Consider the following 121896-nt stretch of genomic DNA (forward strand, 5'->3'; position numbering starts at 1 on the left):
CATGCTCCTTTTGAAACCTGTAGGGGAATCCTTCCTTGCCTCTTTCTAACTCCTTGCCTCTTCCTAGCTTCTGATGGTTTGCCAGGAATCTTTGGCATTCCTTGGCTTGTAGTTCCATCATTCCAATTCTCTGTCTTTACATGGCATTCTCCTGATGTCTGCCTTCACATGGCCATCTTCTTATAAGGTTACCAGTCATATTGGATTAGGGGCCCACTCTGTTCAAGTATGACCTCATCTTAACTAATTATATCTACGACTCCATTTCTAAATAAGGTCACATTCTTACGTCCTGGGTCTTAGGACTGCTGTGGTGGGACATAATTCAACCCATAAGAGTGGTCTAAAGACTCAAAAAGAATGTTTTCATTTGAAAATTACCTCGTTTAGCATCCTTTCGAAAGCCTTTGGAAAACTGAAACTTATTTTCTTTCAAAATGACATTCACAGAATCTTTTTGTCTCCACCAAGGTGAAATACAGCAAAGAATAAGAAAGTGATATGGCCTGCAGATAAATTTAATAAAGATACTTTTAAGTACTTAATTGTGCTTTATAATATTATACATTTTCCCCAAGTATTTTCCTGAAATTTTTTGAAATAATTAATTATAATGAAAAACATTAATTCTTTGTTTTCTTTTTTTACTATTTTTTTTATTATATTAGTTTTAGGTGTACAAAACAGTGTAATGATTAGACATTTACACCCCTCACAAAGTGATAACCCTCCCAAGTCTACTACCCTTCTGACATCGTATATAGTTGTTACAAGACCATTGACTATATTCCCTATGTGTACTTTACATCCCATGACTATATATACATACATATATATGTATATTTAGTTATAGTTGACATTCAATATTATTCTACTTCAGCTTTAGGTGTACAACGCAGTGGTCAGGCATCTACACAATCTATGAAGTGGTAAGTCCAGTACCCGTCTGGCACCCTACATGAACTTCACAACATTATTGATTATATCCCCAAACTATATTTCACATCCCCATGACTATTTTGTGACTACCAGTTTGTACTATCTAATCCAGGGGTGTCCAAACTTTTTCAACGTTTCTTACCAAGGGCCATATGCGGTAAAATACACAAACAGCCGGGCCACTCACTCGAGGTGAAGTATGTATGGCCTCACCTGGTTTATTTAAGTAAACTAAATATATTTTTGGAATTTGCTGTGGGCAAATTAAAAATGGATTGCGGACCGCAGTTGGCCTGCGGGCCCTCAGTTTTGACAACCCTGTAATCCCTTCACTTTCTCCCCCACCCCCCAACACCCCTCCCATCCAGCAACCATCAATATTTTCTCTGTTTCTCTGAGTCTATTTCTGTTTAGTTTGATCATTTATTCTGTTCTTTACATTCCACTATAAGATCATAAAATATTCTTTATCAGAATAAAACACTTTTGCCAACAATACGTATTGTTAGAATGACACAAGATAATGTATGTAAACCATTTAACATAATACCTGTTAAATGCTATTAATATATATTTAGTATTATAAGGAGTACAATGATTATTAAAGAAGTTAATAAATGTGAAACACTTATAATACTGCCTGACACGTATACTCAATAAATGTCTATCTGTTACTATCAACATCACCATCATTATATAAGATGGTAAAGTGTCCAAAACTGCCAGAGTTACTTCCAGTTGGCTTGTTCTTACTTACACATGAACTCAATATTTCTATATCGATTCATTAGGTGGGGTTTCTTAAATTTTAATTTAATCTGTGGAATCCATCCCTTATTTAGCAGGCAATTGTGAGTTATTTTAAATTCCATTTCTTTTTTAATAAAGGAATTTCTTAATATTTATACCAAAAAATATTTTATTTACTAGTTACCAGAAATATGACTTGAAAATAAGCTACTGAAATCATAATCAATGTGTTGTTTGATGGAAATATACTTCATTAACAAATATGGCATTATTAATCCACAGCCAGTTTTTCCAGCAATAGACTTAATTTGACGCTGTCTCAGTCACATGATTTTTGTGATTAAAGCCGCAGATTTTCCAAGTGTAGAGATTTGGGGTTCAGTTGGTGGTCAAGGAATAGAGTTCCATTTAATTCCATTGCTTTTCCAGAGTCACTTCCCCAGTTGAGATCTGATTATGGGCTAGTCTTAAATGCAAGTCACTAAAAGAAGTCAAGATATTTTTTTGAAGTCTCTTCTCGCTGCAGACTCAAAGCTACATTCAAAAGCACAAATATAAACTTAAAAAAAAAGAACATAACCACAATAACAGCTATGCTTTAGAACAACAGTTCCATAAAGCTTTGGGGTTTTTCTCCTAGTGATGAGTAGGAACTGGTGGTCCTTGGATTTTTGCTTTAAAATGGTTTGTGGACTGAAAAAAATTTGAGAACCACTGCTCTAACCAACCAAACTAAATTGGTAGTTACGAAACGGGAATGTTTATCCTCTGAAGGAATACTGTATACTATGATTTTTGATTAATGTTAAGGCAGCCTTTTTAATATCATTTTGAAAATGAAATTTTAATGTATTATCTCTCTCTTATGGATAAATGTTTATAAACAAGAACATTTTGTGGGTCTTTTCCGTTCTAGTAAAATGAAAACTGAAGCAAAACAGTAGCTTATTAAAGCTCCAAGAATGGCTTCTCAGTTCCGTGTCAAGTCTCAAAGCCCCATAATTCTTTCTCTTCAAACAACTCTAAAACAAAATAACACCTCTAAGGATTAAACATTTTGGAAACCAATAAAAGAAAACATTAAAGCGTGTCTGACACAGACCTGTCCTCCATACTTCCCTGTTCCTCCCATCCTCCCAACATAAGTATGAGTCAGGTAATGTTAACTTTGAATCATACATTTGTTAGTTTCTTTTGAGCATTATATAAACAAAGTTTTGATCATAGCCTATGAGGCAACTGACCTGTAATCATTTGCATTTCAACATATGTGGCTTGAAAAGCAGAACAGTAAGTCACCCGACATGCTCTTTTGTTGAATTCCCCAGGAAGTTACTCAGTATCATTAGTTTTGTGATACAAGAGTGCCCTAAAGAAATAGATTATGCCATAATAAAATGCTCACACAACAAATGGAAATAACTTTCAAGAGTGAAGTATTTGAATTTCATTATGTATGCAGGAATATTCCCTTTCTGAAGCTGATAACAATAGCTCCATTTATTGAGTGCTTCCTATGTGGCAGGCACTATGCTTAATGCTTTACAAACATTATCTTCATTTAATCTTTCCAACAATTCTACGAGGTGGTTATTATTATCTTTATCTTCAAATGAGGAAAACAAAGTTTATTATGCAAGTATTTATTGAGCGACTACTCTGTGCCAGATCCTGTTCTAGACCTTCAAATTGAAGCTTAGAGACGTAAAGGAACCTGGAGTTTGGACACAGGCCTGTCTCTGCTTTTATCATGATCCCATATTGCCTAACTGGGAAGAATGTTAAAGTAAACATTTCAAATATTTGTATCATAGAATGCCTTCCCCTTAGTTCCTTATAGATTTTATGAGCATCTTTTACCATATGCAACTCTAGAAATACTAAACTTATATCTGAAGGGGAATCTAGAGAAGATCCTTACATTTTCCAAAATTTGAATTCCCTAAGATAGATGTTGAAATTCCTGTTGTTTCTTGAGATGTGTGTCAATTAGGAAAATATTCTTAATAATTTTTGTTGGGGAAATTTGAAAAGAAAAAACAAAATTCATACACATGAAAAGTGTCACCACATATTGTTTCGTTATTGTCTTACGTGAGATAAAATTTGAGCCTAAGCTTTATCTTTCTTTTTCTCTGGAAAGAAACAGTTAAATAGTTTCTAGTGATTACCTTTTCTTTTTGTGTGAAAAATAAATATGCTTCAAATAACATAAAGGGGAAAGCTTTTTCAGATTGGTGATGATGATTACACTTTATGGGTTTTCTATAGTAGTGACAAACCTCTATGTAAAAGAACTATGAATTTTGGATGTATGTGAGATAGAGATTGTGCCATGAGCCATAGTTAGTCATCTTGTAACTTTTCCAGACTGATGTAACTCCATTTTTTGAACAAATGTTATTCTGTTAAGTAAATGCCCATTTAAACTTGTGTACAAAGGTTATAATTATAGCAGGAAATTGTTGGGGACAGAGGAGGTTAAATCTGGTTGTCCTGTCATACATCAGGAATGAGTTCTTGGAAATCTAGTCCATATTTTTTACTGAGGTTTGCTGTTTCCCTTTGCTGTAGTTTCAAGTAATAACTTTCCAGTATTTTAGTTCTGACTAAAAGGCATGTGGAGGCGAGTGGGGGATAGAATAAGTAGATAACTAAATCAGCCCTTTCTGCTGATTTTGCACCCAGGAGCCCCAAAAGACATTGTAATGTGAGGATATCACATTATAGGAATACTTGTAGGAATACACAGAAGGATCAATGTTAAAGGAAAGTTCTAAAGCAGCACTGTCCTATAGAACTATAATGCCAGTCTTGACAAGTGAGCCACTTATAGGAGCCAGTAAGTCCAGTACCCATCTGGACATAAGAAGTAAAAAGAAAAAGTGGAATTAATTTTAATGAATTTTTTTAACTCAGTATATTCAAAATGTCATTCCACCATGTGGTCAATATAAAAATTATTAATCAGGTACTTTACATTGTGCTTTTTTGTACTAAGTCTTTGAAATCTGGTCTGAACTTTACACTTAGAGCACATCTCAATTGCCACCAGCCAGCCTTATTTTAAATGCTCAAGAGCCACGTGTAGCTAGTAGCTACCATGTTAGCCAGCACAGGGTGATCTCTAGAGGCAGCTATTCTTTGAATAACTACACTTAGAGTTTTTCTTTCTTAAACAGAACAACAACAACAACAACAAAAGGAATCCTGCTCAGGGTAATATCAGCTTCTATGTTCAAATAACTCCTTTTGCTGCCACTTACAAGAAATATGCCCCAGCCTCATTTGATTTCCCCAAATTCTCCCAGCCAGAGATAGTGGTTGCCCCACTCTTGGATTGAATAAAAGAAAAAAAAAAACGAAAAAAGCTTATTGTTGACCCAAAGGAAAAAAATGTTCTTTTCTTTTGAGGCAAAAGGAATGACAATGGTGTTTTTCTAAGTGAATTCACACATACTTATCAAGTTGATCCTGTGTAAGGCAGCTGTGCTAGTAGTACTTTAGCCCATTAAAAGTTTATTTAATGCTTAATTCTTGCAATGTGGATACTATTCACATTACTTTTACAGATCAATTAACTTTACTTTAAAAGTTATTCTTCTAGTTCTCTAGGTAAAAGGAAATGAATAGAAGTTGATACTGAAATCAACTTTTAAGTACACAATTTGATTCATTTCTAAAAGGTTAGTTCACCCTTTGAGCGGAGTAATTAGCGCTGGACAGTGTTAGACACATAATAATTGTCTCTTTCAACTACATATGTTTTTACTAAAGCAAGAGTGTTAATTGGAATAATTTGATCACTGGGGGAGGGCTAATTTACCTTAAACTAACCAAATTGACCAACTTCTTTTCTCTATAAGAAATGGTAATGTGGCTTTGCAATGTATTATATACGAAAGATAAATTAGGTGCTTTGTACACAAATGCCAAACAATACAGAACTCCTTGTCTTCAAACTTCTGCAAACTGGTTTTATGTCAGGAATTACCGAGAAGGTGCTGCCAAATTGTCTGAGTTAGGGTCCAGATTGGATTTGCAGCACTTCAATCAAGCATGTTGGTGGAGGTGAAAAATCAAGAGCTAAATCCTCCCCACCCCCCAGACCACTGAGCCTGCCCAGATGTTGCTCAACCCTGAGCTGTCCCCCTGAGTCCAAGGCTGCGCGAGAGGGCGCGTAACGAGGATTTCCGGTCGCCTCTTCGGGTTCCCTAAACAGATGGAGCCTCTTCAGGTGGCCTATGCCAAGGGGCTCGCCGGGGAAGGCCGCAGAAAGAGCCCAAGACCTGATTCTCTTGGGCCTAGCAAGAACCTTGCCCCGCCCGCGCAGAGCTGGCTGGCTAGGTGTGGGGCTCTAACTTCATCCCCACACCTGCGTTCAGGAGGAAGGAGAGGGCTCTCCAGGTGTCTGGGTCCCGAGATAATGAGAGGGAGCTGTTAAAAGGCGTGCTCTGGGAACGCAGCGGGGGACGCGCTGTGGTAGCCAGGCGTGGGAAGCCCGGGACGCCTGGGCTGAGGCCTGAGGGAATGAAGGAACTACAGCTTGGAGAGTTCCCTTTACTTTTTTCCTTCTCCTTGTAGGGCGATAAGCCAGTGGCTGCCGTAGCTTTCCACTCTGCCTGGCGACTTTTGCACAATTCTGCCCGGGGGCAGTAAGCTCGCCACGGCACCTGGCGCGGGGCACACGGGGTCTCACCCAAGCCCCCGGGACCCACTCCAGACACCCAGGCCTCTCCCCACACGCTCTCCCTGCCTTCTTGGGCACCGTCGCCGTCTGGGGATTGGGTTTCCTCAACCCAGGGCTTCCCTATCTTGGGCAGGAGTTAGAACTCCTCCCTCTCTCCCCCTCCTCCACCCACGGCCTGCCTGATTTTTTTTAATTTAATCTTTTATTTAAAGTCAACAGAAGAGCAGGAACCCCGGACTCCTGCCAACAAGATATTTTAGAATAATTCCCCAACCTCTGCCGAGAGTCTCAGGCAGCCTTAAGGAACCTCCTTGTTTTCTCCCTCATGAAGATTTAGGCAGCAAGGAGTGGGGGGATTTAAGGGTCGAGGCTGAAGACCGAGGACTCTGCGGACTTGGGAGGGGGGACGACTCATGCAAGACAAATGAATTCCAAATATTAAAAATATAACACAAGAGAGTTAATATGGAGAGCCTTGAATCAAACCGAGAGCCAAACCCCCAGGGTTCTCCCAGGCTCTAAGCCTTCAGTGTCCCCGGTGTGTGTGGGGGGGAGGGGGGCAGGTGAATGTACAGCGTGTGACCCTGGAGAGGGCAGGTCCTGGACATTACGAGATGTGCCCATAGACTCGGCTCACCCAAACGCATCCACGGAGGAGTCAAGACGAAAAGACACCCCATACCCGCTCCCCGGGTCCTTGGCACCGGACTGTGCCCCCTGAGCCTCTCCCATCTCCCTCCTCATCTGGGCGGGTACCACTGTTCGCTACATCCCCAAGGATCCTCCGACCTGTTCGGACCCAAGGCTGTTCAAAAGCTCCCATCCTTTCGCCCCTCCTGCTTTCCCCCCTCTGCTTTCCCCCGCCGACGCCCCCAGATCTCTGCGGCTCGCCCTTCCTGAAAATAGGCGAGGCCCAGAAGCTGAGGCTAGGGCGAGGAAGGAGGGAGGAGCAAAGCGTGGCGACCGGGGGCGTGTCTTCACAAAGCCCCGCCCCCGGGTGCGCGCGCGGTGGCGGCGGTGGCCGAGCCTCGCTCTGAGAGACAGGTATCGCTAAGGCGCCATGTTGTGAGCGGAAGTAGGGGAGCGCGCGGCGGCCGCTGTTCTGCTGGGAGCGGGCGCGGGAACCCGCGGTGGGGGGCGGAGCTGTAGTCCCCGCGGCGGAAGGAGGAGAGGAAGAAAGGGGCGAGACCCGGTGCCGGGCAGCGGCGCGAGGTTCTCGCTTGGCGCGCGGGCGTCTCCAGCGGGCGCGCGGTGTTCGAGGGTCGGTGTCGGACACCGAGCCCTCTCTCGGGCAGCCTCAGTCGCTGTTGCTACTGCTGCCGCCGCCGCCGCTGCTGCTGTTGCTGCTGCTGCTGCTGCTGCCGCCGCCGCCGCTGCCGTGGGGCTCGGGCAGCGACTGAGTGGGGCCGGCCGCGGGGCGGGCGGGGAGGGAGGAGGCGGTGAAGGCGGCGGGCCGGGGGGGAAGATGCCGCTGGCGCAGCTGGCGGACCCGTGGCAGAAGATGGCTGTGGAGAGCCCGTCCGACAGCGCGGAGGTGAGTGCAGCGGGGTGGCGGGGGCCGGCGCGCCCCCTCCCGTCGCCCCCGCCGGCAGGCTTCCCTCCCCGGAGCTGGCCACTCGGCCCCTTCCTTTGCCTCTCGCGTCTCCCCTCGCTCCGGGATTCCGGTTCGGGTAGTTGGGGTTGGTCCATTTACCCTTCTGTTCCTCCCACCCGCACCCTCACCTCCCCTCCCTTGCTAGGGGGGCTGTGGTGTGGTGGCGCGTGGGGTTTTGTAGTGGGCGCTGGGGCTTTGCAAGAAGCCGATTTTAATCAACTTTGCGTGGGGAAAGCGCGAGGCGGAGCGGGGGCCGGCGAAGAGTTGGGAAGTTTGGCCCTGCCTGCTTCCGTGGACCCTGGTGGCTTTGAGGGATGAGCGAGGAGTACGGATTGGGTTCACTAGGGAGCAGGGACTCTCGAGTCCCGTCCAGGGACAGGGTTGTTTCGGGAAGACTGGCGCGCGGGGGCAAGAACGGCCCAGGGCAGGGATAGCGACCTGTGGGGGTTTCTGGTTGGGGTGCAGGACAACCAAGGGTTTTTGCTTCGAACTGCCGCAGCGGTTTCTCCTGCTGCAAAGGAGAAAGTGGAAGCCTGAGGTCCTCCATCCCCGCCCCCCCCCCCCATTTCTGAGGTCGCTCAGTTCTATCGAGGACCCGGTCCCTGCGAGTTTAGCTTGAGTTTCCTGTCCATGGAGGTGAGAGAGTGCTATTCAAGGAGAACAGCGGCCGCCGTAAAAGGCTGTCTGGTTTTCCTCGCACGGGATCTGGTGACCGTCCCCGAGACACCCACCCGAGTGCCAGAAACCCAGATATACCCCAAACAGGGCAAAATACAATTTCCCCCGGACACACCACAGCACCGAGCTTTTCACAGCCGCCCCTTGTCCCAGAACCAACTCAGGGTCTGCGAAAATAACCCAGACAAGACCCATTCCAGGGCATCAGCGCTCCTCTTCGAGTGGAAAATCAGTTCCTGATGGTGGCGCGTCTGTGATTCTTCCTTCTTGACTTTTTGCTGTCTTCTATCCCCGCAGCGGACTTTGGGGGATTACAGGATGATAGGCTACGTGTGTGCAATAGTCACTGAGTGAGTGACCCCATTTCTGGAAAGCATGACTGAAACGCGGGGGTGGAATGGGACAGGCTCTGATGAGTGGTGTACTTGGCCGCAGCCGCTGCCCTGCCGGCCTCCGCAGTGTGAGAGGTGGATAGGGTTACTGGTTACGTCAGTAAGACCCAGGCTCAGTTTGATCTGAGATGCGGGACACTTGCATTCTCGGGTATAACGGAGGGGAGGGAAAAGAGGGGGATCCGTTTAAATCGCTTTTCAATTTTTTCCTAGTCACCTCCACTGCTGTATAAAGTGTTTACTTGCTCTGCTTAACGCAAACAGAGTTGTAATGGTGCTTAGTATTTTGCGATTTGGATCATATTTTAAAACCCTAAAGTAAACGCTGTTCATCCATTGAAAAGACATTGATGTATGTTACCTAAATTTTTTTTTAACAAATCCTGTTTTTAAGACTGGCACAATTACGAGAATTTCATTTAAAATTATGTTAGCCAGACTAACACTATAAATCTTTTTTATAAGAAAATCAAATTTAGAATGTTTGACTTGATAATGTGAATAACAGTATTCCAGGGGGCTCTTTTGATTTTTTTCCCTCAGAAATTTTTTTGCATTAAATAATATATAGCTAAAAGGTTAATGTTCTCAAAGTGCTGACCTTGTGGAAAGAAATTGAATTTGCTTTGAGCCTGATTTTAGATGCAAACGTTAACATGTGCAACTCATAACCAATCCACTTTTCTGCTTGGCATGTACCAATGTGTAAAAAAAATCACTTAAAATTCTACCTTATCCTTTTTCTGAATAGCGTATACTTGGATAAGGAAGGCACAAAACTGATGTTTATTTAGCACTTACTATATGCCAGATACTGTGCTACCTGCTACTATTTCATTTTCTCCTTCTTACAATCCAACAGAGGATTATGGTTCCCATTCTTACAGATTAAGAAACAATCTCCGAAGTTAAGGGCACAAAGATTATAAATAGTAAATGGCAGAGCCATAATTCAAAGCCAGGTGAATGTAATTCATGTGCTTTCGCTTTATATCAGGGTAGCTGCTTCAAACCCTTTGTGGAAAAATTCAGGGTATAAATAAATAAGCCAGTAGTTAGAGGTCATGTGTTTTTCAGAAACAATTATGGTATTATAAGAGGTCTCATTTGTTAAAGCCTAGTTATTTCAGTTACTGTCATGGTTTCCAGAACCTGGCAGATAGGATTACACAATTTGCCATTTTGAAAGAATTTTCTGATATTCTGGCATAAGGTATGTCAAATAGAGCCAGTGTTGCCTAGATTTATTAAAACTAGATTTTAACAAATTGCCTTTACATATTTTGTTGCCTTTGGTTGTTCAGCTGTTTCAAGTAAATTACTTCTGATACAAATTTGAAATTATTGAAGCCAGTAAGGAAAAGGTTGAGAATTTTCATTCAGAAGTCTAATATTGGACTTAATATTATGCCTACTATTATTGTGCCATCTCCTCCCCAGTAAATTCTTGGCAGAGAATAATTGTCTTTTACCAGAGTAAAGTCATTTTTAAAAATATTCATTTGCTTGAGTAAATACATAAAAAATTTTCCTCTCCAGGCTAAAAGATTTCAGGGTTGGTCTCTATAGGAATTTACATTTGTGGTATCATCCCTAGTAGGACTTTTTTTTTCTGTATCCTGAGCACTTAACACAGTGCCTGGCACGTACAGATTATGGACCTAGTAGATGTCCGCTGAATGAATTATGAAGGTCAGGAGTAGGATGATTATCAATCTTATCTCTTTTCTTATCATTTTAGTTTTACTTTGAAATATGAGCAATCTTAAAAGACCTGAGTACCTCACCATAAGTATAGGCAGTTTCTTCACTCCTTTACCTAGCTAGCCTTCCTGCTTTAAGACCTCACATGGGTCTCATAGTGCTCAAAACAAAACAACAAAAACCCTTGTGGTTGAACTCAAACATGGGTCAGAACATGATAGGCTAGAACAAGGCCGAATGTTTAAACAAATTTAGGATAATAAAGGAATTATTATGTGAGCAAAGTCAGGTTGGTGCAAGATTAAAAACAAAATAGCTTCCTAAAGTGTCCAGGTGAATTTAAAACTCTTTAATGAATTAATTTAAAGATGCTAGTATGTTTTTGAATATTGAACTGTTTAGGAGATGGGTTTCAAAGAATTGTGGCTGTTCTGTTCTACAAATTCCTTGCCACTGCTGTCAGGGACAACATGTACTGGATCATAAGCTTGACCTAAAATGACACATTTTTCTCAGTTTCGGTAGAGTAAGGATAGATGATAATAAAGTTAAATATGAGCAATTTTCAAAAATAAAATTAAGGATGTTATTTTTGCTTTATAGAAATATGTTGTATAAAAATAGCCACCTTGAATTCCTTTAAATAACAAATACCCGTAATGCATTGAAACATGGTAACTACATAAATATTTTCTTTATAAGAAACGAGACCCTTGTGTTAGAAACTATCTTCAGTGGATGTGCAGCTATTTTTAACCTCAAAGATTACATTGGATTCTGTAGTACTACTGTATAAATATTAGGTTTCTTATATTTCATCTGTAGGGGAAAATATTAAAAGTATGATCATTGATTTTGCAAAAATATGTTTTATTAAGTTTTTTTTTTTTTTTTTTGCTTTTCCTGTTTCATTTTTACCACCTTTCAGGTTTTTTTCTTTCCCCCAAGTGAAGATCTGAGGAGAGGACAGGTATTGTTACATGTCAACTGTCAAGTTAACTGTGACACATTACTGAACACTTCATTGTTTTCAGTGATTATAATATAGGATGTCAGTCTTTGTTAAACTAAAATTTAGGAAAGTTTGCTTTATTTTGGCAGCAGCTTGATCCTACACTAATGGGGTTGATCCAAAATGTGAAACTTCTTTGGTACATTTAAATTTAAATTTTGGTACATCTAAAGAGATAAACTTATCTAACTAAAGAAAATATAGCCAGACTTTGCCTTTTCTTTAGTATGTTTCTGGAAATCACAATAAGTGTCTCTTATTTTTATATACGAAGAGTGGCATAATTGGGATGTGCATTCTTGACCAAGGACATGACATTCAATAAATTATAGAATGATCAAAAATACAGCAGATCCTTTTATCAGAAGTCTGAATTGCAGAAGAATTGTTCTGAAGATTTTTAAAAAATTTATCATCTACTAAAAAATTTATACCATTGTGATCATTGACAAGATTTGCTCTAGAGTTCCATGCTCAGGGACATGTGATCTTCCAGACTGTGAATGATGTGTGATGTCAAGTGGCCCAATTCACCAGTGCAGACTGGATGCTTTAGACTCAGTAGATCAGATTACAGTGTACGAATGACAGTGACATCTTGGTGGTCTCAGTAATGCATAAGTGTGATAGTGCAGAGTTGTATATGTGTTTTGGTGGATAACAAGCTTTAAAACATTGGAATGCAATTGTGCAAAAATATATATTACACATCCCATTCCCCAATTCACATAATAGAAAGAAAAAACAAGCAATTGAATTTTAATACTTGGCATTAGATCCCTCCCCCATCAGAGTTGGTACAGTTTCCTGTATCATTAATCTGGAACGTTACCAGATCTCAGATATTCTGATTTATCAGTTTAATACCAAATAGCGTAAAAGCAAAGATAAAACAACTGTAAATCTTAATGGTTAAGTAAAATGTGTTGCGTTAACGAAAACAAACAGAAATGTACTATATACATTTTATAAAACAAATTCAGAGTAAATATCTCCATATAGAACATAACAAAACATTTGGCCTATTTTAAGCAAATACATTAGTTACTAGCAATTAAATATTTAAATTTTACTTATCTCCTTAAAATTTGGAAGGCACTTTGTGGGATTATTTGGCTGTATGGTGAAGTGTTGAAGAACATATGCTTTGGAGCCATAAAGACCTGGGTTTGAGTCCTGGCTCTGCCACTTCATCACTTTGTAATCTTATGCAAGTTATTTAATATGTCTCTGTGCTTCAACATCCTAATATGTAAAATAGGGATGCAAATAATATCTAACTCATGGGGGTGTGGTGAAAATTAAATGAAATGATAATATATGTAAAGCCCTTGGTTTAGTACATGGTTTAAGTGTTTAATAAATAATAGTTATAATGAATCATCTCTCTGACAACTGTCTGAGGAAGTTCTGTGTTTTTCCTCTGGGGTAATTCTTCAGAATCAAGCAGAACAATTAAAAATGATTTGTTTGATTGATCAGTTTAAACAGAGCCATTATAATATGTGAATATAATTGTAAGGGTGAGGCAGAACAGAAATCTCTTGAATCTTGTCCCATTTTGTATTGTTCCCCTCTTTGTTATTGTCTTTAAAGGGGGAAAAGAGATAAAGAACATTTTGAAGAATATGTGTGGAAGAAGGAAGAAAGGAAAGTACGTTCACATTTCAACACTGCTCAAATTGGAAGGCATCTCACAATCCATGGCATGTCATTGTTTAATTAGCAGTGGGATTTTTTCCTTAGTGATATATGAGATAATAGTGTATCCTACACATGATGGTTGCCTCATAAATCAGTGAAATATGGTATATCCTGTATGTCAACCTCTTGAAGGAAGTGTGTCCCTGAAGAAATGGATAAAGTCAATTTATAGTGTCAATGGGCAGAATTTTAACTTTCTAAAACATACCCAAAAAAATGTGGACGCCTTTTTTCATTTTAGGATCAATTAGTTCTGTTAATTTCATTTATAGGGACAGAAATTAATATGGTACACCTCCCTCCCTATTACTCTATAAACACATTTGTTTGGGGTTTTTTTATGACATGAGTAACTGGGTTTTCCTGTCTAGAAATGTAATCCTTTGGATTTGGTCTATTATGTGGTATTTATACTAAAAGAACTTTAAATACTTAATTTTTCAAAATTTTTTATTGAGAGCACAGCTCACAGAGGCCCGTGCAGGGATTGAACAGGCAACCTTGGTGTTATCAGCACCAGGCTCTAACCAACTGAGCTAACCCGCCACCTGCCGTACTTAAGGAGCTTTAAATAGTACATAGCAGTATTTTTAACTGAGAAGTCTCTGGACATATTAAAGGTGTATCTGTGCCCCAGCAACCATCTCCCACCTCCAAAAAACCCAAACGAGAGTGGTACAGTCAAAAAAAATTGGGAATTACGGATTTAAACAAGATTTGACCAATGTCTTTACTGCATAACTTTTTAGAACTTTTAAGATGATGTTGTATGTGATGAATTTACAAAAAGGATGTAGCCCACAGCATTTGAGACTTGATGTCAGAACCCCTTTTTTCTGAACCATCTATTGAAGTCTCAAAGGACACAAATGCTTTGCAGAACACAGTTTTGGGAAGTCTGATAACTATAGTAACATGATCCAGTATTGCCCGGAAATGAGCTGTTATGTTTAATTGACTGTATCAAAGCATTTTCTTTAACTGTCAAGAGTTTTTTAAATTTTAAATTGAAATATTTCTAAATTAAATTGTACAATTTCCATCTTAACAATGGACTAAAATTTAAATATAATAATTTAAATAAAAGTTTAAAATAATTTAAACATTTTAATTCAGCGTTTTGAAAATTAATGGTCATAATTTACCTTAATATCAAGCTAATTGCCCCTACTATACGGCCCCTACATGGCTTGCTCTGTAACTTATGTCTAATATTAATAGTTTCTAAAGAGCCCCCTTTATCATTTGCTACCTTATGCTGCTGTCAATATGCCTACTTCTCCCATTCTCCTTTTTTAATTAATTGCTTCTGATTTGCAGTTACTAGAAAACATACAGCTAGGGTTAATGATATTTTGATGCAGCCATTTTTAACTTTGTAATGTTGTTACTTCATCTTTAAAAAAACGTAAACTTACAGCTTAGCAAACAATTAAAAATAGTGCCCTCACCCATTTTCTTATCTCTGTCCATCATATACATATACCTCTGGGGTCAGGTATTTGATGGGCATATTACCTACTAATAAACAGTGATTTTATGCTCCAACATACCATAACAAAATGGCTCAATTATTGGCGTTACCTATTGTGTATATTTACCTTCCTCTCTTGAAGGTGTCAGCTAGAAAGGAATATGAATAAACTTAAGAACAGGCAGCTACAAGACTGAAAGCTAGCCTACTGCCCCACCTGGAGTCAGGTCTCCACATTGTCTTTTTGGTTTGTTTTGTGTGTTTGGGAAGGGGGGTTGTGTTTTGTTTTTTTGTTTTTCATGAAATAGTGCTAGTTTCCTGAATATTAGACACCCTACACGTATGTGTAAATCCAAAAGTGCTTTTATATTTCCTTTCATTCTTATCCTGTTAGTATACATAGAATTACAGCAATAGCATAACTGAAATCAGATTTCCCCATCTTAACTAATATATCCATGGTTTCTTATATACCTTAAAAACTAATATTTTATCCACCATGTAAATTGATTTTTATAATCTTACATATGATCACAATTTTATCTTCAAATCTGACGTGGTCATCTAGATTTCTGTGAGCTTGACCTCTAATCCTTTGGTCCACAAAGCTTGTTATAGGAAACTTGGTTTAGTCATTTGATATGTGTTAGAAGCAGATGTCAAATGATAGCCTGAAGCAAAAGATCATTTTGACATTAATAGATTGAAGTACATTTCAAGTGCAGTGTTTTGAGAGAAACCTTCACTCCAGAAATCTTGTAAAACCTATAGCAAAACCTCAGTTACCAGAATGTTATTTCAGTTCTTAATATTTAGGATCAGAGGTGTCTACCTGAAAACAATACGAAATAATGGGAAAGATTCATTTGAAAAATAAATTTCTCCATAGGCATTGTTCAGTAACCACTAGCCCTATGTGGCTATTGAGCACTTGAAATGTGGCTAGTGTGGTTGAGGAACTGAATTTTAAATTTAATTTTAGTTTACTTAAATTTAAATAGTCACCTGTAGCTATTGCCTACCACATTGAACAGTGCAGTTCTAGATTATAGGATTAATACAAATTGAACCCTGTTTTTCTACACCAGTGTTTTTTAACTCAACCTTCTATTGTTTGTATATTGAAATTAGGCTAAAATTTTTTCTAAATAAAAATATATTTAATACACTTTTTCAAATTATGTTTAATGAGCTTTGTTTTGTCTCTCTTCTACCCTGAAAAATTTGATAAGCCCTTCTAGGTGGTGCATGCCCCTCATATCACCATTCTGCACTTTCTACAACTTTACTAGTTTTACAGTGACATTTCTCATTCAAGTGATGATACCCACACATTGGGGAAAATTGGCTATCAAAAAATGTTGCATTGTTCACTACACTGTGCTATATTAGTACTGGAAAAGGGGATTGATATATCTTGGAGACTAACATTTACTGAGTGTCCCCTCTGACTAGATACTTTTGTATATCAATTTAAATGAGGTAAGACATAATTATTCTCAATTTACAGATGAGGAAGCTGAAGCCTAAAGAGGTTCAGTCACTTACTCATGGTGGCACAGCTAGTAAGTGGAGGAGGCAGTATTCAGACCCAAGTCTCACAGATTGTAAATTCCTTTGGCGTTCCACTAGACGGCCCTGCTTGATGATTCAGTCTAGACGAAATCTACAGGGGAGAGAGGTTCTAGGTGGTCTGCATGAGTAGATGTTTTATGGTAATGTATACGAGGTGTGATAAAAAAGTGTGAATTTTTAAATTTAAAATTATTACGGTAAAAGACACATTGCCATTAATCCCCCTCAAAATACTCCCCTTCATTTCAAACACACTCATCGTTCTTGCCACTTTCTGAAGCAGTTCTGGAAGTCCTCTTTCATGAGTGTCTTTAATTGTGCTGTCATGGCTGCCTCGATGTCCTGAATCGATTCAAAATGTTTACCTTTCATGGTCATTTTGACTTTAGGGAAGAGCTAGAAATCACATGGTGGCAGATCCACACCAGTGAACGATGTGGATGAGGACACACCATAATATTTTTATTCAACACCAGAAGCGGTGTGTGACATGGAGCATTGTCATGATGGAGAATGAAGTAAAGACACGCACGAAAGGATTTCCAGAACTGCTTCAGAAAGTGGCAAGAACAGTGGGATAAGTGTGTTCGAAACGAGTGGGAGTATTTTGAGGGGGATTAATGGCAATGTGTCTTTAACTATAATATGTTTTTTGAACATTCACCATGTCTTTTGATCATACCTCGTAGGTAGAGTTGGAAAAATAAAATTGATATTACTCTCCAAATACAGTGTGGTTAAATAGGCTTTGTGAGCTGGCCTGAGGAACAGCATTTTGACGTAAAATAGGAAAATATTTTGAGATTTCTGAATAGCTGTCTTACAAATGAACATTTGAAACAAAAACTGTAGTATTTGGAAAAGAAGGGCTGCCTAGATGTTATTTACCAGCTCTCCATATAGAACGCCTAGGTGTGTGCTGAGTAACTGTGCTGTTTTTTAATTGCAGCAGCTTAAATCTTACTTTTTTATATTTGCATCTTTTTTTACAGAAAAATCTATTTGACACTCTCTCAGAATGCCAGAATACAGGATCTGGCTCAACCTGCCAAAGTTGCCAATTATCTTGCCACAATATTAGAAAGGAAATTTAAAGAAAAGTTACACAGTCATGGGTGGGTTATTTTCCCCTATTGGATTTTCAAACTGTTAGATCAAATAGCCCTAATTAATCTTTTTAAAAATTGAGATATGATTTACATACCACAAATTCACCCTTGTAAAGTATACAATTCAGTGGTTTTTAGCATATTCACAAGGCTGTGCAACTATCACCACTGTCTAATTCAAGAACATTTTGTTCATCCCATGCTCATTGGCAGTCACTGCCTAGTCTCTCCTTTCCCCCAGCCCCAGGCAACCAATCAACTTTTTTCTGTCTCTATAGATTTGCCTATTATGCACATTTCATATTAATGGAATCATATAATACGTGTCTTTTGTGTCTGTTATCATTTACTTAACATGATGTTTTCAAGGTTCATCCATGTTATAGCATGTGTTAGTGCTTCATTCCTTTTTCTGGCTTTGTAATATACCACTGTATTGATAGATCACATTTCGTTTATCCATTTATCAGTCGATGGACATTTGGATTGTTTCCAGTTTGGGGCCGTTATGAATAACACTGCTGTGAACATTTGTATACAAGTTTTTTGTGAACTAATGTTTTCAGTTCTTTTGGGTATATCCCTAGGAGTGGAATTGCAGTGTCATATAGTAAGTCTATATTTAATGTTTTGAAGAACTGCCAAATAGTTTTCCAATTTGCTCATACCATTTTACATTCCTACCCACAATGTATGCTGATTCCAATTTTTCTACATCCTCACCAACACTTGTTATTGTCTGTTTCATTATAATATGTGTGAGGTGGTTTTGATTTGCAATTCCCTAGTGACTAAGGATGTTAAGAATCTTTTCATGTGCTTATTGTCTACTTGTATACATACCGTGCGTGTTTCCCCAAAAATAAGACCGGGTCTTATATTAATTTTTGCTCCAAAAGATGAGTTAGGGCTTATGTTCAGGGGATGTCATCCTGAAAAATTATGCTAGGGCTTATTTTCCAGTTAGGTCTTATTTTCGGGGAAACAATTTTCGGTAATTAATTATTGTGCTTATTTTGTTACTGATTTGGGGACTTAAATGGAGTTTTGCTCTAATTCTGATATAGAAGATCCTTATCTATGTTAATGTTATACATAGTTCTTCTCAGACAACTTAGTTTCAATTCATGCTTTTAAAAGATTTTCTTCATTTTCAGATGTAATACAAAGCTCTTCCTAGAACAGTGGTTTTCCAACTGTGTTAATAGAGCCCTACGTTTTGTGGAAATACCTTAGGATACCTACCTCATCACCTGTGCCACCCTTTCTCCCAGCTAAAGTAGAGTTCCTAAAGAAACAAGCAGTTAAAGCTTAGTTATAGAAAATTATAGAAAGAAGGCAAAGATTGAGGCAGTTAAATTTTTCCTTAGTCTCCTCAGTCTTGTTATACTATTTTATAGTGTCTTCTTTCAAGCAAGAATACAGTTATAAATTGAAGGTCAGTCAAAACAAAAGGTCTAGAATATATGAAATTAAACACGTCAACAGATAAATGAATTCTTTTCAAGAATTCATCTCAAATAAAGTAAGACATTCAGGTGTTTCATTTAAAGAAGTAAAAATTCACAAAAGAGGCCCCGTTTGCCTCCTTTTCTTCACATTCCTGCTGGCTATTGGTATAATTCAAGAAAAATAACTATCAGAATGGATGTTGATAGCAGTAAAGGGGGTTGCTTAAAGAGAGAAATGTCACAGGCAAGTTAATAATAAAATTTGTCTTGGATTATTTAAAAGAAACTCATAAATGAGTTTTAAAGGCATGTTTTTCCCCCTGGCTCTTCTGAGTATGTATAGTATAATACTCGGTGAAAATGAAATAGAATTCTCTCCTTTGGAATATTGTAATCTAAAAGTACTAAGGTAGACAAGCAGTTGAAAAACATGAAGCAAGCTAAATTAGCTAGGAATGATATAAACAGATGTAATTTGATCTTTAGGGAAAAATTATAATGTTATAGCAGTTTTCCGTAGTGCATTTTTAACCACAGTGTGGGTACATACACACTCACCTAGCCCTCACACTACACCTCAACTGGTGGACAGCCTGCTAAAAAATATTAAATAGGATCCAGAGTCTTGTAATCTCCAAAATGTCCATTATACAATTGAAGATAACTTATTCTAAGAACCAGGGAAATCACAACATGAATGAGAAAGTAGTCAGCAGACACCAACACCCAAATGCTTCAGATGTTGGAAATATCTGACAAGGATTTTAAAGCAGCCATAAAAATGCTTCAGTGAGCAATCACAAACACATTAGAAACAAATGAAGTATTAGTTTCAGAAAATAAAAGATATAAAGCAGAAAATGACAATTTTAGAACTGAAAAATAAAATATTAATAACTGAAATAGACTTACTACATGGGAGCAATAGAAGAATGGAGATGACAGGAAAGGAAAGAGTTAATAAAAATGAAGATAGAGCAGTAGAAACTGCAGTCTGAACAACAGAGAAAAAAATGAACTGGAAAAAAAAATGAAGAGCACCTCAAGGGCCTGGGGGAATAATAACAAAAAGTTTAACATTCATGTCATCAGAGTCTCAGAAAGCAGAGAAAAAATGTGGACCTGTAGAATTAATGGCTGGAATTTCCCCAATTTGGCAAAAGACATAAGCCTGCAGATTCGAGAAGCTGACTGGGAACCCCAAACAAGACAAACCCAAAGTAATTCACACCCAGACACATCAAAATCAAACCTTTGGAAATCAGAAGTTGTTTAATGGGTATAAAGTTTCAATTTTGCTAGATGAAAAAGTTCTAGAGATTTGTTGCACAACAATATGAATATACTCAACACACTGAACTGTACATTAACAATGCTTAAGATGGTAAATTTTGTTATATGTATTTTAGCACAATTAAAATAATTTTTAAACCAAACGAAAGGTAAAGACAGAATCTTGAAAGCAGCTAGAGTGAAACGAACAATTACCTATAGGGGAACAATGATTCAAATGACAGCAGATTGCACATTAGAAACCATGGAAGCCAGAAGGAAATGGCACACTTTTTCAAATTCTGAAAGGCAAGAACTGTCAACCCAGAATTCAATACCTTGTGAAAATATCCTTTGGGAATGAAGGTGAAATTAAAGCAGTGAGGAAAGCTAAGAGAATTTGGCTATAGGAGACCCTGAAATGACTATAGGTAGTTCTTCAAGCAGAAAGGAAATGATAGGGGCCGGCCTGGTGGCTCAGGCGGTTGGAGCTCTGCGCTCCTAACTCCGAAGGCTGCCAATTAGATTCCCATATGAGCCAGTGGGCTGTCAACCACGAGGTTGCCAATTCAACTCCTCGAGTCCTGCAAGGGATGGTGGGCAGCGCCCCCTGCAACTAAAATTGAACATGGCACCTTGAGCTGAGCTGCCTCCCGGATGGCTCAGTTGGTTGGAGCCTGGGCTCTCATCCACAAGGTTGCCAGTTCGATTCCTCGAGTCCCGCAAGGGATGGTGCACAGCGCCCCCTGCAACTAAAGATTGAACACGGCACCTTGAGCTGAGCTGCCGCTGAGCTCCCGGATGGCCCGGTTGGAGCGTGTCCTCTCAACCACAAGGTTGCTGGTTCGACTCCCGCAAGAGATGGTGGGCTGTGCCCCCTGCAACTAGCAGCGGCAACTGGACCTGGAGCTGAGCTGCACCCTCCACAACTAAGACTGAAAGGACAACAACTTGTCTTGGAAAAAAGTCCTGGAAGTACACACTGTTCCCCAATAAAGTCCCGTTCCTCTTCCCCAATAAAATCTTTTTTTAAAAAAGGAAATGGTAAAAGAGGGATCTGGAACATCAAGAATAAAGAGGTAAGAATAACATGAATCCTACATGGTCTCTTCCAGAAAATGGAAGAGGAAAAACTTCACAACTCATTTTATGAGACTGTTATTACCCGGATTCCAAAACCTAAAGACAGTATAGCAAAGAAAACTACAGACCAGTGTACCTCAAGAATATAAACACAGAATCCTTAACAGAATATTAACAAAACTGGGCCAGCCTGATGGCACAGCTGGTTGGAGCGTCGTGCTCCTAACGCCGCCGAGGTCGCTGGTTTGATTCCCACATGGGCCAGTGGGCTGCGCGCTCTAAGGCTAAGGTTGTGAACAACAGATCTCCCTGGAGCTGGGCTGCCGTGAGGAGGTTGGCCTGAGCTGCACTGGGTTGCTGAGTGCTGCTGCAGGCTGCTGTGTGCTGCCACTGGATATCATGGGCTTCTGGGTGCTGCCATGAACAGCCAGTGGCCAGCAACCATCGTGAGCTGCTGTGGGCTGCTATGTGCTGCCACGGTCTACCATGGGCTACCATAAACGGCCGGTGGCCAGTGTGAGTGACCAGCAACCATCGTGAGCTGCCGTGGGCTGCTGTGGTCTACCGTGTGTTGCCATGAGCGGCTAGTGGCCAGTGTGAGTGGCCAGCAGCCAGCATGAGCGGCCGGCAGCTGGTGAGAGCTGCTGTGAACCGCCAAATGACGACTGCCTCGGGGGGGGGGGGGAGGGGAGAGGGGCACAAGGCTCATAATACCAGCATGGGCCAGGGAGCTGTGTCCTACATAACTAAATTGAGAAACAATGGCTTGAACCAGAGTGGCGGGGCTGGGGGGGAGAGGCGGAAGAAAGGGGAAGGTAAAAAAAATACTAACAAAACAAATCCAGCGACATATAAAAGAACTATACACTGTGACCAAGTGGGTTTTATTCCAAGGATGTAAGGCTGGTTCAGTATTCAGAAATCATTCAGTGTAGTCCACCATATTAAAAAGTTGAAGCAAACTTATATATTAATGCAGAAAATGCATTAAACTAAACATTTGTTAATAAAAAGAAAACTAAGAATAAAGGAACTTTCTCAACTTGATAAAGAACATTTACTAAAACCCCACAATTAGCATCATACCTAATGGTGAAAGACTGAGTGCTTTCCCCTTAATATCAGGAACAAGACTAGGATGTCCACTCTCACCATGACTATTCAACGTAGTCCTGGAAGTTCTTACCAGTATAATAGGTAAGAAAAGGAAATAATAAAAGACATAAGAGTTTTAATAGGAAGAAATAAAACTGTCCCTGTCTGCATGTGAGATAATGGTTTCCAAAGAAAATTGCAAGGAATATACATAAAACTAGAACTAATAGGTGAGTTCAGCGAATTTATAAGATACAAAATCAGCATACAAAAATAAATTGCATTTCTATATATTAGCAACGAATGTGTGGAAACCAAAATGAAAAATACAGTACCATTCGTAGTTGCTCAAAAAAAAAAAACTGCTTAGGTATAAATTTAATAAAACGTGTAGAATTTGTATGTTGAACACTAAAAAATGCTGATGAAAGAAATCAAAGGTCTAAATAAATGGAGAGGTATACCATGCTCATAGATTGGAAGACTCAATGTAGTAAAGATGTCATCGATTCTCCCCAAATTCTTCTATAAGTTTAACACAAGCTTATTCTAAAAATTGTATGTAAAGGTAACGGAACTAAAATATCTAAAGATAAAGTGGGAGGAATCACTACACCTGATTTTAATACTTTTATAGCTTCAGTAATCAAAATTCTCTGGTATTGGTGAAGGGATAAACACAAAGATCAATGGAACAGAATACAGAACCCAGAAATAGATCCGTACAAGTATGGCTAACTGATTTTTATCAAAGGTGCAAAAGCAGTTCAATGGAGGAAGTATAGATAGTTTTTTTTAACAATGGTACTTGCAGCAATCACACATCCATAGGTAAAACAATGAACCTCAACATAAACCTCAGACCTTACACAAAAATGCATTCAAAATGGATCATGGATTTAAATATAAAATGTAAAACTATAGAACTTTTAGATTTTAGACGTAGGAGAAGATCTTCAGGGCAGTAGGCTGAGAAGTTCTTAGATCAGACACCAAAGCACAATTGATAAAAGAAAAAAAAATTGAACTTCATCAACATTAAAAACTTTATGCAGAAGATCCTGTTAAGGGGATGAAAAAACAAGCTATACAGGTAGGCTGAAAATATTTCCAAACCTGTATGTGAGACAGGACTTGTATCTGGGGGGGGGGGAATTATACACATACATATATATAAACTCAAAACTTCATAGTAACAAAGATAAACAGTCCAGTTAGAAATTGGACAAAAGAGGTGAATTGACGTTTATGGATAGCAAATAAGCATATGAAAAGATGTCAGTATGGTTCGTTATCAGGGAAATGGAAAAAAACCACAATGAGGTATCACTACATGCTGATATGAACAGCCAGAATAAAAAATAGTGACAATACCAAATGTTGGTGAGGATGTGGGCAAACTGGATCTCTCATACATTACTGGTGGGAATGTTAAGTGATACAGCTCTTCTGGAAAATAGTTTGGCCATTTCTTAAAATACTAAACATACACTGGGCATTTATCCCAGAGAAATGTATGTCCACACAGAAGTCCGTAACAAATGTTCATGGCAGCATTATTTGTAATATCCAAAAGTTAGAAACCAAATTGCTTTCAATGGGTGAATGGTTAAAAAAGTTGTGGTACATCCACACCATCGAATAGTACCCAGCAACTAAAAGGAATGAATTATTGAATCTCAAGGAAATATGTGGAGTGGGGAAAAAATAAGGTTACATTCCGTATGATTCCATTTATGTAACATTCTTGAAATGACAAAATTGTAAAAATGAAGACTAGGTTAGTGGTTGCCAAGGTTAGAAAGAGTGGAGGGAGGGAGGGAGGGAGGAAGGTGTAGTTGTAAGTGGGGCAAAATACAGGATCCTAGTAGTTATGAAATGTTCGGTGTCTTTACTGTGGTGGCAGATACAGTAACCTATATGTATAATATGTTACACAAACACTAGAACGGGTGTCCAAAGTTTTTTCAACGGTTTTCACCAAGGGCCATATGCGGTAAAATACACAAACAGCTGGGCCACTCACTCGAGTTGAATACGTATTGCTTCACCTGGTTTATTTAAGTAAACTAAATATATTTTTGGAATTTTCTGCGGGCTAATTAAAAATGGATTGCGAGCCGCAGTTGGCCTGTGGGCCGCAGTTTGGACACCCCTGCACTAGAACATGTAAAACCAGTGAAATCTGAATAAAGTTTGGACACTGTTCCAGTATACATCTCCTAGTTTTGACTGGAACTTATGTTACATGTAACCACTGGGTTAAGGGTATATGGAAACTCTTCGTACTATTTTTGTAACTTCTGGTGAACCTATAATCATTTCTAATTAAAAAGTTAAAAAAAAAAGTCAGAAAGCATTAGCTAAAATTCAGTGTCTAGTCTCTCTTTTCATTGGGGAATATTGGGGAACAGTGTGTTTTTCCAAAAAACATCGGGTCCAAGTCAAGTCGTTTTCAATCTAGTTGTGGAGGTTGCAGCTCACTGGCCTATGTGGGAATCGAACCGGCGATGTTGGTGTTATGAGCACTGTGCTCTAACCAAACGGCTGCCCTCTAGTGTCTATTCTCAATTAAAAACTTAGAAAAATGGAAGTAAAAGGGTGTGTCCTTAATATTATTAAAAATATCAGACCAATAGCCAGCATCATGCTTGATGGGAACATATCATAGGCAATCTTATTATGACTGCTGTTTTCACTTCTATTTTATATTCTGGAAGAGTTTGCTATTAAACAAAATCAGAATATTCAAAAAAAGAATAAAAGATTACTATTCATAGATGATATATAATCATCTGCTTAGAAAAATATAAGGAAAATGCTAAAAGGGTTTGTTAAAACTAATGGTAGTCTAGTAAGGTGATACTATACAAAATATGTTCAGAAATCAATATTCCTAGTTAGAAATGATAATGGAAAAATCTCATTCAAAATAACAGTGAAAATATTAAATGTCTGGACATAAACATAACAAGCAAAGGGTAGGAACTGAATGAAACTCAGTTGCTTTAATGAATAATTTGAATAAATCAAGAAAAAAGCTATGATTCTTTAAATTGCTTTTAGGATTTGAGAGATTTTTTTTCTGATTTCTTAATAATTGAGGGTAACTTTTAATTCTGTCCTGAATGAATGTTCCTAGGTTTTTAATTTTTTAATTTCTTCAGGTTTCTTTTAATTTTATACCTTATCTGAACAGTTAATACTAACAATTTTTAGTAAAATTATCTTTTAATATATATATGCTTAATACATATGTAGCTAGAATTAATTATGGAACTGTAATTGGAAACCATATTTCTGATTACTTTTACAGAACTGTTTTGCTGCCAGATTGTGTTTATACCTATGATACTTTTTAAATATATATACATATTTTTTTAATGACTGAGTAGTTTGGATTGTTTTTTCCTCAGTGAATTCAACTCCAAACTTGTCCAAAACACTATGTGTTAAGATACAGTTGAAGTGGAAGTATGCTGGTTACCAGAGGGGAAGGGAGTTGGGGTGAGGATGCAGTGTAAAGGGGGGCAAATACATGGTGATGGAAGACTAGACTTTGGGCGGTGAGCACACGACGCAATATACAGATGACGTATTCTAGAATTGTACACCTAAAACTTGTATCATGTTATATTAACCAGTGTTACTCTAATATATTTAATTAAAAAAAAGGCACAATTGATAATCCACAGAAATTTTGCTTGGATGTTAAGCTCTGATTTATTGTGTATTTGAGCAAGTCCCATTCTGTCTCATTTCACTTACAACCTATTATTGCTGTCTCCTTTTTGTTCATAAGGATGCTTGTAAAACTGCATGTTTCATTATTTTAAATGATTATTAGTTCACAATTATATTATCAATAATGTATATTGGGTTCAGTTTGGCAAACATTTAAGCACCACTTGTTTTACAGATGAGGAAACAGAGGTTCAGATAATTTTGCCACAGTCACATAGCTTGGGCTTTGAAGCCCCACATAATGGTGTATCTGTTTAGATAGGAGGACCTCATTAAGCCTCTGGAAACCAGAAAAAGTCAGTAGACTTGCTCCTGAGACTCTTAAATTAGCCAACCCGAGTAATTCATCAAACAGTGATCCAGTACTCAGATTTTTAGCCCGAGAAACAGAAGTGGACCCATTAGGGTAAGGGACTCATCAGAATCCCCTCAAATATTTGTATTTGTCATTTCCTGTGGCAGGAGGACAGAGAAGCTAACACTTACTGAACACCCAACATGGCTAGGCATACTGAACTTGACCACAACCTTTGACATAACTAGTGTCCAAACCTTGTGAATTAGAAAACTCAGACTCATGTTAAGTAACTTGCCTAAAGTCACACCTATAATAAAGGACAAGGCAGGTTTTGAAACTTGGTATGTCAGGCTCCAAAGCCCGTGATCTTTCCTCTATACTGTGATTTCCCAGACTGTCTAATCATAGGAATCATCTAAGGTGACTGTTTAAAAAATGAAATACTGAGCCATGGGGCTTCTGGAACTTCTGATTCATTTTTGGTTTGGAGTAAGGCCAGGTAATACATCATTAACGGGAATCTTAGGTAATTCTGATCATCAGGCAGGTTTGGGAAATACTACCAACTCCGTGAGTACTAAGAGGTGGGGTTTGAGGGTATTAGGAATGCAGGAATAGGACTGGAGTAGGTAAAGCAGCTTAAAAAGTTTCAACAAGTTGATGCTTTACTGGTTTTCAATACTAGCAAAATAAGAATAGTACAATTGGATTATGGAAATTATAAAATTGCTTTAGATTTCGTAATCTGCACTAAGAAACAATGTTTTATTTTCTTAGTACTTCTCTTTCAGGTGAGAGCGTTTGTGCAATCCATTCTTTGGCATTATCCTTGCTTACACTTAGGTACAAACATACCACTGAAGGATAAAGACAAAACTGTATTTTGGATGCAGAAGACAGAAAGAGGGAATTAGATACAACATAAAAACAGCTTTAAATACAGAATCAGTCATTTCCTCAGGTGTAAAAACCCCACAAAATCTTAAATAACTTTAATCCTTAAAGTCACAGGATTATAACATTTCCAAGCTGGAAGAGCTCTTAGATATCTACATATTTTATGCATGAAGAAAACCACAACTCAAGCTTAAGGACTTGCCCACAGTTAGTGGCATACTTTCAAATCCACCCTGGCCAAGGTTCCATCGAACTCTTATGGATTGCATATAAGTACCAGAAAACAGTGACTTCCAAGGTCACACTGCTTTTGAGAAATAAATTTAGTGGCAAATCAGGTTTACCTTATATCCCCTACTTTGTTTATCTAATTTTGTGGTTTCTTCCTTTTTTAATTGTCCTATTGAGAATATAAATATATTCAAAGGTGTCTTTTTTAGAAGATTATGGAATTTGAAATATTAATATATCTGATTAATGATATGTTAGAAAAATTAACCACTACCTTCTTAGAATAGTGTATTTAACAAATGGACACTTTCAGAATATGTTGTGTTAAGGAAGCACTCTACTTTTCTCCACTTTTTATTATAAAATTTTATAGAGAAAAATGAGCACACACAGCTAGATGCCTATACATGAATTCTAATTAACATGACAGCATTTCTGTGTAGTAGTATGAGTTTTGGGTACAGACTTGGGTTTAATTATCTTATCTGCAAACTTAATAGCTCTGTGATCTTGGACAGTTTATTAACTCTCAACCTAATAGTTTTTCTTCTCTATACATAATAACACACCTCATGGTTTATTAATGATTAATTGCAATTAAATGAGGGAATATGTGTAACGTGGCTAACACTATACTTTGAACAAAATAAGCATTGCATAAAAGATAGCTGTTATTATTTATTTCCTCAAGCCAGTAGTTATTTAGAAGAATATTAGTTTCTGAATGAGTGCTTTAGTTTATTTTCTTAATTTTTTATTGTGATCAGAAAACATGATCTGTGTAATTCCTGCTTTTAAGAGTTTTCAATTTACTTTATGGCCTAGAACACAGTCAGTCTTTATAACTTTTCATACTTAAAAAGAACCCATATTCTTTTTACTTTATAAAATAGTAAAATTAGAATAAAATTAGAATAGTACTACCTATTCTAATAAAATTAGAATAAAATTAGAATAGTACTACCTATTCTAATATAAATTATATGCTTTGTCTTTATTTTGTTCATTATACTAGTTGATATTAGTGTGCTAAAATTTCCCCTTCCACCTTGTTTCCATTTATTTCATGTTGTAGTCCCCAGAATATTTTGTGTTTTGTGGCTAGGTTAGTCTGTGATTAAATGTTCAATACTGTTTTGCATTCATTATTTTTAATGACTTGTTTCAGAAAGTAACACGTGCTAATTGTAGAAAATCTGAAAAATAGAGAAACGCACAGAAGGAAGTACACATCTTTACTGTTACTATGAAATGTCATTGTTAAAAGATTTAAATGTGATTAAGAGTAAGGGTTTTAGAATCAGATTTGGGTTTGAATTTAGGCTCTACTTATTAACGTTTGACAGGATATTAGACGTTTTCATTTATTCAACAAATATTTATTGAGCACCTACTGTGTACTAGGCATTTTGCTAGGGGCTGAGGACACTGCTTAAAAAGATTGACATTCCCATCTTGGCTTAATTTCTTCATTTGTAAATTAGTGATAATGTCTCACACAGTTGTTAGAAGCATCGACGATGATGTGTAGTGCTCAGCACTTGCCTGGTGCACGGTGATTGCTCAGGAAATGATTGCAATTATTATTACTATATGTATTAAGTACTAATTACATTTTTAATCCAAAGCAAATATCCTTTTAATCGGCGTAAGGTTTTTGCCTCAGTTTATTTTTGGCCTTAATATTACAAACACTTGTTTTTTGTGTGCTTTTCTGTACTTACCTGTTTTATTTGGGTTTCTGTTTAAAGCAGTAAGTGATTGTGTGGGCTTTTTAACCTTTGTAAAAATATAACCTAAGACTCTTAAAGTTTTTATTATCAAGCATTTCAAACACATACCAGAGTAAAGAGAATAGTATAATGAACCACCATATTCTTATAACCCAGCCTCAAGGATTATCAACTCATGGCCAACCTTGTTTCATCTGCACCCCCCTTCCCCCCCCCCCCCGCACCCGCGCACCCCCCTCACCTACCCCCGTGTACACATACTCTCTTCCCCTTCCTGGAGCCAGTGGATTCTTTTGAAGCTAATCCTAGATACATCAATTCAGATGTAAATATTTACATTTATATTTCTTAAGACATAAAGACATTTTAAAACATAACTACCATACCATCATCATTCATAAAAACATCAATAATTCTGTAATACCATCAAATATCCAGTAAGACCCTTCATTTTAATTAGATTTAAACTTTACATTTCTCACATTATTACTTTTGGAATGATTTCTCTCATTTTAAGTTTTTTATTATGGTTTGTTTCTTTTTCTTCTGCCATATGGATTGTTTTGTTTGAGGAATTTATGAAATATTGAAGAGAGAATTGTGGAGCTAGAAAGACCTGGGTTTGAATCCTACTTCTGCCATTCACTAATATAACTTTGCTGAGCCTTTGTTTCCTCATCTGTAAAATAGGGTTAATTACACCACCTCATATTTTTAGGGTTGAATGTGATGCTTGTGTAAAGTACTATTCACAGTCTTTGCCAATAATTATGTTCTACTGATTTGGACTGCAATAAATAAATAAAGCTCTTGGTTATTATGTGGTTTTTCAAAACATTGCAAAACTTATATCTACTAGCTAATTACTAAAACTAGTGGTGTTTAAATATCCTTTTAGGAAAGACAGAATTTAGAATCCCTTTTGTTTCTCCCTTCATCCACTACCTCCTTTATGTGGTGTTCACATTAATATAGCCTGAGGTTATAAATCTTACCTTTAACTTTCTAAAGTTACCTATTGTTTATGTACTTCTAGCAATTATTTATTCTTCATTTTTGACCCTTTTTTAGTGGGGTTAATTGTTCTGTTCAGTTATTTCTAGATACTAAGTTGGTGTCAGTATACTTCACCAGTTCTTGCCTACCTCGATATTCTTGAATTCTGATTTTGGTTCTCTTTCAATGGTCTAGGATACACCTTTGAACAATTTATGAAAAAAGATACTACCAGGATGGTGAAATTTTATAAGACTTTGCAGATCTAAGAATAATTTCCTGTGACCTTTGTACATGAAAAACTAGGACAAGGTATAAAATCCTTAGATCATAACTTTTCCCTTTCAACTCTCTGTAAGTCATTATTTCATTGTCTTCTGGCATTTTATTGTTGCAGAGGAAAAATCTGAGGTCGATCTGATTTTAGTTCCTTTGAAAATAACCTCTTTTTTTCTGCTTGTATGCTTGTAGGATTATATCTTTATCCTTGAAATTTAAAAACATTTGCCAGGACATGTCTTGGTGTTGATGATCTCTGTTGAACCTTCTCAGTCTCCAGTCTCAGGTATTTTCTTCCGGAACTGGAACGTTTTCTTATTGATTAAACTGCTCTGTTTTTTTTTCTTTAGGCACATCTGTTACTCATAGATTATTTCTACGTCTGTCCTCCATAGTTTTTAAATCTTTTCTTTCATTTTTTTTTTTCATTTATTCAAGTTTGTCTTCCGTGGCATGGATTCCGTTTTTGCAGTGTCAATTCTAATACTTGCTATTCACAGTGCAGATTTAATTTTGGCTACCGTGTTTTCTTTTCTTTATTCTTATCTCAACATATTCTTGTTTCATAAACAGAATTTCCCCTTAGGGGTACACTCCAAAAAACATGAGGTGGATTCAGGCCTAAAACTTAATCTATTTTCTGAGGCCACAATCGCAGGACCAGAAAAAAAAAAAAAAAAAGCTTCTGAAGGGTCCTCTAAAACTTAAAACTGAAGATAACCAGAGGTCATTCCTACTCTAGTCTAGAAAATAGAACAGTCTTGAGTACTAGCAGGCCTTTTTAGTTGCTAGCAGAATAGCAAAGCAGGCATATGGGCACCTTAACTAGAATAAAGGGATTTTTCTGATTACATTGATTGTTTTTTATCTTTATAAAAATAATATATAATAAATGCATATAATTTTGAAAATACAGTACAAAGAAGACAATCCTATGACCCAGGTAACTACTGATAAGATTTTATATGTTTTGCCAGCTACATACACACATGTTGGGGGGGATGCAAAATTGGAGTCATACTATGTAGCTTTGTATCCCTTTTAATTTAATATATTGCAAGCATATTTTTGCATCATTTTTCTTTGAGGCCCTGATTTTAACCATTGCACAGTATTCCTACATATGAATAGATGTATTATGATTTATTTAATCAGTCCCCTGTTGGTCATTTAGATTGTTTTCTATTTTTCAGTATAATGAGTATGATGAATATCACTGTACTTAAGTCTTTATGCACATCTCTGATATTTCCTTAGGATAAATGAGGAGCTGATTCTTAATCCTGTCACATTGGTAAGGATTATATACATTCCTTATTAAGAATATAAAATGCTTGTTTCTTATTGTTTCAATGTGATTGCATAGAAGATTCTTTGGATTCTGAACAATTTGATGGTATCTTAACCGAAGTTTGAGATTTCTAATACCTCATCTTCAGCACCTTCATGGAACTCCTATTGCATATGCTTTAGGCAGGAAAAGCACTGCTGATATCAGGGAGTTTGGAAGGCAAATATACTTATGGAAGCTTGAGGGTGGTAAAGAAACAAAACAAAAGTGTGGTCCTTGCTTGTTCCTAAACCTGGGTCTCCAAATTAATACACTTGGGCTCTGGGCCCTTTCTTTCCCTCCTCCCTTCCTCTTATTTCAGGCTGTTCTCTGTGAGGCATCCTTTTTTCCCAATGTTCATGTGTACATTTCATTTCCAGGTAGGAAGATGTCAGTAATGTTATGTCCTGCTAAGTGCAAGGTAGCATTTGGTCAATCACAGATAATTTTTTCAGTCCTAGTTTACTTGTACATGATGATCTCCTACTGGCCTCAAAGCATTTTTTAAATGTATTTTGTATTTTTTTCAAAAATACCAAACAGCAGCCTGGAAATATGCATTGTTGTAATATGCCATTACAACAAAACAATCTGTTTAGTAGGGTTGCTTAAAATGAACATTTATAATTAGTGAAATGTTCTTATTTTTTAAATTTCAGAAGTTTCCTTAAAATACTTGGGACCACTCTAGAAGTCCTGAAGCCTTGGTTCAGAATTACTGATTTGAATTGTTCATCCTCTTTAAACCAGGAAGATGATCTTGAGTGGTGATTTTATACCACAACATTAGAAGTTATTTTGAAAGCAGTTCCTGCTGAAATGCAAGCTAGCACTCTCCTTTATCTGATTTGTTCTGATGAGACCCACATTGTACAGTAGCTAATTTTTGACTTTTACACATTTCAGACTAACAGAGTAAAGCATGATTAGCATTTTCTAACCTTTTCCAGTATTTCATGTAATATTTGCATATGTACAATCTGCCAAGCTCTGCAGTTTTTTGGCTGGAAGGCATTATGGTGGGATGAGAGAGGATAAATACATTTGCCTCACTTTTAAACTATTCTTTTTTGTCTGTACTCATTCTTTAGTCACATTGTGTAAAAATATACCACACATATTAATGGTCTCTTCCACCCTGCTTGACAGGAAATTGGCTGTAGTAAGTGGTAATACAGGTATCTCAACACTCTGCTATACTTCTTCATTGCTTTACATTTGGAAGTTAACTGTAGAAATGTAAATATTACACCGTCAATTGAGGCCAAAGGGGGACAGGAAGTAGCATTTACTTAGCATCTACTGTCCCTTGGTGGATCCTTTTAATTATAACATTGTAATTCTACCTGTGATGTAGGTATATGTGCCTTACAAATGAAGAAACCGAGGCTCAAAATGTAAATAACTTACCCAGGGTAAGGTAGGTAGCTACAGCAGTAAATGACGGAGCTGAGGTGTAAAGCTGGTACTAGTTAGATTCAGACCATGTTTTCTCTGTTTCTTAAAATTAGAGAAATAAGTTTTCTTGTCGAATAGATAGTATTCCTTGAACTTTTGGAACTATAGAAATTGAAATATTGAGTCAGACTGATGGTCCGTGTAATCTAATCTCTAATGAAGCCAAGGGTTATTTTTCAAAAGGGAAACTTCTTAGCTGCAGAAGTAACTTTGTGCTCATTTCGAACAGGTAACATTTGAATCCTTGTTTTGATGAAACAATACAAAAGGCTTGCTGAAGTAAAGGTGGTTTTTGGTAGATTTTTGTAAAGCTTCATTGGTATGTAGGATAACATTGGCTTTCAGATTTTGCTGCTTTAAAAATTAAGTTGTTCAAAATTTTAAGTTTTTGCTAAACTCAGAAAAAAAGTAGGTATTTTTGCAAAAAGTAGACCATAAAATACCTTTAGATCATGTTTCACTTAATTTTTTCTTAGGTTGCTTTGTTACTGTATTACTGTTTAGCATTTGGTGAGGAGTTCAGAAAAGCAAATCTATTGTAAAATTTATAGATCACATGAAGTGGAAAATAGTGAAGAGGCTGATTGGCAGATTTGGAATCCAATCTATAGAGGCTGTAGCAATGGATCAGAACTGGGAAAAGATGAAACAAAATTTAAAATAAGGCTTTATTCATGCGACTAAGAGTAACAAGGAGTACAGAATAGAGGATACAGGGTTTTGTTGCAGTGTAAATAAAGAAGACAATGATTTAATCAATAGAAAACTTAGTATGATTCAGCAATGTGTTGTGGACATTCCAAAAATAATGCACCTGTGAACTGCATTAATATAAGTTATTACTCAGGACAAAAGAGGTGATATGTCATTTACATTGGTCATATCAAGGTTGGAATGTTAATTGCGTGCACTTCTGTTAAACCACCCTTTAAGATGAATTAGATGTATGCTCAGAAAGGAAGATGGTCTCATCTGTCTGAAAGGAATGTTTGAAGTTACCTGAGCTATCTAGCAAAGAACAAACTTGGGGTGTTTTACAGTCAAAGCTATAGATTTACTTCCTATGACTTTGCAGATATAGTACAGGCAAGTTAGTCATCATATATTAGTGATCCTCTTACAGGGGGTTTGTGGATGAGGCAAGTTCATACTATGTAATGAAGGATTTTATTTAGCAGCCAGTGCTTTTTCTGAGATGGTGTAGTAAGCTGCCTGGCCACGTAGCACATTCTTGTCCTGAAAGTGTTCAAACATAGGTGAGAATGGGAGAGAAAGAACCGAAGCATATGATGTATATTTAGAATAGAAGACTTTTCAAGATCCCTTACCAATCCTAAACTTTTTTTTGTATTCTAAGATCAAAAGGACTTTATGGAGTGTTATTTTATCCTCGTGAATCTACCTCACCTTAATGATAGTAATTTGCATTAGTACAGCTCTTCACAGTTTATAAAGTGCTTCCTTATGAGTTAACTCTCAGTTTTGAGCCTAACAGTAACCCTTTGGGTAGACAGGGACGAGTATCCTCATCTTGAACAGATAAAGTGATAGGGTAGGAGAATGTCTGAATTGCCAAAAATGTAAAGCTTGTAAGTGGCAGACCTAGGACTCTACCCCTAGTCCACCAACTCCAAGTTTAATGCTGTTTCTACTGTACCAGTTTGCCTTGAAAATAAGTTGTAAGTTGTGATTCTTGCTTTGCATACACTGAAAATTGCAAGAAGCAGATGATTCTCAAATTGTATTTCCATGGAAAAGTGTAGTATAGTTCAAGTTAGACCAAGGGTTCAAAAAGCCAATTGGGGAGCCATTGAGCAGATCTGTGTTATAGAAAGAGAACTCTGTAAAATTAATGAGAAAATCTAGTTTGGGCTACTAGATGAATGACGGTACCATTCACTGAGAGCAAATACAGGAGAAGTCGTAGATTGATTGGCCACAGAGCGGGTGATTGAATTGAATTTTGGAAGTGATTAAAGTAGCTAACATTGATTGTTGACTAAGCCAGGCATTGTGCTTAGGGTTTTGTATCATTTTATCTCATTTAGTCTTACCTCTCTGAAGATAAGACTTTAATCTCCACTTTCATATGAAGAAACTAAAGCTTACACAGTTTAAATAACTTATCCAAGTCTTCATAATTAGTATAAGAGCAGAAATTTCATCTAGGCGTCTGACTTCAAAGCCAATGATCTTAAGAGCTAATTTAAGGTTTGTCTGGGATGTCTGAATAAAAATGATCAGTATTCAGTTGAAAAACTGGTTGGGGCTTTTAGGAGAAAAATGTATCCTGGAGTTATTTGAGTCCTTACCATAGAAGTGGGCTATACTGTAGCCTCTGAAAGTGTCGTAGGAAAACAGATTTTTATGCTGCCTCCCCCCTTTCTGTATTTTGGCACTATTTCTGTGCTTTGTATAATAATATTGTATAGGCATTCCCTAACCTAGGAACATGCTCTGAGAGTGTTTGAAAATGAAAGGTACCCTTTTTATGGGTTAATAGACCTGTGAAATCCTCTAGGATGGATCTCTAGGATGGGGGCCATGTTTTATTAACCTTTCATCCCCAGCTTGGTGCCTAGAACATGCTATGAAATGAAATAAATGAATGAATGGATGGATAAGTAGAGATGGGGAGAGTAGAGAGAGGAGTTCAAATTCAGAGCAGCTGCCTCATGTGGGATATGGGGTAATGGATGGGATACCTTTTATCTCCCAGTTGATAATGCTCCAGAGATGGTTAGCTTAGATCTTGTATAATTGTTGAATTAACAAGTGGTCAGGGGCATTTACTACTTTTTCCAGTGAGGGAACTAGAGAAGACACTATTTGTTCCTGACTTCTGGTTTTGTTTTGTTTTGTTTTAAATTACACAAATACTACATACTCATTGTAGACATTGTAGACACATTAGAAAATTCAAATAAGCAAAAACAAAACAAAATTTAAATTGTTTAAAATTCTACCACCCAGAGATAACCACTGTTAACATTTTGGTGTATATCCTTCCAGAGTTTTTTTCCATAGAAATATATACATTGAAACATGTATATATTTATTTAAAATGGGATCATTACAATCCATACTGTTTTGTAAACTGCTTTTTCACTTATTACATGTGACTGTCTTTCCATGTCAGTGAATTTACATCTTTATCATCATTTTTAATGACTGCATAGTATTCCATAATATGATTGTACCAAATATATTTAACTAGGTCTCTATTGTTAGAATTTAGGTTTCCAATTTGGAGTTCTTTTTGGAAAAAATTATGGTGAGCGTTCTTGTACGTACATCTTTGCACACTTGTCCGTTGTTTTAAAAAAAAGTCAAAATGATGGGATGTTTCAAAGTCTTATGTTTTTTTTTTTGTATTTTTGTTTTAACGTACTTAGATTACCTTCCTGAAAGATTGAGCTGATTTACACTTTCTCTAGCAGTATATCCTGAGTGCTCTTTTCCCCATACCCACATTAGCGCTGGGTATTATTTTTTTCTGTAAATCATTACCAATTTGAAAGGCAAAGGTGCCTTTCAGTTAAATTGTATATCTTTGATTAGTACTAAGGCTGAACTCTTTTTTCCCTTATTGCTCATTTCCGTTGAGGGTCATCATTTTTTCTTACAGGTTTGTAAAACAAAGCTCTTTATGTATTGAGGATACCAACCCTTTGTCATATGTTGCTTTTATTTTTGTGTGATCAATTTGTTCTTTTAACTTTGGTGTCTGGCAGAAGAAGTTTTAAAATTTTATGAATTTAAATGTCAATTTTTTCCTTTATGATTTCCACTCTCCTTACCCTCCTAAGTATTATTCATGTATATTTTCTTCCAATGTATAATTTTATTTTTTGACATTTAAATGTTTAATCCATCTGGATTCTATTTTGATGTAGAGCTCTAGCATAATTTTCCCCTGAAATAATTAATCAGTTACCCTGATTAATTATCAATGGAGTTGGAATTTAGAATGTGTTTTCCCATTAAGTATTGTAAATGATGTTTGGTGAGGTTTAAATAAGACCATTTGTAATGCATTGAACTGTTAAAATAAGCTCAAGGGCTCACCTGGAAAGGTAATCATCATTTATTATATCTTTTCCATGGAAAAATGTTTTTTTTTTTTTTGGAAAAATGTTTTTATAGTTTAAAATAATCAATTTACATACTAACTTTTGAAGCACAAACTGTTGCAAGTTGGCAACTGCATACTTATATGGTGGTTACGTACTTCATTAGAACCCTTTAAGGGTGAAAATATTCCTGTATGATTTTTTTTTTGTCTGCCTTCAATTTAACTTTAACTGATGTCAAATCTGTTTGGGTAACTTTGTACTTGCTGTGCTTTTCACAGAATGGACAGCAAATTATGGATGAACCTATGGGAGAGGAGGAGATTAATCCACAAACTGTAAGTAAAATGTTATATTATGAGGGATATAGATAAATCAGATACCATAAAATTTAAGTATTGTTGTTTTTAAACTGAGCAAAGTGATGATTTTATGGTATTAGAAACTTGTTGATGTTTTTACGTCAGTTTTACAAAAATTCATTCTTGAATATGCCAGTGACATTTTTAAAAACGGATAAGAATGAATTTAAGACAAAGACAAAACAAATTGCTTTGATATTTTTGAAAGTTTTTCATTCGTACCTTAAAGTATTTTTTTAAAAATAATCAAACTAACTATAGATTTATTAGAGACAAAAACATAAAGGTCATACTTTAAAGAAATATTCAATGTAGAAAATGAATGTTCACCATTTCCTCATATTGGGTTTTTTTGTTTGTTTGTTTTTTTGTCTGTTTTTTTTTTCACTCCTGAATCTCCAGCACCTAGAGCAGTGTCTGGCACATAATAGATACTCACTAAATATTACATAAATAATAAATTGTCTCCCCCTGCAAGATAACTATTGTTAGCAGTTCAGTTATTATTTTCTTTCTGTTCTGTACATAAGACAATTGTTGATATTTACAAAGTACATATATTCTGCAACTTGTTCTTTTCACTTAATGTCTTGAACATCTTTTATGGCAGTACATGTAGATCTAGCTACCTCTTTTAAATGGTTGCTTATTCTGTTTTATGCATGTCTTATCTTTAATGCAATTTTCCCCTATTTATTTTTGTGAACTTGTGTTTCAGCAGGATATAATCTTAGAAAAGGATGTGCTGAAACACAGGGTATGAACATTTAAATCTCAGCAGACACTGCTAAATTGCCCACCAAAACAAAATTGTAAAATTTCACTGTGTTAGAGTGCCTCTTTGACCATACCCTATTCAGCACTGGATAGTATCAGAAATTATTTTTAATTTGAGCCACTCTAAATGAATAATTTCTCATTTCAGTTTGTATCTCATGTGATTATTAGTGAAGTTTAATATCCGTGCATTATTGGTTTTTGTATTTTTGTGTTTGTCCAATTTTCTTTTGGATTATTTGTTGTCTCCTTATGATCTGTGTGATCTCTGTATATATTCTGGATATTAACTCCATGTCTATAACATATCTTGCAACTATTTTCTCCCTATCTTTTTTAACATCAATTATGTTGTTTTTCATTGTATACATACAGAAGTTTTCATTTTTAACTGGTCAAATCTGGCTTCTGGGACTCATGTTTTGGTTAGAAAATCCTTCCCTGCACCATGGTTATAAAAATATTCTCTTACATTTTCATCTACCATTTTTACGGTTTTGGTTTTTTTGCATTTAGATCTGTGATCTACTTGGAATTTTAGTACCTGTTGTCAACTAGAAATCTAAGTTTTCTTTCCAAATAAATAGCCTGTTGTCCTAATCTCTACTTATTGAATAAGTAAGACCCATTCATTTCCACCCATTTGAGGTCCTTCTTTTATCACATATAAAATTGCCATATACCCATTATATTAGTTTCCTAGGGCTGCCATAACAAAGTACCACCAACTGGGTGGCTTAAAACAACAGAATCTTATTCTCACAGCCCAGAAGACTAGAAGTCTGAAATAAAGGTGTTGACAGAGCCATGCTCTCCCTGAAGGCTCTGGGGGAGGATCTTTCCTTGCCGCTTGCAGCTTCTGGTGAGGCAGTCCTTGGTGTTCCTTGGCTTGTAGACACATTAATCGCTACATCTATTGTCATGTCGCATTCTCCCGGCATGTCTCTGTGTCTAAATGTTCCTATTCTTATTAGGATACCAGTCGTTGGAGTAGGGCCCACCTTACTCCAGTATGACCTCATCTTAGCATTATTACATCTGCAATGACCCTATTTTCAAATAAGATCACAGTCACAAGTATCGGAGATTGGAACTTGAATATACTTTTTAAACAGGTTTTTAAAATTCATTTTTCAATTATAATTGACATACAATATTACATAGTTTCAGGTGTGCGTAGTGATTAGGCATTTACATACCTTAAAAAGTGATCACCCCAATAAGTCAAGGACCCATCTGGCACCATGTAAAGTACAGTACAGGGAATATTGAACATCCCTTTTTGGAGGGCACAATTCAACCCACAACACCCCTGAATGTTTTGCCTTTATATACGTTTTCAGTTACTGTACTTTTGTTATGGTTTTATATGTGCCCAGGCAAGCCCTCTCACCTTTTTACTTTTCAAAATTGTAGTCTTCTCCGTCTTCCACATGAACGTTACAATCAATCAATTTACCAAGTGTTCCTGAAAAATTTATGTGGATTTTTATCAGCATTGCATTAAATTTACAGATTAACTTGAAGAAATTTATTTGAATAATATTGAGTCTTCACATCCAAGAACATTAATTTATTCTGATATTCTTTTATATCCTTTATCAAAATTGTATGGTTTCTTAATCATATAGTTTTGTGTATTTCTCATTAAGATAATTCATGGATATTTCGTAGTTTTTGTTATATTGTAAGTGGGATTTCGTTTCTGCTATGTCTCCTGCTATGTATTCCTCGTGGTTATTGCTAGTACATTAGAAAAAAATTACATGTTTCCATATGTTTTTTAATGTTTTGGGAAAGTTAACTTTTCAGAAACCAAATAAATTGTCATGAACATTATGTAAGTTATGGAGGAGTGAGATTATTGTACTCTTCTTAAAACCCTTCAATAGTTTCATGCTTCCTTTAAATAAAGTTCAAACTCTGCAATGTGACCTACCAGGCCCTGCATAATAAGGCCTTTGCATACTTCCCCATATCATCTCCAGCCATATACCTCTACCTTCTACTGAAAGTCCAGTCACTCAAATGTATCATGTTCTCTTTTGCTCCTGAGAACTTCATAGGTGATATTCCCTCCCCCAGAATTCTTTTCCCTTACCACCCACTCCGCTGTAATTAATTCCTGATCATCCTTCAGGTGCAAGTTTTGATATCACTTCAACTTTTCCCTATACAACTTCCTGATACAACTATCTTCCCGATGCAACTGTCTCTTCCCAATACAAGCATCTCTTCCATTTCCACCTTGAGTTAACTGTTTTTGCCTTTGTACTGCCATAGCAGCCTATGTATACCCTAAATGGCAACACCACACTTATTTACTTGTTTATATTCCCTACTAAACTGTGAGCTGCATGAGGCAGTGACCACGTCTGACTTATTTCTTGTTTTATACCAGCACCCCAATAAGTGCTGTTAGTTAAATGAATGCCTGAATTAAGTTTTGGCTAGCACAGAGACCTGGGCATGGGGCTTAGTGTCCAAGGCTACTACCTTCATATTGGTATAGATTTCTGTACCTTCCAAACATTTGAGGCATTTTACTTCATTAGTCTGTAGTACATATTTATTAGCATTTAAGCAAATGCAAAAACAATAAGTGTTAATACTGATTTTTCTGCCACCAGCTACCTTTTTTTCATTATGTAACAAAATTCCTTTGGAAGAAAAACCTTCAGATTTTTTATTCTCTCAGTCTAAAATCAAAGCATTTTCCATTGTGATATTATATGGCTCATGTTCCCTCAGGAGTTCCCACAGCATTAGTAACATTTACATCTGGAAGAAAACTGCATTCTAGAGCTAGGTTGGATAGGTGCAGGACAAAGATATTACCAGTAGTGTGGGTAAACCTGTTGAGCAGATCATTCCAGATTATAGGAATTAGGTTGAAGTATAAGGCAAAAGCCTAGTAATGTTTAGTATTTTTAATGGTATTAAATCCTAAAGATTGTCAAAATATATGTTAGCCTTAGGGAACTTCTAAATTGCATTTGCCTTTAATGTACAATGAAAAGTTTTCATTGTGTCAGTCACTGATAATTTAAATAGTGAAAATTAAGATGTTCCATTAGTTATCTGTTTGATGCATAACAAATTACCCCAAATTTAGTAGCTTAAATAACATACACTTGTTATCTCACAGTTTCTGTGGGCCAGGAATCAGTTTACAGCTTAACTGGGTTCTGTGGATCAGGGTCTGTCACAGACTGCAATCACGGAGCTGGCCAGAGCTGCTCTTGTTCGATCGTTGACTGCAGAAGGATCTGCTGCCAGGCTCACATGTTTGTTGGCCCAGATTCTAGGCCCACAGAAACTATGAGATGATAATTTTATGTATGGAACTTGTCAACTGGTAGACTTTCTTGTAGGTTGATTGGCCCCTTTTCCATGGGCTGGAGTGCAGAGTGTAATGATTAGCCAGTTTGGACTGACATGATCCTAGGATGGATGGAGAATAACAAGAGAGAAGAAACCTGGTTCTCTTAATGGCCTAATGAACTAGCGACACTGCCTCACCCTAACCTACCCTCTTACCTATGTACTGCTCCACGAGAGAAAAATAGGCACTTACCTTGTTTGAGCCATTGCATTTTGAGGTCTTTCTGTTATGGCAACTTACTCTGTACTCTGACTAAATCTGATCGTTCATTAACCAAGTAGTTAATGAATGTCTATTAGGTGCCAAGAACTCTGTTAAGGTTGTTAGAGACACCTAACAAAAACATATAAGGGAAGCTTGTAGTTTTAAAATGGCAAAACTGTTTTTGACCTCTTCTCCTCTGGGAAATTATCACCCAAAACAATAAGGACAATAAGAAACAAAAATGTGGTCTTTGAAATTAGAAGACTTCTGTAATTTGAACCACAATATATAAATATGAAAAGTTGATAAAAGAGTCATAACAAGAGGAAGTTATGGGACCTAAATGCTTTTGGGGGAGTATATCAGCGGGAAGCAAGCCTTATTCACAGCCCCTAAAGTCCCAGAAGAGCCAAGAATGAGGTCACCAGGTACTGTGGAAAGGGGAGATGTGGCACAGGGCTGAAAACAGATTGGTTGAATGTCTGTATAAAGGGCCTCCACTCTCTCTCCTACCCTGGAAGAGACAGAAGGTATTTCTTAGAGGACAATGAACCAGAGACGCTCCACACTTGGGGAACCCAGGTGTAGTAGAAAGTGGGGTGAGGCACTGGGCTGGAAATAGGGAGTTCAAGGGAAAGCCTACTGCTAAATGGTAGAGCTGCCCTTGTGATGTCTCTTGAACATGTCTTCTGATTTCTGTTTGCAGTAGAGCCATTTTATTATGGCTGGATTTTTCCCTTCTTCACACCTCATCTCTTCCTCTCTTTATCCTTTGCCCTGCAATCGTCCTCCTTCCCATATCCTCGATCCACTTCCATCTTCTGGAATTTTAATGCTGTTTTTCCTTTCTTTTGGTTTCTAAAGGCTTGATCCTTTCTTGTCTTTATATACCTGAAGTAAAAACTTTTATTTCCTCATGTATCTCATAAAATATAAGAAAATTATCTAATTAAATTGGTTTATACTGTAACATAACAGATAGTCATCAAGTTTCCCCATCTCCCTGCCCCTGGAATATTTGCATACTAATCCATGTTTTTGTATAATTAGTTGAATTTCTTACCAGTTAACTTGCTCCAGCCAGTGTTTTTTTCTCCCTTCCCTGCTGGAGAGACTTATTTTTATCCTTTATTTTGGTGGGCATGGGGAGAAAGACTATCTTAATAGCAGGAGGTAGAGTGCTGTAAAGCACCTCAAGCCAAGATATCTTCCTGGACTCCAGAATTTTCCATCTTTTGTCAGCTGGCCAGAGACCTCCATGCTCTGCGTGATCCATGCTGAAGAAATAGGGAGTCTTGACTGTTCAGGTATCCATAGTCATCCAGGAATCGTTAAAGCAGTTTCTGGCTTAGTGGAGAAATAATTTTCTTAATGGTTCTTGTAGTATCAGGCAAAGATTCTTCTGAGGCTGGAGAATTAAAGGAGATAAATAAGTACCGAGCACAAAGTAAGAGCCCCGCAAGTGTTAATTTTCCTGTCCTCTTCCTTCCAGAGGCTGATCCTGCTCTCTCAGACTATTCACCAGGGACGAAGTAGGCCCCTTAGGAACTAGAGTGGTATCCCGTAATTTTGTGGCAGACAATAGGCCTGGCCCCTCAAAGTTGTGAAATGATTTAACTTTCTCTTAACTTGGTCCTTTGACCCATCTGGTGCCCTTATCATTTATTTCTAATGGCCACGCATACATTAATTGCTCATAACATCAACTTTGTAAATATTCTGTTGCCATAGCCCTAAGCACTATATTTATCAACTCAGTCTTTGTAGCTCTTATAGCATAGTCACATGCATGATGGTCAAGAATTGGAGAAAGCTTGTTAAAAGTAGTAGTGATAAAAATGATTTAAAAAGATAAAGTGAAGTTAGGTCGTAGATGACCTTAAATGCCGAGTTAAGGAATGACACCCTGTGAAGGACACGGGCAGGAGAGCACCAGCAGTGCCCTGTTCTTCTTTTCAAATCTCCTGAAGTCATGATGGGCCTTTAGCAGTGGTTTCTTCTACCTTCCATGCATGCCATTATTCCAGCTCCTGTTTATATAGTAACTCCAAGGCTGCAGTGGTGTGTTTGATGGCCTTCACAGTGTCCAGGGCCTTATGCCAATTCCCAGTTGTCCATTGGTTTCCTCCATTTCCTTGAAGATTCCCTCAAGCTGCCTTAAAACTTGCATCTGAAGATCCAAAATGATACTCATAGCCATGAGTCCAGCACACATTTGCACCCACCTCTTATAGTCATAATGGCTCAAACACTAAACTACAGAAAGAGAAGCGCCAGCCGACTTGACAATAGACAGTGAGGAACCCACTCAACACAGGAAAGTACAATAGAGTGCTCATGGGCAAGGAACATTTGTGGAGTGGTACATTAATGGCATTTATTGACTAATTGTATAGAGTATTATCTGTTGTTCTAACTCTCATTGGCTGAGAGTATATTTTAGCACTCAGGGCATGGGAAATATATACTCCAGTAGGTTTAAGTATATACCACTAAGGAAACTATTTCTGAGATAAATAGCTTTCTAATTAGCACTGCATAGTAGCATTAAATGGAGTATGTGTATAATAGGCACATTTTCCACGCGCGTAAGGTTTCCTTTTGCTGCATTTTGGGCTCTCTTTCAAGGCTGTTTTTTCACTTCCAGTGTCCCTTTCCTCCACGTGTCCCTTTCCTCCACACATCAGAGCTTTTAAAAAAATTAAAACCCCTTTTTTGTATCATGGCTTGTCTAACTCGTATGGTGCATCTAATCCAAAGTTGCTTCTCCTCTGCTCTAATCTATTCATCATAATACACTTGTTTTTTCAATTTGAGTGATCTAATTCATAATTGGAAAGAGATCAAACTGATTTGATTAAGTTTTGATCAAGTAGGAATATTTTATTGAGTCAACCTGAAATACTGGCATATTGAAAGTTGTGACCCCTTTACCTAAATTAGTCTTTTAATGTAAACCATTTTAGTCAAATATGACTAAGTAAAAAGAACTCCACGCTAAGCAGGAAAAAAATGTGTGGCCAGGCAGATGAGCAGTGGCACCCAGGTGTGTTGCTGCTTACCGCAAGATTCCACCTGGGCCACCAATGCTGCTGCCTTCTCGCCCTGTCGCCATACTCGTGGGAGATACTACCAGTGGAACATACTTTCTACCAATGGAACATGCTTTCCATTGGGACAGGGCATTTGAAGCAACCCTTCTCAGTGCTCTAGGAAGCCACTACCATTTCATTCAAGTTGATGATCATGAAACTTATTTCCCATCTCTGACATAAAACCTTAAAACTTTAGCACTTTATAACATTAGCTACTGATAGATGTGTGCTAGAGATTAATTCTCCTATACTTAAATGGAAATCCTTTAGTGTCAGAAAAATTGAATGAGCCATACTACCCCCCAAAAAAAAAATGTATCCAAAGGAATTGGATAAGAACATGTTAATTTTAAGTTTTTATCATAGGGGTTGATTTTTCCCCAGGATAGTTCAGCCATCATGGAGTCAAGAAGATGGTTGATAATTGGATTTGACCAAGGTTGGGGTTTTGCCAGACAAAGGAATGGTGTAGAACAGTGTTCAAGAACTCTGCTATGGACTCTCTGCTGAGCTGTCTTCCTTCAGGGTCTTATCAAAAGGTTTAGCACCTCCTGGTTTCTGACCTAAGTTAGCTACTGGCCATACATATACATGCTGCTTTCCCAGGTAGAATTGCTCAGTTATACTCCCAGCAACGTCACAGCCATTCCCACTTCCAAACTGTGTTAACTAGGGTGGCAGGTTCCTTAACTTCTCTATAAGCCTCAGTTTCTTCATCTGTAGTGTAGATAATACTACTTATCTCATTGTAGTGAGATTTAACTGAAATAATTTCACGTAAAGCACAGTGCTTAGAACATAGTATCTTAAATGATACTGTCAGAATTATACTTGAAAGAAAATATATTAACAAATGAGAATTCAAATAAAAGAACTAAGGACTCAGTGAAAGAAGCTAGAAAAAGAACTACAAAATAAACCTATAAAAAGCAAGAGGAAGGAATTAAATATAAATTCCAAAATCAGTGAATTAGAAAACAGGAAAAAAAACCACAAATGCACAGCGTTAGAAAAAGCAAAACAGGACATAACCACAGATAGGAAAGAGATTAAAACATCCTAACAACTAAAATATTTACAGATGAAATGATATAATGTCTGGGATTTGCTTCAAAATAATTAAGTATGAGAGTGGGGGGAAGTGAGTATATGAAGCAAGATTGGCCATGAGTTGATAATTGTTAAAGCTGAGTGCTGTTTGTTACACTAGTCTGTCTACTTTTAGATATGCTTGAAATTTTCCTTAAGTTTAATTTTAAAAATATAATAGCATACTAAGTGTAACTCTATACTAATATGAAAATCTTGCTGAAATACGTGGTTTCTTAGGAAAATCTAAATGATAATATAATCATTTAGGAAGGGATAGAAAAACTGAGTATACCAATAGCAAGGGAGAAACTTAAGTTATTAAAGAACGAGTACCACCACACTCTTCCCACCCCCACTCCCGCAACGACAGTGCCAAGGGCCCAGTGATTTGGTAGGATAAATCTTTGAAACTTTCAAGAAATAGAGCTTTCCTGTGGTCTTTAAACTGTCACAAAGCATAGAGAAAAATTTCATTGTCTTCTAGTTTGTTTTATAAAGTTAGCATAGCCCTGAAAATGAAAGATAACACAGAAAAAGGAACTGTTAATTTAATTTATGAATATAGATGCAAAAATCTTTTAAATTTTTGCAAATAAAATACAGACTTATATTGGAAGAACGGATTTTCCCCAGAAATACCAACATATTAGGACATTTATTGATCTAAGTTATCAAATCAGTAGGTCAAAGGAGAAGCACTAGGTGATCCTATCAATAGATAATAAAAAGGCATTTTATAAAAATTGAATAGTCATTCTTCTTTTAGTAAAGAGGAAATAGTATGACTTCAACATGATAAAACATGTCTAAAACCAAATATTGATGTCATATTTGAATAATTTTGTGAGTATATTTCCAAGTCAGGATCAAGGTAGCATTTATTAGAGCTTGCTTTATGCTCCATAGACTATGAGAAATTTAAGTTTTGTTCTGTGATGGGAAGCCATTGAGGAACTTGAGGTAGGAGCACGACCCAGTCTAATTTCTGTTTTAAGATTATTGTGGTTGCCGTGAAGAGAAAAGATTGCACGGGGAAAGTTGGGAAGCAGGAAAACCAGTTAGACAGCACCAGATGATGAAGGTTTGTACTGAGAACAGAGGAACTAGAAATAGATAGATTTGAGATGTATTTCAAATATAAAATAAGTAGAATTTGTTGATGGATTAAATATGTAGGGGAAGAAATTAGATTAGAAAGGAAAGAGCCAAAAAGGACTTAAGTTTTGGGGATCATTAATGCTGCTATTGCCTAAAATTGGGAGGATTAGCTTCCCATTACACTTCAGATAAAATCCAGATCCAAACTTCTTGATAATCCATAAGGCCCTACTTAATATGGCTCCAACCTACCTTCCCATCTCCTCTTACTTCATTGTTCACCACATTCTAGCCACCGAGGACTTGCCTTTGTGTTTTGAATTCATTAAATTCATTCCCTTCTCAGGTCTTTTGCATCTGCTCTTCTTTCTGTTTGAGGGCTCTAGACCATGAGTCAGCAAACTGTCTGTAAAGGGCTAGGTAGTAAATATTTTACTGGCTTTGTGAGCCATATGGTCTCTAGCAACTATTCAAGACAGCAGTAGCCATTGTCAGGCAAAAACAGCAGGAGCTCCTATGTGAACGGAGATGGGCATGATCAAATTTGGCCTTTGCCAGGCTGAGCCTGGCTGTACCTTGCCCCTGCCCTCTTCGTGTGGTGCCCTCATTATTTAGGTTCTTCCTGGAGGACAACTTAGCAAACAAATTAGGATCAAAAAACTTTAAAATGCTGCAAAATCTACTTCTAGAAATGCAATTTCATGTCTAGAAATAATTTCTAAATGATGGTCACTGTGCACAAAGGATGGGGACATTCCAGTGGTATAGAAGATCAAATACCCAACAATAGGAGGTTTGTATAGTAGAATCCTCTGCAGTCATTAATAATGAATTGAAGGTTATTTAATAATAGAGAACAGGGGTCAGCAAACTAAACCCAAAACCTACCGCCGGTTTTTGTAAGTGAAGTTTTATTGGAACACAACCTCATCCATTCCTTTTCCCACTGCAGTGGCAGAGTTGACAGAGACCATATAGCCTGCAAAGCCAAAAACATTTACTTGTCTGGCCCTTTACAGAAAAAAGTGATAATATGTATAATGTGATCCAAGTGTGTGTGTGTATGTGTATGTGTACACACACACACAAAAAAAGACTAGAAAGGAATGGACCAAAATAGTGATTTTTTTTCTCTCTTGTTTTTCCTTTTTGTTTATTAAGTTTTCTATAAGAGACATGCATAATTTTTATAATAAAAGGTACTTTTTAAATAAGGTAAATGATACCAATAAGATGCACAAATGGAAAACCTAGCTGAAAATTTAATTTCATAAGACAAACTTAAAGAAAGTTAAGAATTAGAGGCAGGAAAAGCATAAACCATAGTATCTAGTTTCATGCACACAACCCCACAAGTAATGTCCTTTTCATTTTTTGGAATATGATACTTATTCAGGTAGACATTAATTGAGTTCCTACTATGTGTTATTTGCTATGGGGATACAAAGATAAGGGTGGTCCCTGTTCTGAAGGTTAATCTAGTAGTGGCCATGGCATGTGCTTAAACAGTAATAAATACCATAAGCAATGTACCAAAGGACCTTAAGAGCTTTCATTCTGGTCGGGCGATAGTTGACACCCAAATAAAGCAGTTGCTCAGTGGTGAGTTATAACAAGATTATAAAGGATCTAGGCTTTTAACTTTGTTTATGGTGCCTTTTGATGTAGGGAAGTTTTTTAATTTTACAATCAAATCTATATCTATGGCTTCTGCATTTTGCAAACAGGTAGCCAAATGTCCTAACATTTCCCTCAGATGTTGTGTAACTTTTACTATTTTCTGTCACTCTGTTTATCTTTTATATAGTAGTACCACGCTGTTTTAATTAAGGTATCACTTCGACTCAGGGAGACTTATTTCAGATTTTTGGTGTCTGAAATATTACTTCATATTCTTAGTGCTAATATTAAACAGCACAACACAAAGCAAAATGTGACTTGTTCACCTGAGCATCAGTAGTCATTAAAGTCAATTTAGACCCATCCTTTAACTTAAAAAGTGGTTCTTTGGTTGCTCCTGTTCTTAAGTGTTACTTGAATTAAGTTGATGACTGGTCCATACAGAGACACGTCTTAATCAGTTGTACAGTAACCATGAACCATGTTTGCTTCTTCTTGACAGTCTTAAGAGGTACCTCATGTTCAGACTGCCGCTTTCTTAGGTGGTTGTCCTACCTAGCCTTAGTGCCGTTTTGCAGCATTGTAAGGAGCCTTAAGTGATTCCTTTTGGGAGATGGGAGGGTTCGTGTTCTGATGGGAAACTTCGTAAGTGCTTTCCTTGCTGAAAATTTAGGTATGCAATCTATTCAAGAGAAGTACACAATTTCCCAGGCAGAATTCAAAGTTTTATTTTGGATATTTATTTGGGTCCCAGTTAATTCTAATGTACTTGGTTACATAGGATAATTTTTTAAATTGAGCAAATTTTTTTTATTCTTCTTCCATTAGGTCATTTATAGAACATTATAAAAATTTGATATGGCAGGGACATTTATAGAACATTGCCATATAAATCTGATATGGCAGGAACAGCCCGAGCCTTTCATATGGTACCTGGAGCACCTAATGTGCACTGTAATGTTTGCTCACTAAAGGAGTGGTGAACTGAGATCCCATTATAAATAGCTCTGTTGTCAAATATGTGCCTGCCTTGACCATAGTTCCTTCATCCAGAAAGCGAGCTGATCGTTTCTGGTATTTTTAGAGGCTCTTTAGGTTTTTAAAATTTAGTGATTTTATTAAATTTGTATTGGCAATGTAGATTAATGCTTGAGGTTTTTGTTGGTTCCACGTAGATTAAATGCAAGTTGAGTACCGCCTTTTCGCACAGCTCTCGATGCTTCTGTCCTTTGGTTTTGTTTAAATGCCACTATCTCAGTGATCATGTTCTGAATACTGGCATACTTTAAAAAATATTTTCCAAAGCAAAAATACCTTAGAAGAACTTCTAAAAGCTATTAGAGGATGAAAAGCAGTAAGGGATTGTCTAGTAGCTTGACCCCCTCCTTCTTTTCCAGGTTGGCTTCTTCAGTAACTGTTATTTTTGCTCATTAATATCCCAGGGATTGGATTTCTTTTAAAATTTAGATTTTTATCAACTAGGAATGTGAGTTTTAGCTATGGGTTTGAAGTCTTTAACCTGGTTGATAATCGATGTTTATAACGAGTGTGAATTTAAATGTAATTTACTTTCACTAATAACAGGAAGAATTCGTCCTTACGTCGCGGTCAAAAAGTTAAGTTTCTTTTTTTTTTAATTTTCATGTGTACAGAACAACATAGTGATTAGACATTCACACACCTCACAAAGTGATAACTCCAAGTCTACGACCCCTCTGACACCGTACATAGCTATTACAATACCATTGACTATATTCCCTACCTATGCTGTACTTTACATCCTGTGACTATATATTTTTCTAGTGATAGTTGACATTCAGTATCAAAAAGTTTCTTTTGCATGTGATCGTTTTCTTCCCATAGTTGTGAAACTCTTCCTCATTGACCGGGAACAACTATGACATGTCTGTATATAACCTTAAAATAGTCTTGAGACTATCCTTTGGAGTGTGTGTATAAACATTACAAAGGGTAAAATTTCTCGTGTACATCAGTTTTATTAATAATGCTGACTAGTTTCAGTTGCTTTTAAAAAGAAGTTGCATAGTTGATAAATACTAGCATTTCTCAGGATTCTGAAATAAAATACTGGTTGTAAAAATTCACTGGATTACTAGGAACCAGGAGTAAAGGACTTTTCAACAGGAATTTGCTATCAGCAAATCTGTTTTGGTTTCCTGTTCTGGCCTCCCTACCTATCAGCTACATTAGTGCCCTCGCCATTTGTTTCTCCTTTCTTTTACCACAGGAAAATTGTCAGGCCTCTTTTTCTAGCATTTCAGGACCCGCCTGACAGGAAATTTTCTAATTGCCGGAACAGCTGGTAGGAGAAAACTTTGCAGAGGCTTGGCCTTCCCTTTCTAACTTAAGTTTTACGGTCAGAAATTCTTTTATCACCATCATGGTTTCGTAGCCATGTTTAAATTTTTGTCTTTTCGTGTTCGCTCTATACAGGTAAGCTTTTTTCAACTTCTTTAGAAACTAAAACGTTTTAGTTGAGCTAAGTGTGATTATACTAATTAAACAATTATTTCATATGTTCAAGAAGCTTTACAAAATTCAAAACCAGTTTTTATAGAACATTTAAAGGATATTTCTATTTGCTAAAAGTAAGCCATTTATGAGTATTATACATTTCAAGTCTGTTTTGTAAATTTATTTTTACATTGGCTATCTAACACGAGAGTGATTTTTATCTTGCTAGTGTTTGTAATTTTGTACAGAAAACAGATGACTGTAACTCTCAATATTAAACCAGGCATGAACAAAATTGTGAACTTACTGATAGTTAGGCGATTACTGTAACCTAAGCAATATTTTGATGGGTAGGAGAATGTATTATTTTAAACAGTCAAGAACTTAAAATCAGGTATTTGTTGAAATTGGTTCCTTTAAAAGTTTGAAATTTTTAATCAATGATTTAAGAAACTTTCAGCAAGTAATTTTATCTAACTTAGAATAGGCACAGTTTTCCCATCATGACTTTGCTAAAATGTGCTTAGTGAATGATAATTTGCACTCTATTTAATCTATCTCAAATCCTGCCGAAATCAACTTGATATTTTGCTGTGAGAACTGTGCTGCCCTGCTGCTCTTTAAAGAGAATTAAATCTGTTGATTGGGATTCCCGATTGGGAGAAAACTTTGCTCTTTATGGCAGTGATGGAGAATGTTAGTCTGGAGAATCAGCAATGCTGTTTTCTCAAACATAGATACAAGAAACAGACTTGGTATACTCTCTTTAAGAATTTGGTTAAATGGGGCTGGCCGGGTGGCGCAGGTGGTTGGAGCTCCCTGCTCCTAACTCCGAAGGCTGCCGGTTCGATTCCCACATGGGCCAGTGGGCTCTCAACCAAAAACAAAAAAAAAAAAAAAAAAAAAAAGAATTTGGTTTAAATGAAAAATGCTGAGCATATTTATCATCCATTAGCAAATCAAGTAAATTGGATTTGGTTGAATTATAATCTATAATAAATTAAAATGTAGTTTCTCACCATGGCTTGATTAACCAGCCTAATTATGTGTCACAGCCAAATAATTTGTATGTGTCTTGATCATCTAAAAAAGTAACATACCATTTTAAAATGAAAAAACTGTATATTGTAGAACTATAGGTATCTATATAGAGTGATAACTTTAATTTTGAATTACTTTTAAGAGGTAAATAAAGTATACATTTTTCATTTGTAAGGTCTTTTTATGTTAGGCCCCCAAATGGGTACATATCCATGGTTAGAAAATATTTATTGGCTTTTACCAAGGAACATTTAAATGTTTTACTTCAAGCTTCAACAATATTTTCTGACATTCAAAACAATTTAGAAAATACAAATGCCTTAAGAACACACTTCCTGACTCAAGGGAGGGGAGGAAAAAGGAAATTATGTATACAAGGCAAGGCATAATGCCAAATGTTGAATCATTCTTTAAAGTCAATTAATATCACCCACTTTGTTTTCTTAATGTTAGCATGTTACAACATTAGGTTTTCTAGAACTCAAATAGACAGCATCAATTTCAGTTCCTTTTCTTTAATCCTTTCTTCATTTTAAGAACAAAATTGTATTTTTCCCCTCTGAATTTGAAAAGGAAACATTAAGTTAATTTTTTTTTCCATTAAAGGGTGAACCTTAAAGACCACTTAAAAGGGAACCTACAGACCTTTTGTTGGTCCTGGGGACAAATGAGGTGGCTCTCTGTGTGACTGGAGGAACACCAAAAGGTCCACATGTCCGTGAATTTTCTTCTGCCATTTCTTTGTGATGTCTAAAATGACACTCTTTATAGAATTCCTCAAATTGTGTATTTTTTAACTGAACTGACTTTGTTTTATCTATCAGGGGTTGTATCTCAACAGGTATTTATCCAGTAATAAAATCTTTGAAACCCTAAGCTAAATTCCTGGAAGGCAGATACTCTTTTTATTTTGGCATCTCTAACACCTATCCTAGTCCTGGCCCATTATCTGAATTGCCTTCTAACAAAAAGGAATGGGCCTAAGATAATATGTCATAGATCAGAAACATCCATTAGGACCAGGCAGTCGGGAAGAAGCAAAAGCACGAGCCACCTAAGTTTTATTCCCCTATCGGACCTGTTGTTCTGTTCCTCTCCTTCACATGCTCTCTAATCCAGACTGACTCTGGTCTGTATGTGTACTCCCACACTGTCTTTGCACTGGCTGTCCCTTTGCCTGGAATGTTCTTCCCCCAGGTGGTTGACTCCCTCACCTCCTTCAGGGGCTTTGCTCAAATAGCACCTTTTCAGTAAAGCCTGTCCTGATAGCTTTATTTAAAATTGCAAACCCTTCTGTCCATCCCTGCACTTCTGATCCTTGTTACCCAACTTAATATCTTGTTTTCCATGGTATTTATCATGTTCGAACAGGAATTATTTTTTTATTGTTATGTCTCTCCACCAAATGGCAGAGATTTTAGTCTATTTCATTTAGTGTATATCTCAGGCACCTAGAAGAATGCCTGGCATGTATTAGGTGCTCAATAAATAAATATTTAAATGGTGACTGAATGAATTCTAATACACAGGTTGGGGATATTGAACACCTCGGCTTGGGGTGGCATATGTCTGAAAGTGATGGGAGAATATAGACAAATTATATGTAATTGTGATGTAGACCAGCTGCCAGCCTCACAATTTTGCCTACAACTAGACCTTTACTCATCAAATAAACATAGACTTTATAAAAGTAAAAGTACATAATTTATTATAACTTTTTAAATACACAAAATAAGTATTTATGTGTATGATAATGAATAGGCAGGTATCCATGTATCATTTAAAATGAAGTGCCAGAGAATGTAAAAATATGTGAGCCTTACAGAGTAATTATAATGGATATAACTTATATCTATGCTCCACTTGATTGACAAAATTCTTTTTCCATAAAATTATAGTTGCTTCACCATGTACTTACAGGCAAAAACACAATTTAACAAACTGTCAAACTATAATTCTGTGTTTTCATGTGACAGATTTATTTCAGTAACAGGTAATTTAGTGACACAAGATATGTTTGTCATATGCAAATGTCAGTCTTCCTTGGGTCATCAGTGCCTTCGGAAATTTGATATTCCTCTCTGCATTCATCTCATTGGATTCCAGATAGGAGCTAGAAGAGCATATTGTTGCTTCCCTACTTTTCCTATTGTCCACGATTGCCCAAGTATCTCTACTATGTCCTAGTGGAACCTCAAATTCATTTGTAAAATACTCATGCTCCCATAACTTGGAAAAATTGGTGACATTGAGCACAATCTGGGCATCAAGATATTTTACCTATTATGCTACTATGACTTTACATATGCATAAAAGTAGATAGAAAATAATTTGCTGGTGTAATAAGTAAAAAAAGGAACGGAAACATGTGTTGAGGAAAAAACAGTGGCAAGTTTTTGGAACTTGAACCACAGGTATTGATCTTTTCTCTCTACCCTCAAGAACATTGTTTTACTCTCTGAGCCCCAATTTAGAAAAAGGTTTTTAAAATTCCAGTTTGTATCTTCAAAGAAGTTTGGAATGATTGCGAACTTTCATTCAAAGAGGGCAGGGAAAGAGGGCAAGGAGAAGGAGGAAGGTGCTATTTGGGGGGAAAAGAAACGTTGAGAAAAGGAGCAGTTGAAAATTTAATTAGAAATAAGATTTGCCAGAATAAAAAATTCAGTATGAGGGTGGGAAAATAAAGTCAAGGAAGTCTCAGAAAATAGGAGAAAAAAGATAAGTGATATAAAGGATTCAATTCCAAACATGCAATATCCAACTAATAAATGAGTTGCAAAAAGAGAAACCCTGGAAAGTAGACAGAAGGAAATTATCAAAGAAATGCTAGAATTCCCCCAGAGGAAAAAACTCAGGTTTAGATTATAAAGGCTCACCAAGTATCTAGCATTCTGAAGGAAAGAAGACCCATATTTATCTCACTAGTGTGGAATTTCAGAAGTACAAGGACAGAGAAAATTCTTAAAGCTTCTGGAAAGAAAAACAAGGTCACCTACCAAAAAGTGTGTATCAGGCCAGAACCACCCATCTCAGCAGCCCGGGGTGGACCAGTGGTGTCAGCGTGCTGAGACAGGATTGTTTTTATTCTAGAATTTGGTACCAAGCCAAACTATACAAATGTGAAAACAAAATAAAGACATTTTCAGATGGGCAAGGTTCAGAAAGTTTTCTTCTACATCACCTTTCTTAGGAAATTACAAGGGAATAATTAATCTAAGAAAGAGAAAGATATGGGAAACTGAAAATAGCGGATTCAATCAGGAAAGAGATATCCCAAGATAATAGCTGTGCAGCAAAGCCTAGAGAACAACCAATCCCAATGGGAGGGCAAGAGAGGGTTCTCAGAAGAATGGAAAGTATGGTTAAAGACTAAGCAAAGATTAAGAATAATGGTCAGATTAACCTCTCCCTGCCCCCAAGAATGATGAGGGGTGTGGGGGGACTGTTAGAAACAGTAAAAATAGAAAACTACAAGAAATTCATGGTCCAAATAGAAATAAAAGTTAAAATGTATCATGAATTTAAGAATTTGATGAAGTTTTTCTTTTCATTCCTCTTGGACCTGGAAATCAGTGTTATGGGCCCTGTAAAAGGAAATTTAATATAGTCCCTAGCTTGCGTTTGACCAATATATTGTCATGAAAATGTAGATGCTTTTGTATAGGCTTTCAGTTTTTATAATCAGGCTGTGTCTCAAGAGAGGATGAAGGATTTGGTAGTAGTTACAGGAGAGAATGTTAATTTTCTTAGTATTAATAAAAATAAAGCTATCAGCAGGTGGGGGGAAGTTTGAGAGAAAGAACGTATGGGCACTATTAGCCTCCCTTTACAAAGTGATGAGTTAGGATTCTATCCAAAACTGATAGAAAAGACAAGAGGTTTATGTAAAAGTAATATAATTATCAAATAGTAGGGAGAAAGATGATGGAAGGAAGGGACATAATATAAGTGAGTCCCTCGTCTTTCTTATTTTTAAATCGGTAGGCATTGTCTTAAAGTTAACAAACTACCAGTAGGAAATAATCAAAGTAAGTGCTGAATGAACTAATTTTTAAAAAGCCTAGGTATGGAGGTGAGAAGAGACTTGCTTTTCAGCATAAGCTATTCTGTCACTGTTTGATTTGATACCCACGTGCATGTATGTATTACTTTGATTTTAAAAACAAAAAATTTAGGGAACAGGAAATAACACAAGTTGACAGGCAATGTATGAGGGGACGTTGGGAGATAATACTGGAAAAGTGGTGGAGGCCATATTGTAGAGGGCCTCAAATGCCAAGGTGAAACAGTACATTTAATTTGGAAAAACTTGGAATTTCTCAGCAGTATGGTCATAATGACCAGAGCTGTGTACGTTCAGAAAATGAATTTGTCAGGAGGACGAATTGGACCGGCAGTGGCAGAAAAGAGCATTATAAGTAACCAAGCTAGTTTCAGTTTTCCACAGGAAAGGTAATGAAGGACTATACCTGGATGATGCTATTGGAAATAGAAAAAGAATGAAAGGTATTTGCAGTACCACATGCTTGATACATAGCAGGTGTTTTAGTGTATGTTTAGTGAATGAAGGAATCAAAGGGATTTCAGTAACTTGTTTGACACAAGAGGAAAGGAAGGGTAGACATCAAAGATGAAATCTTTCTTGAATAGTGACTGCTATTATTTTGAGATCCATAGCCTGATGGTGGCTCACACGATGGGAGTAAGACTTAATCCTGTATGCCGGCTACAAAATGCAAAACATTTATAATTCAGTGATCCTTTTCTGCCTGTGTTGCATCTTTATTTGTGGCAATTGTAGTAGGTATTTGCTATGAAATATAAGATGATAAAATATTATATATAGCCTAATAAGTCACATTCCACTTACTCAAGAAAAAAAAGTGGTAAAACATATAGAATATTACAAAGTATAATTATTCACAGCCTCATGATTTAAGGGCATAAATGGCCATTAGATTCTAGTTAGGCTCTTGAACAGATTTGGTTTTTTTCCATAGAAGGCTAACTGGTACATGCTGGAATCCAATCCATGAACTTGGCCTCATGAGTTCAAGTCTGTAATCCACTAGTCTTCTAAATGGGATGTGATAGCACTTTGGGGTACAGGAAAGAAAGAGGAGAACTTCTTTATAGTTTCATTTGCATGTATAATGTATATACAATTTAATAGTACAAAAAGTACATGTGTATAATTCATAAGCCAATTAAGTATACAAATATTGGGTATATGCTACATTGTTGTCTTTTTTTAATTATAAGGATGTGCTGCCAAAAGTTCAGAAACCATTTCTCTAATCAGTTTAGCTAACTGACCCAAGAGATACAGGCCAGTTACAAAGACCAGGGCAATAAGTTTGTATTTTCCTGTCATTGCTCTTGGATGGAGAACCACCAAGAGCCTCTCACAGTCTCAGTGTGGTATAATGCTAAGACCTTTGTTTTAGAAGTCGTTAGAGGTCAGAAGACCTGGAATAGAGCCCTAAGTCTGCCAGTTACTGGCTTGTGATCTTAATCTCCTTAAATTTCAGATCGTAGAGTATTCACACCCTTTTGCCTTTAAAAGATCTGTCAAATTTCTAGTGGTGAATATAGGAATCTGTAGAGAATCCTGAAATATTTTTGTTTGCTCTAGGGTGTACTCCACTGTATTATCATCAGCCCTCTCGAACACTGATATGTACTCAGACTTGTCATGAAGCTTAGATATAAGACAAAAGGTGTAAAAGCACCTCACCCAGGCTTAATACATGGTAGATGCTTAATAAATATTTGCTGGATTTTAATTGAAATCTTACTTGATCAATTGCACATATATATATATATTGTTCTTTGAAAGTTTTTAAAAAGATTTTGGTAATTTGCTTCCGGTGTTTCCTAATGTAGTCACGAACAACTACCGTGTTTCTCTGAAAATAAGACCTAGTCAGGCAGTCAGCTCTAATGCGTCTTTTGGAGCAAAAATTAATATAAGACCCGGTATTATACCCAGTGTTATATCATATTATATCATATATCATATCATATCATATCATACCCGGTCTTATAGTAAAATAAGACCGGGTCTTATATATTAATTTTTGCTCCAAAAGACGCATTAGAGCTGATTGTCCGACTAGGTCTTACTTTGGGGGAAACACAGTATCACTCCCAAGCCCTTATACACTGGTCTCATCTGGAAAGAAGGGGTGCCCAGGAAGGGGGTAGAATCTTAGACTAAGCTAATGCTTGATTCTACCCTAATGCCTAATGTAAATTCTACCTTAATGTACAGGATTGTTGTGAGAATGAAAGGAGATAATGCATGTGAAATTACAAAATAAAGGACTAAACCACGTTCGGGGATTGTTTTATTGTTGCCAAAGTACCAAGAGAGTCCAAAATGATTAAGCTGCCTAAGTAGTAGGACAATCTTCAAACTACAGCTTCTGTCTTACGGAGTAAATTGGTGGGCCTGCATTCTCTTTTTGTCCTCTTACAGGAACTTTTTTTCCTTTTACTACACATTTTCAAAAGCTACCACATTACGATACCCTGCTACATCTTTCTGAGAAATTTTTGTAATTCCCTATATTGCCAGCATTGTATGAGTGTCTCAGAAAATGTTAATTGAACTCAAACATTCATATGGAATAAAATAGTAATAAAAACAATTGTTTGTTTAAGATATTTAGATTCTACTAATAGTACTTATATACTAGAAAAAATAATATTGTAGGCAAAAAGAAGAAAAGAGTCTTTGATGGGCTTATGTGTCTGGTTTTGTTGAGTTTTGTTTTATTGTAGTTTTGGACTGTAACATACATATATAATATGTTTCTTGATTATATAAGGTGTACTTAATCTGATGATCTCAGGGTGAATAAGTAGTTGACATTCTATGTATACTGACGTATTTTCAACCCTTCTCTTCTTCTGATCCCTTTCCTTGGATATACTGAAGCACCCACTGTCTTTAAAAATCCTCTCTTAACTCCGAAACCTTCCAATGTTCCATCATGCTGAATAGTCATTTTTTTCTGTGTCTGATCCTCCACCCAAATGTTGGAGTTATTTTGTTTTACAGTTTTAGAGTTATTCCTTTCTCCTCTCTCAGATCTCAGGTAGTCCTAGAAGTAGATCATAACTTAGATATTTCAAACATAAATTTCAGCATACTAATTCCAATGGCCTTCCTGAGACTAGAAATCTCCACTTTTACCCTAGGATATTTTTCAACCCCTCTCCCCAATAAACAGTGTTTTTTTGTATGTGTATAGGATTGGTTCTACCTAATACAACCACATGTCACAACACAGCAGATTACTCTGATCTGTTTTCAGACTTCTTTACACTCTCTGCCTTCACCCCATGAAACCCATTTATTCTAATTGTCTCCCCTAGGAAGAATGAAGATTTGGAAATACTCAGTGCTAATGTGATGTAGAGGTTACATGGGCCTATGTGGTAGGCTGGTATTCTGCCTCTAAGATTTAACTTGAAAGTATATTTGCTGAGCATGTGTTTTCTGTTACTTGATGGGTCAGTAAAGGTGGTTTGTATATGTTAATTTGAGGATTTCTAATATGATACACTAAATTTACATTGCTTGACGTATAGCTGGAGCAAGTAGCTCTCTAACTCTATTTTCTCCCCTTATATTTGCATCAACAGGAAGAAGGCAGTATCAAAGAAATTGCAATCACGCACCATGTAAAGGAAGGCCATGAAAAGGCAGATCCTTCCCAATTTGAACTTTTAAAAGTATTAGGGCAGGGATCATTTGGAAAGGTAAGTCATCAGTGTGTGCTTTTTAAAAAGTTGATTTTTGAAATTTATGTATACTTCATAGAGATGGGGAACAGAAATATTTATGAAATACTACCAATCTCCCTACAAGCAGTATTTTCTGTGTTTTTACATTTTTCACTATCAGTAATTGTGGGAAAGTTATTAAAGTCATTCAAAAGTACATTGAAAACTTTCCTAAATTGGCTCTGTTCACTTCATATTCATTTTATCTTCAAGACCATGTGACCTAATTGCACTTCTTGAATGATTAAAAGTCACCAAATATTCCCTTGATACACTGGCCTCTTTTTGAGTCCTCGTGTAGAATTGGAAGGTGATCTTAGGAGGTATGATCAAACAATACAGTGAATATTCAAATTTTAAAAAGTTTATTACAGTAAAAGATACATTGCCATTAATCCCCCTCGCTTCAAACACACTTATCCCATTGTTTTTTGCCACTTTCTGAAGTAGTTCTGGAAGTCCTCTTTCATAAGTGTCTTTAGTTGCACTGTCATGGCTGTCTGTATGTCATGCCTGAATAGATTCAAAACGTTTACCTTTCATGGTCATTTTTACTTTGGGGAAGAGCCAGAAGTCGCATGGTGCCAGATCCAGGGAATAAGGTGGATGAGGACACACCGTAATGTTTTTATTTGACAGAAATTGTCGTACCAGAAGTGATGTGTGACACGGAGCCTTTCCCCATTGTGATAACAAAATACAGTGAGTACTGCTGCCGAGTGCCATCCAACGGAAAGGCAGGGATCTTCAGTACAGGAAGCCGCGTGTTGAACCTTAGTAACAGTGTGTGACAAGTTTCAACTTGTTTGTTGCAGTCAGTCGGGCATGAGCTACAGTTAAGAGAAGGTGTGTTTTAAAGTGTGCTGTCAGTCACCCTCCATCATGACAATGCTCCATGTCACACATCGCTTCTGGTACTGAAATTTCTGTCAAATAAAAACATTACGGTGTGTCCTCATCTACCTTATTCACTGGATCTGGCACTGTGCGACTTCTGGCTCTTCCCCAAAGTCAAAATGATTCAGGACATCGAGGCAGCCAGACAGCACAACTAAAGACACTCAAGAAAGAGGACTTCCAGAACTGCTTCAGAACGTGGCATGAACGATGGGATAAGTGTGTTTGAAATGAAGGGGAGTATTTTGAGGGGGATTAATGGCAATGTGTCTTTTAGTGTATTTTATTTAAACATTCACCATATTGTTTGGTCATATTACGTACATTATAACAGTGCATTTCAGGCTTTCCTCCAGAGTATCCCTAATACCATCAGAAAGTGAATGGATACTTCCAAAGAACTAGGGTGGGGAATTACCACTACACGTATGAAATTGGGGAACTTTTATCTTTAAAATGAATGCAGAAGTTGTCTTCTATCAGTGATATCCGTGTTTGTTTCCCAAAGCCACCAACTAAAAATTGCTCCAGCAAATGTAACATCTTTATCATTTTTCTTCAAGTATTCCCTGTCCCTCTGCCGCACACTTGAGGAGCACTTCCTATACTCCTTTTGAAAAGTACCATATTATAATTACTACTACTTGATCTGTCTAGTCCATTTCTCAGCAAGGGGAAAAGTCAGAGGTTGCATTCAACTTTCAGGAATTCAACTTTTCAAGTCAGGAATTCAAGTCAGAGGTTGCATTCAACTTTTCAGGAACTTTAAGGAAGCAGTGCTTCCTTACGACCTCTCTGTGAGGAAACATTTGAAGATATCATGCTTTGGAAGCTCAAAACCATACCAGTTTAATCTCGCTTGTGTGTTTTAATGGTACTAGTTAGCAATTCTTGGCTAACCTGGGTAACTTATTATAGTTGTTAACCTCTTTCACACCCAAAGTGATGCTTTTCATCTAAATATAAACTAAATATCCAGCCGAACGTAACAGTTGCAAGCTTGGACTATAGGTCAGCCAGACTCGTATTAATGTTTTTTTCTCTTTTTTTTGAAATTAAAATTTATTGTGGTGACAGTGTTCATAAAATTACGTAGGTTTCAAGTGTACAGTTCTGTAATACATCATCTATGTATCACATTGTGTGTTCACCACCCGTCCATCACCATATATTTGACAATTTTTTTCCTTGTACTTGCTTGTTGTGTTTGCTTGAGCAAGTTATTTAACCTCTCAGAGCCCCATTTTTCTCTTCTAGCCAGTCATTAAGTATTAAAGTTCCTCGAGGTTCCAGTCTAGGCTGCCTTCTTCTTACTCTGTACTAATTATTTTCTCTATTCCCACTATCTTAATTATAACCCATATACAACCAATGGAACAGATTTATGTCTCCAATCTAGATCGTGCCTCTTAAGTTCTGCACTCTGTGTACAGCTGCTTATTTTTTCTCTTCACGTTTCAAAGGCAGTTTAAACTCAACATGTCTAAGACCAAGCTGATGGTTTTCCCCTAACCCCCAACCTGGACTATTTCATTTTCTCTGTCATTATGAATGGCACCCAGTTAAGCAAGCCAGGAACTTGGGAAGCATTCGTGATATATCCTTTTAGTCCCCCCATTCTCTTTCCCCACACCCCCCACCACTGATCTGATCTGTCAGCAGTTCCTGTTGATTTAGTAAAGATTTCTCAAATCATGCATGCCTGTCTTCTTCTCCACTGCTTCACCAGCATTTGAAAGAGGCTCCTAACTGGGGCTTCCCAAATTTATTGTTGCCTCAGGCCATTACTTACAGGCAGCCAACTTGAGCTAATCTTATACTCCACCCCCTTAACCCTTTACTAGCCTCTCTTTGCCTTTAGGATAAAGACAAATTCTTAAGATAGCCGAGGAGCCCCTAGGTCGGGGCCCTGGCTACCTCAACATCGCTTTATATACTTTTCACTACCTGAGTTCTGGCCACGTAGGTCTTCTTTTTCAGTCCTTTAGCACCAGGCTCCATGCCACTAGAAAGCCTTTGCACATGCTGTTCCTTTTGCCTGAAATACTCTATCCTACCCCCACACCTTCCTCATCTGGTTAGCTCCTCTCATGCTTATGATCCCAAAGAAGTCTTCCCTTAGTAGGGAAGGTCATATTCCTTCCCTAGGAATATGACTAGGTCATATTCCTCTATTTTACCCTCTCAGAACATTATATACCTCATCTTCACAACACTCACAATTGCTGTTTTTCATGTGTATAATTATTTGTTTATTGGCTCTCTCCCCGACTAGACTATATGTTCTATGAGTGCAGTGGCCATGCCTTGTACCATGTCTCAGCATTGAACTGGTAGCACAATACCTAGCATGTAGTTCTGGAAAGAATTAATGAGTAAATAATTGACCTCATAAGGTAGTAGTGAGAATTAAATGATTCAAGGCCAAGCAAATAACATCTACTATGAAATTGTATTATCATGCAATGTATATGGATAAACCCAAGTAGATGGGTTTATTTCTATACATTAGATTTTCAGGGAACACAGCATTTAAGTTTCCAGGAGTTAGCATGCTTCTGCCTTTATTTCTTTAAATACCTTACTATAAATAGCAAACATTAAAAATAGGGTGTCTCTCTTTCTTACTCATCCTAAAAAGCCAGTCCAAGCCAGGAAAACAGGGATGACCTGTGAGAGCCTAAAATAGCATCGTGGGGGAGTTCGCAAGGGCAGAAATGCTCTGGTGTGGAAGATACGATGGCATCTGGGACTGGTGCAGCTCCTGCTGTGTTTGACTGATGACCAGCCAAAGGGAGCAGAGTAAGAGCCCCCTGAGCAGAAGCACACAACTTGGTGGCTGGCCCTGTTCTTGTCCCAGTACCTGCACTGTGACACTACACGAATCGTTTAACCTCTCTAAGCCCTAGCCTGGGCAGCTATGCAATAGGCATTATTTAGTAGACCTGCCTCCCAAAATTGTCATAATGATGTATTAAAAATGCTTGTGAAAGTCCTTTACAAACTAAGACGTGCTGAAAAGTGTTAAGAATGTGCTTTCAAAGAAGGGTGAAGGAAGTTTGGAATCCACAAGGAGAATTTTTCTCGTAGAATGGCTCAAACAAGCTTGATTAGGGAATCTTAAGAATGAATAAATATCAGATAAATCCTAATTACCTCCACCTAATTAGAATTTATTTCTGTTCAAAAATATTAATGATCTCTGATAACCTTTAACATTTAAACATCATTCCATCCTTAGGAACCACCCTCATTAAGAATGCTTCTGTCTGCCTAGGTTGGCTCACTGCTAACTGGCTGAAAGGAACTAAAGGGTGGGGCACGGTGAAGGGAACAAGGAGGGCGTGATTTGGGGAGAGGAATGTACTCTGAATCAGGGTTTCCATGCAAGTGGTGGTACTCTTCACTTGACTTGAGGTCACTGCCCAGCACCTTTGGTACAATTTCTCAAAATGAGGAACTCTGCCTTGCCCTAGAATCAGTTTGTGATTTTGTGCTAATAGCCTAGCATGCTAATACAGGTAATGGAGAGCTGACCCTAAAGTTAATTTTTGACTGTAATTGTGTCTCTTCTTTTCATCTGTGGCAGCTCAATCACACTGCCTGGAAAGAATGGGTAGGAGAAAAAGAGTTGAAATTTAGGTCCATTTAGTGGGTCTGTTTGAAGATTTGATGGAAAAGATCATGAAACTAATGGTCAAAATGAGTAGAATAGATATAGTGATGGTTTTCTATTAGCCATGTTATAGCGTGACCATGAATTACTTAGAGCAGGCTTTGTTTTTTATAAATCCTACACTATATGTTGAAAGGAGCTAAAAAATATTTAGAAAATCAAGATGCTCAATAGCATACTTGGGAATTATGTTCTTCATATTTAGGTATATGTGATCATTTGATTTTTTTATTAGTTTCAGGTGTACAAAACTGTAAAATTTGGACATTTACACCGCTCAAACAAAGTGATAACCCCTCTCCCCCAATCTACTACCCCTCTGACATCATATATAGCTAATAATTTGATTTTTAAAAGATAGGGAGTAGGAGTTCTTAAGTTACATTAAATATTTGTGAATAGGCTTCTTCAGTGTGTTTTAAATTGTTCTGCCCAGTAGAGATAAAAGTATGTACAGTTTTCATATATAGAAAGACCATTCATCAGTGAATAATTATAGCAACAGAAAATTATAGTCAAGGGGAATTCCTGTATAACAATTTTTATGGAATCAGAAGAATTTTTGTTTTGTTAAAAAACAAAGCAATCACCTCATGTGTTAAAACATGTTAGACTTTAATTGCTGCATTATTTAAAGATTTTTGTTTCTGTCTTATATGTTACATGCTCTTTGGGAATTGGCAAACAAAAAGAAAGAAAGAAATGTATTCACTTATATTGATACCCCAAGTTACAACCACTGTTTACAACTCATCGTACTTATAATTGAAACATTTTAAGGAAAATAATTGATCTACACTGTATCAGAATCTTTCTAATAATAAACTATATTAGAGCAGGAATCTTATTTTAACAATGGTATAGTTTGTGATACTTTGTAAAACTTATTTTCTCTTATTTAAATACAGGTTTTCTTAGTCAAAAAAATCTCAGGCTCTGATGCTAGACAGCTTTATGCCATGAAAGTATTGAAGAAGGCCACACTGAAAGGTAAGTGCTGCTACTGTTTGTAATGTTCGTGTAATATAAACAAACTGACAGATCTCAATGGATTTCATGTGACGTCTAGGCCACTTACTTTTTGAATCTGTTCCTGTTACCATCTTTAAATTCAGACTTTCTTTTCGTGATTTTTTTTCCCACTGGGCTAGGAACTATGTCTAGTGAGAATTGGACTTGCCATGTTATAAAAGAATATAAATTCATCTTGAGCTTTAGGCGAGTAGAAGTTTAGAAGATTAAAACTGGGTTTGATTCACCTTCAAATTAATATAATTATTTTAATGTTTTGAAAACTTACTGTTTTCATTGATGCAAAATAGGTTTTATTCTAAGGACTTTGTCATTTTGACTTCTAGTCTCCAAATAAGTTTTTATTCCAAGCCTCTGGTTTTGAAAAACACCTAGTGTAGGGTTTGGCTCTTATAAGTAAACAGTCATTTAGAAGAAATTGTATATAGATTTTAAATCTTCCTTTTACTTAGTAGTATCAGTTACTTTACCATATAACCTAGTTGTTTTATGTATTGATTCCTAACATCGTTTTTTTCCCTCTTCAATATACCTGCAATTTCTAGAGTTTCTTAAATATTCTGAAAAGAACATTGGTGATGATCATTTATTATTTCTGATGTTATTCTTCCCAATTAGTCACTCACTCTGGATATTATCATCATTCCAACAAATTTCACCTTCCTCTATAAATATCCTTTCTTTTGCTCCCTTCCCGAATGTATTTTGTTTCTTTCCTATCCAGTCTCTACCCCCTGGCATACTACTCAGCTTGATTCTTGCTAGGTCCAGGGAATTAAATTATATCCTTAGTGCCCTACCTTATATCACCACTTTTATAATTTTATATTCATGAATTTCATGTTATAAAACTGCATAGATAAACTTACATAAGGGAGTTCATTTGCAAAATCAATAAACGTAGTTTGTTTTCAGGTATTCAACAGAATTTGTGTTGTACATAATATATGTAAAGGAAACTATGAAACTCCGAGAAACCTAAAAGACACCAGGAAAGGAAATAAATTCCCAATTCCTTTTAGGAAAGGCTAATTGTTGTTAAGAATCTCAGTATTCGTCTAGCCATCTAATTAGCTCCATATCCTTAAGATTCCAGTTCCATTTTCCTTGAAATAGTCAAAATTTCGTTTGAAAAACATGCACCTCAAAGAGTATTCTAAAAAAGAAGAATGAGAAAGGAACAAGCTCCATCAGATTTAAAGCTTATTTAAAGTAGTAATAATTTAGTGTGTTATTGGGGAGAGTAATACAGGCATACAAATCAGCGGAACAAAACAGTGCAAAAGTATTATATATTCGATTTTAATGTATTTGTTACAAAACTGTTTGAGTATTTCCTGTGCTGTATGACAAAGCAGGTATACAGAACAATGGGAACTTAAATAATGATTTCATAAATTTTGTCTGAAATACTCCTGAGCAACCAGAAAATCAGTCTTCTTTTAAACCCTGTATGATAATAAACAACAATCTAACTGAATTTTACAACTTAACACATCTAGAAAATTTGTGAAGAGATATTGAGCAAATTACAAACAAATTGACAATGTGAAAAATTTGAGTCTTTCATATAATGAAAAAATACTATGAATAGGTAATCAGGGAATTATTCACCTCAAATATTACAAAATATTAATATAAGGAATGGATTAAAGGGCTCTTACTAGCCAAAGCTAGGACAATTTGAACATTTCAATAAATAATGATAGTGATAGATTACAACCCTCTGAATAAAATAAGAATTCATGAGTTAATCCATAAATTAGTTAATGGGGAACAGGGGAAAGCACTTCCTTACAGTAGAATTCCAACTTATAAATGTAAAAAGAATGATTGAGTTAAGAGTTCCTAAGAAATAACATTACAACATCCACCTAAAAGATTTCAGAATAAATTTTATGCAAGAGAATAAAAGAAATAATCTTTGAAAAAATGTATTATTTTGCTGATAAAGTAATGCATATAAAATGAGTTATTTTGTATGATGGCAACATAAATTGGAAAACATTTTTACAGTAAGTACAAAGAGCCATTATTGCTGCTAAATTAACCTGAGGAAATAATCTCATGAAGGAGTTTATGCACTTTAAAATTCTCATTGTAACATTGTTTATAATATCGAGAGTTTAGAAGTCACATAAATATTGAGAAATAGAGGAATGTTTAGAAAATTATGGGATACCACTTAATAGGATATTATTTAAATGAGATATTTCAGATATAATCACAAGAATGAACTTAATTGAAAATATATGAACCATTATAACAGATTTGACTACCATAAGTACGTAAAATTACATAGATATAAGCTGTAAAAGAGATCATAATGAAGTGAAAATATTTGACTTATGGAATTTTAAGCTTCCGGATAATTCTTAATGTGTTCTTAAATTTAATTTTTATCTTTGGCCAAGTAATATGTGTATGGAGCCTTATAAAATAGCAGTGCTTTACCTAGCCTCCTCCCTATAATGATTCTTGACACCCAGAGACAATGGCTTTCATCTCTTTAGCTGCTGCTGCGGCCATTTACCTCCCCATTCAGTACTCTTTTTCTTTTTAAAGTTTACTGGGGTGACAATTGTTAGTAAAGTTACATAGATTTCAGGTGTACAATTCTGTATTACATCATCTATAAACCTCATTGTGTGTTCACCACCCAGAGTCAGTTCTCCTTCCATCACCATATATTTGATTCCCTTTACCCTCATTTCCCACCCCCCTCCGCCCTTACCCTTTGGTAACCACTAAACTATTGTCTGTGTCTTTGAGTTTTTGTTCCTTTATTTGTGTGTCTTGTTCCTTTGTTGCTTTCAGTTTTATATACCACGTATCAGTGAAATCATATGGTTCTCTCAGTACTCTTATATTGCAATTCTTTGTTTTCATTTGGAGACATAATCTGTTGGCTTCCTAACATGGAAGATGAGGATGTAGTTCTCTTATACTACCTACACACAGGTTCCCTTTTCATGTTTTGTTTTCATTACTACAGTTTTATAAAAATTGTTCTTAACTGAGCCAAAGAGTATGCTGCAGTCACATTTCCTTCACATCTTTGCTGTATTAGATCTCCTTTTCTATATTCTGTATCTACCTTTTTCTCAGTTGCTTTCTCGTTTTGGTGGAACACATCTTCTAGTAGCTACCTCAGAAAGGATGAATGGATGGTAAATTTTTGTGACCTTGCTTGTCTGAAATGCTTTCTTCTGCCACCCTCACTTAATTTATAATTTGGCTGGGCATAAAATTCTAGGTCAGAAATAATTTTCCCTCAGATGTTTGAAGGCATTGTTTCCATTGTCTTTCAGTTTCCTGTGTTGCAATTATGAATTTATTGCCATTCTGATTCCCAGTCCTTTGTGTATAAGCTGCTTTTCCGCTTTGGACATCTTTAAAATCAATCTACTCTTTATCCCTGGTGTTCTGAAATTTGTATAGTGGTATTTCTGATTGTGGGTTTTTTAAATTCATCATACTAAGTATGGGATGGTCTCTTTCAATCTAGAAACTCATTTCTTCAGTTTTGGGAAAGTATTCCAACTCTTCTATTGACCTTTTTGTTTCTATCATACTTTTTAATTTCCTAGTTTTCCTTGTTCTCTAATTATTACATTTTTTAAAAAAAATTGTATTATGGAAAGTGTCAAACATTTACAGAAAGAAACAGAAGAGTACAGAGAATCCCCATATACCCTTTTCTCTGCTTCAACATTTTTCAACACATGATCAGTCTTTTTTATCTGTGTTCTGCCCCTTTCCCTCTTGATATTTTAAAGCAAATCCTACACATTGTATAATTTCTTCCACAAATATTTTAGTATGTGTCTTAATACAACTCTATCATATACCTAAAAATTAATATACAGATACCCAATCAGTGTTCAAATTTCCAGTTGTCCTTATTATTATAATTCACTTTCTTTCTGCAATTTGTTTGAATTGGAACCCATATAAGGTCTATAATTTGCAGTTGGTTGATATCACTTTATGGCTTTTTATCTGTGTTCTCTGTGTCCATTTCTTTTGTTTTTTTCCTTTGTAGTTTATTTGTTGAAGATACTGATTCCTTCTTCCCTACCTCTTTTAAGTTTCTTATTTCATGGGTGCCATGTGGTCTTTGCTCTCTCAGTGGATATAAATTACAAAGTTGATTTTTACGTTTTCTTCTGTTTTTTACATAGTCTCTCTTTCCTTTCCTTTATTCCTTTTTTTTGTCCTGTTTATTCTGATAACTGTTTCTCATGTTTAGAGCCTTTCCTCAAATGCCTGGGGATCCTTTGCTATCTTTTCCTCATTTAAGAGTGAGGGACCAAAAAAGCTGATTGGAAAGGGTTTTGTGACAAGCGTTTGCTTATTACTCACTGACTTCCTTCCCTTAGGCTTAGATTTTAGCTTTCTCTGATCTGCCGTGTGAGTGAGTTACCACTTACTCATCTTCTTCTGCTACTGCTTCCTCTCCTGTTCTGTCTTTGTGAGCTTATGTATAATTTTTCCATTACTGTAATTTCAGTGGGGCTTTAGAAGAAAGTAAAACATCCATGTTTAACCAGAAGTCTCTTTCCATTTTAAAGTTCCTATTAATAAAAAAAAATGTGGTCAAATAGAAGTCAATAGCATTAGGTGGGGTTTGTGGGGATTTTTGTCCTAACAAAGTAGTTTATGGGCATAAAAGGTTTTGTAAACTATTACTTAAAACAGTTTCTTAATACATTGTCCTAGAAACAAACAGCACTTCTTCTTGTTCACTCTAATGTTCAAGTCAAGGAGGGTTTAAAATCTAATAACTAGTATATAAGAAAAATTATTTCAGAATAATGTAGTTGCTTTGCCAACATGAGTCAGTATTAACAAATTCTGTAATATTTTAGGGTTTAGAGCTTAACCAATATGATACATGCCTTTTTATGACCCATTATATCCTAATCAAAATTCCTGATTATAGGATGATTTATATTTGTCATGTAGTCTTTACATAAGTATAAGAAACAAGATTAGAATTATTACACAGTTCTATCTCAGACAACATGAAGGAATTCTTTTGAATGAATCTCACTGCTCATTTTCAACTGAAAGTTTCATCAGCATTACATATAAGGAAACTATCTCACAAGATAATCCTAATAGAAAGAAAATCACCTCTCATTTTAGAGAGAAGGAAGCAGGAAATCCCTGAGCAGTAAAAGGATTTGACCAAGGTAACTCTCCTAGTTATTAGCATGGCTACCAAACTATAGCTTTTGACTCCCATTGTGGTAGAATAGTAGACGTGAGATATACAGTAAATATACTATTGACAGATGATTTTACTGCTTCTGAACAGAGAAGTGATTTTTAAATGATGAGCTTTGTAAGGTTTATGTAATTATTGAAAGAGGTAGAAATTTTAGGTAATAGGAATCTAATCCAAGATTGTGTGGGTAGCAACGGAAAAAGGGCAGATTTGGGCTAGACTGGGACAGAATTATCAGCAGGCCTAGGTGATAAACCTCATTCACATAAATACTAGAAAGGGCCTGTTGGATATAAGATACCAGAGTTGTAGTGATAGGACAATATAATGAAATCAGAGATTGATACACCCACTGCACAAGTCAGTTAAAACGAGCTGCATAGACATTGAGAGCAATCGAGTCCTACTCCTGGTTTGACTCTTTTCAGTCACTCGCACCAAACCTCCCAGTTCAAAGTGGAAAACTGATAGAATGGAAAGCAGGATTTTTTTTTTTTTTTAGCTTCCTTGTTTATTTTTCCCCAGAGGTCTTATTTCTGTGTTTTAAATATCTATGGTCACCTTACATTGAAAAAAGAACCAACTCACCTTTCTCTCTGTCCCCACCCTCCACCCAAAAAGACTCTCTTTACCATTCTTTCCATTTAATCTTTGGCACAACCATTCAGTCACTCTGGCCTGAAAAATAGAAGTTATTTGTGACTTATCCTTTTTATCCTTTTTATTATGCAACAGAAACAAATTAAAACTGTAATGAATGATCATTTTCACCTCAAATCCATTGAGCTACCAACACAATTAGAGTATATCTCAGAATGTATTCTAATCATTTATTGTTTGTCATTCCCAGCAGATTATGAGCTTCTTAAAGATTATTTTATTTGTATTTGTCCCATAGTGCCTAGCACATAGAATTTGCTCAGGAAATGTTTGGTTGGTAAAAGAGAGCTTTGTCTATGGGGTCAAACACAAATTCTTCCTGGTATTCCAAATTGTCAAGAGTCTGGATCCTCCCTACTTCACCTCCCCACTTTCCACACTGATTCGGTTCTTTCCTGCTTATCGTGCACGCCTCCATGTCCTTTCTTGTGCTGGTACTCCATACCTTGACTTTTCTTCTCTAGGCCCAATCCTTCCCCCCCACCATATTCTGCTCTACAAGTCCCCAACCCCACCTCTTCCCTCTAGCCTTCCTGTGCAGGTGGAACTGATCTTTCCTTTCTCTGAATTCCTGTACTACTTATTATTGGTAATCAATCATTTTCTCTCTATATCATATTCATGGTGCTATCGCTACCATTTAACTGAGTATCTCTTATATAAAATAGAAAGGCTCTGGGATGTATGAACTTTACCTCAAATGATAACACAGCCTCCAAAGGTCCACATTTTGTAGATGACAAGTACCTGAGGCTCAGAGTTTAAGTAACTTGCTCAAGGTTACACAGATCTGAATCCAGGTCATTCTAACTTCAAAAAGCCTTTGCTCTTTTGGCTATACCACAGTATTTCCTCCCCCACTCCCTCTCCTCCTTCTCTCAAGTAGATCTTTTGAGGTATATCCATTCTTTCCCACGTCTGCTATGTTTCACAGATGCTTAATGAATGTTTGTTGAATTGAGTTGATAGGGGTATTGAAACCTAATCCATTTTTTTGTGTGTTTTAATATTGGGATGTCTTGTTTTTAAAAAGTTGCTCTTTTTTGGCCATTTTTCATTAATCATTTTGATTAAAATACTTGTAAATTTGATGTTAAAGCCAATATCTAATATGTACTCTATTTTTTAACTTAAAGCACAGATTTTATAAATGTGTACATTTTCTTCTGGTTATATAATTTAGTAAAAAATATAGTTATTAATTTTGAAAATTCAAGAGTAATGTGTATAAAAATATAAATTAATATTTTTATACATATAAGCAAAATTTTGTTTAAAATAGGCACCAAAGATATTTTGTTTTAAAGATTGTCTCTGAAAGCTATTGCAGTGTAGCCACATGTGCAATATTTTATAGTTCGAGACCGTGTTCGGACAAAAATGGAGCGTGATATCTTGGTAGAAGTTAATCATCCTTTCATTGTCAAGTTGCATTATGGTAAGTAAGTTATGAACCACCTCCCACCTCATTCCTTCACCTCATCCCCCACACCTTTGAGTGCGTTCAGATATACTAATATGTATAAATATGTATTTGTGTATATTTATGTGTGTTTAACAGATGCATAAAGTCATGGAAATTAAACCATTACTTCTTAGACAAACTTTAGAAGCTTCTATCACATTTAGCTTATGTTTCTTTTAAACATTATAGTTTCTGAGTGGTAGCCATAAGAACAGGTAATCATTTTTATTATGTTAATTAATAATAATGTGCCAGCATCTTATAGTCCGTATGTGTTAGCCCAACTTAAAAGTAAGACAGATCCCTAATGTCCTGAAATTTTTATCACCTTTCTTTTCCCAAAGACATAATGTGCTTTTTCTCAGTGGGTAAACGTGTGGTGATTCTTATTACATGTAATTAAAGCTACCCAACCCACATTTTTTCTGTAGTTAAGTGACATAGTTTTTGTATTTAGTTTCATGTTTAAGTAAGTATTTTTCTGTTGGGAATTTTTCTTATTGATCACATGTTTAAGAACTATTGTATTCCTGAGAGACTGTTGCGTGAAGAAAATCTAATGTTCTAGTGGTTCCATAATAAGAAGCACTGCATTTAACATTTCCACATGGGAACTAAGAGAAATCAGTGGTTATCTTCTAAATAAAAATCAGTTTGGATCTATGATGTAATTATTAATTTGCTAAAAATAATATTCATTTGTGAATGTTGACCTAATGTAAGCCTAAGAAAATAAACTATGATGAATTAATTGAAAATTTTCGTTTCTTCATTTAGCTTTTCAAACTGAAGGGAAGTTGTATCTTATTTTGGATTTTCTCAGGGGAGGAGATTTGTTTACACGCTTATCCAAAGAGGTATATAATTAATCTTTATTTTTAGTCTATTTATGCTCATCCTGTTTCAACTAAAGCTTTGTTGTGTTTCAATATTATGCTTATCATATTTTCTGTAGAGGCACGAGATTCTTACATTGAAGAATCAGAGCCAAAAAGAGTTCTTTTCCTACCTTTTGAATTTATTCTAAAAGTAGGACTTTAAATTGATTAACTATCTTTGTCTTTAGTCCTGCTTCTTTTAGTTATAGTTTTGTGTTTTTTTTCAGAAGTATTAACATATTAACAAGATATCCTTAAGGAAATGGTAGTGGAAAATCAGCATGCATTTTGAAGATCACTTTTCATTTCTAAGATGTTACTGTGTTGGGGCAGCCATGGCACAGTGTAAATATAGTTGTTAACAAAATGTAAAATGATTTACTCCACAGTACCTATGTAGCATTTAGTAAGTGATTAGTTGACTGATTTGATCATTTTTGCAAATTTCTTTCATAAGTAAATTGTGGATAAAACTGCGTATAATAGCATATTTATAATTTTTTGAATAATTTAAACTCTAGGGTGGAACTTTAAGTAAAAATTACAGATACGAAAAGAAAATACAGAAAAATTATTATTTTATTTTTAGGTGATGTTCACAGAAGAAGATGTCAAATTCTACTTGGCTGAGCTTGCGCTTGCTTTAGACCATCTACATAGCCTGGGAATAATCTATAGGGACTTAAAACCAGAAAAGTAAGGAATCATGCTACTAAGTTGAATACAATGTAATATCATTATTTGGAGGTAATAAAAAATAAAATTACTTCATAGAACTACCACAAGCATTGCATTAACATGACTGCTTCACATTTCTGCTAACACTATGTATTCTCATACTTTTAAATATGTTAATCAAAATTTCTGTTAATGTTATCTTGCTTTGATTTGCATTCTTTAATTTATAATGAGGTTGAAATCGATGTTCGTATGTTAATTGACAATTTGTATTTTTGTGTGATTTTTCTGTTCATGGCCTTTGCTCATTTTTTTTGGAATGTTATTTTTTTCTCCATTGTTTCATAAAAGACCTTTACAAATTAAGAATTTAACCATTTGACATACATTGCAAGTACATTTTTTTAGTTTGTCTTTTAATTTTAACTTTATGTTATTTTAACCTACACAAGTATTTTTCAAAAACTTTTTTTAATTGGGGAATATTGGGGAACAGTGTGTTTCTCCAGGGCCCATCAGCTCCAAGTCGTTGTCCTTCCATCTAGTTGTGGAGGGCACAGCTCAGCTCCAAGTCCAGATGCCGTGTTCAGTCTTTAGTTGCAGGGGGCACAGCCCACCATCCCATGCGGGAATTGACCTGGCAACCTTGTTGCTGAGAGCCCACGCTCTAACCAACAGAGCCATCTGACTGCCCCCTGCACAAGTATTTTTTTCTCAGTCAGATCTATGAATCTTTTCTTTTGTGATTTCTTCCATGACTTTTATTCTTAGAAATTCTTTTCCAATCCCGTAATCAGCTATTTTTCTTCTAATTTTATGGTTTCTTTTTATATTTTAACTACATCTGGAAATTTTTTGATATGAAGTATGGCAAAGAGCTAATGCTTTCCTCCGAATACCATTTATTGAAAGTTTTCTTCTCCACATGATTTCAAATTTTGAGTGTAAGTTGAGCAAATTCCCATTACTTTGATAATAGCAATTATCAAGAAGCTAATATTATTTCAATTCTACACACATCTGTTTTTTAATTTGTCCGTGTTTACGACTTTGAGTAAGAAAGGTGTTTTTTTTTCCTTTTTTAAGGATATAAACAAGAGCCATGCTCTAACAAGAATTTTTTTAAACAGCTTTATTGAGACGTGATTCACATACCATAAACTTTACTACTTAAAGTGCAAAATTCAGTGTTTTTTAGTATATTCGCAGAATTTTGCAACCATCGTCTTTATCAAGAATTTGGATATTACTGCCATTAAAATGTTCCATGCAAAATTTAAATAATATATTACAATAGCAAATAGAGGAAATACTCCTTTGGAATCCTATTAAATGATCATTTAGAAATTGTTATGCTTTCACATTTTATGTTTTTCATATATTTTGTTTTTGGATAAACAAATTCATATGGTTCTATTTCTATTCCCCAGATAATTACTGAGTTTTTCTTTTCATTTTCCTAATTTCTAACTATTACATAAAATATAATTCCAGGTGAGAACAAATATTCAAACATATAATTCTTAGTAGTATTTGTTGTAGACCATTGTGTTAGCATTGGTCATAAAATTATGATTAAAGCATGAGCCCTGTCTCAAAGGTGGAATAAGATAAAAAGTAGGTAAGATTGCTTAGAGTGATATCTTTCACATACATGTCTACATAATGCTATTAAATTGAAATAACTTTAATTGTTAAATGATCCAAGTAAAAACCCTTATATAGAACCTAGAAGAAATTTAAGTCTTTAGACCAATTGTTTTATGCACTATAAGGGATTTCCCAGATACTTTTAAGCTTGAATTCTGTTATAATAAGTATAGCTAAAAATAATAATTAATAGTTGAAAGAGAACTTTGCTTATTGAGAATAATAGTTGACCTTTGAAAGATAAAGGATGGGCATGGTTATCTTAAAAGAGCGCCTTAATTAGAAGGCATAAGTAATAATACCCTTTTAGCCATGTTTTCTTTTTTCTTTCAAAATTATCAAGAATGATTTGAGGTTTGTTTTGTTTTTAGAAGTACCTTTCATGTATTTATTACACGGGAGGGTGATTTCCACCATACCTGATAATTCCCTTTATATTCCCTAAGTGTATTTGTCTGCTTCATAATTAAGCATAATCAAGATTAGTATTTTTTTCATAACAAGTCCCTTGTTATGAAGAGACTTGAAAAATATGCCCCTACTGAATTACCCACAGTGGTAAACTTTATTGTAATCGTAGTTGAATTAATGGCATAGGAAGCTAGGTAGTATTTTTGACATAGCAAAATTTTATTATAACAAAATTTGGCTTGCACATTTTTTAGTTAGAATTAAAAGTAAGGAAATGTCTATATTATGGAATAGCTTTGAATATAAATGAAACAGTTTATTATTTGATTTTTCAAGTCAGTATATTAAAATACCTATCCAGTAATACAATTATTGGCTTACAGCTTAGTACTTACCCCTTTCTATAGCTCCTTAATTAATGATGTCACTCTCCACTCATGTATCTGCTAAAGCTAGAAATCTGAGTGTCTTCTCTATTTGTTCTTCTTTATCACGACCCATATCTAAGAGATCGCTTAATACCCTTTAAAATTGCAGATTTGATTATCAGTACTCTCCATGCATATAAACCTTTTATCGTCTTCATCGCCCATGAGAAGAAGCCCAAACTATTTGGAATGCCCCGTTGGCCCTTTGTAGACTGACCTCATTATTCAATACATTTCTTATTTGTCTGCGCTATGCCAGGCACTGAGCTACAAGATGAATAAGGTCAAACCCTCTCTAGGAGCTCACAGTTTACTAAGAGAAAACACTAGAGCATGTGTACAGGGAAGGGATGGGTCAATGAAAGCAAGGAGTCTGATGAGGACGGTGTGTTGAAGGGAAGAGGATAGTGTAGGTCATGTTAGAAAAAAAGCTAGGACAGAATGATTGAGTTAGATGCCTTAAAAATGACCAGAATGACAACCCTACCACATTCGACTTAAATATTTGGACCCTCTGTCTATTCTTCAAGTACTAGGGAGTTTAGTGAAACCACCTCTGTAGAAAGGCATTAAAAAGAACAACTTAGAGAGTATATGGATTTTCGTTCTTTTCCTAATAGGTTTCAAGTGCCCCTGGCTCATTAATACAAGTTTATTACAAGCCTTTGGGGTTTGTTATATGCGTGTGTCCAAAAAAATTTTCTTTCCTCCTTTATCTTTGCCTTCTTATTCACTGTCTAAAGCAATATTTTAGAATGAATGTGGTGATCTGATGCTTAACAAAGTCATTTCAGTTTTAGCTTCTATAAATCTCTAGTAGGTTGAAAAGATTTTCTGACTTTGTCTTTTTTTTTTCTTTCAGCATACTTCTTGATGAAGAAGGTCATATCAAATTAACAGGTGAAAATTCTCATTTTATTAAAATGAGAATAAGTACTCTATAAATTTTCTCTATATAAATTTCCTTTAAGGTTGATCATGGTACAAATAATGAGTAACACATTGTTTGTGTTAAAATCTTGATTAGAATTTTTAATAATAAATGTAAATATTGGAACTCAAAATTTAAACTTTGTGCAAATTATTGTAGGATATTTACGCTTCAATATTTATTTTGGCAGATTTTGGCCTAAGTAAAGAGTCTATTGACCATGAAAAGAAGGCATATTCTTTTTGTGGAACTGTGGAATATATGGCTCCAGAAGTAGTTAATCGTCGAGGTCATACTCAGAGTGCAGACTGGTGGTCTTTTGGTGTGTTAATGGTAAGATTTGGGGCGTTTTGTTTTTTGTTTTTGTTTTTGAGAAGTTCAGTAATGAGTGTAGTAGAAATATAAATCACTTGTTTTATTTGAAGCAATTTTAGAAGATTTCATTGCAATTAAGATGATGCTTTCTTACCTTCTGGCGTTGAGATTATATACTTACTAATACCTCTGATTATTTGCCTTTTTGTAGTTTGAGATGCTCACTGGTACACTACCTTTCCAAGGAAAAGATCGAAAAGAAACAATGACTATGATCCTTAAGTAAGTATTCCCTAGTGGATATGTTTTGATGAGATTTAAAAATAAATGCTCAAATTAAAAACACAAACAAAAAACCCCCAGATTTTTAGAGTGTTGGCTGTAGTATAAAAAATAACTAAGAAATTCATCAATATTATAACATCACTATTATGTAGTTTAAATATGAACAAACCCCATAGATTGAGAGTACTCGTATTATTTCATGTTAATGGTGAAATATTGAAAGCTTTGCCTTAGAGACTTGGCATGTGACAAGGATGCCCATTATTCCATTTCTGTTCACAGTGTCCTGGAGGTACTAGCAAGTACAGTAAGGCAAGCAAAAGAAGTAAGGTTTAAGGTTTTAAAACGTTTAACATTTAAGGAAGAAATGTAATTGTCACTATCTAGATAACATGATTGTGTCTGTAGAAAATCCAAATTTTCATATAAAGTCTTGGAGTTAATAAAAGTTTAGCAAAGGTCCTTTAAAAGGTCAATAAATAAAATCTGTTTTTGATTATTAGCTTCAGGTATACAAAACAACATAGTGATTAGACATTTACACCCCTCACAAAGTGATAACCCCCCAATCTACTACCCCTCTGACATCGCACATATCTGTTACAATACCATTGACTATATTCTCTATGCTATACTTTATATCCGTGACTATGTATTTTTTTAATTGTAGTTGACAGTATTATTTTATATTAATTCCAGGTGTACAGCGTAGTGGTTAGGCATCTATATAATTTATGAAGTGATCCCCACAATAAGTCTAGTACCCATCTGACACTATACATAGTTTTTATAATATTAGTGACTATATTCCCCATACTGTATTTCACATTCCCATGACTATTTTGTAACTACCAATTTGTACTTCCTAATCCTTTCACCTTTCTTACCTATCCCCCCAACCCTCCTCCCATCTAGCAACCATCAGTTTGTTCTCTGTATCTACGAGGCTATTTCTGTTTTGTTTGTTCATTTATTCTGTTCTTTAGATTCCACATATAACTACGTGAAATAAGTCAGACTGAGAAAGACAAATAAAATCTATTTTATGCCTCTATACTAGCAACAGAAAATTGAATTTTCAAAAAAGATACTGTTTACAATGGTATAGAAAATATCAAATACCTAGGGATAAATCTAGCAAAAATTATATAAGAACTCCATACAGAAAACTAAAAAGTTTTATTTAAAAAAATTTTTAAAGACCGAAATAACATGGAAGATTGTACCATAATCATATTATGACAGACCCAGTGTTGTAAAAATTTTGGTTCTATAGATCAGTGTTATCTAATAGAAATATAATATGAGCCACACATATAATTGTAGATTTTCTAGTAGCAACATTAAAAAAGTAAGAAGAAACAGTTAAAATTAATTGTACAGTCATGCACCCTATAACGATGTTTCAGGAGATGACAGACCACATATGTGACGGTGGTCCCATAAGATCATAATGGAGGTGAAAAAGTCTTAGTGCCTAATGACATCATAGCCATTATAACTTTGTAGTGACATCATAGCTATTGTAATGTCATAGTGCAATACATTACTCAGGTGTTTGTGGTGATGCTGGTGTAAACAAACATACTGGGCTGTAATTCATATAAAAGTATAGCACATACAATTATGTACACTACATACTTACCACTGTGTTACAGTTGCCTACAGTATTCAATAGAATAACATACTGTACAGGTTTGTAGCCTTGGAGCACTAGGTTATACCATCCAACCTAGGTGTGCAGTAGGCTCTACCATCTAAGGTGTGTAAGTGCCCTCTATGATGTTTGCAGTGATGAAATCACCTCATGATACATTTCTCAGAACATATCCCTGTTACGTGGCACATGACTATAATAGACTGTATTTAACTCATTATATCCAAGACATTATCATTTCAACATGTAATCAACGTTAAAAAATGATTATTGACATCTGATACATTATTTTTTCCATACTTATTTGAAACTCAGTGTGCATTTTACACTTAAAATTTGGGCTAGCCACATTTCAAGTGCTCAGTGGCTGTATGTGGCCAATGGCTACCTAATTGTAGAGCATAATTATAGTTTCAATGCAAATCAAATTTAAATCCTTACAAGGTTTTTGTGTGGAACTTGATAAATTCTGATATGATAATACAAAGGACCAAGAATAGCTAAAACACTCTGAAGAAGATCAAGGTAGAAAGACTGCCTTTACCAAGTATCAAATTTTACTGTAAGTATAATTAGGATAATATGGCTTTGAAACAAGTATGGGAAAATAGACTTGTGCAGTAGAATAGAGAACTTGGTAATAAACCTATACATATATGGACATTGATTTGCGACCATTGGACATTGCAGAGCAGTAGAGAAAGAACAGCCTTTTTAAATAAATCATGCTGGAAAAATTGGTATTCATGTAGAAAAAGACAAAATAATTCCTATCTCACACCATACACAAAAGTTATTTCTAAGTATATTACATATGTGTATGTGTGTGTGTGTGTATATATATAAAGGCAAAAAAAATTCTAAGAGTATAGGAGAATATCTTCATGACCCTTGGTTAGGAAAAGTAGTCTTTGGACACAAAAAGCACTAGCTGTAAAGGAATAGACTGATAAATTATTACTACATTAAAATTATTAACTTTTTCTCATCAAAAGATTCCATTAAGCAAGAGTAAAAGAAGAAATTTGCAACACATATAACCAACAAAGGGCTTGTATACAGAATATATCAAGAACTCCAGTCAATCAGTAAGAAAACGACAGCCCAATAGAAACATGGGTAGGGGACATAGGGACTTCACCAAAGAGGATATTCAATGGCCAATAGTCTTGTAAAAAGATGCTCACCCTCATTAATCAGAAAGGGCAAATAAAACCCCAAGCTACAACTGCCTACCCACCAGAATGACTGACAGTACTAAGTGCTGACAGGATGTGGAGCAGTGGCAACTTTCATGCATAGCTGGAAGGACTATAAATACTCAGATAACCACTTTGGAAAGGAGTTTTGGGCATTGTCTTCTAAAATCCGATATATGTATACCGTCATCCAATAATCCCACTTTTAGGCATGCACCCAATTTATATGCACATCAAGAAGCAAGTACAAAGATGTTTGTAGCAGCCTTATTTATAATAGTCCAAAAGTGGAAATTGGATCATTAACAGTAGAATGGATTAATAAATTATGGTATATTTTTATAGTGGAATAAAATGGATTGACAGACTCTCTGTAAATATTTTAGACATAGTCTCTGTCACATATTGTTTATTGTTTGTTTCCAATACTTTCAAAAAGTAAAAACCATTCTTAGCTCAAAAGCCATCCAAAAACAGGCTGAGGTCTTTGCCATGGGTGTAGTGTGCCATATAGCAAAGAAAATGAACAAATCACAGTTATGTGCAACTCACAAGAATGTCGAGCAAAAGCAGTTCGGATAGAAAAGAATGAGTACTGTATGATTCTATTTATGAAGTTTTCAAAGTGGACAAACGAAAGCATGGTTTTTAGCATCCATATTTAGATCACAAAAGCCTGAGGCAAAATTAGTAAGTGGTTACATTGGATGAGGGGTTCTGGCAATATTATGTTTCTTGGTCAGATGACTATTCACTTTGTGGTAAATCATTGAGCAGTGTACTTTGGTTTTGGGATGTTTAGTTTTGTTTTTTGTTTTTGCACTTTGTTTTTCTTCACAATAAAAAAGGTTAAAAACTCTTTGCTATATAAATGAATGTTCACTGAACCATCATCACTCCATCTACTCTAGCCCCTTCCTTTCAGCTAACAAACACACTCTGGTGTTGGGGGAAAAGATCACCCTTTCTTTGACCTGGCCTTCCTTTCAACTTTCTGCACCGTCTTCCTGCATCCTTTCAACACAAAGCCTCTTTGAAGAGTAGTCTTTCATTTTTTTGGCTGCTTTTATCCCACAGCCTGTTTGTCATTCATTCCCACCACTCTATTGAAACTTCTCTCACTGTTGTCATCAGTGATCTCCTGGTTGCTTAAATCAGTGGCAGATTGTTAGAAAATTTACTCTCAGACATTTGTTCACACAATTCATTCAACAGATGCTTGAGGTCTTGCTACACGTACGTAGGATGCAGTATGAACAAGACAGACGGGATCTTCTGTGGTCTCACAGAGCTCACATTCTAGTGGAGGAGACCAGGAGTTAATATTCCAACCAATAAATATGATTATTTCAGGTAGTATTAGGAGCAACAGAGATAATAAACCAGCATATTTTTTATTTTTTTAGTTTTAGGTGTACAAAATAATGTAATAGTTACACATTTACACCCCTCACAAAGTGATGCCCCCCAATCTACTGCCCCTCTGACATTGAATATAGCTGTTACAATTCCATTGACTCTATTTCCTATGCTGTACTCCACATCCCGTGAATACATATATATACCGGGTTTCCCGAAAATAAGACCTAGCTAGACAATCAGCTCTAATGCGTCTTTTGGAGCAAAAATTAATATAAGACCGGGTCTTATTTTACTATAATATAAGACCGGGTCTAATATAATATAATTAATATAATATAATACCAGGTCTTATATTAATTTTTGCTCCAAAAGACGCATTAGAGCTGATTGTCTGGCAAGGTTTTATTTTCAGGGAAGCACGATGTGTGTGTGTGTGTGTGTGTGTGTGTGTGTATAGTTCACATTCAGTATTCTACTTCAGCTTCAGGTGTACAGCGCACTGGCATCTACACAGTCTGTGAAATGTTCTCCCTCATAAGTCCAGCACTCGCCTGACATCCTATATAATCCTTACAACATTATTGATCATATTCCACAAACTGTATTTCATGGATGGGAAACCAGGGGATTCTTGAAGTGTGAGGCCAGTGGCAGGGGCAGGAGCCATTTTAGATGGGACAGTTAAGGAAGGTCTGATACTGTCGGCCCCTCTTACCCCCCTTGGCTTTTCCTGATCTCATCAGCTTCTCCATTTTATTCCCTTTTCTTCTAATTTACCGAAATATTTTAAGCATTCCAGACATGTCATTTCTCGCCTACTTCAGTTTGTATCAGTAAAAACTATGGATGCTTTCTTACATAACCACATCTAACAAAACTAGTAATAATGCTTAGGTATCATCTAATACTAGTCTTTAACCAGAGTTTTCAGATTTTCTTCGAAGTGGTATTTTTACAGTCCTGAAAGTCTGCACATTTCATTTGGTTGTATTTCTTTTTTGTTTTGTTTTCTTTGGTTGTATTTCTCATACAAGAACAGAAGCTTCTGTTCATCTAGAACAGTCTATCCTGTTTTTCTCCTACCATTTGCTTGTAGAAACCAAGTCAGTCAGTTTATAATTCCACTTTCTGAATTTATCTCGTTGAAAGATGAGACCACCTCTCAATAGCTGAAAAAAAGCATAAAGCTGATTCTATTGCTTACTACAGTAAGGGAGAGCAATGCTGATCCTATGGAATCTTTCCAAGCAGAGAAGACCACTGTTCTTATATAGGCTTTGGGGGAAGGGTGGAGTTCAACAATTGGCAGCTTTTCAGGGTCATAAGTAGATTGACATCATCTGTAAGAGTATGGTTACTTGGGTGGGATTGTTGTTGACAAGTTGGCATTCAGGTGTGGTTAGTGGAGGCAGCCCATTCTTGTTTGGCTAATTTTCATGAATGAAGAGCTGTTACTGATTGGTTGGTTTGCAAAAAAAAGCAAACTATGTTCACTTAGGCAAGTTGTCTTTGATCAATTGACTGGATTTTAAACCAGTTCTAGTGGCTCTCTTGTTACCATGGTTACATAACAATTAGTCTTTTGCTAGAAGTGAGGAATTTTGTTTTATTCTCCTTGTGATATTATTCCTTTATCCTATTTTTGGTTAAATGTATTTGGCGATTTTTCATAGTTCTTGCTGTTGCACTCTATTGCATCACATCAGGAGGCTTACTTTACAACACCTAGTCGTGAGGGCTTGTGATTACAGCTGATCCCTCCATTGTCAAGTTCCCTGTCTTTCAGCTGTTGGTTTCATCCACTGATAATCATTACTTGAAACAATTATTTTACTAGGGATTCAAAAATGGTGATTTTTTGTTACTGTTATTTCTTCTTCATTCATTGGCTGATATTTTCCAAAACAATGTACTTTCCCTCGTCAACTAGGGCTATTTAGTTACCTTGAAATAAGGCTCAAACAAGAAGGGCAGAATAAATGCTTAATTCTTAATTATTTCCAATTGTCAGAGCCCTAGATACTTCCAGTAGGGGTGGTGTCCAATGAGTTGGGTTTTTATGTTAGTGTCATGCGGGGTGTCAGGTGGGGTCTCTTCTCCCGCTCCCCACATAAGAACGCAGGACATGGTAAGGCCAAAAAGGAACACCCACAAAGCCATAGATAGAGGAGTCAAACCAATATATTCTCGCTGGCGGCTGGGCTGAAGACACAGGAAGCAGGATCTACATAATCTGCAACCCGCCGTCCTAACAGCAGTCCGAGCTTGCCAGCCACCATCTTCTCGCTAGCCCCCAATTTTTTTTTTGCTAGCGTAGCCACAACCGTTATATTATTGGCCAATGGCTTACAGGTTACAGCTGACGGCCAACTAGCCACAGCTGCTGGCCATCTGATCACAGTTGATGGCCATTTACTACCCGAGCCAGCACTGTGAGGCCGAGAACCTGGAAACTGTTTTTTGGGGGCTTTGTCCCCACAGTTAGTTTTGACCTTTTCTTTTTTTTTTACTATAATGAACTCATGGGATTTAATAATCAGTGTGATTTGACCAATTGCATTCATTTTTTTTATTTTATTGGGGAAGAGGAACAGGACTTTATTGGGGAACAGTGTGTACTTCCAGGCCTTTTATTCAAGTCAAGTTGTTGTCCTTTCAGTCTTAGTTGTGGAGGGTGCCGTTCAGCTTCAAGTTGTTACCCTTTCAATCTTAGTTGTGGAGGGCACAGCTCAGCTCCAGGTCCAGTTGCCGTTTTCTAGTTGCAGGGGGCACGGCCCATCATCCCTCATCCCTTGCGGGAGTCGAACCGGCAACCCTGTGGTTGAGAGGACACATTCCAACCAACTGAGCCATCCGGGAGCTCAGCAGCAGCCCAGCTCAAGGTGCTGTGTTCAATCTTAGTTGCAGGGGGCGCTGCACACCATCCCTTGCGGGACTTGAGGAATTGAACTGGCAACCTTGTGGATGAGAGCCCATGCTCCAACCAACTGAGCCATCTGGGAGGCAGCTCAGCTCAAGGTGCCGTGTTCAACTCTAGTTGCAGGGGGCGGAGCCCACCATCCCTTGCCGGAGTCGAGGAATTGAACTGGCAACCCTGTGGTGAGAGCCCACTGGCCCATGTGGGAATCGAACCGGCAGCCTTCGGAGTTAGGAGCATGGAGCTCTAACCGCCTGAGCCACCGGGCCGGCTCTGCATTCATTATTTTTAATGCCTGAATTGCCCTTTTTCTGATCACCTTTTAAATGTTCTTGTTCCCCAGGGTTCCATCTCTGATATGCTTTCTTCCCCTCTGTGCTCACTTTCGTGGCTGACCTCTTACTCTCAAGATTTTAATTATTCCCATATCACTCTTTCTTACCTTAGCTTACCAGACACCAGACCGATATTTCCATTTACTCACCTGCCTGGCTCTCCCAAAACACATGATGTGCATGACTTAATACTTTTAAACTAAATTTTTCTCTAGCTGCCATTCTTTTCCTCTTCTTGTATTCCCAATTAGCAGCATTTCCATGCAGCCTCTTTCCAAAGCCAGAAACCTGAAAATCATTCTTGATTACTCTCTCTTGCATATGCAGGTATTCACCACTTTCTGTCAGAAATATCTCAGTGTCCCAGCCTTTCCTCTGCATTGCACTGTTTACAGTTCTCAGAGCATGGTGAGCTCCTACCCACACTACTGGACCAAGCCCCTAAGTAGAATGCTTACTACCTACCACTGTTTCCCACTCCAGATCATTTTATAATGCCCTTGGAAGTACCTTCTTGAAAATAAATCTGGTCATGTTAGTCCACTGTTTAAAGACTTCTGCTATATCCCTGTTACCTAATATAGCAGTGTTTCCCCAGGTTTGTTCAACCAGACATTAATTCTACAAAGTGTTAATAGGTTAATAGGTATTCTCTGAGAAAAAGCTGCTGGAAACAAATGTTTAGAAAAATACCGATTTCTTTACTCTAGATTTCTCAGCCTTTTAAATGCAATGTGTTTTTTCTCCAGCAGGGAGGTATAATAGATAGCATTCTACAAACTCATTAGATTATTACACATTTTTTTGTTGCTTTTAACTATCTACAGAGATTAATGTTATTCAGTAAAATGTTGGGGAGATACTGGCCAAATGAATAAATTCCCAACCCTTAGATTGCATTTAAGGCCTTTCGCAATCTCCTGTGTTAAATTAGATAACCCTTTAGCACTCTTCCATATGTCCTTCTGAATTTGTCTCTTAATGTACCAGGGTTGTCTGTATCCGTCTTCCCTACTGATTTTGGGGGGCTGTCTTTGTATCCTCAGCACTAAGCAGTGTCTAGCACATAGTAGCTCCATAACAACACACTGAATAATAAATGGATCTATTTCTGAAATATAAATTTCTCTGCCAGCCATTTTGCCCCGCTCTGTTGTTATTTCCATACTTACAGGATCATTGGTTTCCTTGATTTGTAGGTTGAGAAAAAGAATAAAATTACATATTAGAGCTGCAACAGACCTTCAAGCTCATCCAGGCCAGTGGTTTTCAGACTATGTGCCACAGACTCTTAGATATTCCACAGACCCATTTCCCACCAGCTCTTCTTCCCTGCAGGGCTATTAAAGGGGATGGAAGGAAAAAATAAGCATATGAAGGACATGTTCTTTTAGCAGTTTTAAATGTTGGATTTCTTAAATTCCTTTTGAAAAATGGTTCCAAGGCTACAGTTTGAGAACCACTGATCTAACATCCAATCCCCTTGCTTACGAAGAAGTGGTAATAGGCCGAAGGAGATTGGGTTTCCCAAGGTCACAAAGTTCTTAGTAAAACAGCCAGAACTAAGACTTAGATGATCTTACTCTGACAGTAGTGCTATTTGCAAAATTCTGAAAAATGAAAAAGTTCATGAGAAGATTACCTGAAACCTATGTAACTTTACTAACAATTGTCACACCAATAAACTTAAAAAAAATTACAGACTAAAATTATAATGTGTTCACACCAAAACCTATACACAGATGTTCATAGCAGCTTTATTTGTAACAGCCCCAAACTGGACACAATCCAGATGTCTTTCGACAGGCAAAGGGATAAAATGTGGTACATCCCTGCCATGGAATAATACTGATTAACAATAAAAAGTAATGAACTATTGATACACACAACTTAGATGAATATCAAGGGAGTTAATGATGAGTGAAAAGAGGTTATCTACTATATGATTCCATTTACATAACATTCTTAAAATGACAAAATTATAGAAATGAAGACTAGATTAGTGGTTGCCAGAGGTTAGGAGTTGGGGAGGGAGTTAGCTGGGTGTGGTTATACAGGGGCAACATACAGGATCCTGGTGATGATGAAATGTTCAGTATCTTTACTGTGGATACAGGAACCTACGCATGTGATAAAATGGCGTAGAACTAAGCACACACACGCACAGATGCACACATACACTAGTTAATACTGGAGACATCTGAATGTGATCGGTGGATTGTATCAATATCAATATCCTGGTTGTGATAATGTACTATATAGTTTTTTAAGATGTGACCTTGGGGGAAAATGGGTAAAGGGTATGCAGGATCTCTGTATTCTTACAATTAGTGTGAATCCACAATTATTTTAAAATAAAAAATTTAAAAAATTTTTAAATAAAATACAAATATCTCCAGAAAATAAAATGTTATTCTGTGGGTTTTTTATTTAGAGCCAAACTTGGGATGCCTCAGTTTTTGAGTCCTGAAGCCCAGAGTCTTTTACGAATGCTTTTCAAACGAAATCCTGCAAACAGATTAGGTAAAATTTTTCTTTTTTTGTGTGTGTGTGTTTGTTGGTGTTTGAGTTTATTTTTTTTCGGGGGGGGGGGGGGATGATGGATATTTGTTTTTGTGGTGGGATTATGAAATATTAGGACAAATGTTACAGCAAAGAGTAAATGCACAATATGTATTCCTCCTTGAAATAAAATTATCATTTCATCAAAATTAGTTAATTTTTCATAGGTGCAGGACCAGATGGAGTTGAAGAAATCAAAAGACATTTATTTTTCTCAACAATAGACTGGAATGTGAGTATAGAATGGAAACTTGCTTGAATTTTTAAAAAATAATTAACACATGTCTAAGTCTCTCTTTTTTTACTCCAGAAACTATACAGAAGAGAAATTCATCCACCTTTTAAACCTGCAACTGGCAGGCCTGAAGACACATTCTATTTTGATCCTGAGTTTACCGCAAAAACTCCCAAAGGTAAGGGAAAAACATGAAAACCAAAATAGAAGACTATTTCTTTTCTTCTTCAATCAGAAAATCTTTTCTAGTACAACTCTTTATGCTCTCCTCATATCTCTCCTTCATACTCTATCCCTGCCACCATACCTAGATAATTAGTAAATCCTTTAAAGTAATTTATAGCAGTTAAGATTCTTGTTAAATCTTTTAGCAAATTATGTTGTGCCTTAAACTTTGATACTATTTATGTGGAAAAATTATTTGGTTGTGCATTTATTTACCTGTAGCTATTTTTCCATGAAATACTCCAGTATAAATAGTTCTCTTTAAAACTCTTCTATTAGGTGGTATTCTGGAAGTACTTGTAAAGTTCAAATCCCAAGCATACCTTAAACTTTATGTGAAATATAGTAACTTCAAAATGAATCATATCCTGTATCATGCTTTATCCTAAAATTGTATAAGCAGTGACTATTATACAGAAGTAATCTTTGAAATGATAACCTGTATTTTGTAATATACATAATGGTGTGTTTTTCACTCTAATGCTCTCATTTAGGTGTACCAGACCCCAGGTTTCTCATTGACAAGCAAATAAGTAGAAAATGTACTTACATATATTTTCCATAGAGTACATCATTCAAACTTTACTGTAAAGCTTTCCAGCCAAAATCTTTACAGTCTATGTTGAACATTGATAGCTGTTTATAACTTTTATAAGACAGCCTTAGAAATTTGAATTAACATATGAACAAAATTTTATCAAATACGTGGACAGTGAGTGATATGCATGGATGCAGTGATGTTTTACTTTGCTTTCTCCATACAATTATAGCACTGCTATATTGTATTATGTCCAGATATCGTATTAGGAGAAGTCTTCAGTATAACACTGTCACATTGAATTTTTTTTAATTAAAGATTATTGGGGTGACAATTGTTAGTAAAGTTACATAGATTTCAGGTGTACAATTCTGTCATACGTTATCTATATTTCACATTCTGTGTTCACCACCCAGAGTCAGTTCTTTTTCCATCACCATATACTAGACCCCGTTTACCCTTTTCTACAGCCCCGCTCACCCCTTACCCTCTGGCAACCCCTAAACTATTGTCTGTGTCTATGAGATTTTGTTCCTTCATTTGTTTGTCTTGTTCTTTTGTTGTTTTCAGTTTAATATACCACATATCAGTGAAATCACATGGTTCTCTACTTTTTCTGTCTGACTTATTTTGCTTCACATTATAATCTCTAGATCCATCCATGTTATCACAAATGATACTATTTCATCTTTTCTTACCGCCAAATACTGTTCCATTCTGTATATATAAACTTCTTTATCCATTCATCTATCGAAGGACATTTTGGTTGTTTCCATATCTTGGCCACCGTAAATAAAGCTGCAATGAACATTGGAGTACACGTGTCTTTATGGATAAATGTTTTCAGAGCTTTTGGGTAGATACCCAGGAGAGGGATTGCTGGGTCATATGGTAATTCTATTCTTAATTTTTAGAGGAACCTCCACACTGCCTTCCATAACTGCTGCACCAGTCTGCATTCCCACCAACAGTGTATGAAGGTTTCTTTTTCTCCACAGCCTCTCCAACCCTTGTTACTATTTGTCTTGTTGATGATAGCCATTCTGACTGGGGTGAGGTGATATCTCACTGTGGTTTTTATTTGCATTTCTCTGATGATTAGCGATGTTGAGCATTTTTTCATATGTCTGTTTGCCATTTGTATGTCCTCTTTGGAGAAATGTCTCTTCAGGTCCTCTGTCCATTTTTCAATTGGGTTGTTTGTTTTTTTGTTGTTGAGTTTCATGAGTTCCTCGTATATTTTGGATGTTAGCCCCTTATCGGAGGCACTGTTTGCAAAAATCTTCTCCCATTCAGTTGGTTGCCTCTTTATTTTGTCGATGGTTTCTTTTGGTGTGCAGAAACTTTTAAGTTCCATATAGTCGCATTCGTTTATTTTAGCTTTTACTTCCCTTGTTTTTGGAGTCAAATTCATAAAATGCTCTTTGAACCCAAGGTCCATAAGTTTAATACCTATGTTTTCTTCTATGAAGTTCATTGTTTCAGGTCTTATGCTTAAGTCTTTGATCCATTTTGAATTAATTTTGGTACATGGTGACAGACAGCAGTCCAGTTTCATTCTTTTGCATGTGGCTATCCAACTCTCCCAGCACCATTTATTGAAGAGGCTGTCTTTTCTCCATTTTATGTTTTTAGCTTCTTTGTCAAAAATTATCTGTCCATATTTATGTGGTTTTATTTCTGGGTTCTCAACTCTATTCCATATGTGCCTGTTTTTCTGCCAATACCATGCTGTTTTGATTATTGTAGCCCTGTAGTACAAGCTACAGTCTGGGAGTGTGATACCTCCAGTATTGATCTTTTTTCTTAAGATTGCTTCGGCTATTCAGGGTCTTTTGTGGTTCCAAACAAATCTGATGTTTTTTTTGTTCTATTTCTTTAAAAAATGCCATTGGGATTTTGATGGGGATTGAATTAAATCTGTATATTGCTTTCAGTAATATGGCCATTTTAACTATGTTGATTCTTCCAATCAATGAGCATGGAATGGAATGTCTTTCCATTTCTTCGTGTCTTCTTCAGTTTCTTTTAAAAATGTCTCATTAGTTTTCAGCATATAGGTCTTTCACATCCTTGGTTAAGTTTATTTCAAGGTTTTTATTCTTTTTGTTGCAAGTCCACAAGGAATTTTTTTTTAATTTCTTTTACTGAGATTTCATTGTTAGTATATAGCAATGTGACAGACTTCTATACGTTGATTTTGTACCCGGCAACTTTATTGTATTCGTTGATTGTTTCTAATAGCTTTTTGGTGGAGTCTTTAGGGTTTTCTATATATAGCATCATGTCATCTGCAAAGAGTGACAATTTACTTCTTCATTCCCAATTTGGATGCCTTTTATTTCTTTTTCTTGCCTGATTGCTCTGGCAAGGACTTCCAACACTATGTTGAAAAGCAGAGGTGATAGGGGACAACCTTGTCGTGTTCCTGAACGTAGAGCAAAGGGCTTCAGTTTTTCACCATTAATTATGAGATTAGCTGAGGGCTTGTCATAGATGACCTTTATTATGTTAAGGTATTTTCCTTCTATACCTATTTTATTAAGTGTTTTAATCATAAATGGATGTTGTATCTTGTCAAACGCTTTCTCTGCGACAACTGATATAATCGTATGATTTTTGTCCTTTATTTTGTTTATGTGATGTATCACATTGATGGATTTGCATATGTTGAACCATCCTTGTGCCCCAGGGATGAACCCCACTTGGTCGTGATGGATAATCTTTTTAATGCATTGTTGCATTCGATTTGCTAGAATTTTGTTTAGGATTTTTGCATCTGTATTCATCAGAGATATTGGTCTGTAGTTTCCCTTTTTTGTGTTATCCTTACCAGGTTTTGGTATCAGGGTAATGTTGGCCTCGTAAAATGAGTTAGGGAGTATTGTCTCATTTTCAATTTTTTGGAAAAGTTTGGGTAGGACAATTATTAGGTCCTCTTTGAAGTTTTGGTAGAATTCATTATGAAGCCATCTGGTTCCAGACTTTTGCTTTTGGGAAGGTTTCGGATGACTGATTCAATTTCCTTACTGGTGATCAGTGTATTTAGATTTTCCAGTTTTTCGTGATTCAGCCTAGGAAGGCTATGTGTTTCTAAGAACTTGTCCATTTCTTCTAGGTTATTGAATTTGGTGGCATGTAGTCCTTCATAGTATTCTTGGATGATCCTTTGTGTTTCTGTGGCATCATAACTTCCCCTCTTGCATTTCTGATTTTCTTTATTAGTGTCTTTTCTCTTTTTATCTTAGTGAGTCTAACCAAGGGTTTGCCAATTTTGTTAATCTTTTCAAAGATCCAGCTCTTTGTCACATTAATTTTTTCTGTTGTCTTTTATGTTCTCTATTTCATTTAGTTCTGCTTTGATTTTTATTTCCTTTCTTCTACTGACCTTGGGTTTCATTTGTTTTTCTTTTTTTAGTTCTTTAAGGTGTAACGTGAGGTTCTTTATCTGGGATTTTTCTCATTTCTTGAAATAGGCCTTTAATGATATAAATTTCCCTCTTAAAACTGCTTTCTCTGCATCCCAAAAATTTTGGTAGGGTCTTTTTTCATTGTCATTTGTTTCTATGTATCTTTTGATTTCTCCTCTTACTGTGTCTTTGACCCGGTTGTTCTTTAAAAGTACGTTGTTTAATGTCCACGTATTTGTGTTTTTCCTACTTTCTTTTTCCAGTTGGTATCCAATTTCAAAGCCTTGTGATCAGAGGATATGCGTGGTGTGATTTCAATCTTCTTAAATTTGCTGAGGCTAGTTTTATGTCCTAGTATATGGTCTATCATTGAGAATGTTTCATGTACACTAGAAAAAAAATGTATAGTCTGATATTCTTGGATGAAGTGCTCTATAAATCTCAATTTTGTCCATTTCATCTGATGTGTCATTTAGGGCTGCTATTTATTTTTTTTCTGTTTGGATGATCTATTCATAACTGTCAATGATGTATTTAGGTCCCCTAGTATAATTGTGTTTTGGTCAATTTCTCCCTTTAGTTCTGTTAGTAGTTGCTTGGTATATTTCGGTGCTCCCTGATTGGTGGCATAAATATTGATGACTGTTATGTCTTCTTGTTGTATAGTCCCCTTTGTCATTATGAAATGTCCATCTTTGTCTCTTGTTAACCTTTTTCATCCTGAAGTCTGTTTCATCAGATATCATTATGGCTATACCTGATATTCTCTGGATACCATTTGCTTGGAGTGTCAATTTCCACGCCTTCACTTTGAGTCTTTGTTTGTCCTTGTAGTTGAGATGTGTCTCTTGGAGGCAACATATGGTTGGGTTCAGTTTTTTGATCCAATCTACTACTCTGTGCCTTTTTATTGGTAAGTTCAGTCCATTTACATTTAGGGTGATTATTGATATGTGAGGATTTCCTGTCATTCTATCTTTAGTTTTCTAGTAAGGCTGTGTCTCCATTGTTTCTTTGCTTTTTTGTTGTTGTCTATTATTTCTGTGTGGTGGTATTCTATGATGTTTCCTCTGTTTCTTCTTTTATTACAGTATATATTTCAGTTCTGGATTTTTTTTTTGAGTGGTTACCCTTAAGTTTATGTAAAGGAAAATTTCATATTTAGAGTATTCCATTTTCTTCAGGATGCTTACTTTCTCCATTCCCATAATCCAGTTCAGGCCTTTACTCTCCCACTTTTTTATGTTTTGGTTGTCACAAGTTATCCCTATTTGTGCTGGTCAAATAGCCTCCTTCTGTATTTCTTGTAGTGCAGGTCATGTGTTAGAAAATTCCCTCACCTTCTGTATGTCTGGAAAGGTCTTTATTCCTCCATATCTAAAGGATATCTTTGCTGGATATATTATCCTTGGCTCATAATTTCTCTCTTTCAATAGTTTGAATATTTTGTTCCACTCCCTCCTGGGTTGTAGAGTTTGTGCTGAAAAATCTGATGATAGTCTAATGGGCTTTCCTTTGTGGGTTACCGTCTCCTTTTCCCTGGGTGTTGAGGAGTCTTTCTTTGTCGTTAATTTTTGACAGCTTCAATACAGTGTGGCTGGAGAAACCTGTTGGGATTGAAGTAATTAGGTGTTCTATTTGCTTCTTGGATTCTAGTATCCAGTTCTTTCCACAAGTTTGGGAAGTTCTCGTCGACTGTTTGAGTATACTCTCTGTTCCCTTCTGTCTTTCTTCTCTTTCTGATATGCCCATTAATCTTAATATCGCTCTTTCTGATGGAATCAGAAAGTTCTTGTAGTGTTCTTTCATTTCTTTTTAGTCTCAAGTCTCTTTCTTCTTCCATCTATGTCATTCTTTCCTCTATCTGGTCAACTCTACTTCCTAAGCTGGCTATTTCATTCTTAATTTCTTCTATTGAGTGTTTCTCCAGAAATTCTATTTGGTTCTTTTTTAAAATTTCAGTCTCTTTGGTAAAATGTTCATTTTGTTTTTTGATTGTGTTTCTGAGTTCATTAAACTGCCTCTCTGTGTTTTCTTGCATCTCATTGAATTTTTTAAGAACTGCAATCTTGAATTCTCTGTCACTTAAGTCATATATTTCCATGTCTTTAAGTTCATTTTCTGGAGACTTTTCATTTTCTTTCTGAGCTGTCTTGTTACCTTGGTTATTCATGGCAATGAATGATTTATTATTTCTCTTCGTAGACATCTACAGGAGTAGGTTCTGCAACAGGTTGATAGAAAGAGGTCTTGCTTTTGTTTTCCAGTAGGTATTGGTAGAATGTTTTATTTCCTCTCTGTCTGCAGCTTTTTATTCTCTCTCACACTGTAGTGTTATATTTTCTGTGCACTATTCTGGCTTCTCACACAATGGAGGGGATTCCCTGGAAGACGGGCTTCTCCTCTGTGAACAGTTTGCCTGGGTCATAGTGTATCACCTCCGTATGGGGGATGTGGAGAGCTTATGAAGTTGCAAAGCTGTTCCTGCACCAGATTCAGAGCCCCTATGTTTCAGCAGTTCTGTTTACTCCTGCAGGGATCCACCCAGATAGGTGTGGCCAGGGGTCGGGTGAATTGTGAGAATTGGCCCAGAGCGATGGCGGTGACCACCACCACAGCCTGTCCCGCTTCCACAGCTCCCTCCCCTTTGCCAGAATTAGTTGGGCTGCAAATCTGTGTCTGGGGTCCACAGTTCTCAGAACAGCAAATATCCTGTCCTTTTGATCTGACACTGCTACTTTGTCGCTTCTAGCACCGGGCAGGTGGGGGCGGGGCAAACTCTGGGAGCGTAGGGAGGGGGTAGCCAGTCTCAGTGCCTAAGGCTTCCATTCTCTGCTCAGCAGTGAGGGCTTAAACCACAGTTTTCAGCCTTCTTCCCTCAGTCTTTGCTCCGAGGTCTCAACTGTGAGCATTGATTCAGCTATGTTATGTGCTCCCCCCTCAGCCCTGTGGGCAATAAACAGAGCCATAGCAGTCCGAGTTCTTCCCTCTCCCACAGCTGCGGCAGTTCCGGGATGCAGCGGGCTCCGAGCACTGAGCCAGGTCTGCGTCCTGCACCCACGCGGCTCTGCACATCTCCCTTCCCTCCTCCCTGCTCGTGCAATTTGCCCACCTTCAGATGATTTCAGTAGTGCACCTCTTCATCTTATCTGTCTGCTGTGCAGGGAGTCCTTTGTGGAGTTATAGTTGTTCAATTTGTTGTAAATTCTAGGGGAGATTTCAAGAGGCACACCTCACGCTGCCTGTCACGATTTAAAATTCACTGAACAATATATATTGCTGAGAATATCTAGCCGATGTTCAGAAAGAACTTTATTCACAGTCAAGTAGATTTGCCTTTGCTGTTTGCCTGCCTTTAGCCTTTGTAGTATGTTTATAAAAGTATGCCTAATTGGGTGTTTATATTTATTTATGAATAACACATTTATTGTTTGTCTTTGTAGTGAGCGTTAACCATATTGTATAAGGATATTTCTATTTTTGTTAATGCCAATAGATTCCACCTAAATAACTTCAATAACAATACATGTCATGTTGTGAAATATATTTTAAGGAATATATACCATGATCATCCTAGAAATTACTTTTGGTCCTTAACTATATTATATAGAGATAATAATTTTTAACTTGTAGTTAAGATTTCCAGATAATTTTTAACTTGTAGGTAAGATTTCCGGATTCTCACATTGTATACTGAGACCACTGAACTAAATTCCTTTCTCCTAAATTATCTGTAACTCAACCTTGTATCTCCTCCTAACCAGGAACCATAGCATTCATTGTTAGTTTCCCATTTAGGGCTGCACTATCCAATATGGTAGTCAATTAATTAATTAAATTTAAATTAGTTAAAATTAAAAATTCTATTTCTCAGTCACACTGGACACATTTCAAATGCTCAGTAGCTACATGTAGCCAGTGTCTATCATATTGGACAGCACAGATAAAGAAAATTTCCATCACTGCAGGAAGTTCTATGGGACAGTGCTAGTTTAGAATAACATTAAGCCAGTAATTCCTCTATTTATTATATTCCTCAATGAATTAGCTATTTTCTGGGCTCTGAGGAAGTAGGATGTTAGAGTTTTGATGGCAACAAGCCATCAGGACAGACCTCAATGAGTTATCCTGGAAGTACTGGGTGGCTGAGAAGTGGAATTCCAGAATAAGTGAGAAAGGTCATAATGTCAACAATTCTTCCCTTAATTACCTTTCAAAGTAATTGCCTTCTTAGTAATTTATTGTTCTTTTCAGATTCACCGGGCATTCCACCTAGTGCTAATGCACATCAGCTTTTTCGGGGGTTTAGTTTTGTTGCTATTACCTCAGATGATGAAAGCCAAGCTATGCAGACAGTTGGTGTGCATTCAATTGTTCAGGTGAGTGAGTGTTGTTTTAAATTTGAAATGTTGTACAATATAGTTCATTGTGTGAATAATTAGATTAGATTTGATCTGCTGACTTAAGTGAGCAGCTTAATAGACATTTTATATCATTGATGTTACTCGGAGAAATTTCTTTCATAACCTTTGAAAAGGTTGCATGCATCAGAATCCTGAGTACCTATCTGACTTGAAAGTGGAAGAGAGTTGCAATAAATATCACCATCTTATCTCTCCCATCTCCTGTGCCTCAAAATGTTTATCAGGCCTCATTTGTTTCATCCTCTGCCTCTGTCAGGTCAGCTATGATGAACTGAGATCTCCTGGTTCCTTGCAAAAGGAGTCAGCAGACTTTTTCTGTAAAGGGCCAGATAATAAATATTTGAGGCTTTGTAGGCCTATGATCTGTATTTTGACTACTGAACTCTGCCGTTGCAGCACAAAAGCAGCCGTGGACAATACAAAAATAAATGAGCATGGCTGTGTGCCAGTAAAATGTTATTTAGTGAACCACATTTGGTGTACAGGTCGTAGTTTACCAACCTCTGACATAGAAACATATAAGACATGAAAATGAAGTTAAGTCTTAAGTTTTATGTCTTTGTTTTTTTGGGCCCCTATTGTCATTAGGAAGAAATGGTTATGGGTACTGCCTTAGGGTGCCTTCTACCTCATTATCCCATTTGTTTATCAGAGTTGGAGAAAAAAGGAGGTGAAAGCCACAGAAGCAGGTTTGTAGGTAGGGTGTGTGTGTGTGTGTGTGTGTGTGTGTGTGTAATAGGAGAGTGGACTAGTAAATTAAATGTTATTAGAGGAGCACAAGTAGTACAAATCGTTAGATTTATTTCTTCTCATCCTAATATCATTAAAAGATAAATTTAATTCATTTTCCAAATCATAGAAGGAACTAGATATATCTTTTAAAGCATTGAATTGTTTTTAGGGTATAATTAGTGCTTGACTTTGCTTGATGATTAAGTTACTTTTGCTCTAAAGTTTTTTTCATGAGTCAATCATCTTGCTTTCTCCATTTTCTAGAAAACCACTTTATTTGTTTTAAATTTATTGGGGTGACAATTTTTAGTGAAATTACATAGATTTCAGGTGTATAATTTCATATTACATCATCTATAAATCCCATTGCGTGTTCACCACCCAGAGTCAGTTCTCTTTCCATCACCATATATTTGATCCCCCTTACCCTCATCTGCCACCCCCCACCCCCCTTACCCTCTAGTAACCACTAAACTATTGTCTGTGTCTATGAGTTCTTGATTCTCATTTGTTTGTCTTGTTCTTTTGTTGGTTTTGGTTTATATACCACATATCAGTGAAATCATAGGGTTCTCCACTTTTTCTGTCTGACTTATTTCGCTTAGCATTATACTCTCAAGATCCATCCATGTTGTCACAAATGTTCCTATATCATCTTTTCTTACCGCAGAATAGTATTCCATTGTGTATATATACCACAACTTCTTTATCCATTCGGGACATTTTGGTTGTTTCCATGTCTTGGCCATCGTAAACAAAGCTGCAATGAACATTGGAGCACACGTGTCTTTATGTATAAATGTTTTCAAATTTTTGGGGTAGATACCCAGGAGAGGGATTGCTGGGTCATATGGTAATTCTATTCGTAATTATTTGAGGAACCTCCACACTGCCTTCCATAGCGGCTGCACCAGTCTGCATTCCCACCAACAGTGTATGAGGGAACCTTCTTCTCCACAGCCTCTCCAACACTTGTTGCTATTTGTCTTGTTGATGCTATCCATTCTGACTGGAGTGAGGTGATATCTCATTGTGGTTTTTATTTGCATTTCTCTGATGATTAGTGATGTTGAGCATTTTTTTTCATATGTCTGTTTGCCATTTGTAAGTCCTCTTTGGAGAAATGTCTCTTCAGGTCCTCTGCCCATTAGAAAACCACTTTAAATGCTGGTTTTTGAACAAAGTTCATGTAGAAATAGTCTGTCCTTTTTACTATGACAAGCATGTAATACATGGCAAGTTTTAAAGTTATAACTTTTGTACCTAATAGAAATTGCAAACATATATTCTACAGAATTCAAGTTTTAACCTCTACAAGGCTCATAGGCATGTGGTGGGGGTGTGGGGGGGACAGTCTCCTACCTACAGCCAAGGACGGCACAGCTTCCCTCAGCCTGTTTATGGAACCAGTAATTTGCTATTCATCATCCTACCACATGTTTTTAGTCCTTAACCCATTAATGGCTTCTCTAGCAGAAGTCGTATTGAAGCTATGACTTGAGGATGAAGAAAAGAGGGCATGGCTACTGATAGTCCAAAATGATAATAATAGGTATCACCTACAGATACATTATTTTAATACTCACCATTACCCTCTGAGAAACACAAGTTGAAGGTCACACAGCCTACAAGTGGTGCATTTGAGACAAGAATCCAGATTTTCTAATTCTGAATCCTCCTAAAGCTTTTCTTCTATACCAGAGATTTCAGACTTCTCCCCATTTGCAAGGGTACTTCAAAGACCTGCAACCTGTTGGAGAGTGGAAAGGGGCTCCATCACATGCAAGGCTATCAGCCCCTTATGAAGTAGCTCTGTGTTTTTTCTTGTACAAATTTATTTTTTTTGTTTTTAATATAAGTTTTTGTAAAGGGTATATTTCATGCTGTACATTTTATTGTAGATACTTCAAAAATACGCAGTTATAGAAGAATAAGTGCTGTAAAGATTTATTTTGACTGATACTCATTTATATTTAACATCAACATTGCATGTTGAGTAACTTATTTCCCTATGAAATGTACCAAAATCATTACGGAACTCTTTGTCAGTTTATAATTGTGTTTGTAGCAGTTGCACAGGAACAGTATTCAGTTCACTGATGGATATGAAGTAAAAGAAGACATTGGAGTTGGCTCCTACTCCGTTTGCAAGAGATGTATACATAAAGCCACAAACATGGAGTTTGCAGTGAAGGTAAATCCTTTTAGATTTAAAATGCAACTGTAATAGTTCTTATTCATGCATGTCAGTACCAGTGAAAAATTACACTCTTCTTCTTTGGTAAATATGCCTCTTGTTATAAAAAGATGAGGTAATTTTAAATGTCTGGCTAGCGATCTTCAGGGATCTTCATCTGGAACCATGGATTCCCCTGTGAGTTACAGGTAGGGTAGCATACGTCAGTTTGCTCAGACCAGTACCAGTGTACACCTGACCTGATTTTTGGTAGCACCTCTTTTACTCTCAAGAGTCCCCCATTTTATGTTCAGGGAGTTGCTCAAAATTGTATACCAAATGTATGTTTACATTTTTCTGGCAAAATTCTTCATACCATCCTTCACATTTAAAAGGATCTGTGAACCAATAAAAGAATAAGAACCACTGTCATAAAATTCATTAACGTTAACTTTTAATTTCATCAGATGTCCTAAGACAGCAAGAATTTTCTACGCCAAAAAACCAAGACACATGGCTCTATGATAAAGTTTGAATTGCAAAACTTTAGTTGTAAGTGAACAAATATGATACTCAAGTCTCTGCCTTTTCACTTCTTGGGATGGTAACCTCTGCTTACCCATTGCAAGCAATTCAAATAATGTCTAAAGCTTTCAACTTACCTTGAACCTTAGAACTAGTCTATAAGTATGGATAGCTCATGTTTAATTAGTGAGAGAGTGGCATTAATTGTGATTACATGCATCCATTTATCTAGATATAAAATATGATTTCACTATGTAAACATTAAAATGAATGTGTTTTATATATGCACAGCAAATATCTGGGAAGACACAAATTGTTACTTTTCTAATCTTGGATCTAATTGCTTTAAAGTTATCAGTGTCCACAAGGCTTTCTGTCAGAGGTAAAGATAAACCATAGAAATACGTTTTAATATTCTATCCTACTCATTGCCTATAGTGACATCTGGGATACATAGAAATTTTCAAATTGCTTACATGAAAGGAGAGAAGATGAATAATGTATTTGGTAAGCAGTTTAAGGATATATCTTGCCTCCATAAACACATCAGAAAAAAAGCAGAAATGTCCTAAGGCCAGCTTTGAATGACAGAAACCAGGAGCAGTATACCAAAACCTTGAGAATATCTTCAAGCTATTTGTGGACTCTTGTGACTTAAATTAGATTTATAAAACCAATCCTTGCACAACTGGATTCTTACTGAAATTATACAAATCTGAGATCCACAAGCACAAATATGGATATAATGTAAGCTGGGCTCAGATTAGCAGATCAGAGAGAAGATTGCCAAAAATGACACTTCCAGTGTGTTCTGATTTTCAAAAGACTAGTCCCAGATCATATCCCTTGAATTAAAATGTCTATTCCATACGTTTCCTCTTAATCATCCATTTGCCTAATTCCACAAAAATGACAATTTACAGCTGATTATGGTGGACTCCTGTCTGTATGTCTTCCCTGTTTTCTAAATACAGAACTGTTTTATAACTAAACCCATTTCAGATAGCATATTTGGCTCATACTGAGAGTTACAAGGGCTTTCCTAGGTTGCTGGAGCATTTGGGTATCTATTACACACATTAATTACTAAGCTGCTCTAAAATTGAAAATATGAAGGTCACAAAATTTCAGACTACCCTTTGGATGAAATGAAATCAAACCTTGTCTTTTAAAAAATACAATATTACTTCAACAGATTAAAACATTAAGAGAAATATTTTTAAGAAGCAGTTGACATAAAACGATTGGAAAGCTACATTAGTATTTTAAAGGGCTTTATTATAATAATTAAACTTAATTCTAGGCAAGTAAAATTTTAGGAGTGGTTTTCTGCTTAGCTTTCTGCCTAGCTTCAAAAATAAGCTTGTTCTACTTAACTGTTAATTAATTTTTTATAAGTAGCTTACGACTAATGGGGTATTCCATTGAAGCATTTTATTAAAGGAAGTAAAGTTAATTCAATAAACAGATGCTAGTAGTGGTATTATAGATACATGTTGTTCTTAATTGTCTGTATTGACAGGGCTTAGAAGTTGACTGAGTTCCCCAAAGTTCAAGATGTTCAAGGACGGAGGAAAGATATTTTAACTATATTCTTGGTACCTTTTCTTGAGGGTTTGAGTTTGTAGTAAGTTTAGGACTGGAGAGACCAGGTAAGAATGTAACTCATGGCATAGAATTTACTTTACAGTCTTGCCATCTGCATCAAGACTGGCTTTTGAATTTTGATTAGGTAGTCTGGCCAGGTACTTAAATAAAACTACTTGATAAATGGCTTATATATACAGTGTTTACATAAGATGATGCCCAAGATCTGTAGCTGTAAATTCTTACAGTTTATGACTGTGTAGTTCATGAGATTTTGTGACAACCATTTGCCTTTTAGATTATTGATAAAAGCAAGAGAGACCCAACAGAAGAAATTGAAATTCTTCTTCGTTACGGACAGCATCCAAACATTATTACTCTAAAGGATGTAAGTAGATTCTTTAACATAGATCATTTGAATCTGAGCTGTTTTCAAATATTATGAGTTAGACAAAGAATTCAATATAATAAGCAAAACAAATAGATTAGAGGACAACACATATAGCATAATTTCAGTTACAAAGAAAACTATGTTTATATAATTAATTTTTCTCCTTTTGCTTTAAGAAGAAAAATGTCGCTGACATCATTGCTTTTAACATCTGCATTTACTGGAACATTTAGATACTAATTAATATTCAGGATGGACTAGTCGCATGCTGCATGGATTTCCCCAAACTCTTCCACCGTACTGCCAGAGAGCTACAGTCATATCTAAACATATTACTTCCCTACGTTTCATACCTTCATCACCTCTGGTCCCACCTTCCTCTGTCCATAGTAGTTTTCACATTTCCTCACATACCCTATGCTTCAGCTATGCTCCAGTATATATACATTTTTGAAAATGCCTCATTTTCTCATGCTGCTCTGTCTTTGAACTTATGGTTCCCTCATTTGAGGACACCATTTCCCTTATTTGCCTGGCTAACTACCGTACATTTAAGACTTTGCTAAGGCATTACTTCCTCCAGGAAGCCTGCCCCGCCCCTCACCACCTCAGGACAAGTGAGGTATCCTTTCCCTGCTCCCTATAACTTTGATAATAGAGCTGTTGGCAAAGGGTGTGAAGTCCCCAAGCAGCATTAGGTCCTCTTGTGCTGACGGTGGTCACATAGGCTCAAAGGCCATAGCTGGGGGTTGTAGACCAGATATCACGAGGCCAACTGAGCCAGAGGTCTACCTTTCACCTTTCACGTCTGAGATTTTGTGAATTCCAAAGTTCACTCTCCCGTCTCCTTCCGAACCAAAACTCCAGTTTCCTCAGATTAATATATCACTGCTCATTGTTAGAAGGAGAATGTTAACTTAGTCCCATTAAAATGTGAAGCTGTTTAACTTAAGTGACTCTTTCATTAATATAACATCCAAGAATCTAACCAAGTAAATCCAAAAAGAAGTGTAGAAAATACTGTCTCGCAGCCTTGCCTTGGAAACTCCCTCAACTGTCACTATTTTTTACATCTTTGCTCCTTCCCTCATTTCAAATTCCAAAGTCTGTGAAATTTCCCCCACTTTTATTACAGCATCTTCAACATTGTTTTAACTCTTATTTCTGTTTCTCCCTACTGGAATAAAAACTCTGTGGGCAGGTACCTTGTTTTCTCCATTATTTGGGGCCCCAGTATGTGGTATCTCTTATGGAGTTAAATAAAGGTGTGCAGTAACTCTGTGATGAAGGGGGAATGAAAGGGACTGAAGTTTAATGAAGGTGATAATTTAGTTCGGGATTGCCTGGAGTACAAATCCAAAATTACAGTGAGCTTTCTATTTCTACATAAGGAGTAAACTGGTATGCTTCTGGGTGGTTGGATGGAATTTCTCTTTGCTACTCAATCTTCCTACTTAATACTAGCCACAACTTGTCTTTCAGTTTAACCAAAACCAGAATAATTCATTATGCCATGTATATAAATATAGAAGTTCTGCAGTTGCAGAAGTTCCAGGAAAATCACAAGAGTGTGTCTTTGTAGCAGTCCCTGCCATCAGCCGTAGATAGAAAAATCAAGAGTAATGAACCCTAGGAGCAAAAGTTGAGTGCCCCTTCGTATACCATGCTCATAGTTACTTCAATTGCCATGAATTAAGTTTCACAGAAGGAAATTACAGGTTATTTTTCTGACATTCAATCTCATCAATTCTTATATTAATATTCTTATGTGTCTAAAACTGCTTGCAAGTTTTATATCCTATATTGGTTGTGATAAGTAAAATTTTCCTTGAATATAAAAATGAGTTTTAATTTCTCTTTAATACGCTAAACTTTGTTCTGAGCACATGTAAAGCTTTAAATAATTTTTCACATTTTGGTGTTCAATTTTATAGGTATACGATGATGGAAAATATGTGTATGTAGTAACAGAGCTTATGAAAGGGGGTGAATTGCTGGATAAAATTCTTAGACAGAAATTTTTTTCTGAACGAGAGGCCAGCGCTGTCCTGTTTACTATAACCAAAACTGTTGAATATCTTCATGCACAAGGGGTAAGTCTTTTTAATGTTTTATATAAAAAATATACACGGGGTGGGGGGTGGGAGATGAGGGTAAGGGGGATCAAATATATGGTGATGGAAGGAGAACTGACTCTGGGTGGTGAACACACAATGGGATTTATAGATGATGTAATACAGAATTGTACACCTGAAATCTATGTAAATGTACTAACAATTGTCACCCCAATAAATTTAATAAAAAAAATTAAATTAAAAAAATATACACACACACACACACGAATACCTTTTTTCTTAATATTTGAGCTAAAATTACAAAAGTAGAAGTTACTTTATGCATGTAATGGAAAATAACTACTATTAGCTTAATTATCCTGCTGTTCTTCCTCTATGTAAACTTCTCCCATTAAGCTTGAAGTGCTACTTTGAAATTCTAACTTATTTATATTAAATTCTTATGCTTCCCAAGAAAAAGTGAGTGAGATCTTCTGACCTGGAAGACATAGTGCCATTTTTGCTAGGCCACTCTGTGCTCTTGAGAACTGGGCCCATTTCAAGTTTAGAAGCAGAACCAGAGAATCATGGGTTGTATTCACTTATAAAAGGAAATCCTTCCAACGGATTAGGCCAGATAGTCGCCTGGCTTCTGACTGGTGGATGCTCTCCTCATTTCTTCCTGATACAGATATTTTAGTAAATGGCAGAAAAAAATCATATTTTTAAAAGAAGAGAAGTCTGGAAGGGAAAGGGGTTAAAAGAGAAAATGAGGGGAGGGAAGGAGAAAAAGAGAACAGCAGAGGAGTGAAGAGGAATTGGAAGTAAGAAAAAGAGTCAGAGATTATGTCTTAAGGAGTTTATTTTCAATACATTGTTCTCATTTTGTTTGTCTTCACCCCTGGAAGCTAACAGGTGGACTATGTTAATTTAGTTCTAGAGCTTCTTGACTTCTGGCTGGTCAAGAGTTGCCTAGGACTGTAGCTAGAAATTAGTAGCACTCAGTACTCACTGAAGAATTCATGACTTCAATCATCTAAGCCTCTGTGTTCTTTACTAATTCCTTAGCAGTAGTAAGTTCTTTAAGTGGTCTGGAGAAGTCATGTTCTGGATGTTAGGAACTAAAACTGAGGTGATTGATCAGGATATAGACTCCGAATTTGATGATGTAAGAAACACATAAGTCTAATAAGGAGTGTCAGAGAGGCTTGTGATGAAAGAAGTATTCACATAGGTGATTAAATGGGGAAAGCAATACAAAACTCTAAAGGATCGGTATCTTTTTGTATTTGACATTGTTGCTTGCATATCAAACAGACAATACTTAAAGTCTGGATTTTTTTCCTTTTTCCTCCTAAACCCCAGGCATGTCCTACTGAACCTATCAGCATGTTTTCATGCACATCCATTGTGTATTCTGTTCCCTCTACTTAGTATGGTTGTACTCTACTGCTGTGTCTTGTTTGCTCTGTTCTAAAGGTCTTAGATCAGATGTTAACCTCCTCTAGAGACCCTCCCTCACCTCCCTAGTTATGCGCCATCTCTTACCTGTTTGTTCTCTGCCTTTCCGCTACTGTGTAAGCTCCTAGCATATAAAAGCAAAGATCTTATGGATCTTGTTCACCATAATATCTGCAGCTCCTTATATAATACCCTGGCACATGATAGGCAATCAATAAATATTTGTTTAATGAATGAATAACTTGGAGACAGGTATTATTGTTATTTGCATTTCTCCTTAACCCACTTATTCAGTTGGACAAAGAGGGGGAAGGTAAATACTATTCTTTCTTCTTCCTCTCCTTTCCCCAGTTCTGTGTTAAAGAGTTACACTTACATTCAGCATTTTATGATGTTGGGGTAATTTAAAAGATCACCACTCATTATCTTGTTAAGTGTATTGCTCCAACAGTTTGTGAATAAGGTAGTTTCTATAATGGAAATGTATTCTTAATGTACCTCTTTAATTTGTATTTCAATTAGGTGGTTCACAGAGACTTGAAACCTAGCAACATTCTTTATGTGGATGAATCTGGCAATCCAGAATCTATTCGAATTTGTGATTTTGGCTTTGCCAAACAGCTAAGAGCAGAAAACGGTCTCCTCATGACTCCTTGTTATACTGCAAATTTTGTTGCACCAGAGGTAATTGTGAAACAGCTTGCTTGTAGTATTTCAGTATATTTAAAAACTCATTTGCTGTGTTTAATATAGAATAGTTAATAGTTATTTAACTGAAAACTTACTGAACAGATAATTGAAATAAAATGTCAGCCCTTTTTCTTCTGTCGGTAGTTCATACTGTCTGATGATGTCCACTACCACCTGTAATCCTTTTCCTGCCCTGACTTCTGTCTTTCTGCACAATCACACATCTGTATATGTCTGTTATCACTCATACTTTTGTGCTTGTCAGTGCATGGAATAAATGGAAACTAGCTTCTTCTCCCCCTTTCCTAGTACCTTTCTAATTTCCTGGTTTTCTCACTATCTTTCTGTATTTCTGAGGCTAAAACATGAAGGTCTCTTCTTGTCTTTAGCTGTGTAGCTAGTTACCATCTCTGTTATCCCTTAAAACCAGTTGGTGGTTCTTGTGCTCACAGCACTGCCGTCCTAGCCCCTGTTTCCCTCGCCTCAGCCTAGGCGCACCTTGCTCCTTCTAGTCATTCTGTGAGTATTCCACAGGAGAGCTACAAAGCTCCTGAAGTCCTTTCCAAGCACCGATTTCATCAACTTGCTTCTTTTCTTAAGAAATTGCAGTTCCCCATTATAGCAAGTGTAAAATCCACTGTTTTGCCCTCAAGATTTCTTGCCTTTTTATCACTATGTAAAAAAAAAAAATGCAACTACGAACAAGATGATAGAAAATAATGGTAAAGTCTGACATAGGGCTTATGTGGCAGGCACATAGATGAACTGATTTTCATCTTCACAACATGTAGCTTACATATAATAGTTCATTCTCATTATAACTATGTGAGGTGAGTGCTTTTATTCACATTTTACAGGAAACCAGTACACAGTGAGAGGTTATGTCATTCATCTGAGGTCAGATCTAGATTTCAGCCCAGGCAGTCTGGCTGCAAAGTCTGTGCTTTTACCATGTGCTAGATTTTTCAAATAATGATAATACTTGGCAATGTTAGGATAGTTGGATAATAGAGTTGGATTTCCCCCTTTTATTTTCCAAACGTTTTGAAATTTTGTTACTTTTAGGAATAATATTTATCTCTTCTCCCAGTGGTACTAGAACTGATGAGGGACGGATTTTTTTGTTGTTTGTCCACATATCCACAGCCTCTGACACATATTGGTGCACGCATGGTCACTTAATCTAACCATCTCATTTTCCTCCTAAGTGCTTCCTGCTTCACGCAAGCGGTCTGCTTCTGGAAATCACAATGTAGCCGTTCCTTGGCCCATTAGACTGTTTTGTGCTTCAAAACTTGTCTCTAAAGTCATCTTCTTCAGGAAATCTTCCATGACTCAACTCTCCTTAGACTTGACCTTTTAACTCTTTGTCTCCTAGTCGTCCAAGTTTAAACTTTGAAGTTCTGCTGAAATCCTCCCTCTATCTACCATATCTCTACATCCAGTCTATCACCAAATCCTGTCCATTCTGATTGCTAAATATTTGATATCCCTTTCCCTTTACCCGGTACATCCAATCTCAGTAAGTACTTCCTGTTTTATCTTTGTGTCTGTTCTTCTTCATGTCCTGCCTTAGTGCAGATCCTCACAGCCTTTTATTTAGTTGGCAACAGATGGCCTCCTATCCGGTGACCTTGCCTCCGGTCTCTCCTCTTGTCAGCATTTCCTCTATACCTTGCATTATCTTTCTGGTGTACAGATCTACTTATTTTATTTGCCTGTTTAATACTTCAATGACATCTGATTGCCTACAGGGAAAAAAATCTAAATTCCTTAACAAGATGTTTATAAAAGCCCTTCAGTCTCTCTCGTATCCCCTACCTGGAGATCTGGCCACACAGAGCTAGCACTAACCGTGCCTCTACCCTTTGGGTGTCCTCTGTCCTCTCCCACCTCCTCCCCCTGCCTCCCGAATTCTTACTTTTAGTCCCAATACAGAAGCTGCCTCATAGCCTTCCCTCTCTTCCCTATCAAGAAGGAATCACTTCCTCATCTTTATACCCATAGTGCTTTAAACATAATTTTGTTATGATACTTATCATGTTGAATTGTTAAACACAGATATGTTTCTTTCCCCTACCAGATTCTGATTTTCTTAAGGAAACCAGAGTTGTTTTATATTTGTCACAGTTCGTTATAGTTGGTGGTAATTAAATGCTTGAGTGAATCAAATTATATACAATTTTGCACTATATCATTTGTACTGTTATATATGTTCTTAAAAGTATTATTTTCTGTAGCCCCATACAAAACGTAAATTCATTGAAATAAGACATTTACCTTCAATTTATTTTATAGTTCTCTGTGTGCCATGGCAACACTCAATAAATGTTAATTCGAATACCAAAAAAAAAAAAATATATATATATATATATATATATATATACATATACATATACATATATATAATCTGTATACACACACACGGTGCCCCAAAAATTTATACACATTTTAAGAAAGGAAAAAACGATTAAAATTGTAATACTCAATATATACCGGTAACAAAAGATAAATTCAAGTCACGTTTGACTTCTACAATTACAAGAGATGCTCAAAGTGGTTACCATCAGCATAATTTTAATACAGTTTTTTCCTTTCTTAAAATGTGTATACTTTTTTTGGTACTATATATGTATTTTATGTATATATATAAAACATATATTATATATGTTATATATATTATATATAATATATATGATTGTTAGTTGTAGAAGGTTCTAGAATAGGATTAATATACTGCCTTGTTTGTTAATCATATTCTGTTGAGGTTTTTCTTACATGCATTGATTTAGGAGATATAATTCAATTCCCACAGCCTATCTAAATCTATATAATAAACTGGTGTGTTCATACTGATTTTTACTTTTTCTAGGTTTTAAAACGACAAGGCTATGATGCTGCTTGTGATATATGGAGTCTTGGTGTCCTCCTCTATACAATGCTTACTGGGTAAGTGTGTACCATATATTGTAAGCATTTAGTCATCGATATTTTGTTTATGTTATCTAGATTTATTTTTTAATCTCTATGTTGTAATATCTTTCTTTTCATGTTTTCTGATACAATCCTGTATGTATGTGTGTATGTGTGTGTATACATATAAATATATATACACACCACATTTAAGTTATATCATTATTAATTTTTCTATAATTATTATTTATTGTCTTGAGGTCATAAATTGATTTTCCATACCTTTATTGTATTCTTGTTATGTCATAAACACACACGATTTTAAATATTTTATTCTACAGTGTGTCATATCTTAAAATATTTATATTTTTGTGTATTAAGTCTGTAATTAATGTTTCATAACTTACACCTTGACCTGGTGCTTTGTGGAGCTTCATGTTGTTGATATTTTTCACTTTAATAGATTTCAATAAAGTATTACAGTAATTAAATTACTCAGAGTACTTTTGGACACTGCAGATAAAGATTACCAATCAAAAAAGAAATTTTATTCATTAACATTTTAATTTTATTATAAATTAGTTACACTCCATTTGCAAATGGCCCTGATGATACACCAGAGGAAATATTGGCACGCATCGGCAGCGGCAAATTCTCACTCAGTGGTGGTTACTGGAATTCTGTTTCAGACACCGCAAAGGTAAATATGGCTTTCTGTTATAAGTTTTTGAGAAAATAGTTTCTCATAATCCTTGGTAGGAATAAATAACATAGGTTAGAATCTTTTGTTTATAAAGTAATTTTTTGAGGTGATATTACCAAATAACTTGAAATAGAAAATGGACCATTTTAATTTCTTTTCCCTGAAGGCATTGATTTGACTGGATTACATGTACCTCTAAACTTGCTTCTTACTGAGGAACATGATGAATAATAATGGTAGTAGTCTTCATGATGTGTGTGTTTACTGTGTGCCTCATGCTGCACTTTACCTAAATTATCCCATTTATTCCTCTTAAGAACCCGTAAAATAGAGGGTAAGTATCCCCATTTCACAGAAGGAAACCAACGCCCAGAATTTTAGTGTGAACTTGTCCATGGTTACATACCAGGTACGTGTGGGCATTTCAAACTAAATAGCTGATTCCAAAGCCCTTGTTCCCTAGAATAACTATAGCATGTCCTATATTTGGTCCATGTTATAAAGAAAGGAGTATTATCTTTTTCACAATAAAAGGTGGGATAGTTTTATGACAGCTTGAAATCCATTGGAAAAGCCTTTCTCACTGGAAGATCTGCCATCCCCTGAATAGCACTGACTTGCTTTCCAACTCTACTCTAGTTTCACTCTATTCATAGAAAATTCTCTTTTAAAAAGAAGAGCAAAGTTTTCCACTTCAAAATAAGGAGAACATAAAGGAGATGAAGAAGATAGATACTGGTAAAAGTGCTGATTTTTCTTAGAGGTGGAAGCTTGAATTGGTGTGATTGCACAAATAAACAGGGTACGTCAGACATGTATATAGATGCTTTAGGCAGAGACAGAGCCTCAGCTAACCAATGTAATGTCTGTGGATATAATCTTTGCTTTTATAACTGCATTTAAAATGAAATGTTAGCCTTTCTTTCCCTTTTCTTAACAGTAAAATTTCTTAAACCAGATGATTCATTTTTCTGGGTACTTATTTCCTTCTTAATTCATGTGTTGAGCACCTACAATGTGCTTAATGAGTGAAGGCTCCAGGGACAAAAGATGTGACTCAGATAGAATTCTTGATCTCACGGAGCTCACAGTCTAGTTGGGAAATGGCCAAAAGTATACAGTACAATGTCACGTGTGCTGTTACAGTGGTACGTTTTCTGTGCTAAAGAAGTTCACAAGTGATGCTCAGTCAGAAAGATTTCAGAGAAAGCTTTCCAGAAGCAATGAAGGGATTTGCCAGACGGCTTTAGGGAACAGAAGGATGCCGTCCATGCCAGGCTGAGGGAGGAGCACATGCTGTTCATGGTCATGATGGCATAGGAAGGGCAGAATGCCTCCAGGGGGCTGCAAGGAGTTTGATAGGACGAGTACAGGGTAAACGTGAGAGGGGAGCTGATGAACCCAGATTATGAAAGGCTCTGTAGACCATGCTCAGGATTTGGGGTTCACTCTAGGTATTGGGGAGCTGTTGAAAAATATTGAGCATTGTAGTGATCAGATTTTCCTTTTTCAAGTTCACTTCTGTGGAGCAGTAATTCTTATCCATGGGGTGTGCCACAAACTTTGTCATGATCGGTTGGGAGGCGTATCAAGTAATGTTGCCATAATAAAGTATCAGAGCTTGCACATTCCCTGCTTTTTTAGTAAGTTAAAGCAAGTCGGGTTATTTCTCTAATTTCTATCATTTGGTTCTTACTCACTTGCATTCCAGTATGCTTTTTTGAGTGAAAGAGAAACATAAGTGAGGAGGAGATACAAATAGAGCGCAAAAAACTGCATCCAACTCACAGCCTATCTTATAAATGCCATGTGATTACTAATAATCTTTGCTGGTTTGTCCAGCTAAGACTTTTGACTACAAACATGAGGTGATATAGTGAATGCCCACAAAATTGGGATAGAGGACCCTATCAATTTGGTGTGTCCCCTCAAGAGCAAGTTGCATAGGTAACTGTCGTCAGTCGTCACATGGACCATGCGTGTCATGTGTGACTTTGAGAAGAACAGGACCATAGCTACCATTGACTGAGCACTTACGTGCCAAGGACTGTGGTAACACTTTTACCTGCATTAGTTCACTCAGTCTTCACTAATCTAATATTAAGGGCATTACTTGGAAGGTTTTGCAGTATTTTGGGTCATGAATGGGGAGGATCTGATCTAGAGCCATTGTAGCCATAGGGAAGAGAAATTTAGAAGGCAGAATAGACTCAGTGGTTTATTGGATATAAGCAAGGGAGAAGTAGATGTCATGCGTGCAGTCCACATGTCCCCCTCGGGCAAATGAGTGGGTACTGGTGTTCTTCGCCAAGATGTGGAATACAAAAGAAGTGGTTTTGAGAGGAGTGATGATTACAAATTTGGACATTATGAATTTGAACTGCTTCTGTGATGTGTAATTAAGAGCTGTATGTCCATTAGGCTACTGGCTATATGGATATAGATCTTAGCAGAGAACTCTGGGGTGGACATTGAAATTATGAGTTGTCATCCTCCATAGTAGCTAAAGCCATGCGCGTAAGTGAGTTTATCAGAGCAGACTGATAACAGCAATGGAAGGAATTCAGGGAGCACCACTATTTAGAGGAAAACTTAGGAAGAATAGCCATTGAAGAGTAGCGGTAGGAGAAGTGGTTCTAAGTGACTTGGCCAAAAGAGCACTGGTTAACACACAGATCTGGTCAAAATTGTCGTAGAGCTTTGTCGTGCCCCTGGGCAGCCTTGTAACCTTTGATTCGTTTGAAGCACAGTTGCCCACATCCAGAATTTGGAAGGGGAGGTCCTTAATTGTTTCGCTTTTTTTCTCTAATTCTGTTCAGTTATTCCTGTTCTTAGCTGTTAATGAGAACTAAAAGTAAGAAACTATAAATATCTAATAGCAGAGGAGTACTTGGAATAACATTTCTCCAGTTCCCAATATCCAGGCAACCGCCAGGGTCTGTCAGTTCTTTATCTTAAGTATCTCAATTCCATCCACACTTCTCCATCATTTATACCCACCCCCTCAAAGCTATCTTCTCTTGCCAGTCTCAAATTGAGTCTCCAGGCTTGCCCCCGTCAATCCGTTTTCCTCCACACTTAGTGTAACCTCTCTAAAGTCCAAATCTGACCACACCACTCCTTTGCTTTAAATGATTTATTGCCTCCAGAAAAAATCCAAATGTGCTAATATGGCTTATAGGGGCCTTCACGATCAGGTTCCCGTCTTACCTCTCCCACTTTATCTGCTGCCATGTTCTCCTTTACGATTTATGCTGCAGCCTCACTGCATTTCTTTCAGTTCCTTAACTGACATGTTCTCTCCTACCTGAGGGCTTTCCTCCAAACACACTCTGTTCTATCTCCCTGAAATGCTGTTTCCCCCTTCCCTTCTCTAATCCAGCTCCTGCCTATCCTTCAAGTCTGACATTCCTCTAACGAAGTCACTTCAAAAAGCCACCCTACCCTGTTCAGGTCAGGTTTCTCTTTGTGTTTCTCTAGCTGCCCCTCCTATTTATTCACCTTATCGGAGAACTTCCTATTTGCTTTGTAATTGGTTCTTAGTCTCTCCCTCATTGGGCTGAAAGCTTCATGAGGTCACAGTTCATTTCTCTCTTGTTCACTGCTAAATACCCAATGCCTAGCAGAATGCCTGGCCTTAATGGATACTCAATAGATATATTTTGAATGAAAAATTAAATAAGTGGTACATGGCTTTTAGAAATCACAGTTGTGTTATTTGGAAGAGAATAAAACTATATAACAATCATATGGATCTATATTCCATGTATAGGAGAGCATTTGGATGGATAGAAAGCATTTGTCTCTGGAAGAGTGGGATTCTGGGTGTTCTTCGTGATCTTTTCCTTTTCTGTGTTTCTGATTTTCCTGTAATGCCCATGAGTTGCTTTTGAAGTAGGAAAAAAAATAAAATTCTGTAATCTTGGGAGGGGCATTTAGAGCCCTCCAATTAAATTCCTGTTATAGGACAGTTCTGCTTTTCAGTATTACCAGCAGCACAAAAAAGTCCTAAGTAGCTGAAAATTACTTAAAAATAAACCTTCAAAAATGTGGAAACATCAGAATATCTAAGGGAAAAAAAGAGCCAAAGTATTTAAAGATACGTAAAATGTGGTAAATTTACCCTTTATAATGCACCAAAATTACTATCACTCAGGGAGGAGGAAACAGAGACTTGGGTTTTTGCTTTTTAAAAAAAACAAAATTGTCATGCTGACCAAATTGCTTTGAGCCCAAAGATCTACCTACTACCAGAAAAAATAGTGTCATAGTAAGAGAGAATGTTCAGCAGTGTCAAGTGCTATAGAAAACAAACAGAAAGGTTCACGTTTGTGTTATTGTTCTTCCCATTATAGGACCTGGTGTCAAAGATGCTTCATGTGGACCCTCATCAGAGACTGACTGCTGCCCTTGTGCTCAGACACCCTTGGATAGTCCACTGGGACCAACTGCCACAATACCAACTGAACAGACAGGACGCACCACATCTGGTCAAGGTGAGCAGCCCCATTTAGACCCTGTTTTCCACATGTCCCCGTGAGAGACTGTGAGACGCCCTCTCCATGCCACAGCACCTTTCCCTTTCCCTCTCCACCTGCATCCGATTCTCCTATGGGATTCTCTCACAGTGGGTGATTTAGAAAAGAAAAAGGCAAGCTATACCAAATAGCATAATAAATCTAGTTTAAGAATGACTTCTTAATTTCTGAATTAATCAGATAAGTTTGGATTTCTTAACTGCTCTCTATACTTTTCTTTCTTATACACAACCCAAAGCAGTTTGAGGTTGTCACCAGTGCCAAAACACAGGTTCCAAAAGAGCATGCCTGCTGCCTCTCGCATTAAAAGACTGCAAAGAAAAAAAGTTGAATAGTCCTGAGAAAAGTGAGGATTGCTTGTTACAAGGCCATCCCTGTTCTCTCTCATCCATAATTTCAACCTACCACATTGGCCTCTTCGGTTTTAGTTAAATCAGAGGATTTGAACAGTGTAGTTTTTTTCATTACGAGCCTAATAAAATCTACATAAATTTGCTAATGTAGAAATTATCTGGGGAAATAAATCTTCATTTCATATTCTGTGTATGTCATGACCCATTGTCATTTTTGTTTTGACCTTCCTTTCCTGTCTTCAGGGTGCCATGGCAGCTACATATTCTGCTCTAAACCGTAATCAGTCACCAGTTTTGGAACCAGTAGGCCGCTCTACTCTTGCTCAGCGGAGAGGTATTAAAAAAATCACCTCCACAGCCCTGTGAAGTGACCTCAGTGAGATATTTGGTACCATGGTGTAAGCTGATAGCACAAGTTCTGGCGACAGGTAGCACATATCTGAGAGACACCTGCAAGCACACACTGTCCCAGCTGGTACCCATAATGCTGCTGCTCCTGCTGCTGCTCCCGCTTTCGTCTCTTCTCGCTTTAAATGATTGTTAGCAAGTTAGATTTTCCTGGAGCTTCGATGAAATGAAAATGGAAAATGACGAAGATATATTCACTGAATCAATAAGAAGAAGAATGAACAGATGAATACCACCTAAAAATACACTGAATAAAGTACTCTACACCATATAGCATTATTTTTATAGGAAATATTTCATGTCCCTTAAATATTCTTTGTTAGTGATAGGGATGGACAGTTTATGTTAAGCACTTAGCTTAATCCGTTTATATTAGCACTGTATTCCTTGTGCCATCCAACATTTTGTATGTTTTTGTAAACAGTTCATATACAGTACATTTCTGTACTGCTTTCTTTAATGTATACATGCCTTGTTTAACTTGGAATCTATTATTATTAATCAATTGACTATTAAATCTGGTTAAATAGTTCACCTGGATTAACAGTATTGTTGGACAGCCCTAAAAATGGCCAGATTGTGGAACAGCTGTTGAATGTAATCCTTCCAAAATGTACATATCTTTCCCCATGTCTGTTTCACTGGTTCGTTCATTTGTTTGTTTCTTAAAGTCAGGTGCTCTGTCAGACTAACGTAGACAGCTGTGATAGTAGAGAACGTTATATGTGTGTGGCATGACATCAAGAGTACACCTATGAAGTTAGTCCATATACTTTGCAACTCCTTAGGGTTCCTTTTTCTTTAATTAAGGAAGTAGTTCTTGCACTTTTGATCTTAAAGAGTATCCATACTTAGTATTGGCATATAATTTGGAATTTTGCCAATACACATCAAAGGCCTTTGAGAGTCATGGTGAAGAGACCAGCAAAGGAGAGTGTAGTAACAGGTCATTCAAGTCCCATTGGATATTTTCATGTTTAACTAGATCAAATTGAAGAATTTAGCATATGAACAACAGGATACCTGTTCTTGTATACCTGTGAGAAAAGTATGCTTTTTTGGAAAAAAGGTAAATCATAATGAGTTCTATCCCATTACGATACTCTATATTAAACACTTACCTGAATGTAATAAAAGCCACAGGCCTCTATATGAAATTCGATTTAAACTTTCTTCTTCTAGGGATTAAAACATTCTTGATCGAACAATATCTGTTCTAACCTGAAATCATAGCTGAGGTAGGGTAAGTAAATGTTCAGCATTGAGTGTTTTCTTAATTCCTCCTGATGATTATAGCCACGTAATATTCCCTTTAACTTCAGAAATGGTCAGTTTTCATAATGGTCACTGGGTCTGCTTAGATTACAGTATTCATTATCTACATCTAATTTGGTAGTTTCCATAATTTTATTTGATTGAAGACATTTCTGTATCCATTATTACCTGTATCTTTGCCAAGTTACCTAGCATACATCAATATGTAATATGAAAAACATGAGCAAGGAAAAAGTGATTTAACTTACCTCATCAAGAATGCACCCAAACAGATCTTTCTGGTCATGTACTAAGCCATTCACATCAGAAATCTTTTGTCCTGCCAGAAGCTTTAAATCTTTCCCTGAGAGTATAAAGTCAAGAAAGTAGTCTATCTAATTATTTTGGAAGCCACTGTTATTCCTTAATTCCTCTACGCAATTAAAGAGAAAGGGAAAATCTATAACATTCCTCTTGCCCAAGTGACACAAAATGATTATTGCATACAAATCAAATGTAAATTTATCTTCTAAGTTTAAAAAATTTATAAGAGGAGGGATTTCAGAAGATGTAGATGGAGAAAGTTTTTTTAAATTCTTGAATATGTGGATGCAAACTATCAAAAGCTGCTTTCCATTGCCTGGATAGAAAGCTTTTCTTCTCTCTCATTCTCCTCTAATTAGCGTTTCAAACCACGGTCATCCCAAATTCTTGTGGCTTTTAAAATGTTAATGTAACTCTGGGTATATATTTTCGGATTTTTGACATGCTATCCCATAATTGCTTAGGTGTATCATCCATCATAGTCTTTTAGAACCAGAAGTAAATGTGTAAATCCCTATAAGTCATCTAGTCCAACTTTCTCATATTGCATGTGAAGAACCTGTGACCCAAAGCAAAGGCTAGAATTCTTACCATTCAGTTTTTTATCCCCTCAGCACCATGCTGCCTTCCCTCCATATTATTATCACCCAACCAGGAGCTGAGTTGTTCAAAAACTGCACATTTCTTGGGGCAGTCCTCTACTGGTATATGAATGCCAAGTTTATTGCTTTCAAAGATATCGCCTTCTTTGCTTAGTCCAGCCACCAGTTTTATTGGAGAAAAGTAAGTTATATGTTCACAAAACTGAAGATTTCTCCCTAAAAAGCAATTCATGAGCATAATTCATTTTACCTGTGATTGTGGTGTTCCCACTGCCTTTGACTTACAGCAGACACACTTGGCCAACAATGTGCTCTAAATGTAGTGCTTGTGTTGGGTTCACTTTTCCATTCATTTCTCCATGTTCAAGTCCTCCAGGCCCCTATAGTTGTGGTAGTGAGGCCCTTCACCAGTTAGTGCTTCTGGTTACCAGGGCTTCTCCCAGGAAGTTTAGTTCAGTCTTAAAGATATTTCAGTGTGAAAGAAGGAACTAAACTAAATATCGGACCACTTTCACAAGCTTCCTCTTAGTTTATAATCCAAAATAATCCCCAGAATGGTAGATTGCATTTAACATTGCCAAGCACATACTGACTGGAAAATAAGATTACACTACCATGTGTTTTGTATCTTCCCTTTCAAGTGATGATGTTAAACTAAGGTAAGTTTTTTTGTCGTTTTAGTTTTTTATATAAATTATTTCCGTTCCTTTTAATTTATAGAGCTGTCTTCCTTCTACGTACAATAGACCCTTAACTTTAACAGATTTGATATGGATTCATTTATTCACAAGCAAAGTCTGAAAATGTAGTATTTTTGACAAGGCACAGAGTTGAGATGCTGTGAGGCTGACGTGTCGGAAAAGTCACTTAGCGAGTGTCTGGAGAGGGTGCGATGCGTATATGGCAGAGCTTCCACATTTCACATGTGGTGGGCTGCAAAGAGCAGGTTTGGGTCAACCGTTTCCCATTTTTTGAGAAGTGGTTGCTGTTGGGGTCAGGGGACATCCTGGGAGGTAGGGTTGGCCTGGTAGCTGTGCCTTGCACCCTCTGCCCAGGAAAGATGTGAAGGGGGAGAGGGGTGCAAAGGCTTCACGAATAGGCAGAATGGTTTGAATAGGCAAAAGGCTGGGGTAGGTCCAGCCTGTGATGAGAGCAGAAAAGCATTCAAGAGTTGGGGGCCTTGGTACAGATGTGCTTAATCACCGTGGAAGCCAGCAAGACACATCTCAACATGGCTTTGATAGTCTCTACTTCCTGGCCTTTATAAATGTCCTAAAATTGTTCCACTTGCTTTACTATGTTTTATAGAGAAAATTCTCTTATGGTAGTATCAAGCATTTGAGATTTATGAAGGTATTAGGACAGACATCTCAGGAATGTAAAGGGTCAGAAAAGGTCTGTTTTCTGTGATTAACAAATCCAATGGGTTCCGTGGCTGACCCTTGGTGCTTAAACCAGGAGGTTCCGATCTAGTCCTAGAGTTCTGTCCCTCTGAGAGGTCCAACTCCATGTGACCAGCAAACTGGACGCATACTTTGAGCCTTATTTAATTCACAGATAAGTTGACTTAACTTGGTATTTTTATTTCAATAAATGAAAATAGTCCTCTTTTCACCTCCAGATCGCTTACATTTTTCTGGTCTCCCCAAGTGACCATTGGTGGAGACCAATTAATGAAGGAATGAAATTCGCTTTCTTGGGACTGTGGTATTCTGCAGAGCCATGCTTAACCACTTTTTCTAGTGAAGAATCTACAGGATGATAATACCTAAATATGGGCGGCCAAGAAGAATTTGTATCTACAGTGTGCTTTATGTATTTTTGACACTGCTGTATTCTGTGTGATTGAGTGACTTGTAACTGGTTCCAATGTGACTGAGTGTTCTCAAAGAATTCTAGTAACTAAGTTGACTTAATTTTCTTAAGCCTTGTATTACTATCAGTCTCACATTTACCACTCTGATTCCAGTCTTTTAACTGTTCATAACGGCATACCAAGGGTTGGGATAAGAGCCTACTTCCTACCTCTTAAGGCACTTTCCTCATTATTTTGCCATGTAACCTTGAAGTGCATGATAAGCTGTTTAAATGTCAGTGACTTCTCCCAGAGCAACTAGCAAAGTATATGACATTGAATAGAGATTAGTGGAAAGGGAAATTTAGAGACTAAGTTCGGGGGTACAGACCTCAAGAAAACCTTTAGAGCACATACCATTGGAGTACAGTATATGTAAACATGTGAGAAGAGAGTTGCTATAATAGTCCTCTAAGTAGATTAGATCAATATCTACTGGAAGTGAAAATCTTTACTCCTATTATCACTATAGTACTGAATGAACTGTATACTGAGTTTTTTCAAACAAGTATTTAAAGTAGAACTTTCAAATACAAATAAAGGGCATAAGGATAAAGGTTTTGGTTTGTGTTTCTCTTAAGTGTAGTTTATCATCTAAAGCTTTGTTTTTTTATTTTAAAAAAAGCTTCAAGGTATTGCCATTCCTTAGCATCCTTAATAATTATGGGTGATGAGTTTTTAAGTCTTAAAATTATGTACATTAGGCTTATCTTAACTCTTACCCTAAGAAGGTATACACCTAAGGGATGTAATTATTTTGCATTTTTGGCCATGGGTGGGAATGGGGTGGGCATCTACTTAAACAGTTTTTAAAAAAAAAATCACAAGTATTTTTCTACTATTATATATGATCTTACTTTATACTAGTTTCTCTCTAGTAAAGCATGCCAGAAGCCCAAGGTACCATATCATGCGTTCATATGTATTGTACCTTTTATTGGTGGTTCAATCGCATCAGATGCTTGGCACTGCTGCCATAATTATGAAATGCTTGTAAAGGATTAAATATCACTGAATACTTTAAATTGTTTTACTTAAGAGTCTAATCTGGGAAGTTTTCAAATCATACTATTAATGTGTAATCTAAGCTCTTTCAGATGTATCCGTGAATAATCCTGGAACAATATTGCTTGTATTCCTGTCACAGAACAGGTTTTGTAATCTTTAAAAGAAATGAAAATTTATATAATAAAGTTTCAAATAAATGCATGTATGTTCCTTTATCAGATTATTTCAATTACATGATGATCAATCCTTCATATTGTCAAATTATTCTATACAAAGTATAAATTTATCAAATTGGATTGATAGAACTTAAAACAGTAATGTTTCTGAGTTAGTAAGTACCGAGTAATTTTTCTGTGCAGAGCTTTGGTTAGCCTAAAGAGTGTGTCAAATCAGACTCATATCAGTCATATATGAC

General features: G+C 36.5%; 1 protein-coding gene across 7 annotated transcripts; it reads left to right on the top strand.

Annotated features, from left to right (window-relative positions):
* The first annotated feature begins 7374 nt into the window (after positions 1–7374).
* Positions 7375–121692, top strand: RPS6KA3 (ribosomal protein S6 kinase A3). Of its 7 annotated transcripts, XM_081042899.1 has the most exons (26): positions 17568–17627; positions 30617–30733; positions 30893–30986; positions 31958–31994; positions 37096–37116; positions 37843–37899; positions 60364–60480; positions 65986–66067; positions 73360–73440; positions 74245–74324; positions 74935–75041; positions 78375–78412; positions 78634–78776; positions 78970–79040; positions 88948–89036; positions 89243–89307; positions 89386–89488; positions 97738–97862; positions 100708–100833; positions 103226–103315; positions 105253–105411; positions 107356–107517; positions 110396–110472; positions 111019–111136; positions 115495–115635; positions 116274–121692. In XM_081042899.1, exons 6-26 carry the CDS (start codon positions 37858–37860, stop codon positions 116394–116396), a joined length of 2139 nt encoding a protein of 712 aa, XP_080899025.1. In that variant the 5' UTR covers positions 17568–17627; positions 30617–30733; positions 30893–30986; positions 31958–31994; positions 37096–37116; positions 37843–37857; the 3' UTR covers positions 116397–121692. The 7 variants fall into 7 exon arrangements, with proteins under 7 accessions (XP_080899024.1, XP_080899021.1, XP_080899027.1 ...); XM_081042901.1 differs by lacking the exon at positions 37096–37116 and having other exon boundaries at positions 17561–17627; positions 89249–89307; XM_081042896.1 differs by lacking the exon at positions 37096–37116 and having other exon boundaries at positions 17569–17627.
* The last annotated feature ends 204 nt before the right edge of the window (positions 121693–121896 follow it).

Source organism: Rhinolophus hipposideros, assembly GCF_964194185.1.
Source record: "Rhinolophus hipposideros genome assembly, chromosome: X".
NCBI classification, from domain to species: domain Eukaryota; kingdom Metazoa; phylum Chordata; class Mammalia; order Chiroptera; family Rhinolophidae; genus Rhinolophus; species Rhinolophus hipposideros.

Coding starts and splice junctions, on each gene's coding strand:
- RPS6KA3 (XM_081042895.1), top strand. CDS start 7,845: ATGCCGCTGGCGCAGCTGGCGGACCCGTGGCAGAAGATGGCTGTGGAG. Junction 66,068..73,359: donor GAAGAAGGCCACACTGAAAG/GTAAGTGCTGCT, acceptor AATATTTTATAG/TTCGAGACCGTGTTCGGACA. Junction 73,441..74,244: donor CATTGTCAAGTTGCATTATG/GTAAGTAAGTTA, acceptor TTCTTCATTTAG/CTTTTCAAACTGAAGGGAAG.